This window comes from Oncorhynchus gorbuscha, linkage group LG01 (genome assembly GCF_021184085.1).
Source record: "Oncorhynchus gorbuscha isolate QuinsamMale2020 ecotype Even-year linkage group LG01, OgorEven_v1.0, whole genome shotgun sequence".
In the NCBI taxonomy this organism is placed as follows: domain Eukaryota; kingdom Metazoa; phylum Chordata; class Actinopteri; order Salmoniformes; family Salmonidae; genus Oncorhynchus; species Oncorhynchus gorbuscha.
The window spans coordinates 88,266,190-88,410,368 of NC_060173.1; the positions used below are offsets into that span (position 1 = coordinate 88,266,190).

Consider the following 144,179-nt stretch of genomic DNA (forward strand, 5'->3'; position numbering starts at 1 on the left):
TTAGTAAGTGTTGTCAGGTGTAGTCACGGGATATTTCCAAGTCTCTGAGCCAGGTAGCAATATTTCACAAAAAGCATTTTAAAAGTTCTAGGGCTTGCTTTCTCTCAACCATGTCAACTGTATATCCCTGGAAAGTGTATCTCATTGGCTGCAAGACTGTTAAGTTGCCATAGTAGCCAGTCCCCTGTGTAATGGATGCCTACAGTGCGTAAGCAGGCAACATCATATTTTTGATATGAAAAGATAGTCACTCGGTGGACATTTTATAATGCCATAAGTCATACATCATCAGATAACAATATGCTAGATGTGTTCCTACCAATCTAAGTTTTAATTTGATGCTCTCCATGTAGCTATAGCTCAAACACAGACCAAATCCAAGCTTACCTTGTAAGATGTTTGCTGTTTGGTGAAAACATTTTGACTCTGGAGGCTGGTGATCAGTAATGTAGGTCACAGGCAGACAAATAAGATATCCTCATGATCTGTGAGGTACTGGCTTTCGGTGTGTATCAACGTATTCAGTGTTTATTTTGTTTATGCTTCACAACGCTAACCGGAATGTAGGTAGCAGCCATCTTGAAATTAGGTCATCAGCTCGGCCTTCCCTTATGAATTTGTATGGCCATATATTGTAGTTTAGTTAGATTTTTACAGGGACAGTGCACCGATCAATAGCCAAGATACTCAGCTTGCCTCAGACACCCTGCTTTTGTAGATAGGTGCTACAGTTCTCATACCAGACTGAATGTACAAAACGTGTTGTAATTTCTAATAGTGTCACCCGATATCCATGAAAATATCCTCAAATGAAAGCTGACAGTCTGCACTTTAACCTCATAGTCATTGTTTGCCTACATATTTCACTGTCCCAATAAATAGGGAGACCACTGTAGATTGTACAAAACAGTATAGACACGACCGAAAATTAACGGAATAGAACAAAAAAGAAACAAACAAATTAGAACCCAATAGAATAGAATAGAATACAATAGAATAGAGTAGGGCTCAAGCTGCAGATCTCCATAAAATAATTAAACAGAAGGGCCTCCCGAGTGGCGCAGCGGTCTAAGGCACTGCATCGAGAAAATATAATAACCTAAAATCATTCAACAGAAATACATTCTCTCTCTCTCTATTAATAAGATAGCCTAGACTACCTTTTAATTCACACAGAAAATTGTCATGACCAGCGCCTTGCTTTAATTGCTACATTTTTCTTGACTCTGAAGAGGTGTATTTTTAAATACTAATATTTGAGCTACGTTACATATCACAATGTCACAGCCCATTTATCAGTGATCCAGCAATTATATCTTGTAGTCCTCCTTTGAACCTTTGTTGACTGTTTATCATTGTCAACAGATTCAATAATAGCACAGTGGACGTGTCATAATGGTTCTAATCATTTTTTCACCATACAGTTTTGCATCTGGGATTTTAGAACTATTTCCTGTAAGGTCTGTGTTTTGTATAGGCTTAAACTGGCTTGACGTTTTGATAACCATGTAATTCTCCCTCCGACAAGGTGAGTTTTATCAATACATTTGCCTCAATTTACAAAACAAATTAGCAACAGAGAAGACCTCAGCAAGACTACAAATTCCTGCAGGAAGCTCCTCCTCATCATTTCTAGCCGACACTGTCAGCTACAATTGACAGTGTGATCAGAGACCTTATGTGTCCAATCCATGAACTTCTTAGGTCCCCTTTCTCTGCCTTTGTTAGCCAAAAAAATATTGATTTTGATTACTTGTGCAGTATGTTGACTTTGGTGTCTATTTCAGACCTTATGGCATTTTTCAAGGATGAACATAGGAGCATTAAAAGAAGAGAAGCCCATTATAAGTCTGGCCATGTGAAGTTCAGGGCAACATACAGGTTTGGTCAGGGCCAGTATGAGGGATAAAGTTTATCCTGTGTCGGTGAGTGTTGCTGTTAAGTTAAGTTTAAACATCTTAGCAATACAATGTTTTCTATACAGCTATCAACATCCTACAAGGAAAGTGTAAATGTAAATGTCCGCACCCCACGGAAAATCAAATGAATATATAAAAATCCCAAGAATAATCTTCTTGTAACTAGGGGGCAGTATTTTCATTTTTTGAAAAATAGCGCTCCCAAAGTAAACGGGCTATTTTGTCAGGACAATATGTTAGAATATGCATATAATTGACAGCTTAGGATAGAAAACAATCTAAAGTTTCCAAAGCAGTAACAATATTGTCTGTGAGTATAACAGAACTGATATTGCAGGCAAAAGCCTGAGAGAAATCCAATCCGAAAGTGACTTATGTTTTGAAAGCTCAGCGTTCCGATTCCTTTTTCTACGTATTCCCCAAGGTGTCTACAGCATTTTGACGTTGTTTCACACCTTTATGTTGAAGAATGAGCGTAATCTACATTCTACATTGCGTAAGTGGTCACCTGATGGCTCTCAGAGTGACTCTTGGGTAAAATACAGGGGTAGCTATTTTTCCTCTCGGTCCTACTGAAAAGTAAATTGTCCCGGTGGATATATTATCGAATAGATATTTGAAAAACACCTTGAGGATTGATTATAAACAACGTTTGCCATGTTGCTGTCAATATTATGGAGCTAATTTGGAATATTTTTCAGCATTGTCATGACCGGCATTGTCAATTTCCGGTCGATTTCTCAGCCAAACGTGAAGAACAAACGGAGCTATTTCGGCAACAAAAATGATATTTTTGGGAAAAAAGGAACATTTGCTATCTAATTGGGAGTCTCGTGAGTGAAAACATCCGAAGCTCATCAAAGGTAAACAATTTAATTTGATTGCTTTTCTGATTTTCGTCACCAGGTTGCCTGCTGCTAGCTAGGCATAATGCTATGCTAGGCTATCGATAAACTTACACAAATGCTTGTCTTGCTTTGGCTGTAAAGCATATTTTCAAAATATGAGATGACAGGGTGATTAACAAAAGGCTAAGCTGTGTTTCAATATATTTCACTTGTGATTTCATGAATAGGAATATTTTCTAGTAATAATCCATTGCGTTATGCTAATTAGTGTCAGATGATGACAACGCTCCTGGATGGGTGGTTACAACAGTTAAGCTACAGATATCTGTTTTTTTTTAATCTGCCAATGTCGCACTTCCACATCTGCGGTGAAAGTTGACAACCATGAGACATCCCGAAAATCGATCTTCTCAAAAAATCGTCTGTAGCATCCGAACGATTTGGCCTACAAACTATTACGCACTTAACATCCTTTCTCTTGGCAGGTCTCTATAGGTGACCAGGGGATTCTTTCTACCACATGCAAATGCCTCCATGGAGCTCATAAGTGTAGCCATGCAGCCTATTTTGACGGTTCACAATATCGGCAGTACGGATTTGGAATGCGAGTGGAGGATGCCAGCCATGCCCAACCAGGTAAAGTCAATGGAGGACCTGTACCCGGCTGAAGACTACAACCCTCTCTCCCGAGAGCCCACAGAGGAGGATCTTCAGTGGCTAAGGAACAATCTCCGGTGCAGGTTCAGTGTAATGGCATCTCTCCTTGAACCTCAGCCAGAACAATCTCTACCCTCCCTGTCATCCCTGTCTGTACTGGACATTGTTTAAAAAAAACAAGGGCACCTGGGGCTGAGTGCATCTCCTCAGGTTCATTCAGTAGTACAACCCAATTCACATTGCATTTTAAATGTTGTTTTAATTATGTTTTACCCCCAGAATGAGAGAGTACATCACTTCCAGCAGATCTCCTTGCTGAGGGTGGCGTTGATCATGCACTGCTTCTCGTGGGGTGAGCCTGATGTTCAGGATGTCACGCCTCATGTCTAAAACATGGGGAAAAGGGGACATAAAGTCAAAATGTCGATGCATCTACAAATGCAATGTCTTACACAATATTGTATCATATTTGATGAGTTACTGACCTGTCCGTCCACAGGCTCGATGTGCTGTAGTTTCCACAACTGAACGCTCCTGCTCGGATCACACTGGCACAGGATGTCCATGCACCAGATGGTCTGAAGAATGCACTCCTGTTGGACTGGAAAACAAAGTGAAATTTGGTCAGTGATAGGTAGGTTTTATCAATGCTGTATCACCATCTTTATCTGGACAGAAAACACCTTGTTTATCATAATACAAACACACCTTTGACAATGTGACAAGTGGTCCCTCAACACCCAATCATGGCTCATTGTTTGTTCAGTGCGGATCTTCCTCTTCTGCCATAGTGGATGAGTTACCTTTTCTGGCAAATACAGGGCCATTTCTCTTTCCAACAGGAAAATGGCAGCTACAGACTCCAGTGTTGTCACTGGGTTTCCGGTCCCCCCATCCAAAAGAAGGATTAAAAAAAAACTTTAGTAGTTAGCTAAGTTAGTTAGATTACTTGTTGGTTATTACTGCATTGTCGGAACTAGAAGCACAAGCATTTCACTACACTCGCATTAACATCTGCTAACCATGTGTATGTGACAAATAAAATTTGATTTGATTTGAAGTTGATTACTAAAATGGTAACATCGATATTAAAGTACCATAACCCACAGACTTGACTGTAGTAATGGTCAAATATACTGTGTTAATACTATGTTGATGGGACATTTCTGCTGGGATGGAGGAATTATCTGGAATGCTCAACTAGATTATCAGGACAGTCTAGGGTAATACAGTTGAAGACGGAAGTTTACATACACTTACATTTATACTCAGTTTGTCACAATTCCTGACATTTAATCCTAGTAAAACTCTTAGGTCAGTTAGGATCACCACTTTATTTTAAGAATGTGAAATGTCAGAATAATAGTAAGGAGAATGATTTATTTCAGCCTTTATTTCTTTCACCACATTCCCAGTGGGTCAGAAGTTTACATACACTCAATTATTATTTGGTAGCATTGCCTCTAAATTGTTAAACTTGGGTCAAATGTTTCCGGTAGACTTCCACAAGCTTCCCACAATAAGTTGGGTGAATTTTGGCCCATTCCTCCTGACAGAGCTGGTGTTTCTGAGGCAGGTTTTTAGGCCTCCTTGCTCGCACGTGCTTTTTCAGTTCTGCCCACAACTTTTCTATAGGATTGAGGTCAGGGCTTTGTGATGGCCACGCCAATACTGTTGATGTGTGTGTCTCTTTAATCTCTTACTCAATTGCTATACACATTAGAAAAGGTTGAGTAGGAGATTAAAGAGACACACACATAGTCAGGCAGGAGAGCAACTATAGTTGGATAACGGTAAAAAGCTGTCACGGTTCATGAATCCACTGCCTCCCTCTCTCTTTCTCTTTCTCTCTCTCTCGTGTTTGTGTGGGCGTGGTTCCCAATTTCGGCCTGATTGTCTGCGCCAGCTGGAACCACTTATCTTCCCTTTATATGTTCTGTAACCAGTGTTTCTTGTTGTCAGATCGTTGTTACTTCCCTGAGGTTGTGTCGTGTGTCCGTGCTTGTTACTTCTCTGAGGTTGTGTCGTGTGTCCGTGCTCATCTCTTGCCGCCCTTGTGTGGATTATCTGCTGTGCTCCTTCCTACCCATCCGGACACACTCCCCTGGATTTCTCAGCACGCTATCATCGGAGTATGCGCCCTAGTCCCTGGGTCGGATTCCGTCTGAGTACAGTCTGTCTGTCCTGTTGCTGCTGTAAACTGTATTCATTAAACCATCGTTGCTTGCATCTTGCATCCACCTCTGTATTGTCACAAAAGCACATACATAGATCATAGAAATACATACACAAAGAGTTTGAGAATAAGCATAGTAACTACAAGGTTTTACTAAACACGGGTAGGGAATCCTCAAAGGAGGTCCCGGAATTAACGGGAGATGAGAAATATATGCAGGCAAAAGATAAGAGGAACATCTATTTTGGCCCGAAATGGAGGAGGAAGTACGAATTTGATGGACATTTAAATATAGAAAAACGGGAATCAATGGATTAAACAAATAAATAGGGTTTGTGGGGACAAGGTAGAAGAGCAACGGACAGAAGGGCTCGACATGACTTGTATTTGGCTGGCTGAAGCTAGGGAAAGAGCGGAGGGGGCAAAGTAAAAGGGAGCTATTAAGGAGGAAGAATTAGGTAGCCCAGAGCAGACAGAGAGGACTCCCACGTATCCCACAGAGACATCACCTAAACCCAAATTATACCCCTCCCTGGCAGACCAGGGGGAGAGGGAAAATCCAGACGGCAAGGTGGTGGTCATGAAACGGAGGCAGCCACATCAGGTGCCGCCCGTCCCATTACCCCCTACCCCATATACTGGTCCTCAGGGAGCCAAGGGAGGGAGAGAGGAAGAGGCACAGGAAGGAGGACAGGATTTGGCAAACTTATTGGGAAAGTGGATAGAGGTAGAGAAAGGGAGAATGTCAAGAAAAGTGGATAGAGACAGTCAAAAGAAAGACGGAGATAGATGCTTTTACTGCAACAAACCGGGTCATTTTACTAGAGATTGTGAGGCACCGTGTAAACACTGCAATAAAGTAGGCCATAATCACCGAGATTGGAACCGGTTGAGTCAGAGCATCTAACAGTAACTATCGGGGTAATTGTAGACAAACATAAAGGAGGCCTTAAGGGGAGGTTACCTAAGAGAGAAGGGAAAAATGGACAGGATCAGACGATAGAAAATGTTTCAATTGTGATGAAATAGGACATTTTGCCCGGGAGTGTAAGGCTCCCTGTAAACATTGTGACCGAGTAGGACACAACCACCGCAATTGCAAACATAAGGGGAAGGACAGGCACGACCATCGGAAGAGAAAGAGAGAGGCAGAGACAACAAGAGCGAGATTAATGAGAACCCTCGCTGGGGAGATGCTTGGACCTTTAAATTAGGGCTATTTTCTGGGTATTGTCTTGGTAGTACATGCCGGAGTTTACGACTTCAGACAATTATAATAATAGGGTTATTTGTGTCTCCATAATTTCAATGGTGTTGGTGGTCCAGGGGTAGAACTCTTGCCTACAATGAGGGAGTCTCGGGTTTGTATCCCAGCCTATGCACTGATAGACTAAAATGTGGGTTTTGGATTGTAATGCAACTATTGATATGTTTTGCCTGGAAAGATACGGTTGTTAGTGTTTGTTAAAGATATTAATGAAAATAAATTAATAGCTTGTTTTGGTTCAATTGAAAGACTAATTCACTCTAAATAATAGCGATGACTGAATCATAAATGACTGAATCATATAAGAGACAGTTACCTAAACCTAATGAATTCTAAATAATAGCGGAGAGATAGTAATTGCGATAGAGTTATACCCATCGAAATGTTTTTTTTCTTATGGATTGATTGATGTAGGTTATACATTTGGCGACTTACATGTTACTTTTAAGTATTAGACATTTCCTAAGGGTGAAGCAGAAAGAGAAGAGACAGTTGTAAAGTTTGGTTTTAATCGTAAGATAGCGGCAGAACATTGTTGGAGGAGAGGTTATATTTTTGTTTCGACAGTTTTAATTAAACACGTGAATTGTTTTGATAAAGGGAATGTTCTGGGAATCTAGGATACAACATGTAGAACATTTTTGATGTTTTTTCTTTAATCTGTCTAATATAGTAAGAAATACTACTGTGAAAGGGTGGTATGACTTTTGACCTCTATCATGGCTTTCCTTTGTGGTCTGATCAGCCTCATGGGAGGGGCATTTGGATGAATTTAAGGTCATTTTTGATACTGATTTTAAGGTCATTTGTGTAATTGATCATTATGAACGAGTTTATAGTTCTTTGACATATTTGTAATTTGAACCAATGAGAAGAAATAAATGCCATAGCCTTGGATTAATGGTAGACTTATGTTCCGTATTTAGAACCTAATCCAAGCCAACAGGACAGGGATATATGACATCTGTGGTGATTCAGGATCATTGAGAGCATCGACATAACCTGAATCAAACTATGTAATAACCATAGCGATTACCACCATAGACAAGTGATTTTTCTAAAATCCACGAGTTCAGACAGGGAGACAGTGAGACATATAGTCAATATTCGGGAAACAACCCATATTTGATACTGACTGTTATAAGACAGAGTGACAGACAGATAGTAGAAAAGGCAGACGGAGAAGGGCTCCCCGCACTATGCGGAGGAGAATGAGAGGGAGAGACTGGGAGTGAGAAGCAGGAGACCTGGAGCATTACGAAGGTTAGAATCTCATAATAAGCCAGGATTGAGAGAAGATAGAAGTGACACAGAATGGGTAGATAACAGTTACTGAGTGGAGACAAAAGGGGAATGAAAGCTTAGTTGGTTTCAGGAACTATGGTGTTAGACACTGAACCATTGCCTAGAAATTATTCGGCACAACAGGCCGAAATAGTAGCATTGACTAGTGCCTGCGAAATAAGAAAGGAGAGAAAGGTTACTATTTACACAGACAAGATTTTGAAATTATGCTTTACAGCGAAAGCAATCCAAGCGTTTGTGTAAGTTTATCGATAGCCTAGCATAGCATTATGTACTCTTAGCATCAGGAAGCTTGGTCACGAAAATCAGAAAAGCAATCAAATTAACCGTTTACCTTTGGTGATCTTTGGAATGTTTTCACTCACGAGACTCCCAGTTACACAACAAATGTTCCTTTTGTTCCATAAAGATTATTTTTATACCCAAAATACCGACATTTGTTTGTCGCGTTAAATCCACAGGAAAGAGCGGTCACGACAACGCAGACGGAAATTCCAAATAGTCTTCATAATGTCCACAGAAACATGTCAAATGTTTTTTTATAATCATTCCTCAGGTAGTTTATATAAATATACACTGCTCAAAAAAAAAAGGGAACACATAAACAACTCAATGTAACTCCAAGTCAATCACACTTCTGTGAAATCAAACTTAGGAAGCAACACTGATTGACAACAAATTTCACATGCTGTTGTGCAAATGAAATAGACAACAGGTGGAAATTATAGGTAATTAGCAAGACACCCCCAATAAAGGAGTGGTTCTGCAGGTGATAACCACAAACCACTTCTCAGTTCCTATGCTTCCTGGCTGATGTTTTGGTCACTTTTGAATGCTGGCGGTGCTTTCACTCTAGTGGTAGCATGAGACGGAGTCTACAACCCACACAAGTGGCTCAGGTAGTGCAGCTCATCCAGGATGGTACATCAATGTGAGCTGTGGCAAGAAGGTTTGCTGTGTCTGTCAGCGTAGTGTCCAGAGCATGGAGGCGCTACCAGGAGACAGGCCAGTACATCAGGAGATGTGGAGGAGGCCGTAGCAGGGCAACAACCCAGCAGCAGGACTGCTACCTCCGCCTTTGTGCAAGGAGGAGCAGGAGGAGCCCTGCCAGAGCCCTGCAAAATGACCTCCAGTAGGCCACAAATGTGCATGTGTCTGCTCAAACGGTCAGAAACAGACTCCATGAGGGTGGTAATGAGGGCCCGACGTCCACAGGTGGGGGTTGTGCTTACTTTGGGAACGTTATTTTTTCAAACATAAACATAGTGCCCCCTAGCTTCAAGAGGTTAAGCCATTTTGCCACAATACTGGAAGTATGCTTGGGGTCATTGTCCATTTGGAAGACCCATTTGCGACCAAGCTTTAACTTCCTGACTGATGTCTTGACGATGTTGCTTCAATATATCCACATAATTTTCCTTCCGCATGATGCCATCTATTTTGTGAAGTGGACCAGTCCCTCCTGCAGCAAAGCACCCCCACAACATGATGCTGCCACCCCCGTGCTTCACAGTTCGGATGGTGTTCTTTAGCTTGCAAGCCTCCCCCTTTTTCCTCCAAACATAACAATGGTCATTATGGCCAAACAGTTCTATGTTTGTTTCATCAGACCAGAGGACATTTCTCCAAAAAGTACAATCTTTGTCCCCATGTGCACTTGCAAGCCGTAGTCTAGCTTTTTTATGGCAGTTTTGAAGCAGTGGCTTCTTCAGTGCTGAGCGGCCTTTCAGGTTATGTCGATATAGGACTCATTTTAGTGTGGATATAGATACTTTTGTACCTGTTTCCTCCAGCATCTTCACAAGGTCCTTTGCTGTTGTTCTGGGATTGATTTGCACTTTTCGCACCAAAGCACATTCATCTCTAGGAGACAGAATGTGTCTCCTTCCTGTGCGGTATGACGGCTGCGTGGTCCCATGATGTACTATGATGTACTATTGTTTGTACAGACGAACGTGGTCCCTTCTAGCATTTGGAAATTGCTCACTAGGATGAACCAGACTTGTGGATGTCTTAATTTCCAACTCACCATCAGTACGACCAAGAATATGATTTTCGCGACGCGGATCCTGTGTTCTACCCTTCAACCAGGACAACGGAATGGATCCCATGCAGCGACCCAAAAAAACGACTCCGTAAAAGAGGGAAACGAGGCGGTCTTCTGGTCAGACTCCGGAGACGGGCACATCGTGCACCACTCACTAGCATTCTTCTCGCCAATGTCCAGTCTCTTGACAACAAGGTTGATGAAATCCGAGCAAGAGTAGCATTCCAGAGGAACATCAGAGACTGTAAAGTTCTTTGCTTCACGGAAACATGGCTCACTGGAGAGACGCTATCGGAGGCGGTGCAGCCAGCGGGTTTCTCCACGCATCGCGCCGACAGAAACAAACATCTTTCTGGTAAGAAGAGGGGCGGGAGCGTATGCCTTATGGCTAATTGAGACATGGTGTGATGAAAGAAACATACAGGAACTCAAATCCTTCTGTTCACCTGATTTAGAATTCCTCACAATCAAATGTCGACCGCATTATCTACCAAGAGAATTCTCTTCGATTATAATCACAGCCGTATATATTCCCCCCCAAGCAGACACATCGATGGCTCTGAACGAACTTTATTTGACTCTTTGCAAACTGGAATCCATTTATCCGGAGGCTGCATTCATTGTAGCTGGGGATTTTAACAAGGCTAATCTGAAAACAAGACTCCCTAAATTTTATTAACATATCGATTGCGCAACCAGGGGTGGAAAAACCTTGGATCATTGTTACTCTAACTTCCGCGACACATATAAGGCCCTGCCCCGCCCTCCTTTTGGGAAAGCTGACCATGACTCCATTTTGTTGATCCCTGCCTACAGACAGAAACTAAAACAAAAGGCTCCCACGTTGAGGTCTGTCCAACGCTGGTCCGACCAAGCTGACTCCACACTAGAAGACTGCTTCCATCACGTGGACTGGGATATGTTTCGTATTGCGTCAGATAACAACATTGACGAATACGCTGATTCGGTGTGCGAGTTCATTAGAACGTGCGTTGAAGATGTCGTTCCCATAGCAACGATTAAAACATTCCCTAACCAGAAACCGTGGATTGATGGCAGCATTCGCGTGAAACTGAAAGCGCAAACCACTGCTTTTAATCAGGGCAAGGTGACTGGTAACATGACCGAATACAAACAGTGCAGCTATTCCCTCCCCAAGGCTATCAAACAAGCTAAGCGTCAGTAGAGAGACAAAGTAGAATCTCAATTCAACGGCTCAGACACAAGAGGTATGTGGCAGGGTCTACAGTCAATCACGGACTACAAGAAGAAAACCAGCCCAGTCACGGACCAGGATGTCTTGCTCCCAGGCAGACTAAATAACTTTTTCGCCCGCTTGAGGACAATACAGTGCCACTGACACGACCTGCAACGAAAACATGCGGACTCTCCTTCACTGCAGCCGAGGTGAGTAAGACATTTAAACGTGTTAACCCTCGCAAGGCTGCAGGCCCAGACGGCATCCCCAGCCGCGCCCTCAGAGCATGCGCAGACCAGCTGGCCGGTGTGTTTACGGACATATTCAATCAATCCCTATACCAGTCTGCTGTTCCCACATGCTTCAAGAGGGCCACCATTGTTCCTGTTCCCAAGAAAACTAAGGTAACTAAGCTAAACGACTACCGCCCCGTAGCACTCACTTCCGTCATCATGAAGTGCTTTGAGAGACTAGTCAAGGACCATATCACCTCCACCCTACCTGACACCCTAGACCCACTCCAATTTGCTTACCGCCCAAATAGGTCCACAGACGATGCAATCTCAACCACACTGCACACTGCCCTAACCCATCTGGACAAGAGGAATACCTATGTGAGAATGCTGTTCATCGACTACAGCTCAGCATTCAACACCATTGTACCCTCCAAGCTCGTCATCAAGCTCGAGACCCTGGGTCTCGACCCCGCCCTGTGCAACTGGGTACTGGACTTCCTGACGGGCCAGGTGGTGAGGGTAGGCAACAACATCTCTACCCCGCTGATCCTCAACACTGGGGCCCCACAAGGGTGCGTTCTGAGCCCTCTCCTGTACTCCCTGTTCACCCACGAATGCGTGGCCACGCACGCCTCCAACTCAATCATCAAGTTTGCGGACGACACAACAGTGGTAGGCTTGATTACCAACAACGACGAGACAGACTACAGGGAGGAGGTGAGGGCCCTCGGAGTGTGGTGTCAGGAAAATAACCTCACACTCCACGTCAACAAAACTAAGGAGATGATTGTGGACTTCAGGAAACAGCAGATGGAACACCCCTCTATCCACATCGATGGAACAGTAGTGGAGAGGGTAGTAAGTTTTAAGTTCCTCGGCATACACATCACAGACAAACTGAATTGGTCCACTCACACAGTCAGCATCGTGAAGAAGGCGCAGCAGCGCCTCTTCAACCTCAGGAGGCTGAAGAAATTTGGCTTGTCACCAAAAGCACTCACAAACTTCTACAGATGCACAATCGAGAGCATCCTGGCGGGCGGTATCACCGCCTGGTACGGCAACTGCTCCGCCCACAACCGTAAGGCTCTCCAGAGGGTAGTGAGGTCTGCACAAAGCATCACCGGGGGCAAACTACCTGCCCTCCAGGACACCTACACCACCCGATGTTACAGGAAGGCCATAAAGATCATCAAGGACAACAACCACTCGAGCCACTGCCTGTTCACCCCGCTATCATCCAGAAGGCGAGGTCAGTACAGGTGCATCAAAGACTAAAAAACAAATTCCATCTCAAGGCCATCAGACTGTTAAACAGCCACCACTAACATTGAGTGGCTGCTGCCAACACACTGACACTGACACTGACTCAACTCCAGCCACTTTAATAATGGGAATTGATGGGAAATGATGTAAAATATATCACTAGCCACTTTAAACAATGCTACCTAATATAATGTTACATACCCTACATTATTCATCTCATATGCATACGTATATACTGTACTCTATATCATCTACTGCATCCTTACGTAATACATGTATCACTAGCCACTTTAACTATGCCACTTTGTTTACATACTCATCTCATGTGTATATACTGTACTCGATACCATCTACTGTATCTTGCCTATGCTGCTCTGTACCATCACTCATTCATATATCTTTATGTACATATTCTTTATCCCCTTACACTGTGTATAAGACAGTAGTTTTGGAATTGTTAGTTAGATTACTTGTTGGTTATTACTGCATTGTCGGAACTAGAAGCACAAGCATTTCGCTACACTCGCATTAACATCTGCTAACCATGTGTATGTGATAAATAAAATTTGATTTGATTTGATTCGATTCGATTTGATTTGTGTATTCAGACTTTTCTAAATGGTGCCATGCTAGCTAACCGACTATCCTTGCATGGTGCTGGCCTAATGTTAGCTAGTAAGTCTGACTACACAAATAGTGAGTTAATGTTAACTAGCTAGCTAAATATCCCTACCCTGGTGGGCTAAAGCTAGCATGTCACCATGTGAAAATTTATGACTACACAAACCGTGAGCTAATGTTAACTAACTGATTAGCTCACAAAAGACACAGATCTCGTATCCTTCCCCAGATCTGTGCCTCTACACAATCCTGTCTCGGAGCTCTATGGACAATTCCTTCGACCTCATGGCTTGGTTTTTGCTCTGACGTGCACTGTCAACTGTGAGACCTTATATAGACAGGTGTGTGCCTTTTGAAATCATGTCCAATCAATTGAATTTGAATTTTAAATACAATCAATTGAATTTACCACAGGTGGACTACAATCAAGTTGTAGAAACATCTAAAGGATAGTCAATGGAAACAGAATGCACCTGAGTTCAATTTTGAGTATCATAACAAATGGTCTGAATGCTTCTGTAAATAAGGTTTTTCTTTTGAGAACTAGTTTTCTCTTTGTCATTATGGGATATTGTGTGTAGATTGATGAGGAAACTGTCTTATTTAATCTATTTTAGAATAAGGCAACATAACAAAATGTGGAAAAAGGGAAGGGGTCTGAATACTTTCACATACAAAAGTATTACTGGATTCTGCTATTTCAGCCACACCCGTTTCTGACAGGTGTAAAAAAAAAATGAGCACAGAGCCATGCAATCTACATTGACAAATATGAACAGTTGAATGGTCTTACTGAAGAGCACAGTGACTTTCAACATTGCACCGTCATAGGAAGCCACCTTTCCAACAAGTCAGTTAGTCAAATCTATGTCCTGCTAGAGTTACCCCGGTCAACTGTAAGTGCTGTTATTGTGTAGTGGCAACATCTAGGAGCAACAACAGCTCAGCCACGAAGCGGTAGGCCACACTAGCTCACAGAACGGGTTCTGAAGCGCTTAGCTCGTAAAAATACTCTGTACTCAGTTTCAACACTCACTACCGAGTTCCAAACTGCCTCTGCAATCAACTTCCGCATAAGAACTGTTCATCGGGAGCTTCATGAAATGGGTTTCTATGGCAGAGCAGGCACACACCTGCCCCAGGTCACCATGAGCAATGCCAAACATCGTCTGGAGTGGTGTAAAGCCATTGGACTCTGGTGCAGTGGAAACGCATCCAAGGGAGTGACGAATCACGCTTACCATCTGGCAGTCCAACAGACGAATCTGGGTTTGGTGGATGCCACGAGAATGCTACTTGCCATTTTCATGGTTCAGCCTATGTCCCTTAGTTCCTGTGAAGGGAAATCTTAACGCTACACCATACAATGACATTCTAGACGATTCTGTGCTTCCAACATTGTGGCAACAGTTTGGGGAAGGCATTAATTGGGATGAAATGGAACGTCGACTGTAAGTCAGACCTAATGATTTTAGAATGAGATGTTCGACGAGCCAGTGTCCACATACATTTGGTCATGTAATGTAGTTAACATTAGCTCACCTTTTCAAAGTTGTGACATGTTAGCTAACCAACTATTCATGTTGCCAGATTAATGTTAGCTAGCAAGTCTGACTACACAAACTTTATTATTTATGTAACGTTAGTTAAATATTCTTTCCCTGGTGGGCTAACGCTAGCTAGCATGTCACAACGTGAAAAAGTATAACTACACAAACTGTGAGCTAACATTAACTAGCTGGCTAGCTCACTGAAGACTTGCCAATGAAAGGTCACAACAGTCATTATGCTATTCCATGCTGGTTTTCTTTTTACTTGTAAGGATGGTAACATGCATTGTATACATAACTACAGTCAGTGGTTACCAAGCTAATTAAGGTTAGCTAGTTTGCTACAAAGGCCAGGGTAATTTTAAAAAATTATAGTCATTTAAAATGTTATGGTAGCTAGCTGGGTATTTTGAAAAATGCTAAATAAGAATTCACGAGAGAAATATACAATATAAATTATTTACACCATAAACTAAAAAGGCTATAATATCTACTTGCTAGGTTACATGCTACTTGTCGATGAGTTTGCATGGAGAAACGTGCCTTGAGAGATAACATCAAAGCTTGCGACAAGTGTGTATAATAGCCACATTAGCGGCTAATTGACTTTTTTTGTGTGTGATGGTGGTAATTACAGGCAAATATAATGATAAAATTACCTTGTCTGAGAGATATTTGTGCGGTTATCAAAACGTCACCACAGGGTAAGCCTACACGAAACACAAAGTATGAAGTAGTTCTAAATTCCCAGACGGAAAAATTAATGGAGATTAAACGATTGGAACACTTTCTGGGTTTTACGGCTAGGTTTTATGGGCATTGTGACTCATACTGTGGTACTCTGTGTTAGCTTTGTTAGTGTATGGGTTAGTTGTACATAGTTCTACTTCTATCTATTTGCCAGTGTCCCAGTAACACTTTGCTTACAAACTGTTCACAAATGTCATGTTAATTGGTTATTTCCATTGTTTCATTCATAATCTTGGTTGTTTTTCCATGTTAGTTTGAATCTGCTGCTACAACTGATAGTGAAAAGATGCTATAGACGCTGTCTACTACTAGTCACATCCCAAATCTCACACACATACAGCCACACTTGACATGACTCAAGTGACCCCTTTACCATGGTAACCTCCTGCCATTAAAGGGGCAGCTAAACATTTTGTCTCATCTGATACTTTAGTTTAAAGACAAAAACGTGTTTTAGAAACATTACAAAGCATGGTCATTGTTTAAATGTTTTATTTTTTTATTTTGCATCTACCTGCCATAGGGGCTGGTGGACCAGTTTAGTTTTTGTATCTTTTACTTTGAGTTTTTTTTAAACAGCTTCAAACAGCTGAGCATACTATATAATACTAATGCTAATATATTTCACATCAGTTTAGATGATACAATGATTCTCTACATTCTCTATTCTTGTTTTGCCACATAATCTGAAGTTAGGTGAACTCAAATTTTCAGAACCAGGAAAAGGTGGAACGATTTCTGCATAGTGGAAATTTAATTTTTGCCCTGACTACAGGACTGTACCAACATCTGTGACTGTACTATTACATCCTATGTCATTTGGAAGTTGACCACTAGAGGGTAATGCAGTAAATGGGATGGAACATACTATACTTGTCGAGAATGTCTGCAGGTTTTTGCTCCTCCCTTATACTTGATTGATGAACTAAGGTCACTAATTAGTAAGGAATTTCCCACACCTGGTTGTCTAGGGCATACTTAAAAGAGGGAAAAAAAACCTTCAGACATTAGGCCTTCCATGGAATGAGTTTGACACTCTAGAGTATGATGAACATCTGGATAGTTTTCGCATGCATCTACCTAGACCAGGTGTATGCACCCACTGATCGGAGCAAATGTATCTCAAAGTCTGTTCAAGAACGTACAAGAACATTTTGGGAAAACGTTTTGTTCAGTACAAACCCTTCAGCAACGTAGCAAATGTTCAAGCGAACTGAACTCACCCCTGGTGTGGTGCCGAGTTGGAACAAAACACTGCAGTACCTAAGGCACTCCAAGAACAGTGTTGCCTACCTCTGACATCTGAATAGTGATGTGGGAAAACAACGATACAGTTACATTGGGATATCATTTTTAAAGATATATAGTATTGTATCATATCGTTTTAACAATATCACAATAATTTCACGGAGGGCCGAATTCTCTTGGCTCTTTCTTTTCCCTCTGTGGAAGACATATGGTGAGCAATATGTTTGGAACATTGAATCACAATAAAATCCCAGTATCGAATCGCAATATAGAATCGCAATGCATATTGTATCGTCACCTAAGTATCATGATAATATCACATTGTAAGGTCCCTGGCAATTCCCAGTCCTAGTAGACAACTTTTAAGGAGGATAGGAACATTTCAATAGACCAAAAAATTGAGAGATAGACAAACAATTGCACAAAATGGCAGACAAATCAATTCTTTATTGATTTACACAGCACTAGTACAAGCAGTTGGCCTCAATATTATAGCACCTGCCATTTGTTATTTACTCAGTCAGTAAAATAAGGAATTGTGTCACAGCTCTAGTTATTACATTTCTGCAATGTTCTGAACAAATGTGGTTGGACCATCTCTCCTGTTGGACGCAGTCTGACCATTCACAGTGTTTCTCCCAGAGTGCACGGTGGCCGGCAGCTGTCCTTTGCTCTGTCCAGTGTTAATAGTGCTGTTTGTCCCTCTGGGCATGCCGTAGCCTTTGGGTTTAGGGATCCTGGTGGGGCCGGGCTTTCGAAACGCCTCCAGAGGAACCCAAATGGAGAAAGTAGAAACATGTCACAGAGGTGGTCACCGAAAGTTATTATTAGGGCCAGCGACCTGTCATTCAGGGCAGGTGCACCTGTTTTAGCCCCACATTTTTAGCAACAAAAAATGTCTTGCCTGTTTTGCATGTTATTTTGGCATTAATACGTGTCACATATCAGTTTGCAAACAATGTTAAAATATTTATATCACTGAGTTAATAAAGCCATATACAAACATGGCCTCTTTTTTGTTTTCTTGAGTATGACAGCTCAAAAATGCAGGTGTTTCAGCCTAGCTCAGCTCTTTCTGTGGTGGTGGGGCACGCCAGCAGAAAATACGGAGCGTTGTGCCGTGATTGGCTCAGTGTTCTGTCACTATGGGGATGCTACGTCACTGCCAAGTCTTAGGGTATAGCTAAAAAATTCAAGCCCCTTGGGTGCTGCCACATTGTTACATTAGAAGTGCCCATCCAAGGAGGCTCAAGATCATTGGCCACAGATAAAATTACATCAAAACACGTTATATCTACAGTAGCTTTGATTGACATGTTTTATGCTGCTGCATAAATGATATAATATGACAGGGAGATATGTATACTGTAGCTAAGAAAGTAATACTAAGTGTATGTTGTGTAGTAAGCTGTTAGTAGCCCATGTGCCTCACCCTAATAATTTAGTCTATTTTCACCTCTAAATTTCACCTACTGTTCTGACTTGGTTGTGCACATGTACCCTATAACCTGTTTTAGAGAATATTGAAGGAGTTTCATTGTCTGCTCATATGCCCCCTTTATTTTGTCCTACGGTTCTGACTTGGTGTACAGGGAGAACACTGTCAGAACAGCCCATGTTCTGAATTCTGTCGCTGTACATTTCAAAAGTGCTGAAGAAATAAATAGTTATATTGACTACGTCCGTCCTAGCTCGCCCACTAATGTCTTAATCGAAAGTACGGATTGCCTCTCTTTTACTTGTCGTACCCTTATGACATAGTTTGTACATCTCAATTGTCAGTAGATACCACAATTGTAAACTGTTTGGGATAGGGGGCAGCATTTTTATGTTTGGATGAAAAGCGGGTGTCTGTATAGCTTGTTTTTGTGTCTGAGCGCTGTACTCAGATTACTGCATGGTGTGCTTTTTTCATAAAGCTTTTTTGAAATCTGACACAGCGGTTGCATTAAGGAGAAGTATATCATTAATTCTGTGCATAACACTTATATCTTTTATCAAAGTTTATGATGAGTATTTCTGTAAATTGATGTGGCTCTCTGCAAATTCCCCGGATGTTTCGAGGCACAACATTACTGAACATTACGAGCCAATGTAAACTGAGATTTTTGAATATAAATATGAACTTTATCAAACAAACATACATGTATTGTGTAACATGAAGTCCTATGAGTGCCATTTGATGAAGATCATCAAAGGTTAGTGATTAATTTTATCTCTATTTCTGCTTTTTGTGACTCCTCTCTTTGGCTGGAAAATGGCTGTATGTTTTTTTGTGACTGACCTAACATATGGTGTGCTTTTGCTGTAAAGCATTTTTGAAATTGGACACTATGGGTAGATTAACAAGACGTAAAGTTTTAATTTGGTGTATTGCACTTGTGATTGTATGAAAGTTAAATATTTCAAAAAAATTTTTTGAATTTCGCGCTCTGCCTTTTCAACGGATGTTGTCGAGGGGTTCCGCTTTAAGCAAGTCAGCATATCATCTATGTTTTTTTAAAGGCTGTAAATGAGATTGAATGAACTGTTTCACTGCCAGATAAGAATCAGCTGATAGCCAGGTGTAGCAGTGGTATAGTGCAATCAATGTATTGTTTAGTGTTGTGTCGTGGCTTTGCTGGCATGCATCTCACTTTTTCGGGGGGCTAACCAAGATTTACAAGCTAAAATTAAAACGGATTAGGGTCATTAATTTTTCCTGACCAGGTACCAGGGTTGGGGATAATTCTGAAATGAGTTGCAAATTACTCTTTAATGCCAATTCATTCTTTTTACTTTAATTGGTTACACCCCAGAGGAAGCAGAATTTGAATTTAATTTGAATTAAAGGAAGTACAATTTAATTCAAGGAAATTGAAATGTTTTATTTATGACCATAGTCACATTTATTTTGACATAATGTATGGTGGTTACCAAAGCATTTAGGTTGAAGCATTTTTGAACTCATTCTCCAAAAAAAAAATTTTTTATAATTACAATGGTCTGGGAATATTCTAAGATCATGTTGTTGGTTGTCTATAATAATTTATTATTCCCTTAATATTTTTAAATATCAGAAAAAATATGTTTCCCAAGATCAAAGACTGCAGTATAGAAGGGAACAATCGAACATCTCATGACAAAGAAATTACTGTTTGACATCTGAGTTATAATACAAATTAATATTTGAAATGGTATGTGTATTCTTTGCATTAATAAGTGACATATCATTCAAGATTTGTAAAATTAATGAGACTTTCATGTTTCACCTCTCAGTTGAATTGGTTTGAATAAACATGTCTGCTTTCGGTGGGATGTGGCCAATTCAAATTCAAATAAAATGAATTGTTTGAATTGAATTAAATTCAGAAATTCCGATTTTACCTCAACCCTGCCACACACACCACACACACACACACACACACACACACACACACACACACACACACACACACACACACACACACACACACACACACACAGCATACGTTTTACTATCCCTGTGGGGACCTAAAGTTGATTTGCATTGAAAATCCTATTTTCCCTAAACCTAAACCTAACCCCCTAACCCTAATTGTAACGCTAACCCCTACATTTAAAATAGCCTTTGTCCTCGTGGGTACGTTGAAAAATGCTTGGGGGTTTCCGGTACCCACGAGGATAGTAACACAAGCACACACCCACAGTCATGGTCATGTTGTTTTAGGGGGAACTTGCTTTCTGCACTCAATGAAAATACAGAAAAACAAATGTATCATCATTCCAGTGTTTCCCACTAGCGCCGGCTGTCGGCTATAAAGCAGATTATAAACACATTTTCATCCGGCTACTTTTTCCACTTAAATTAATGAGGCTACTTTTCAATTCCAGTCAGAAAAAGTATTGAACGATATGCATGTTCTATCGAATATATTGATAGGCGGACAGGCTCCTGACAACCTCAAAGTGAGCGATGACAGGGAAACACTACTGGTTTGACAGTCTGTTGTCTGTCCCGGCTCTCGGTACCTGGGTGTGGGTGTCAGGGTTGCCATGTCCGCAGTTTTACCGGGTATTGGGCCACTTTGAACACGATGCTGTGGGTGGGTTGTTGGGCTACTTGCAGCACCGCGGCCGCCATGGCATTTCTCATTTTAAGAAATATATCACTGTGACCTGCTGCTGGTGACTATCGGGCAGTGACCAGGCTGTTTGGTGAGTGAGTGGTGGGGAAGGAAAGTACAAGATGGAGCAGCACGCGCGCACATTATGACAACTTTTTACGATTTTGTCGGTTGGCTATTTAACTTGACGTTATGGTGACACCTGCTGTTTTCCAATCCGTTTCCCAACATGCTAGAACTGATGCGCATCAAGAAATAACGGTGACAACGCACTGGAAATGGACTTTGGGCACACTAGAGCGCATTATATAATTTGCTCAGCGGTAGTTTGAACTCCATTCTAATGTCGACTTTGCTTATGGACGTTATCTAGCGAAGTGTTTTACGCATGCTCAGTTATTGGTTCTCGGGGGCTGCGCGAGTGGAAATTTGAAATGAAAGTTATGGAACACCCTAGCGTGCTTATGTCATGGGGAAATGTCCTCAATGAAACTGACATGTGGAGAATTATACATTTGCATTTGTTGGCCATCAAGTAGCCTATTAATGTATATGCCATTGTAGGCTACCGTAGGCTACCATTTGATACAATGAATATGTTGAAATCACTAGGCCTATATCACTGGAGTCATTGCAAATCAATTTGTGCCACTTGTGTAGCCTACCTGGAGCTGGCAAATATATTTAATATATAGCCTATAGCTTCAATGTATTGTTCTTGTAGCCTGTGTTATTATGAACTTATGAATGGCCATGTTTAGTTAAATATATTGGAAGTTATCAAAGCTCTATCACTATTGCCGATTAGTTGTTGGAACGCATTAGATGGACGGTAACAGTCAATCAGATTAGACTACATGTAAAGATAAAAAGGCTGTTGTTGACAAGCATATTAATATTTACTTATGTAATTGATATAATGACCCCATCCCCAGTAGCCTATTCCAGCAGGCTATTGGGAAACACAAGCACTTCTAACATCGACATCACCAAGCTATTCATGTTGAATAAATTAGTCTGTTAATTTGAACTAAGCAAACTGCTAAATCGTTCAGTTTACATCTTGTCTAGGCTACAGTTGACTATTTGGAATAAGGGACTGCTATAGGCTACCTTCATCTATCTAAGCAAACCATGGCAAGGTTAATTTACCCAGATTCTTGTCCGTAGCCTATGCCTATTGAAATGACAAGTCAGTCTCACAAATGGGCCATTTATACCTGTTTGTAGTCTTAACATCTGGCACATACTAATGACAAAACTGGCAAAAAATACAGCCCTGAATAGTGGGATATTGGCGATATACAACAAACCCCTGAGGTGTCTTATTGCTATTATGAACTGGTTACCAACCTAATTAGAGCAGTAAAAAACAAACATTTTGTCATACCAGTGATATACCACGGCAGTCAGACAATCAGCATTCAGGGCTCGAACCACCCATTTTATAAAACTAAACAATAAGGCACGAGGGGTGGTGGTATACGGCCAAGACACCGTGGCTAAGGGCTGTTCTTAGGCAATGACGCATCGCCTGGACACAGCCCTTAGCCGTGGTATATTATCCATGTACCATAAACCCACGAGGTGCTTTATTGTTATTATAAACTGGTTACCAACATAATTAGAGAAGTAAAAATACATGTTTTGTCATACCTGTGGTATATGGTCTGATATACCACTGCTGTCAGCCAATTTACCCTGAATCTTATACCATGGGTATGATCATTTAAAAAATACTGTTCTAATTACGTTGGTAACCTGTTTATAATAGTAAAAAGGAACCCCGGAGGTTTGTAGTATATGGCCAATATACCATGGCTGACGACTGTATCTGTAACGGATGTGAAACGGCTAGCTTAGTTAGCGGTGTGCGCTAAATAGCGTTTCAATCGGTTACGTCACTTGCTCTGAGACCTTGAAGTAGTAGTTCCCCTTGCTCTGCAAGGGCCGCGGCTTTTGTGGAGCGATGGGTAACGATGCTTCGTGGGTGACTGTTGTTGATGTGTGCAGAAGGTCCCGGGTATGGGCGAGGGGACGGTTTAAAATTATACTGTTACATTGATGCTGTTGACCCGGATTACTGGTTGCTGCGGAAAAAGGTGGAAGGTCAAAAGGGGGGTGAGTGTATCGGATGTGAAACGGCTAGCTTAGCCGTTGTGCGCTAAATAGCGTTTCAATCGGTTACGTCACTTTCTCTGAGACCTTGAAGTAGTAGTTCCCCTTGCTCTGCGGCTTTTGTGGAGCGATGCTTCGAGGGTGACTGAACCCGGGTGACTGTAACACCCGGGTTCGCGCCCGGGTGTTACATATCCAGGCACTCCATGTTGTGTCATGCGTAAGAACAGCCCGTAGCTGTGGTATATTGGCCATATACCATACCCCCTAATGCCTTATTGCTTAATCATAGCAGTCAAACGAGTTAAATCGACATCCATTGATTGTAAAATAATCTGGCAGTTTAATAAGGGAGAATTATATTTTCTCTTGCAACATATTCAAATTCGTTTTTTTTACTTCATGTCATAGTTTGCAAGAATTATTCACATTTTGCGTCTAATGTCGTTACAAGTTACATTGATATTCCTTCTTAATTGGCTCGATAAAGTTATGGAAAAATGGTTTACTGTGTAAATGTGGCAACTCCTCTCTTGCTGTGAAAAATACATTGACTCGTTTTCAGGCCTTTGGGTGAGTATTGAATGGACATTGTACAAGACATTGTTGCAACCCTTGTGTGTGTGTTGTGGTTGCAGTCGGATTTCTTTACATGGAGAGAGTATGAATTTGCACGTTCCATATACGTGAGTGAATTTGGGGCGGCAAGGAGCCTAAGGGTTAAGAGCATTGGTCCAATAACAGAATGGTTGCTGGTTCCAAAACCAGAGGCAACTAGGGGTAAAATATGTCATTGTGCCATTGAGCAAGGCACTTAACCCTAATTTCTCCTGTAAATCGCTCTGGGTAAAAGTGTCTGCTAAATTACTTAAATGTAATATAATGTGGAAACAATGAGTCGAAATCCACTTAGCCTACTGTTTTTTGGCACATTAATTGACTTTCTTTCATGTGCAGGGTCCGACATTAACAATGGCCTGCTGGCCCAGGGCCAATAAAAACGTGACATGCCTGTGGATCTCGTCAGTCACTTTTCAGTGTATTTTTTTGCTTTCAAGTTCAACATTTATCTGCTCTGTCGCAGTCTAACATTGAAAACCATTAATGAACACGTGTAAATGTCATGCTATATGTATTTGAGCTATGAGTGGCTGTTCCCTCAAACACCAGCACGATCCCGCGAGTCACAGCTTCTCGACCACTCGAGCAGTACACGAGTTGATGTCTTGATAGCACACGCGACCTGTCCAGAGCAAAAAGAAGCACTCATAAATCTACTCTCTGACCTTATTTGTTTTTGGGAAAGTAATTTACAAAAGTAAACCTTCGATAGTGAAAATACTAGGAATATGCTGGCTACTGTTGATAGTCTACAAAAAGAAAGCTACAAAAGCATTCGTCTTGGCTAGCCTATTGTAGGCTCGTCAATATAAACTCTCTTTTGGAATGTTTGTCTTAAAGGAGCAGCGTCCTATTTTCAAATCTCAAAATGACATACTTTAGAAACAAAAATGTATGCAAATAACAAAATAATTCTAAAGAATAGAGTAATGACTTGCATTGATAAATTATATTACATAGCTTTTTGATACATATAATAAACAAATGTAGTTGAATATAGAGAGAAGGCATGACAACCAATAGGCCCTGCATGACCCCAATGTATGAAAGAACTACACTATGTCCGTACCAGTTGAAATTCTGTTCAGGCCAGTCGAGTTTTGGCCAACCGGCCTGATTGGGCCGGTGATTAAAAAGAGTTAACTTTGGACCCTGGCGTGTTTCATATCCAGCCACGGAGTGGCGGCGCATAGGCTATTTACTGTGCTTTGATTCACGAACAGCAAACTTGACAAGTTTATAAAAGGTGTCGAACTGACTGGATAAAGGCGATCTCAACTCAATATTAGGAAGGTGTTCTCAATGTTTTGTACACTCAGTGTAAATCCTTACCATTCATAAATCCTATAACATGTCCATGGTATCGCATCAGGACAAGTAAACCAAAGACTTTGTTTATATTTTCATTAGGACTTGCCAGACAGTGACATTAAAGTGAGTGAATCATGTTTGGAGCGAGCGGTTGGAGCGAGCGGTCGCATCGGCACTTCGCTCCGCAGGTAGTATAACTTTTTCATTACATTTCATTATAGTACAACGGTTTGATTTGTCTAATCTTAGCAATTTCTTCTTAGCTAGCTACATAGCCGTCTTTGTATCAAAGATAATTGCATAATTCTCGTATTTCGTTGTCCTAACGTAGTCTTCACTGCTATTTGCCCAGCAGCTAGCCAGCTAGCAAACGCCCACCGATTAGCAGCACTGTAGTAACTATTACACTCAACTGAACGACTTGATTAGTGTAGTGTTAGCTAGCTACATAGCTGTCTTTGCTGTCTTCGTATCCAAGATAATTGTGTAGTTTAGAGTGTGTAGTCTTAGAGTGATTATCTTAATTTACCGAGGTTAGCTAGCCAGCTATTTGTCGTCCTTAACGTAGGAGACTCTGCTAGCTAGCCAACAGCTAGCCAACAGCTAGCCGACAGCTAGCCAACAGCTAGCCAACAGCTAGCCAACGTCTACCGAATAGACTCAACAACCCGGTCGCATTCACAGGTAGTATCACATTTTCATTTCATTTCATTACAGTACAACGGTTTGATTTGTTTGATCGTAGCTAGCTACATAGCTACATAGCTACATAGCCGTCTTTGTCAAAGATAATTGTGTAGTCTAGAGCGATTTTCTAGGTTAGCTAGCCAGCTATTGTCGTTCTTTTAACGCAACGTAACGTAAACAACACGGCTAGCTAGCCAGCTAGCCCCGTATAGCCCCGTATAGCCCCGTATAGCAGCACTGCAGAAACTATTACACTCAACGGAACGACTTGATTAGTGTAGTGTCAACAACGCAGCCACTGCCAGCTAGCCTACAAAGTCAACAATGCAGCCACTGCCAGCTAGCCTACTTCAGCAGTACTGTATCATTTTAATCATTTTAGTCAATAAGATTCTTGCTACGTGAGCTTAACTTCCTGAACATTCGAGACGTGTAGTCCACTTGTCATTCCAATCTCCTTTGCATTAGCGTAGCCTCTTCTGTAGCCTGTCAACTATGTGTCTGTCTATCCCTGTTCTCTCCTCTCTGCACAGACCATACAAACGCTCCACACCGCGTGGCCGCGGCCACCCTAATCTGGTGGTCCCAGCGCGCACGACCCACGTGGAGTTCCAGGTCTCCGGTAGCCTCTGGAACTGCCGATCTGCGGCCAACAAGGCAGAGTTCATCTCAGCCTATGCCTCCCTCCAGTCCCTCGACTTCTTGGCACTGACGGAAACATGGATCACCACAGACAACACTGCTACTCCTACTGCTCTCTCTTCGTCCGCCCACGTGTTCTCGCACACCCCGAGAGTTTCTGGTCAGCGGGGTGGTGGCACCGGGATCCTCATCTCTCCCAAGTGGTCATTCTCTCTTTCTCCCCTTACCCATCTGTCTATCGCCTCCTTTGAATTCCATGCTGTCACAGTTACCAGCCCTTTCAAGCTTAACATCCTTATCATTTATCGCCCTCCAGGTCCCCTCGGAGAGTTCATCAATGAGCTTGATGCCTTGATAAGCTCCTTTCCTGAGGACGGCTCACCTCTCACAGTGCTGGGCGACTTTAACCTCCCCACGTCTACCTTTGACTCATTCCTCTCTGCCTCCTTCTTTCCACTCCTCTCCTCTTTTGACCTCACCCTCTCACCTTCCCCCCTACTCACAAGGCAGGCAATACGCTCGACCTCATCTTTACTAGATGCTGTTCTTCCACTAACCTCATTGCAACTCCCCTCCAAGTCTCCGACCACTACCTTGTATCCTTTTCCCTCTCGCTCTCATCCAACACCTCCCACACTGCCCCTACTCGGATGGTATCGCGCCGTCCCAACCTTCGCTCTCTCTCCCCCGCTACTCTCTCCTCTTCCATCCTATCATCTCTTCCCTCTGCTCAAACCTTCTCCAACCTATCTCCTGATTCTGCCTCCTCAACCCTCCTCTCCTCCCTTTCTGCATCCTTTGACTCTCTATGTCCCCTATCCTCCAGGCCGGCTCGGTCCTCCCCTCCCGCCCCGTGGCTCGACGACTCATTGTGAGCTCACAGAACAGGGCTCCGGGCAGCCGAGCGGAAATGGAGGAAAACTCGCCTCCCTGCGGACCTGGCATCCTTTCACTCTCTCCTCTCTACATTTTCCTCCTCTGTCTCTGCTGCTAAAGCCATTTTCTACCACTCTAAATTCCAAGCATCTGCCTCTAACCCTAGGAAGCTCTTTGCCACCTTCTCCTCCCTCCTGGTACTCTGTTCAGCTAAAATAGTGTACAAAATTACATTTGACATTTTTCTACATGACCCCACCTGAGATTTGAACTCACAATCTTAGAATTGGGGTAAATGCTGATGCTAATCCAGGCACTTGTCATCTCCCGTCTGGATTACTGCAACTCGCTGTTGGCTGGGCTCCCTGCCTGTGCCATTAAACCCCTTCAACTCATCCAGAACGCCGCAGCCCGTCTGGTGTTCAACCTTCCCAAGTTCTCTCACGTCACCCTGCTCCTCCGTTCTCTCCACTGGCTTCCAGTTGAAGCTCGCATCCGCTACAAGACCATGGTGCTTGCCTACGGAGCTGTGAGGGGAACGGCACCTCAGTACCTCCAGGCTCTGATCAGGCCCTACACCCAAACAAGGGCACTGCGTTCATCCACCTCTGGCCTGCTCGCCTCCCTACCACTGAGGAAGTACAGTTCCCGCTCAGCCCAGTCAAAACTGTTCGCTGCTCTGGCCCCCCAATGGTGGAACAAACTCCCTCACGACGCCAGGACAGCGGCGTCAATCACCACCTTCCGGAGACACCTGAAACCCCACCTCTTTAAGGAATACCTAGGATAGGATAAGTAATCCTTCTCACCCCCCCTTTAAGATTTAGATGCACTATTGTAAAGTGACTGTTCTACTGGATGTCATAAGGTGAATGCACCAATTTGTAAGTCGCTCTGGATAAGAGCGTCTGCTAAATGACTTAAATGTAATGTAAATGTAAATTTGGCTCTCTAATTTGCATACTGGTAGGCTTTTTGTTGATTATCTGCAGATAAATTATGAAAACATTGGATGAATCCTCCTCACTGCAGGAGTAATAGGTAAGCTAGTGGAGAGAGAGCCTCAATCTGGTCCAAAATGTATAAAAGAAAACAGCTTGGATTGTTTTAAAAGCTAATGATACTTATATTGTATTTTCAAAGAAATATTGCATGTGTTTTATAGGATATTGTACAACAGTTGATGAAACTAACACAGTTAAAATGTTAAAAATAGTGATCAATGTTATTTCCTGATATTTGCTCGTTGAACATACAAATACATTCTAGCATTAGAATGTAAACTGCCTACGGAAAGTACTCAGACCCCTTGACTTTTTCCACATTTTGTTACGTTACAGCCTTATTCTAAAATGGATTAAATTGTTTTTTTTCCCTCATCAATCTACACACAATACCCCATTATGACAAAGCAAAAACTGGTTTGAAGAAATTCTTGCTAATTTAATAATGACTTTTTAAAAACTGAAATATCATATTTACATAAGTATTCTGATCCTTTACTCAACACTTGGTTGAAGCACCTTTGACAGCGATTACAGTATCGAGTCTTCTTGGGTATGACACTACGAGCTTGGCACACCTGTATTTGAGGAGTTTCTCCAATTCTTCTTTGCAGATCCTCTCAAGCTCTGTCAGGTTGGATGGGGAGCATTGCTGCACAGCTATTTTCAGGTCTCTCCGAAGATGTTCGGGTTTAAGTCTGGGCTCTGGGTGGGCCACTCAAGGACATTCTGAGACTTGTCCCGAAGCCACTCCTGCGTTGTCTTGGCTGTGTTCTTAGGATCATTATCCAGTTGAAAGGTGAACCTTCGCCCCAGTCTGAGATCTTGAGCGCTCTGGAGCAGGTTTTCATCAAGGATCTCACTGTACTTTGGTCCCTTCATCTTTGCCAAGATCCTGACTAGTCTCCAAGTCCCTGCCGCTGAAAAACATCCCTACAGCATGATGCTGCCACTATCATGCTTCACCATAGGGATGGTGCCAGGTTTCCTCCAGACGTGACACTTGGCATTCAAGACAAAGAGATCAATCTCGGTTTCATCAGACCAGAGAATCTTGTTTCTCATGGTCTGAGAGTCTTTAGGTGCCTTTTGACAAAATCAAAGCGGGCTGTCATGTACTTTAAAAATATATATATATATATATTTAACCTTTATTTAACTAGGCAGGTCAGATATGAACAAATTCTTATATACAATGACTGCCTAGGAACAGTGGGTCACCTCCCTGTCCAAGGCCCTTCTCTCCCAATTTGCTCAGTTTGGCCAGCTCTAGGAAGAGTCTTGGTGGTTCTAAACTTCTTCCATTTAAGAATGATGAAGGCCACTGCGTTCTTGGGGACCTTCAATGCTGAAGAAATGTTTTGGTACCCTTCCCAGATCTGTTCCTCGACACTTCCTGTCTCGGAGCTCTATGGACAATTCCTTTGACCTCATGGCTTGTTTTTTTGCTCTGACATGCACTGTCAACTGTGGGACCTTATATAGACAGGTGTGAGCCTTTCGAAATCATGTCCAATCAATTGAATTTACCACAGGTGGACTCCAATCAAATTGTAGAAACATCTCAAAGATGATCAATGGAAACAGAATGCACCTGAGCTCAATTTCGAGGGGCTGATTACTTATGTGAATAAGGTATTTCAGTTTTTTTATTTTTTATTATACATTTGCAAAAATGTTGAAAAATCTGTTTTAGCTTTGTGGTTATGGGGTATTGTGTGCAGATTGCTGAGGAAAAACATTTATTTCATCCTCTTTAGAAAGAGACTGTAACTTAACAAATTGTGGAAAAAGTCAAGGGGTCTGAATACTTTCTGAAGGCACTGTACTAGAGGCCACCAAAATAGAGCTTGTTCGGCATACATTTATTAATCCAGGTTCGGGGGAGCCTGGCTGGCTACTTTTCTATTAGGCTGGCTACTCCATGTGCTTGTGGAAAACACTGTCTTTCCCTCTCAATTTTTCCATTGCTTGCCTTTGATGGTCTGTTGTCAGTAGGGGTGCTGCTGAACTATTCTGGCTGCCATAGCTCTGACATCATACACTAAGTGCCACCATTGTAGGGCTTTGCATCATCACACACTGCCAGAGTAGAGTTCAGTTAGGGCTGGCACAATTACCGTATAATATCCGATTATGGATGAATACCATCATGAAAGAAAAAAACTACATATCTTTTACTAACAGCTGATTGAAGGCGGCACAGAAGGGCATTTGTGCAGTTCAAATCAAAATCAAATTTGATTTGTCACATGCTCTGAATGCAACGGCCGTAGACCTTACCGTTAAATGCTTACTTACAAGCCCTTCAACATGCAGTTTTAAGAAAATGTTTACTAAATAAACTAAAGTAAAAACACAATAAAATGACAATGAGGTTATGTACAGGGGGTACCGTTTACTGGCGAACATGTTGCTTATTTTGCAGCATTTAGCTGCGTCTGTGGCAAGGGCCTTTCTCTTTTTTATTCTCTCCCTCTCTGCTCCACCTTTCCTTTTCTGATCGTCCATTTTGCCATGCGACTTGTCAAAAATGTTATCGTTAGAGAAGCTGGTAGACGGTTGCTATGTGCGTTGCGGAGAGACCTGATGTCATTTTTGGCGTGGGGACACTGCAGCGAGAGAGTGAGAGTTGCGCCTGATGTGTGGATTCTCTGTTTATTCAATCCTGCTTGCTATTCACGGCAGGTCAAAACGACCCTCAGGCACCCGACGGCCAGTCCCCCTCCCATTTTGTCTTTAAACTGCTGCTACTCGCTGTTTATTATCTATGCATAGTCATTTTAAGCCCTACCGAAATGTACAAATAACCTCATCTAACCTGTACCCCCGTACATTGACTCAGTAACGGTACCCAGGGAGCAGGTCAGTCAAAAACACTAGCTAAAACACACACACTGACACACACACACACACGACACCCAGCATGGCTAGCTAAGTAGCCTAGGTAATAATAGTGACACAACGGCCGGTAGACTAAACAGTTTGCACGTCTTACGTCTTCGTGGAGGAACTATATCATAGCAATGAGTGCAACATAGCGAACATAATATGACATTGAAGGCAATATGTTTCAACTAGTAAAACATAGTAAACCTAGACTATGGACTTGCCAGCATTCGGTCATGTCTCATGCCACATAAGCTAGGTAAAGTGCACATACACTGTACAGTGAAACAGGCTACAGTAACCTAACCATAATACATCCATGAACGTAATCCAGTAGCCTGTGTGTCACAGCACAGGCAATGACAAAGATCATTAGCGTCATTAGTACCAGCATTACAAGTTATTACAATAATATACAGCTCCGGGAAAAATTAAGAGACCACTCCAAATTAAGAGGCCATTCTTATGTTTTTCCCGAGCTGTATTAATGTAGCCTACTGATACACTAATGATAGTGAGTATGATAATAGAGTCTTTTCTTTGTAAAGGTGGAGAAGGAAGCAGCAGCACTAGAGCTTCAGGTGCTCCTGCTGAACTGGAGATGGTGGTCAGTTCAGAGTCAGACTCAGAGCAGGAACCTTCAGGTACAACTTAAGAGCACGAACCTAAACATGTAGGCTATGATTTCAGATTAATATGTGCTTTATCTATGAGATTATCAGAAGGACTGTAATCGGTGGGAATTACAATCGATGACTGCACAAGTAATGCAAGTTTAAGTTGAGGTTATTTACAATGTTAATCTCATTATGCAGAGCAACTAGATGTGCAGAGAGAGAGAGAGAGGTTCAGAGCCCAGTACATGGAAGATAGTAAGGGACAGTGAAAGCACTGAAAATACATTTTATTATTTTGCCCGTCCTCAGTCCAAGGATTTTAACTTGTTTTTTCAGTACCACACAAAACAAAGCCCCTCTGTCATGTTTTGTCATTTATTATCTTGTCTTGTCCCTGTGCTTCCCATTCTATTCGTTTCCCTCTGCTGGTCTTATTAGGTTCTTTCCCTCTTTCTATCCCTCTCTCTCCCCCTCCCTCTCTCACTCTCTCGCTCTCTCTTCTCTCTATCGTTCCGTTCCTGCTCCCAGCTGTTCCTATTCCCCTAATCATCATTTAGTCTTCCCACACCTGTTCCCGATCCTTTTCCCTGATTAGAGTCCCTATTTCACTCCTTGTTTCCCGTACCTGCCCTGTCGGATCCTCATTTATAATTCACCGTGCTGTGTCAATGTTTTGCCCTGTCGTGTCGTGTTTCCCTCAGATGCTGCGTGGTGAGCAGGTGTCTGAGTCTGCTAGGTTCAAGTGCCTTCCCGAGGCAACCAGCAGTTCTCGATCAAGTCTCCAGTCTGTTCTTGTCTTTACGTGTAGTATTATGCTTTTTGTTTTGTAAAGTTTATTCTGGATTAAATACTCTGTTTTCGCCAAGTCGCTTTTGGGTCCTCATTCACCTGCATGACAGAAGGATCCGACCGAGGAATGGACCCAGCGACTACAGACGCTCGTAACACTGCCGTCGAGATCCAAGGAGCCATGCTCGGCAGACACGAGCAGGAATTGTCTGCTGCTCGCCATGCCGTGGAGAACCTGGCCGCTCAGGTTTCCGACCTCTCTGGACAGTTCCAGAGTCTTCGTCTCGTGCCACCTGTTACTTCCTGGCCTGCCGAGCCTCCAGAACCTAGGGTTAATAACCCACCTTGCTACTCCGGGCAGCCCACTGAGTGCCGCTCCTTTCTCACCCAGTGTGAGATTGTGTTCTCTCTCAACCCAACACATACTCTAGAGAGAGAGCTCGGGTTGCTTACGTCATTTCACTCCTTACTGGCCGGGCCCGAGAGTGGGGCACAGCTATCTGGGAGGCAAGGGCTGATTGTTCTAACAATTACCAGAACTTTAAAGAGGAGATGATTCGGGTTTTTGACCGTTCAGTTTTTGGTGGGGAGGCTTCTAGGGTCCTGGCTTCCCTATGCCAAGGTGATCGATCCATAACGGATTACTCTATAGAGTTTCGTACTCTTGCTGCCTCTAGTGACTGGAACGAGCCGGCGCTGCTCGCTCGTTTTCTGGAGGGACTCCACACAGTGGTCAAAGATGAGATTCTCTCTCGGGAGGTTCCTTCCTGTGTGGACTCTTTGATTGCTCTCGCCATCCGCATAGAACGACGGGTAGATCTTCGTCACCAGGCTCGTGGAAGAGAGCTCGCATCAACGGTGTTTCCCTGCTCCGCATCGCAACCATCTCCCTCCTCTGGCTCTGAGACTGAGCCCATGCAGCTGGGAGGGATTCGCATCTCGACTAAGGAGAGGGAACAGAGGATCACCAACCGCCTGTGCCTCTATTGCGGATTTGATGGACATTTTGTTAATTCATGTCCAGTAAGAGGCCAGAGCCCATCAGTAAGCGGAGGGCTACTGGTGAGCGCTACTACTCAGGTCTCTTCATCTAGATCTTGTACTACTATGTCGGTCCATCTACGCTGGACCGGTTCGGGTGCTACATGCAGTGCCTTGATTGACTCTGGGGCTGAGGGTTGTTTCATGGACGAAGCATGGGTTCGGAAACATAACATTCCTTTCAGACAGTTAGACAAGCCTACGCCCATGTTTGCCTTAGATGGTAGTCATCTTCCCAGTATCAAATTTGAGACACTACCTTTAACTCTCACAGTATCTGGTAACCACAGTGAGACTATTTCTTTTTTGATTTTTCATTCACCTTTCACACCTGTTGTTTTGGGTCATCCCTGGCTAGTATGTCATAATCCTTCTATTAATTGGTCTTGTAATTCTATCCTATCCTGGAACGTATCTTGTCATGTGAAGTGCTTAATGTCTGCCATCCCTCCCATTTCTTCTGTCCCCACTTCTCAGGAGGAACCTGGCGATTTGACAGGAGTGCCGGAGGAATATCATGATCTGCGCACGGTCTTCAGTCGGTCCCGAGCCAACTCCCTTCCTCCTCACCGGTCGTATGATTGTAGTATTGATCTCCTTCCGGGGACCACTCCTCCTCGGGGTAGACTATACTCTCTGTCGGCTCCCGAACGTAAGGCTCTCGAGGATTATTTATCTGTGTCTCTTGACGCCGGTACCATAGTGCCTTCTTCCTCTCCGGCCGGGGCGGGGTTCTTTTTGTTAAGAAGAAGGACGGTACTCTGCGCCCCTGCGTGGATTATCGAGGCTGAATGACATAACGGTTAAGAATCGTTATCCGCTTCCCCTTATGTCATCAGCCTTCGAGATTCTGCAGGGAGCCAGGTGCTTTACTAAGTTGGACCTTCGTAACGCTTACCATCTCGTGCGCATCAGAGAGGGGGACGAGTGGAAAACGGCGTTTAACACTCCGTTAGGGCATTTTGAGTACCGGGTTCTGCCGTTTGGTCTCGCCAATGCGCCAGCTGTTTTTCAGGCATTAGTTAATGATGTTCTGAGAGACATGCTGAACATCTTTGTTTTTGTCTATCTTGACGATATCCTGATTTTTCACCGTCACTCGAGATTCATGTTCAGCACGTTCGACGTGTTCTACAGCGCCTTTTAGAGAATTGTCTCTACGTAAAGGCTGAGAAGTGTTCTTTTCATGTCTCCTCCGTTACTTTTCTCGGTTCCGTTATTTCCGCTGAAGGCATTCAGATGGATTCCGCTAAGGTCCAAGCTGTCAGTGATTGGCCCGTTCCAAGGTCACGTGTCGAGTTGCAGCGCTTTTTAGGTTTCGCTAATTTCTATCGGCGTTTCATTCGTAATTTCGGTCAAGTTGCTGCCCCTCTCACAGCTCTTACTTCTGTCAAGACGTGTTTTAAGTGGTCCGGTTCCGCCCAGGGAGCTTTTGATCTTCTAAAAGAACGTTTTACGTCCGCTCCTATCCTCGTTACTCCTGACGTCACTAGACAATTCATTGTCGAGGTTGACGCTTCAGAGGTAGGCGTGGGAGCCATTCTATCCCAGCGCTTCCAGTCTGACGATAAGGTTCATCCTTGCGCTTATTTTTCTCATCGCCTGTCGCCATCTGAGCGCAACTATGATGTGGGTAACCGTGAACTGCTCGCCATCCGCTTAGCCCTAGGCGAATGGCGACAGTGGTTGGAGGGCGACCGTTCCTTTTGTCGTTTGGACAGACCATAAGAACCTTGAGTACATCCGTTCTGCCAAACGACTTAATGCCCGTCAAGCTCGTTGGGCGTTGTTTTTCGCTCGTTTCGAGTTTGTGATTTCTTACCGTCCGGGTAGCAAGAACACCAAGCCTGATGCCTTATCCCGTCTGTTTAGTTCTTCTGTGGCTTCTACTGATCCCGAGGGGATTCTTCCTTATGGGCGTGTTGTCGGGTTGACAGTCTGGGGAATTGAAAGACAGGTTAAGCAAGCACTCACGCACACTGCGTCGCCGCGCGCTTGTCCTAGTAACCTCCTTTTCGTTCCTGTTTCCACTCGTCTGGCTGTTCTTCAGTGGGCTCACTCTGCCAAGTTAGCTGGTCATCCCGGTGTTCGAGGCACTCTTGCGTCTATTCGCCAGCGATTTTGGTGGCCGACTCAGGAGCGTGACACGCGCCGTTTCGTGGCTGCTTGTTCGGACTGCGCGCAGACTAAGTCGGGTAACTCTCCTCCTGCCGGTCGTCTCAGACCGCTCCCCATTCCTTCTCGACCATGGTCTCACATCGCCCTAGACTTCATTACCGGTCTGCCTTTGTCTGCGGGGAAGACTGTGATTCTTACGGTTGTCGATAGGTTCTCTAAGGCGGCACATTTCATTCCCCTCGCTAAACTTCCTTCCGCTAAGGAGACGGCACAAATCATTATCGAGAATGTGTTCAGAATTCATGGCCTCCCGTTAGACGCCGTTTCAGACAGAGGTCCGCAATTCACGTCACAGTTTTGGAGGGAGTTCTGTCGTTTGATTGGTGCGTCCGTCAGTCTCTCTTCCGGGTTTCATCCCCAGTCTAACGGTCAAGCAGAGAGGGCCAATCAGACGATTGGTCGCATACTACGCAGCCTTTCTTTCAGAAACCCTGCGTCTTGGGCAGAACAGCTCCCCTGGGCAGAATACGCTCACAACTCGCTTCCTTCGTCTGCTACCGGGTTATCTCCGTTTCAGAGTAGTCTGGGTTACCAGCCTCCTCTATTCTCTTCCCAGCTTGCCGAGTCCAGCGTTCCCTCCGCTCAAGCGTTTGTCCAACGTTGTGAGCGCACCTGGAGGAGGGTGAGGTCTGCACTTTGCCGCTACAGTGCACAGACTGTGAGAGCCGCCAATAAACGCAGGATTAAGAGTCCTAGGTATTGTTGCGGCCAGAGAGTGTGGCTTTCCACTCGCAACCTTCCTCTTACGACAGCTTCTCGTAAGTTGACTCCGCGGTTCATTGGTCCGTTCCGTGTCTCCCAGGTCGTCAATCCTGTCGCTGTGCGACTGCTTCTTCCGCGACATCTTCGTCGCGTCCATCCTGTCTTCCATGTCTCCTGTGTTAAGCCCTTTCTTCGCACCCCCGTTCGTCTTCCCTCCCCCTCCCGTCCTTGTCGAGAGCGCACCTATTTACAAGGTACATAAGATCATGGACATGCGTTCTCGGGGACGGGGTCACCAATACTTAGTGGATTGGGAGGGTTACGGTCCTGAGGAGAGGAGTTGGGTTCCGTCTCGGGGCGTGCTGGACCGTTCACTCATTGATGATTTCCTCCGTTGCCGCCAGGATTCCTCCTCGAGTGCGCCAGGAGGCGCTCGGTGAGTGGGGGGTACTGTCATGTTTTGTCATTTATTATCTTGTCTTGTCCCTGTGCTTCCCATTCTATTCGTTTCCCTCTGCTGGTCTTATTAGGTTCTTTCCCTCTTTCTATCCCTCTCTCTCCCCCTCCCTCTCTCACTCTCTCGCTCTCTCTTCTCTCTATCGTTCCGTTCCTGCTCCCAGCTGTTCCTATTCCCCTAATCATCATTTAGTCTTCCCACACCTGTTCCCGATCCTTTTCCCTGATTAGAGTCCCTATTTCACTCCTTGTTTCCCGTACCTGCCCTGTCGGATCCTCATTTATAATTCACCGTGCTGTGTCAATGTTTTGCCCTGTCGTGTCGTGTTTCCCTCAGATGCTGCGTGGTGAGCAGGTGTCTGAGTCTGCTAGGTTCAAGTGCCTTCCCGAGGCAACCAGCAGTTCTCGATCAAGTCTCCAGTCTGTTCTTGTCTTTACGTGTAGTATTATGCTTTTTGTTTTGTAAAGTTTATTCTGGATTAAATACTCTGTTTTCGCCAAGTCGCTTTTGGGTCCTCATTCACCTGCATGACACCCTCAAAGAGTCATTCCCAATGTATTCCACTATAAAGATGGCACAAACAGAAAATGGCCGACATACAATGAAGTAACTCACTCCTTATTCTGCTCAGTATGCCTTGCATTCGCAAAACCTTCAGCCAGTGATAGTGCATTTGTCAAAGGATCATGCAGGCCTGGAAACATGCCCATCAGAGAGTACAGAAACATGAGAGAAGCAAGACCCATAGAGAAAGTGCAGAAGCCTTTTTCATCAGAGCCAGCAAAGCAGACATCCGTACACTTCTGAGTGATAAGCAAATGTCAGTTCAACGTGACCAGGTCAGAAAGAGGAGGCAGGTCATGGAACGTGTGATTGATGTAGTTAAAGTTATTGGTAAATGTGGGCTTGGCTACAGAGGAAACAGACACGAAGCTGCATATAACTTGGAAAACATGGCCGTCAATCATGGCAAGTTTCTTGAGCTTATATTGTTGCTAAGCAAATATGATGTCTGCCTACAAGAGCATATTAGTGGTTGCATTGAGAAGAGCAAGAAGCAGATGGGAAGTAAAGGAAGAGGGTCCTTGGTAACTATGATGCCCAAAACAACAGAAAATAAAGTAATTGAAGTCATCAGAATGTGGATTCAGCAGACAATTGCTGTTGAAGTGAGAAAGGCAGGGATGATCTCAATACAAATGGACACAACACAGGATTGAACATCCAAAGACCAGTGTGCAGTAGGTCTGCGATATGTCACTGATGTTTTCCACGAGAGACTCATTGCAGTCATTGACTGTGAGTCATCGACTGGACAGTACTTTGTGGACCTTGTGAAACAGACCCTTGAGAAGATGGACATAGATATCAAACTGTGTGTTGGTAATGCAACAGACAGAGCAGCTAATATGCAGGGACAATACAGGGGCTTCTCTGCATCGCTAACAGGAGAGTCTCCTAACCAGGTGCACATATGGTGTTACTCACATGTCCTCAACCTTGTGCTAACTGACACCACTGGGGTTGTTGTGGCAAATGAATCCCTTTTCTCACAACTGAATGACATTTCAGTGTTCGTTCGAGATTCCAGCAAGTGTATGAAGCTATGGGAGGAAACCAGTGAGGACGGGATAAACAGACGGCTTGATGTAATTGGTGAAACACACTGGTGGGCCAAAGACGAGGCCTCGAGGAAAGTATTTGGAAGCTTTGCAAAGCCTGACCGTGCACTTTACATGGATGTGGTCATCAGTATGGAAAGAATTGAAAAGGTTGTGACCATAAAACCTGCCATCCGAAGCAAGGCCCAAGGGTACTAGGATGCTCTCCTAAAGCATGAAACCATACTTGCAGCTGAGGTATTTCTCAGGATTTTTGAGCAGACGTCCCCTCTCTCTAAATACTTGCAAACAAGTGGCATGGATATCGTAACAGCACAGCACTTGGTGACGGGAACAGAGGATAGCCTGAGAAGTGTGGCCGAGACTTTGAGGGTGTGAAGAGGGCAGCAGACGACTTTCTTGAGTGGGCCAATGGCATTCGGGAGGAGTAGCAGGACTGATGCCGAAGCTCAGACTGCTCTCCCAGAGAAGAGAACAACAAAAAAAGAAGTGAAAACAAGGTGAGTTGGCAGAAGACGAGCCTATTGCTAATGCAGACATGGATGACAAAATCAAGATTCGCAATGTGGTACTGGACACTGTTGTTGAAAGTATTCACTGACGTTATGCAGCAAATGCAGTGCTGTGTGCAGATGTCTCCTGCATGAATCCAAAGCAAAAGGGCCTTCCAAAGACAGCCATGAAGGAGCTCAGCAAATGCTTACTGGAATTTGATGAACATGCCACTGTTGCGGCATTGAAGGCTGAACTGATCAGCCTTGCACAACAGTGGAAAAGACTGAAACAGTCAGCATTGGAGGAGTACAACACCAGGGCCACCTCCGCCAGTGATGGATCAGGGGACGAACTTGTTCCACATGTAAAAACTGCCCAATATGCTGCTATCTTCTCCTGTCTCAGTACAATCTGCTCACGGATGCGTATCACATCATTGGTTGGGCTACAAGTTCCTCCTCACTCTATCCATCACTCAGGTAGCTTGCGAGAGGACCTGCTCCACCCTGAAATTTGTGAAGAACCACCTAAGAACCTCCCTCACTCAAGAGGACCTTGAAGAGTTCGTTTTGATGGCAACAGAGAAGGAGATTCTTATGGGACTTGACAAAGATGACATCATTGACAAGATGGCAGAGAGCAGTGAGTTACTGCGCTGCCTACTGGTTTACTAGTGGTAATTACTTCCTGGTTACTCTGAAGTAGCTATGCCATTACTCTTCCTTAACAGCCTGACAAGGGTGAAAGAACATTTGCTGTGAGTTAAAGATTTTGTACAGAGGCATGTTTTTGGGACTTTCGTATTATACTTGCAGTTATGTAGCCAAAGTTCAATTTCATTGACTCAGTGTATAGATGTGTTTATTTTTGTGCTGTTTGCTTTATGGACACCAGTTAGTGAACATTGTAATATATATATTTTTTGTAGAGGAGTGCTTTTTCGACTTTTGTATTATACTTACATACATTGTTGTAGCTTATGTTCAAGTTCAGTGAATGTGTGTGTGTGATGGTTTTTGATACTTTTGATATGCTTGATGCTTGAATATAAACATAATCATTTGAACTAACTCTGTATATCTCATTCTCTTCTTAAAAGTGTAGGCGAATTGTTTTGTGTGTCGAGCCTTGTACATTTGTGTGTGCTATGATTGGTGTATTCCTAGTGAGTTTATGAGGGTGCACCCATAGCCATAGCATACCTTGAAAACTCAGTGTTCAGATATGCTACTTGTTGGTCAGTCCCAAATGTTTGTATTTTGTCATGTTGGTAACTTTCTTCCCAGATGAACATCGTGGCCAAATGTATAACTCGTTTGGTACCCGTTACATCAGCAAATAGGGTTAGCCTACAACATTTGCAGTGTGGTGGTTTGTGTGAACAAGGTGGCCTGGGATGGATCAAATTCCCGGCCTGAATTATTGTTTCAGTCTGATTAATTGTTCAGCAGTCTTATGGCTTGGGGGTAGGAGCTGTTAAGGAGCCTTTTGAACCTAGACTTGGCACTCCGGTACCGCTGAGTCCGTTTTTGTGGTAGCAGGACTCTTTACAACATGATGAAACTTTGTTGCTCCTTGCTGTGTTGTAGCAAACAAGTATGTGGTTGCCTAGGCAACACTGACCTCTCTGCAGCAGCTCATTAGTGATACGCAGGTTGACTCATAACCAGCAGTCCCGCAGTTATATCTGTGGGGTTGGCAGGTTTAGTGTCATGAAATATTGTATATTGTGTGGATGAAGGGCAGCGGTATTCTCTGTTCTGATTGTATTATACTGTTCAATCAAACTTCAACCAAAACATTTTCATACATGTCTGGATTTACTTTAATCATTTGTTATCATTTCCACACTGTACCACATGTTTTGTCTTTGTCTTCTATTTTGTGAAAAAGTAACTTTTCCATTATCAGAATAATGATTATTCTCTATGATCATGTATTTTCAATGGATATAATAGCCTGAGTCGACATTCACATAATAATAAGACATTTCCCTCGACCACGCCTACAGATAGTGGAAAACCAAAATGTTTTCCCATTGACCCCCATTGTAAAAGAGGCAACTTCGTTGTTGATTTTTTTGATATACAGAAATAACAAAACATGCTGGAAAGCTGCTGTGTTGGTAGCCAAGTCATAAATCCTGACCTACATTTCACAAATGCTCCCATGTAGGGAAATGATGCCTGCGAGAAGAGCCCTGTGGCTTCAGGCTATTCAGTGTGGTAGAGTGGGAAATGGGGGGGTAGTGTCCAAGTAGGCTACACGTAGCTATGTGTGGAAAACATTTAATCACATGTAAAACATTTAACTTGCTTAGTACAGTCTGTTTGTGACTCCGCTCACTACTTGTTGCTGTTTAGTCCGTTTGTTTGTGTTATTGGTCTTGGCTACCTTAATGTTCAGGTCGGTAGCTAGCTAGCAATCACTCACTCAAGTGGCTGCTAGCATCATCATGAAAACGTGCATTAGTCCTACAGTATTACATTGTTTCTAAGTAGTGAGAACACCAGGGAGCAGGCAATGTTGAAAAGGAATCTTTAGATCTGTTGTACTTTTCTCTAATGTAGTTTTGTAATTGACTTAGACAAGCAGACAACAAGAAAATTGTGTTTGAAAAAGGTGATGTTATTGCTGTGAGCCAATGGTTATCAATGGTTGTTTTCCCCCCAGGCAGGCAGGGTCTAGAATAGACGTTCTAGCTAATACCATCTGGGTCTATGGCAGTTCTTAATTAGTCACAAGGGGCATTGTGCCGATTTCTAGGTTGCTTTTGTCACCAGTACTGCCTCACAGGCAAGATTAAAAAGAAAGTAGGCTAAATGTGCGCATCCAAAGCTCTTGCTATAGCAGGCTGTTAATTCTTAATCTTACTGGTAGTGTTGAGCGATTTGTGCTTTTTGAGGTCATTTCGATGTCGGTTCGATTATTTAAAAAAATAATCACTGTAACAGCACAGAACAAAACAATTTATAGTCCCATGATGGTAGTGACTACCTATTACTGCTTATCAAGCATAATTTATTCACATTACTTTACTTTAATCAAATATTTGTGTCTATTTGTTACATTTGTTTTATGTTATTACTTTATTATTTAATTCCAAGTCATCTCATCTCTATAGAACTACTGCCTATTCTTTCTGACAAAATCACCATTTTAGTAGTTCAAAGTAAAGGCATGCATTTATGACTGAATACCAACTATCAATCACTTAGATCATGTATTTTCAGAGATATCTTGTGAAGGTCCCTCTCGATTACGCATTCTTCTCTCTTCTTGTCTCTGTGTCTGCCCCACACAGACCGTAAACGAGCAATGGATTATGGTCATTGTAGTTAATTACCACGTTTTCTGCACTAAACTATGTTGAATATTCGCCTGTTGGAAACTACAACTCCCTACTAAATCGCACAGTTCAGGCTTGATCTGATTTATCTGAACGACATCGGTCACTTAGTTATTTAAAAAATGAAAAATAACCCACATTTTGGTTAATGCTCAGCACTACTTATTGGCCATAAGAAAAGACAATTGCCATAATTTTTTGATTTTCCTCACTCAGTTATTACAATTTAAATTACATTTAACAAACCAAACATTGAAATACTGTTATGTAAGGTAAAGTAAAAATCCAAACCAGTCCATGTATGTAGTAAAATACACTTTACCAAAAAAAAAACGATTAGGCCTATAAGGGTGACCATGTCATTTGGCTGACCAATAATAAAATTCCATGACCATCACAGCCCTAAATTCAATCAGTGTTTGGTCTGATGTTTCAAAGAAACCCAACAACTGTCATTTCTGTCGCATCAAAATGGCCGAGTACTTGAGGAAGATGCTCTTATGCTCTTACGTCCTCTCCTTTATCCTCCCCTGCATCTCCCTGTGTCTATCTCCCTCACATTCACTTTAAAGCACCTGACCATTACTTCATCCAACGCTGTTAAATTACTAAACTATTACACAGTGCACTCAAGAGTAGGGCCATGAATGATTCCTGGTTAAGTCACATGATACTGTGCTACTCAGGGGCGGCTGCTTAGGCCAACTGATCTCTGTATCGTAATTGTATTTAATTGAACCTTTATTTAGCGAGGCAAGTCAGTTAAGAACAAATTCTTATTTACAATGACGGCCTACCCCGGGGTAACCCGGACGACGATGGGTCAATTGTACGCCACCCTATGGGACTCCCAATCACGGCCGGATGTGATACAGCCTGGATACAGTATGATAGTGATGGCCTAGCACTGAACCAGTAACTTCTCTAAAGGGCTGGCAGTGAATGAGCTGATTGTACTGTGGAGAATGTGGTTTTATGAGAAGATCTGTCTTAGCATATGTTAATGAGTTCCGTGTGTGTGCTGTGTGATTGTGTCATATTGAGGGAATGTCCCTAAGACCACAAGAGTATCAGTTATCATCCTTCCTTTCATCCCTTATTTTAGTGGGAGGAGAAAGGGTGGGGGAGAAGGAGAGCGATGGCTTGGTGACGGACTAGTGAGAGAAAGGGGTTGGGGAGCGGAAGCACTGCATTGTCATTCCACCTCAAAAAGCACAAGAGGATTTTGACAACCAACATCTCTCATTGTGCTGTAATTTAGTAGTAAACTGATAAGATTAGCATTCCTTTATTATGTTGTTGAAATATAATGTAATATCTGAAAAATTAAGCTGATTGATTGCACCCAAATTGTCCCTTTTCATTTATAGGATACGCATAATATTCAATAAATATGGTATCCAACATTCGATTTGGACCATAATACTTCCTACCAATGAGTAAGACATGAGGAACACATTAAAATGATCCAAAGCAACCTACACCAATCCTAACCCAACAACCGGTCGGCCTATACAGTGTCAGTTCGCCATGTCTGACAAGTAGTGTGGAGCTGCTGCTTGTTTTTTCATCATGTAACGTATTCCCTGTGAATCTGATCATGGTTTTCTCTATGTGTTTTCATTGGGACGTCTTTCTGCGGCGGTGGCAAAGTTGTGCCGCTGCTAAAGACATATAGGCAAAACATTGCTGTACCGAGAACATTAGCCATATTGCATTATTTACCATCAATAAGTGTAAAAGTAGCAGGTTTTGCCCACTAGATGCCTTTGTTCCTACTACTGCCACACCCTTTTATCCATTTTGCTGGTCTATTGTGTTCATTAAATGGATCAAAACATTTTCTTTGGAACTTTGGTTAGAAAACCAATAGCTTTTGCTCATGATGAAAATAAATTGTGTGGTCATCCTCACAAGTCAAGCCAGTCCTCCATGAAAGCAATTACGTTTGTCCTTCTCTTAGGGTTAATCTGTGTCCAGGAAACGGTCTGTGTGTGGTTTATTCCTTTCAAAAAAGGCATGGATTCGTTAGACTATTCCTGGTGAACAAGCAAACCTTTTGGCTATAGCAGATCTAATGGTTTTAATGTGAAGGTCACTTATGGTCTTCAATTGTAAAAGTTCCAAACTCACACACTGTGGAGTAGTTTCCAATGATAATGGTGTTTCTTGTCATGGTAAATGTCAATAATCACACTACGTACATGTAGAGATGTTTTCTAATAATGTTATTGAAAATGATAAGACTGCCATGCAATGGTTTGTATTATTTCTCCATCAAAGTTTTGGGCTTGTAGGAAAAGTCTTCATGTTAGATTTGCACCAAAGGGATAGCCCTAGAGAGCTGCCATTTGTTGGATTATTCAAGAAGAGTTGCTTTCATGGAGAACTGGCTTGACTTGTGAGGTTGACCACCATTTATTTTCATCATGAGCAAAAGCTATTGTTTTTTACCCAAAGTTGCAAAGAAAATGTTGTGATCCATTTAAATGACCAGCAAATGGATGAAAGAGAGTGGTAGTTGCAGCAACAATGGCATCTAGTGGGCAAAACCTTGTACTGTCACACTAATTTATTGCAAATGACTTCAATGGCTAATTTCTCTGAACAGGTTAAAAAAAACATCACCAGATTCACAGGGAATACATAACATAGGATAAAGAAGCAATACACCCAGCAGTAGCTCCATACTACTTGTCAGAATAATTATTTTACTGTATACTGGTTGTTGAGATGGGATTGGCATAGGGTGTGGGGGTCCGTGCATTGCTTTTGACAATTTTGTTGGATTCCCTGTCTTACTCAATGGTAGGAGGAAGTTTGGTCCAAATCTGATGTTCGGCACTATATTTAGTGAATATTATGTGAATCCTAAAAATGTAAAGGACAATTAGGGTGTAATTAATTAGCTTAATTTCAAAATACATTCAAACCCCTGAAAACTGCAGGAATTCTAATCGTATCTATTTGTAACTACAGAAACGATTTCAGAACAATCTGAGATGCTGGGTTTCATGGGTTGCTGAAATGACATGGAATGACTCTGCAGGGATAGAGAGAGGAGTGTGAGTGCATTTTGTGTGCGATTTCAAGGCTGTCACACTCCCATGAGACCTCTGTCACGCAAAAATCTGTCCAAACTGTTTTCAGACGGTTCCCTTGGCCACAGCCACGCCAAGAGATGTCATCAGCACAGAAAACGCTCCATGTTTGTCATGTATGGTCATGGTCTGTCTGCTCCTGGTGGCTTCCAGCCAACTTTCTTCCCTTACGTCTCTGGTGTGTAATCATGATGGGATTCAGCTTGTCACCATAGGTACAGGATACTGTATTGTGAGTCTGTTTCTCTGTTCGGATATGGCTGAACGACTGGAGTAAATTCTTTGAAGCTTAAAGAGGTCCTCCAGTGATTTTTGAACTTGTCCTGTTGAAAATTGATATCCCAAGTATTACTCCGGTAAAGTACACACACTAAAGAGTATAAACATATGTTTTGAGAAAAATAGTGTTTTTAGACACAACTGCAAACTTCAAGGAGTTGTTCTGATGGGCAGTCATGATGTCATCGGCCACCACCTTGCTTGAGGAACAATAGAGGAGCAATAGAGGACAAAAGAGAAAAGGCCCAGCCCCCACTTGTGCCACGTCATTTCATACCTGGGCCAGCTATTGAGACGTGCCTTTTGTTAAGTAAATCTGGTGTTAAGTGGGGTGAAAAGGAGACTGGAGTGCCACTTTAAAGACCTACTACAGTTTCCTTTTCACCTCATTTAACACCTGATTTACTTAAGAAATTGCACATCTCAATAGCTGGCCCAGGTATGAAATGACATGGCACAAGTGGGGGCTGGGCCTTTTCTCTTTTGTCCTCTATTGCTCATCTATTGTTCTCACAAGCAAGGGTGAGATGAAGACATCACATCAGACCAACCCCTTCAATGGTTTACACTTTGAAGTTTGCAGCACTATTTTGCTGAAGACATATGTTTTACCTTTAAGTGTGTGTACTTTGCTGTATGTATACTTGAGATTTTGTTTTCAACAGGAAAATATGAAACATGAAAGCTAAAAAAAAATGCTGGAGTGCATCTTTAAAAGTACCACTCCTTCCTTCCTTTTGTAGAGTATGGTATGCTCTGTGTCTGTGTCAGTCGCAATTGTGTGTGTGTGTGTGTGTGTGTGTGTGTGTGTGTGTGTGTGTGTGTGTGTGTGTGTGTGTGTGTGTGTGTGTGTGTGTGTGTGTGTGTGTGTGTGTGTGTGTGTGTGTGTGTGTGTGTGTGTGTGTGTGTGTGTGTGTGTGTGTGTGTGTGTGTGTGTTTATAAAAAGAGAGGCTGGCAGTTTACCTGACCTACTGTATATTATCTTTGACTACCTCAGCCTGGGCTATATGTTTATTTGCACTTCTGTTTTGTGCTTGAATTGCTTGCCCAAATTAGGCCACTGACTCAGTTTATTTTCTCATTGGAACACTGATCCTTGAGATGGATCTCATTTGAGGAAATGTTCTCCCATCAAGAATAGACCTAACATCACTGAGTACACTCAGTTCCCCACAGTGTTTCCCCCTTTCCTTTGCTCTGCTACTGTACATGGTGCTTTTGATCTGAGCTGAGTTTCCCTGCGTATCATTGGATAAGGCTGGAGCCGCTACACACACACACACACACACACACACACACACACACACACACACACACACACACACACACACACACACACACACACACACACACACACACACACACACACACACACACACACACACACACACACACACACACACACACACACACACACACACACACATATATATGTTTTGTTCTTCTATCCTCGTGGGGACTTAAATTAATGTCCATTGAAATTCCTATTTTCCCTAACCATTACCATAACCCTAATCTTAACCCTTACCTTAAACCGTAACCCAAACCCTAAACCTAATTCTAACTCCTAACCCTGAACTAAACCACTAACCACTTACTCTTAACCTAACCCTAATTGTAACCCTAACCCTCATTTTAACCCTAACCCCAACGCTTAAAATAGCATTTTAAGAGTTGGGGTTAGGGTTGGAATTATGGTTTTTTTATTTTATTTTTATTTCACCTTTATTTAACCAGGTAGGCTAGTTGAGAACAACTTATCATTTGCAACTGTGACCTGGCCAAGATAAAGCATAGCAGTGTGAACAGACAACACAGAGTTACACATGGAGTAAACAATTAACAAGTCAATAACACAGTAGAAAAAAAGAGGGTCTATAAACATTGTGTGCAAAAGGCATGAGGAGATAGGCGAATAATTACAATTTAGCAGATTAACACTGGAGTGATAAATAATCAGATGGTCATGTGCAGGTAGAGATACTGGTGTGCAAAAGAGCAGAAAAGTAAATAAATAAAAACAGTATGGGGATGAGGTAGGTAAATTGGGTGGGCTATTTACCGATGGACTATGTACAGCTGCAGTGATCGGTTAGCTGCTCAGATAGCAGATGTTTAAAGTTGGTGAGGGAGATAAAAGTCTCCAACTTTTAGGGAAATGGGAGAATTTTCCTTGTTTCACTATCCTTGTGGGGACCCCCCGACACACACACACGCACACACACAGGCCTGCAGAGAGTGCAGGCATATGCTTATGGTGTGGTAGAGATGGAATGGTGATATCAGCCTGTAAATATCCCTGATCCAAGTACACACACGTTGGAATTTGCTGCTTCTTTTCTTGTCCCATTCATCTCTATTATAAACCTCTAGGTCATGGTAAAATCCTCTGTGTTAAGGTCTCAGTAAGTATTAAAAATGAGTGCATAAAACAAATATCCAACTTCCAGCTATTTTCAACCATTTAAAAGTTAGATTGTTTTGTCTTTTACAGTGAATGAGATTAGACAATCAAAGAAAATATAGCCCGATCAAAAAACATGTAAGTAAGCTAGGTTAATATAAAACACATGCTATTTTAGAATGATAGTCAACATATTCATCAGGAATTTATACCCTTTATTGAATGGGCAACACGGAAACAACAAAATAAACCAAATTGTTTTTCATGTTTAAAAATGTAATGCACACATTATAGTAACGTATGAAAGACTATATATGTAAGTAGTAGTCATAAATGCATTAAGGTGACCATATACAGTGAGTGCAGACCAAGTCCAGATAGGATTAGTTATATGTTTGATAAGTGCTTTTTCATGCACACACTGATGGAATCACACACTTGTTATTATTAGGATGATGTGGCCGTTCAGACATAGGCTGGTTTGAGCTGATTCTCTGTTGGTTTTGTGGTGAAAGGGACTCAGGATTGGGTAAACAATCTAAGTCACTATGGGCTGGACGGGAGCGGGCATTTCAATCATAAGGGCCACTTACTTTAATGTGTGAGGGTCGTGAGACAGGGGTGTTCGCAGGGGCTATGGTGATGCTACTGGTGATCTTGCTGTTGCCTTTGACGTGGCAGCCATTGGTCAGTACTGGTGTCCTTGGTTCCAGCCCGAGGGTGTGGTATGGGCCACCAGACTGGCTCTGGGTCATACCATTAAAAGACTGGATGTAGGGGCTCCCAAGGTGGATGTGGATCTTGTTGTCCTCTGTGGTGATGATGCTCGGACCAGTGCTGTCGGACCTCTGTAGCTGCCAACCATTCTGCCTCTCCGGGCTCACCCGGAATACGGCTTGACCTATGACCTTAGCGGATTCAAGCGATCCAGTGCTGACTGTTAGCATCTGGATGGGAGAGCCAGTGGGGTCAGGCGACATTGATCTGGAGGAAGCTGGGGACATGACTGAGACGGGTGTCTTGATGAGAGGGGAGAGGACTCTGTCTGGGCTGCCAAACCCTTCTGGTAGTGGGGCGTTCTTTGTTCTGGCCACTGGTGAGATGGCAGCATTTGGGATGATGGTGATTCTCTGTTTTGCTGGGGCTCCGCTGGTGGGGATGACGGCGGTGCTGGTATAGGATAAGGCATTGTCAGTGGTGGGGCTACTGATATCCAGCATGGCCGTGTTGAGACCATGGTCTGGCGTTACCTTGATGTGTAAGGGCTTCCCTGGGGTGTGTGCAAGCATCACATCTCCTTTCTGGAAAAAGTTACTGTTCAACACTTTGCAGTTAATGGGATGGTGATTGTCCTTGCCATTGGGTGAAGGATTGCTGAATCGCCTCAGATTATTGTTTTGGTGGTTCAAGCTTTCAATGTTGTTCAGCGGAGGTGAGTTGCACTTATTGATGACACAATCCTTCTTTTGATTTGGGTCCTCTCCATCGATCTCCTCATACAGTTTACCGCTGAGAGTCAGCGGAGTCAGGCTCCTGTAGTCAGGTGGCAGGGTGTCTGCGGGCTCCGTCTGCACCTCCTTGGTGCACAGATGCAGGTCTGAGAAGCATCGGCCAGTCATGCCTGGCCGGAGGCTCTTGCTGAAACGCCGGTACCTTTCCAGCTCATGGGTCAGTCCCTCCATCTCCCTGGCCAACTCCCTGTTCCTGACCTCTTGCTGGGTCAACCTCTTCTGCAGGGTGGAGCTGTCCATCTGTACTCGACAGATGGACTCCTCTGTCCCCATCAGCCTCTGGACCTTCTCCTTGAGTGCCTCCACCTCCCTTTTGAGGAGGACAGACTTGACCTGCTCCTCCTGGAGTCGCCTGAGGAGGAGGTGCTCCTGGTTGTTCTCCTTCTTCTCAGCCAGCTGGTACTTGGAGAGCTCCCTCCTGGACTCCTCCAGCTCCACTGCCAGAGCTCTGGCTCTCTCCTGCTCCTTGGAGCACCTCCTCTCCAAAGACTCAAAGTCCTCCTCTGCCTTCATCAGCTCTCCCTCAATCATTCCCTTCTGCATGAGTCTCCTCCTCAGTCTATCTACCTCCTGGGTGAGTTCTTTGACTTTGTTGTCTTCCTCTTGGTAGCCGTGGTTAGTGTTGTCCAGCATGGGGCTCTTGACTTCTCGACATAACTCCCCCTTTTTGACCTCCAAGATCAGAATCCTTTTTTTCATGGCGCTAACTTTGCTTTGCAGATCCCCACTCCTATCCTCCTCTGCCCTCAGCCTCACCCGCAGCATGTCCCGCTCTTTCGCCACACTCTGAATCCTGTCCTCGAGCTCTGCTTTAGATCTCATTGCCTTGCGGCTCTCCTCAATGAGTTTCTCTGTGGCTGTTGACAGGCTGTCACTCTCAGCCTGGAGTTTCCCATCCTTCTTCTCCTGGAGTTTCTCCTCTGTCTGCCTGAGTCGCTCAGCCATGTTCTTCCTCTCTTCAACCACTACCACTGTGAGTGTTCTCAGCTTGGCAAAGTCCTGTCTCAACACCCCCTCAGATTTTTCCAGCTGGCCCTCGATGGCTTCCAGTTCCCTTACCCGCACCCGGAGGGTATCCAGCTCTCCAGACAGCTGCTTGGTGCTGGCCCTCTCCTTCTCCAGGCTGCCCTTCAGAGAGCTGCACTCCTGCCTGCTTTTCCCAAGAGCCTCCTCCAGTCTGTCCAGCTCACTGATTCGGCCGTTCAGCTTGTCCACCTCGGCCTTCAGGCTGCGACTCTGGCTGGACTCCCTCCCAAGGTTTCGGTCCAGGTCCCGGCATTGGTCCCCCATTCGGATCAGCTCCTCATCCTTTCCTTCCATCTCCACCACCCTCATCCTCAGCTGTTCCACCTCTGAGAGCAAACCAGGGGTTGTTGCGCACCCTTCTCTCCCATGGCCGAGCCTGTCCCTCAGTTCCTTCAGTTCCTCCTCGGCCCTCTGGAAGGCGCCCTTGGTCCCCTCCAGCTCATCCAGATTTCGACTGAGGGCAGCCAACCGCTGACGCAGCTGCCGGTTCTGGGTGTCCTCATTGGACAGTTTGGCCATCATGGCTTCCTGTTTGAGGCGGAAGTAGGAAGCTTGTTTGTGTAGCTCCGCCTCCAGACGAAGTGATTTAAGCTCCTCCTCCTTTGCCCTGGAATGGGTGGAGTTTAGCTCCTGTTGGGCGTGGTCGGTGATTTCTGTCAGTTTCTGGACACGTTTGCTCTGCTGTGAAAGTTGATTCGTCAGACGCTGCTGCTCGTCAACAACCAACAATGCAAAAGACTTGAGTTTAGTCAGCTCTTCCTTTAAAGCAGAGACCTCTCTATTGCTCTCCTCCTCTTTTCTTTCCCAGTAGGCCTTCTCCTGGATGAGCAGTAATTTCAGCCTTTAGAAGAGGGAGACAAACAAAAGGATGTGATTCAAAGGGAAAGGTGTGGTTTAACTTAGTGATGTAACATATTTAAAAGTCTACAACAACTTGACTTCTGTGGAAGGTTGACGAGCCTTTACTTTCAATCAAATCAAGACATGAAATAGCTGCCTGTATTTGTCTTTATTCTGAATGCAATGTTATCCAGTGTGTGGAAGTCCCCCCACACTCCTTTTCCTCTGTCTACTACAGTAATCTTCTGAGCTTGTGAGCTAATGTTCAGACAGGAAATGTACCATGTCCATGACGGAGACATAATTTCCTCCCTGTTCCCTGGCCCTCAGTGCTCTCTCTAGGAATAATCTCTGTTCCTTCACCTGACCCGTGTGTGTGTGTGTGTGTGTGTGTGTGTGTGTGTGTGTGTGTGTGTGTGTGTGTGTGTGTGTGTGTGTGTGCGTGCGTGCGTGCGTGCGTGCGTGCGTGCGTGCGTGCGTGCGTGCGTGCGTGCGTGCGTGCGTCCAGTCTCCACATCCCTGTCCTCCTGGCGTTTGCGAGGATGTTTCGACTGGCATCACAGATGGTGCCTTGGCAAGGAGTAGTTGGTTAATTATTTTCACCATACTCACCAGCATAAACATGTGTTTGAACACACGCACACTTTTTACATATACACATACATAAATACACACAAACCTTATACATACAGTGCCTTGCGAAAGTATTCAGCCCCCTTGAACTTTGCAACCTTTTGCCACATTTCAGGCTTCAAACATAGAGATATAAAACTGTATTTTTTTGTGAAGAATCAACAACAAGTGGGACACAATCATGAAGTGGAACGACATTTATTGGATATTTCTAACTTTTTTAACTAATCAAAAACTGAAAAATTGGGCGTGCAAAATTATTCAGCCTCCTTAAGTTAATACTTTGTAGAGCCCCTTTACTTTCAGTGCAGCAAACTCTCTCCAGAAGTTCAGTGAGGATCTCTGAATGATCCAATGTTGACCTAAATGACTAATGATGATAAATACAATCCACTTGTATGTAATCAAGTCTCCGTATAAATGCGCCTGCACTGTGATAGTCTCAGAGGTCCGTTAAAAGCGCAGAGAGCATCATGAAGATCAGGGAACACACCAGGCAGGTCCGAGATACTGTTGTGAAGAATTTTATAGCCGGATTTGGATACAAAAAGATTTCCCAAGCTTTAAACATCCCAAGGAGCACTGTGCAAGCGATAATATTGAAATGGAAGGAGTATCAGACCACTGCAAATCTACCAAGACCTGGCCGTCCCTCTAAACTTTCAGCTCATACAAGGAGAAGACTGATCAGAGATGCAGCCAAGAGGCCCATGATCACTCTGGATGAACTGCAGAGATCTACAGCTGAGGTGGGAGACTCTGTCCATAGGACAACAATCAGTCGTATATTGCACAAATCTGGCCTTCATGGAAGAGTGGCAAGAAGAAAGCCATTTCTTAAAGATATCCATAAAAAGTGTTGTTTAAAGTTTGCCACAAGCCACCTGGGAGACACACCAAACATGTGGAAGAAGGTGCTCTGGTCAGATGAAACCAAAATTGAACTTTTTGGCAACAATGCAAAAATGTTTGGCGTAAAAGCAACACCCTGAACACACCATCCCCACTGTCAAACATGGTGGTGGCAGCATCATGGTTTGGGCCTGCTTTTCTTCAGCAGGGACAGGGAAGATGGTTAAAATTGATGGGAAGATGGATGGAGCCAAATACAGGACCATTCTGGAAGAAAACCTGATGGAGTCTGCAAAATACCTGAGACTGGGACGGAGATTTGTCTTCCAACAAGACAATGATCCAAAACATAAAACAAAATCTACAATGCAATGGTTCAAAAATAAACATATCCAGGTGTTAGAATGGCCAAGTCAAAGTCCAGACCTGAATCCAATCGAGAATCTGTGGAAAGAACTGAAAACTGCTGTTCACAAATGCTCTCCATCCAACCTCACTGAGCTCGAGCTGTTTTGCAAGGAGGAATGGGAAAAAAATGTCAGTCTCTCGATGTGCAAAACTGATAGAGACATACCCCAAGCGACTTACAGCTGTAATCGCTGCAAAAGGTGGCGCTACAAAGTATTAACTTAAGGGGGCTGAATAATTTTGCACGCCCAATTTTTCAGTTTTTGATTTGTTAAAAAAGTTTGAAATATCCAATAAATGTCGTTCCACTTCATGATTGTGTCCCACTTGTTGTTGATTCTTCACAAAAAAACACAGTTTTATATCTTTATGTTTGAAGCCTGAAATGTGGCAAAAGGTCGCAAAGTTCAAAGGGGCTGAATACTTTCGCAAGGCACTGTATACACATACATAAATACACACACAAGAACAAACACGCATGTAGCTAATGTTTGTTCACATTGTTTTGACATTTATTTGATATTCATTGTTTTGTGTTGTAAAACATGTTTCCCGTTAAGGCAAGGACATATTTACAGAATCTCAGAGATATAGTGAAGGACGCCTGGGTTTGTATAGGGCAGGGCTAGTGTGCAGATTTACAGAAAACTTCAGAAACTTTCAATGATGTAAGTTCTTGCATGGAGCTGTATTATTTTTGATGAATTTGCAATGCAATTTAGTAGTTTATTTTCTCTGTAAATATTTATGGGGTTGTTTTTATGAGAATTTTCTTGGCATGCATTATGTTTTACTACAACACCGAAATGCTAATGAGCTGGATGACTGTCAGTATGCAGTTGGGAGTTTCTCTCATGCACACACACGTGTACTAATGTGCACACACACACACACACACACACACACACACACACACACACACACACACACACACACACACACACACACACACACACACACACACACACACACACACACACACACACACACACACACACACACACACACACAGGCCCAAAATACAGCCTAACTCTACAGAAATGTACAGTAGCTAGACAAACTGGTCACAAAGTTTAGCCTATATTGTACACATTTACAGTATTTCTTCATTGACAAACTGGGTTTTACTGTATTTTAATATTCCTGCTTCACTTGATACATTTTAAATCTTCTCACTGAAAATTCCAAACTGATTTATAACCCACATGGTTCGGAATGCTGGAAAATCAATGCCGGGAGCTCAGCTGGGAAATCTAAACTGAGTTTCTGATTAGCTCATCTCTCTACCCGTAAATGTGATTAGTGATAGTGACCATATTCAGCATTTTGTGTTTGTGTGTGAATATTTAGACTAATGTAGCCTATAATTTAGAGCAAAAGCAATTAAAAGGAATATTTTATAATAGTTTAGCAGCCTTATTATTAGTCCCGTTATAGGCTAACTTCTCTTTAAACTGAGAATTGCTTTTAGATATTCGGCTAACTGTTGGGTGTCGTTCGTTTTTCTAGACTTGTCTGATAAGTTGTTGAGCTAAGTTATCCAAATAAATGTATGGGTGGAATGTTAATTTGAGTGTTTTTGTAGCAAAGTGAAATACTGTAAGCATAATTTAGCATGGTATCACTATTTTGTATCATAACTCCAGGTTATGTGTAGGCTAATAAGAATAAACCTAAATCCATCCCTGTAATATAGGGGAAGGCAACTAGATTCAACCATGTGCTGATTTTTGTTGGAATGGATGGTCGTGGGGCCGGAACATAATTATAATAATTAAGCCCAATAAGAGTATTTGAAAATATCAATAATTGTATACCTTGATTACATTGAGACATGATCACATATGTCCCTTTTTATTTGTGGGAATAATTGGGACCAGATTTCCTGATTTAAACCATTTTTTTGCTGAATTCCTAGTGATTTTATTCTTTTTTTTTAAACCAAAAAAAAAACAATCCCCACCCCCCAAAAAAATTCACTCAAAGGGACTATACTGTAGCATGTTCTGAGTTCATCTGGGTTTGTTCCTACCTGATCTGTATGTCCGTAAAGTCTCAGATCAAATCCTATTCCCTCTCCGCTCTCCCACCTCTCCTTCCCGTAGTTCCCAGCAATGTGGACATTCCAGGCAGAAAACTAACATTATGAGAAGTGTTCTCCACACACCCCCAGCCAGACAGCACAGCTCTAGAGCCCATTACATCATCAACAGGACCTTATAAGGGGCTCTGTGATGTACAGACTCTATTGTGTGTGTGTGTGTGTGTGTGTGTGTGTGTGTGTGTGTGTGTGTGTGTGTGTGTGTGTGTGTGTGTGTGTGTGTGTGTGTGTGTGTGTGTGTGTGTGTGTGTGTGTGTGTGTGTGTGTGTGTGTGTGTGTGTGTGTGTGTGTGTGTGTGTGTGTGTGTGTGTGTGTGTGTGTGTGTGTGTGTGTGTACGCATCATGAATAATTTGTTTGTCATGTTTGCTAATCTTAATGTGTGCATGCATGCATATGTGTGTGCCTGTGTATGTGTGTGTGTGTACTGGATATAAGCCTATTCCAGATGAGGTCATGTTGCAGCCATGCTGGAGAGGCTGATGGGAAGGACAGAGGAAGAGACTTTACTCAGGGAGAGAACAAAAGAGAGAAGAGGGACCTCACACTCAATCTCAGTTCTAACAAGTTACTTGGCAACACTCACATTAGTGTACAGTACAGAGACTGGTGTGTGTGTGTGTGTGTGTTGTGTGGAGCCACATGTTTGTGCTAGCCCCCGTGCCTGGGGCCTGATAACCTGACTGAGGGATGACATCATCATAGGTCTGCAATCACATCCACATGTGTAGCGGTATGCTCTATCACTCCCTTTTCCCTCTCTATTGCTGGTACATGGGACCGATACATTGAGGTGTAATCCATATAGGATGTTCTATAGGTGCACAGAAATGCTTTCCCCTCAGGAACACTGGCCGAGACACACACACAAAAGCACACACAAACACACACACACATTTGTGTAGGCTCTCTCAAACACACATACATGTGTTCACACACACATAGCATTACAAGCATTTCGCTACACCCGCAATAACATCTGCTAAATATGTGTATGTGACCCATGACATTTGATTTGATATACAATGCCTTCAGAAAGTATTCAAGGACTTATTCCACATTTTGTTGTGTTACAGCTATAATACTAAATGGATTAAATATATGATTTTCTCACCCATCTACCACAATACCCAATACAGATAAGGTTTACATGTTTTTAGACATTTTTGCACATCTATTGAAAAGTAATACCTAAGTATTTACACCCCTGAGTCAATACATGTTAGAATCACTTTTGACAGTGAATTATTCAAGCTCTGTGAATTGGTTGTTGATCATTCCTTGACAACCATTTTCAAGTCTTGCCATAGATTATCAAGCACAATAACTCAGCCATTCACTGTCTTCTTGGTAAGCAACTCAAGTGTTGATATGGCCTTGTGTTTTAGGGTATTGTCCTGCTGAAAGGTGAATTCATCTTCCAGTGTCTGGTGGAAAGCAGACTGAACCAGATTTTCCTCTAGGATTTTGCCTGTGCTTAGCTCCAATTCATATATTTTTTTATCCTGAAAAACTCCCGATTCCTTAACGATTACAAGCATACCCATAACATGATGCAGTCTCCACTATGCTTGAAAAGCATATGTTTCTCCATAACACTTCGTATTCAGGACAAAAATGTAATTGCTTTAGTGCCTTGCTGCAAACAGGATGCATGTTTTGGAGTATTTTTATTCTGTTCAGGCTTCCTTCTTTTCTGCCTGTCAATTATGTTAGCATTGTGGAGTAATTACAATGTTGTTAATCCATCCTCAGTTTCTCATATCACAGCCATTAAACTCTGTAACTGTTTTGAGGTTTTAAAGGAAATAAGCTTTAAACCTGCAAAAATGCGAATGGGAGGTGCAGGATGTTCCCAATGCAGGAAGGGGGACATGAGTGAAAAAGTTTAGGAACCCCTGCTTTACACCACTGGTATAAAAACATCTAAATTTAAGTCATTTTAAATTCAAGCTGCAACACAACAAATGTGGTGTCAAGCGGTGTGTATACTTTCTGAAGGCACTGTGCTGGGACACACACCAGTGCTTCCGCTCCAGTCATTTATGTGTGGCGTTGCGTCACAGCAAAATCAATTCATTTGGAGATGCTAGAACAGTCCACATTTACTTTTCTTCTGCAAACAAAATGTGCCATGAATAGAAGAATCAGACAACCCCATAGTCGAATAGTTTATCTATGTACCTTGTTAGCTTTTTGTTGTGTGTTCTACGTGAGATAAATATTTATCTTGAGCCACATTCAGGTTACGAGTGCCAGGAGGGAAACATGCATTCTGACAAGCAGTCAACGCACAACAATTATTGCAATTTCGGGGGAAACAGCAGTTTTAATGGCCTTTGTTAAAAAGGGGGGATCCCAGCTTTCCATTCCTACTTTATTTATTTCTCAACTTCTAAATGTGCGAACTACACAATTTTAAAGCCAGAGTATTTAGCAGCAGCATGGTTAGGCACGTGGCTAAAGATGGCGGCCCCACGTGTACTAACTACAGTTCACCGTATTGTACAGTGCTCTCCATTACTCTTTTTTTGTATTGCATTAAGACAGTATACATGATCCCAAATCGATCTCCAAGAGGGCGCAATTTAAAAAATTAAAAAGTAGATTGAGCTGATTTATAGTTACATTGAACCATTTTGTGCACCGTAGTTTAAAAAGTCTGTGGATATTTCTCATACAAAGACGTCATATCTTAATTGCTCCATCTACTGTATATGCACCTTTAATTTTTAATTTGACCTTTTATTTTACTAGGCAAGTCAGTTAAGAACAAATTCTTATTTTCAATGATGGCCTAGAAACAATGGGTTAACTGCCTGTTCAGGGGTAAAACGACAGATTTGTACCTTGTCAGCTCGGGGATTTGAACTTGCAACCTTCCGGTTACTAGTCCAACGCTCTAACCACTAGGCTACCCTGCCGCCCCGGCCTTCACCATTTACTGTGAGTGCATAAGGGAGAGTGGGGCTAAATGTTGCACGGGTCAACTGTAGAGTAACTTGTGGTAAAACATCACCCTACTTAACATTTTTGGGGGGCAGTGACTAAAATTATGATGAGACAGATGACATTTTTATTTTAGCAAAAGTAGTGGTAATGAATGGACAAAGCCATCGATCACGTGACACCATTCAATCCCATGTGAAGACTCAATAGCGCATTTGAAGCCAAAGAAGTTGGTTAATCGGTTAAAAGAAATACTGGTGTAATCGAAGCAGTTATTGGTACCATGATTGTCTTAAACAAAAGTTTTAATTACACTAAGATTGAACACGAAGATTGCCATTCCCATTCACTATAACGAGTACCGCGGCCGGCCTTGAAATTTGTGGCTTCAATGAGAGGGGGCTGCCGTTCTTCCCTGATCTCCACACACACACACACACACACACACACACACACACACACACACACACACACACACACACACACACACACACACACACACACACACACACACACACACACACACACACACACACACACACACACACACACACACACACACACAGGAAGATGCTCTTGGAGCTGTCTCTCTTTCCCATGGGAACTGATTCTCTAGAGGAACAACATTGTGGCTAAACACTGGTCAATTCACTCTGAGGAGGAAATTGAAGTTTTTCCCTCCTTTTTGCTGGAGAAAAAGCCTCAAGTCCCCAATTAAGGGTGAAATATGTCCCCTGTGACATGTCGTCATCACACAAGCATTTACAAAACAGCCCAAAGACCCACAGTTCTCTGGAAACTTCTCTATTTATAGAAGGGACTGTTGGTGAGTATATGTGTGTGTATGCATGTATGTGAATTAGTCAGCATAGGACTAACGCTCAAGACACACACACGCACACACACACGCACACACACACACACACACACACACACACACACACACACACACACACACACACACACACACACACACACACACACACACACACACACACACACACACACACACACACACACACACACACACACACACACACACACACACACACAGAGAGAGAGACAAAAGAGGGAGTAGCTCATGTGACATCCATTAAACCTGGACCAAGCTGATTAGCAGCATGTGGCTCCAATTCCAATAGCAAATAACAGCAACAACACTGTAATAGCCCTGATGTTTTCAGGTAGTAGTTTACAATGAAGGCAGGAACTACTGTACATTGTGCAATTCACAAGTGTGTTAACACTTTTGTTTACCATTTAACCTGTTGAGGAAAAGCTCGGTCTGGGGTTTTATCTGGTCAGTTGTCATGGTCAGACATTCCACTGTCCTGGAATACTTCAGGAATTTATTCTTCCTTCTTCCCTAAAAGTAGCTTAGGCCTATGGGTTGGCAGATGGCCTAGCGGTTAGAGTGTTGGATCAGTGACTGAAAGGTTACTAGTTCAAATCCTTGAGCAGAAATATCTGCTGATGTGCCCTTGAGCAAGACACTTAACCCTAATTGCACCATGGTCATTGTTGATAATGGCAGACCCTGGCTATGATCCCACCCTCCGATGGTGTCTCAGGGGCCATTTGGGATATGCAAAGAACGCATTTCCAATTCACTTATTTATACACACTTATCCATATGTGAAATGGTGCATGTTGTGCACCAAATTACTATATGCCCTGACATAACTGGATAGGTGAAAGCTATGTGATGGAGGGCTTGCAGATGCAGACACCTGTAGCCTAAATTGAGGAAGAAGGATGCATTTTGAAAGTATTCAGAAGGACCACTAACTTTAAACACAGGGTTCATGGGGTCCTGTTTCGCTTCAAGGAGGGCCTGGCTGCCTCATTGCCTTTCCACAATTACATGAATGATTGAATCTCTCAAAGGCATTTCCAGGAAAGCCCTTAAAATGGCTGCCATGTAATAGGCCTGTTATATGAGGAGAGCTGATGTTTGTGACAATGCTGTTGCTGGTTGCAGTTATCTGCTTGAGCTCACAATTTATTAAATTGTGTACATCTCTTATGTCCCTGCCAGTGGTAGGCCCTAATCAGCAGTGTGTGTGAATGTGTGTCGGGGGTTTTACTAAAGTGCCTTTACTCTGCTCTTTTATGAAGAACTGACTCCATTTCATGTCATGCCAAACTACTCAGAGGAAGGAGTTAATTTGTGATTTATAACTGATCTGTCAGGGGATTTTTTATTGTTGCGTAAATGAAGGTTTGGCAGCCTGCAGAGCCTGCTCTCAACACAGTTCTCTGTGCAAGGCAACTGTAATCCTTTGGGCTATTGTATCCCCTTCTTTTCCCCTGACCCTTCTCAATGGCACTATGGTTCAGATCATTATTGAGCCCAGTAGTTCAGACAATGGATTCACTTAGACCTATTTGGAAATTATTGGCTGTATCAAATCAATAACCAATATTTTAGAGTTCTGAATAAACCCATCAGTTTATATCGTGACAAAAGAGTGGTGACTTCTGAATGAGTTTGCAGTGCCAGATCCTCCTGTTAATGGCCCTGACACATTTCTGGCCGAGTGAACGGATGTGTGAGCGTGGAGGACAGATGAAACAGCTGGTTTCCACGACGACTCAGCCAAGTTTGCACTGTCCTGTCCTGTTCCTCAGGACAACTAATTAAAACATTTTATTGGCACCCTTGATAAAGATGAGCAAAAATGACTGTATAAAATAAATTGTTCAAATACTGAGCTATATTGTGTGCTCCAAAAAATTGGTAAAATATATAATTTTATACTAGTACAAAGAATGAGATTTAGTTAAAAAATGAATAATTAGTTTAAAAAGCAATCATTCAAATACTGATTCTCATTTCGACACCAAACAGCTCTCTTTTTATGTCATCTGACCAAAACACCGGTTTCAATCCAAGTGCAAATGCGGTTTAGCAAACTCCATTTGTTGGATTACATCAAAATAGAGCTGTTTGGCCACGCAGAAAATATGGGGGCATTTTGCTTCCATTGGTCCTGGGGCCCTTGTCAACGGCATCATGAACTTTACTCAGAATTTTGCATGGAGGAATGGTCTAAGATCCCTCCCAATGTGTTCTCCAACACGCTCAGTGTCGTTATCCTCTCAAGGTTGAGGTATTGAATGGTCTTGAAAACAGGGTGTCAAAAAGTTTTGACCCCTACCTTAATTTTTTGTTAAATAAAACTTGTTCAATTAAATCTCTTCCTCTGAGCAATTGTATCAGTATCAAATAATATAATTTCCCCAAAAAATGTAGCATACAATATAGCTCATTATTGCAGGATCTGACCTTTTTTTAAATTTTCGCCTAAAATGACATACCCAAATCTAACTGCTTGTAGCTCAAGACCTGAAGCAAGGATATGCATATTCTTGATACCATTTGAAAAGAAACACTTTGAAGTTTGTGGAAATGTGAAATTAATGTAGATGAATATAACATATTAGATCTGGTAAAAGGTAGTATATTTTTATTTTATACCATCATCTTTGAAATGCAAGAGAAAGGCCATAATGTATTATTCCAGTCCATGCGCAATTTAGATTTTGGCCACTAGATGGAAGCAGTGTATGTGCAAAGTTTGAGACTGATCCAATGAAACATTGCATATCTGTTCAAAATGTTGTATCAACACTTCCCAAATGTGCCTAATTGGTTTATTAATACATTTTCAAGTTCATAAATAATTGTGCACTCTCCTCGAACAGTAGCATGGCATTGTGTCACTGTAATAGCTGCAGTAAATTGGACAGTGCAATTAGATTAACAATAATTTAGGCTTTCTGCCCATATCAGATATGTCTATGTCATGGGAAATGTTCTTGTTACTTACAACCTCATGCTAATCACATTAGCCCACGTTAGCTCAACCGTCCCACGGGGGGGGGGCACCGATCCCGTAGAGGTAAATTATTTATTTTATACAGTTATTTCTTCTCCTCTTTACATTTACATTTACATTTAAGTCATTTAGCAGACGCTCTTATCCAGAGCGACTTACAAGGGTGTAAATAATTTCAGACCCCAACTGTATAGATACACTGAGTGCACAACACATTATGGACACCTGCTCTTTCCATGAGATAGACTGACCAGGTGAATCCAGGGGAAAACTATGATCCCTTATTGATGTCACTTGTTAAATCTACTTCAATCAGTGTATATGAAGGGAAGGAGACAGGTTAAAGAAGGATTTTTAAGCCTTGAGACAATTGAGACATGGATTGTGTATGTGTGCCATTCAGAGGGTAAATGGGAAAAACAAAATATTTAAGTGCCTTTGAACAGGATATGGTAGTAGGTGCCAGGCAGACCATTTTGTGTCAAGAACCTTAACACTGCAGGGTTTTTCACGCTCAACAGTTTCCCGTGTGTATCAAGAACGATCCACCACCCAAAGGACATCCAGCCAACTTGACACAACTGTAGGAAGCATTGGAGTCAACATGGGCCAGCATCCCTGTGGAACGCTTTCAACACCTTGAGTTCATGACCCGACGAATTGAATCTGTTCTGAGGCAAAGGGGGGGTGCAACTCAGTATTAGGTAGGTGTTCTAAATGTTTTGTACAGTGTAATTTCGGGATATGTAATTGTATCGATTTGTCCCCCTATCTCTGGCTTGGAGTGGCCATCTGTTATGTGCCACAAGACTCATTCAGATGGTTTTGATGCGATCATTCGAACAATCCCGTCAATTTCTGGGACGCATTTGAGAAAACATGAACGAGTCTGGAGAAGGTTGCGGGTGTGGGATGATATTTTAAGACGTGCGAGTGAGTAAAAGATCATGCGTGTGCGCACTGAACATGTGTGTGTCGTCAACAACATGTGGGAGCGGTTAACACTTAAGACCTGTCAACCTAATGACGGGGCATAGAAAACAGAGATTCAAAGCGTGGTCTGATGTCTGGGGTTTGAACAGTCAGATCACTGCATTCTGATAGACGTGTAATCATGCTGTAACACGCAATGATGGCCTAATCATACTATAACACGCAATGATTACATCATCCTTCACACAATGAATAGCCTAAAGTCTACAGTTTACGATCACAGCAGAACATCTAGGCGAATCTCTGTATACACACTATCTTGTAACTCTTCCACACAACCAGAAACAAGAAACAAGTTTCTTACCTAATCTCTTTTATTTACCAGCGGATGGGGAAAGAGGGAGGGAAGGGGCGATCAGATATTAAGTTGATTGGCTTTAAACCCTGAGTGGGTGGATTGAGAGAAGGAGGAAAGGATGGAGAGATTGAGAAATAGATATTAAGAGGAGCAGAGTGGGAGACATTCCTTACTGAGGCAGTGTATATTAGTTATTTAGAGGAGAGGGGGATGGATGAGAAATGGATTGAGAGCTAATAAACTTTGTCTTATTTACGCAGCAGATGGGATGGAGTGATGACACAGAGAGAGAGAGAGAGAGAGAGAGAGAGAGAGAGAGAGAGAGAGAGAGAGAGATAAACGGCAGATTAAACATCTCTTACTTCCAGTAGTTACTTTTTCCTCTCCAGCACTGCCATGTGTAGTCTCTTGTCAAAGCATGGAGAATTTTCTCTTTCTCTAATGTTTTAAGAGAGGTCATTATCACTGACTCAATCTCCAACCTTTTGTCTCCGTCAGGCTCCAAGGAATGTGTGTGTAGGAGTGTGTGTGTGTATTTTTAGAAAGGGAGAGAAGTAGAGAGGATAAATAATGTTGTAACAACCGTCTAATTGAACGAGTGTGTCCGACATCAAAGATAGACATGGCAAATGAAATGTACGCCTTCTGAAGCTTAGAGTTGTGTGTGTGTGTGTATGCACACTGATCTCACTCTTCTAGAATGTTCTTAGTCCACCTGCACAATGTCATTTATTGTTGGGAAGAGGGTGAGGCAGGAGGGAGAGAGAGGATGTGGGAGAAAAACATAGATCCTTCACACTCTTACCTGTTCTCATCTCACCCTCACCTAGAATCTCTTCGCTGTGTGTATGTGTGCGCTCGCATGTCAGTGAGAGGACTTGGCCGTGGTACAGTGGGGCAAAAAAGTATTTAGTCAGCCACAAATTGTGCAAGTTCTCCCACTTAAAAAGACGAGAGAGGCCTGTAATTTTCATCATAGGTACACTTCAACTATGACAGACAAAATGAGGGAAGAAAATCCAGAAAATCACATTGTATGATTTTTTATGAATTTATTTGCAACTTATGGTTGAAAATAAGTATTTGGTCAATAACAAGAAATTGCACAATGGATGACTAAATACTTTTTTGCCCCACTGTATACTGGCTGTGTTGTCTGTATGTCTGTACTGCCTGCCTGCCTGTCTCAGTGCTAAATTGAGGTTAGCCAGGAATGCATGAGTAAGTCGCACGCTAGGCTACAGATCGGGCTAGCATGGCTGTGACAGTGACGGTGTCTACTGCTCATTAAGTTATATATTATATTATATGATGTGATATATCATCCTAGATATATCACAAAGGGTGGCGTGTGTTGATTCCTAGGTCTGAATCACAAGCCATATGAATGGGTGTGAGAGTGAATGTCTTCCTATAGACATTCCCCGTTAGAAGTCTAACTACCTCCGGAGCCCACACCACATCTAATAACAATGTTTTCCCAATTAACTCGTCTTTTGGACACAGCCGCTGTCACTACAGTATATCGTTTCGCTCCGAAAACACATTTTTAACCCAGTAACCCTCTCTGTGTAATCGCTGCTGTCCCAACCTGAAAGACCACACATCTAAAGCTTTGGCGGCATACAAATGTGTGTGTGCAGGACCCTAGACTAACATTTTTCACCTTTTCTGTTGATCGCACCAGCACAATTGTTACTACTGCGCACCGATAATGAACTGACCTGTGTCTGATAATGTACCTGCATTCCATACAGAACCAGGCTAATAATGGCTAGCCATCTTTTAAATTAGCATGCCCAGGTGGCGGGTGGCGGGTGGGCGGTGGCGGGTGGGGGTGGCGGGTGGGGGGTGGCAGGACACATTGGAAATAGTCAGAGTAGCCATTTGATTACCTGTTCAGGAGTCTAATGGCTTGGGGGTAAAAGCTGTTGAGAAGCCTTTTGAGAAGACATGTTGAAATTGTCAGTGAAGACACCTGCTAGTTGGTCAGCACATGCCCAGAGTACACATCCTGGTAATCCGTCTGGCCCCGCAGCCTTGTGTATGTTGACCTGTTTAAAGGTCTTACTCACATCGGCTATGGACAGCATGATCACACAGTCATCCGGAACAGCTGATGCTCTCATACGTGTCTCAGTGTTGCTGGCCTCGAAGCGAGCATAGAATTGAATTAGCTCATCTGGTAGGCTCGTGTCACTTGGAAGCTCGCGGCTGTGCTTCCCTTTGTAGTCTGTTATAGTTTGCAAGCCCTGCCACATCTGACAAGCGTCAGAGCCGGTGTAGTACGATTCAATCTTAGGCCTGTATTGATGCTTTGCCTGTTTGATGGTTCGTCAGAGGTCATAGTAGGATTTCTCATAAGCTTCCGGGTTAGAGTCCCGCACCTTGAAAACGGCACCTCTACCCTTTAGCACGTCATCGACGCACTTGTTGATAAAGCCAGTGACTGATGTGATGTACTCCTCAATGCCATCAGAAGAATCCCGGAACATATTCCAGTCTGTGCTGCAAAATAGTCCTGTAGTTTAGCATCTGCTTCATCTGGCCACTTTTTATTGACAGAGTCACTGGTGCTTCCTGCTTTAATTTGAGCTTGTAAGCAGGAATCAAGAGGATAGAATTATGGTCAGATTTGCCAAATGGAGGGCGAGGGAGGGCTTTGTACACGTCTCTGTGTGTGGAGTACAGGAGATCTAGAATTGTTTCACCTCTGGTTGCAGATGTAACATGCTGAAATAATTGAGGTTAAACTAATTAAAGTTTCCCTGTATTAAAGTCTCCTTCCACTAGGAGCATCGCCTCTGGGTGAGCGGTTGACTCAGTGTGGCCTTAGTGCCAGCGTCCGTCTGTGGTGGTAAATAAACAGCCACAAAAATAATAGATGAAAACTCTTGGCAAATAGTGTGGTCCACAGCTTATGATGACGTACTCTGCTTCAGGCGAGCAAAATCTAGAGACTTCCTTAGATTTCGTGCACCAGCTGTTGTTTACTGGAGTGTGCTGTTCTATCTAGCCCTATATCCCGATAGCTGAATGTTATCAATGTCGTCATTCAGCCACTTTTCGGTGAAACATAAGATATTACAGTTTTTGATGTCCTGCTGGTAGGATATCTGTGATCGTACCTCATCTCATTTATTATCCAATGATTGTACATTGGTAAGTAATATTGCTGGTAAGGGCAGATTTCCCACTCGCCGTTGGTGGATCCTTATGCGTCTCTTTCTCTTGTATATCCTGTGTTTCCTGCTTGTTGAAGAATTTGTATTTATTTAATCCAAGGTTAGTGATCGCTGTCCTGATATGCAGAAGCTCTTTTATGCCATAAGATACGGTGGCGGGAACATTATGTACAAAATAAGTTACAAAATACGCCAAAATAACCACATCATTGCACAATTGGTTAGGCGCCCCGTAAAACGGCTCCCATTTCTTCCGGCGCCATCTTTTTAGAAAGTGCACAAGGCAGTATGCTATGCTCAAATGTTCATTCCATAATGCAATTAGCTGAAAAACACTGTTGTCAAAAGGGCACACAAGTGTTTTCATGTGACAGAGATTAAAACATTTGTTAGAAATTTTGAAAGAGGGGAGATCTAATATGCAACAGCATGGGTTGCTAATATGACTAGGATTGTGCCTTTGGCTACTGGACAATGAAAACAAAAATAGCCTCCACAGATATGATATGATTTTGGCTAGGTGACATTGAAGCAAGGTAAGACATGCCTCATAATATGTATTAAAACGTTCAGGTTTCAAACAATTAAGTATATGTTTTCAAAATGCATACTGCCTCCAGCTCATTGCAACGCTGTGTGTGAGTCGCTGATGAAACTGTAATAAGACGATTGTGGGAGCTGTACTGTTAGATTTCAGTGCCCGCCTTTGATATTATTGACTATAACCTATTGTTGAAAAAATGTATGTGTTATGGCTTTTCAACCTCTGGTATATTGTGGATTCAGAGCTATCTATCTAATAGAACTCAAAGGGTTTTCTTTAACTTCTTGGTGACAGGGGGCAGTATTTTCACTTCCAGATGAAATGCATGCCCAAATTCAACTGCCTGCTACTCATTACAGAAGATAAGATATGCATATAATTAGTGGATTTGGATAGAAAACACTCTGATGTTTCTAAAACTGTTTGAATCATGTCTGTGAGTATAACAGAACGTATTTCTGTAGCTCAGTTGGTAGAGCATGGCGCTTGTAACGCCAGGGTAGTGGGTTCGATCCCCGGGACCACCCATACGTAGAATGTATGCACACATGACTGTAAGTCGCTTTGGATAAAAGCGTCTGCTAAATGGCATATATTATTTAGCAGGCGAAACCCAGAGGAAAAACCATTCTGATGTTTTTTTTTAGGTTACTCTCTTTTCAATGTGTTTTCATTGGGAATCCAGATTTCCAAGGGACCTTCTTGCAGTTCCTACCACTTCCACTGGACGTCACCAGTCTTTAGAAATTGGTTGAGGTTTTTCCTTTGTGTAATGAAGAAGTACGCCCATCTTGAACGAGGGTCACTTGAAGTGTACTGTTAGATAGAGGTGCATGACCAGAAAGCTAGCTACAGTTTGTTTTCCTCCTGTATTGAACACAGATCATCCCGTCTTCAATTTTATCGATTATTTACGTTAAACAATACCTAAAGTTGTATTACAAAAGTAGTTTGAAATGTTTTGGCAAAGTTTACAGGTAACTTTTGAGATATTTTGTAGTCACGTTGCGCAAGTTGGAACCAGTGTTTTTCTGGATCAAACGCACCAAATAAATGGACATTTTGGATATATATCGATGGAATTATTCGAACAAAAGGACCATTTGTGATGTTTATGGGACATATTGGAGTGCCAACAAAAGAAGCTCGTCAAAGGTAAGGCATGAATTATATTTTATTTCTGCTTTTTGTGTCGCGCCTGCAGGGTTTGAAATATGCTTTCTCTCTTTGTTTACGGAGGTGCTACCCTCAGATAATAGCATCGTTTGCTTTCGCCAAGAAAGCCTTTTTGAAATCTGACATGTTGGCTGGATTCACAACAAGTGTAGCTTTAATTTAGTATCTTACATGTGTGATTTCATGAAAGTTTGATTTTTATAGTAATTTATTTGAATTTGGCGCTCTGCATTTTCACTGGCTTTTGGCCAGGTGGGATGCTAGCGTCCCACATATCCCAGAGAGGTTAATGGAAGCTTCTCTAATGTCAAACATGTAAAGTGTGGTGTACCGCAGGGCATCTCTCTAGGCCCTCTACTTTTTTCTATTTTTATCAATGACCTGTTACTGGCATTAAACAAAGCATGTGTCCATGTATGCTGATGATTCAACCATATACGCATCAGCAACCACAGCTAATGAAGTCACTGAAACCCTTAACAAAGAGTTGCAGTCTGTTTTGGAATGGGTGGCCAGTAATAAACTGGTCCTTAACATCTCTAAAACTAAGAGCATTGTATTTGGTACAAATCATTCTAGACCTCAGCTGAATCTGGTAATGAATGGTGTGGCTGTTGAACACGTTGAGGAGACTAAATCACTTGCCGTTACCTTAGATTATAAACGGTCATGATCAAAACATATAGATTCAATGGTTGTAAAGGTGGGGAGAGGTCTGGTCGTAATAAAGAGATGGTTGTCTGAACCGGAGCAACCTGGGAGGCCTCAGCCGGCTCATCAGGCTCTCACACCTCAACGAATGGTCTGCTCCAAATCCCCGGGATCATCCCTTTGGTTGGCATCCTGTGGCCTGAGCCGAACACGCCGGGGAGGGGGTACCGTCACGTATGCAGGTTTCCCGCACCTCCATCACATCATTGATTACCTGCCCTATACACAGTTGAAGTCGGAAGTTTACGTACACCTTGAGCCAAATACATTTAAACTCAGTTTTCACAATTCCTGATATTTAATCCAAGTAAAAAGTTAGGATCACCATTTTATTTTAAGAATGTGAAATGTCAAAATAATAGAGAGAATTATTTATTTCAGCTTTTATTTATTTAATTACATTCCCAGTAGGTCAGAAGTGTACATACACTCAATTAGTATTTGGTAGCATTGCCTTTAAATTGTTTAACTTGGGTCAAACGTTTCAGGTAGCCTTCCACAAGCTTCCCACAATAAGTTTGGTGAATTTTGGCACATTCCTCCTGACAGAGCTGGTGTAACTGAGTCAGGTTTGTTGGCCTCCTTGCTCACACACACCTTTTCAGTTCTGCCCACAACCTTTCTATAGGATTGAGGTCAGGGCATTGTGATGGCCACTCCAATACCTTGACTTTGTTGTCCTTAAGCCATTTTGCCACAACTCTGGAAGTATGCTTGGGGTCATTGTCCATTTGGAAGACCCATTTGCGACCAAGCTTTAAATTCCTGACTGATGTCTTGAGATGTTGCTTCAATATATCCTCATAAATTTTCCTCCCGCATTATGCCATCTATTTTGTGAAGCGTAGCAAAGCACCCCCACAACATGATGATGCCACCCCCATGCTTCACGGTTGGGATGGTGTCTTCTGGCTTGCAAGCCTGACCCTTTTTTCTCCAAACATAACGATGGTCATTATGGCCAAACAGTTCTATTTTTGTTTCATCAGACCAGAGGACATTTCTACAAAAAGTACGATCTTTGTCCCCATTTGCAGTTGCAAACTGTAGTCTGGCTTTTTTATGACGGTTTTGGAGCAGTGGCATATTCCTTGCTGAGCGGCCTGTCAGGTTATGTCGATATAGGACTCGTTTTTACTGTGGATATAGATATTTTTGTACCTGTTTCCTCCAGCATCTTCACAAGGTCCTTTGCTGTTGTTCTGGGATTGATTTGCACTTTTCGCACAAAAGTATGTCCATTCTAGGAGACAGAAAGCATCTCCTTCCTGAGAGGTAAGACGGCTGCGTGGTTCCATGATGTTTAAACTTGCATACTATTGTTTAAGTTTCACTTACTTAGCTAGCAAATGCAGCTAACTAAACTCAGCAAAAAAAGAAACGTCCTCTCACTGTCAACCTAACATGTGCAAATATTTGTATGAACATAACAAGATTCAACAACTGAGACATAAGCGGAACAAGTTCCACAGACATGTGACTAACATAAATGGAATTATGTGTCCTTGAACAAAGGGGGGGGGGGTGGACAAAATCAAAAGTAACAGTCAGTATCTGGTGTGGCCACCAGCTGCATTGAGTACTGCAGTGCATCTCCTTCTCATGACCTGCACCAGATTTGCCAGTTCTTGCTGTGAGATGTTACCATAACATAGTCCATTCTTCCACCAAGGCACCTGTACGTTTCCTGACATTTCTGGGGAGAATGTACCCTAGCCCTAACCCTCTGATCCAACAGGCCCCAAAGTGCTCAATGGGATTGAGATCAGGGCTCTTCGCTGGTCATAGCATAACACTGACATTCCTGTCATGCAGGAAATCACGCGCACAACGAGCAGTATGGCTGGTGGCATTGCCATGCTGGAGGGTCATGTCAGGATGAGCCTGCAGGAAGGATACCAGATGAGGGAGGAGGATGTCTTCCCTGTAACGCGCAACTTTGAGATTGCCTGCAATGACAAGAAGCTCAGTTCGATGATGCTGTGACACACTACCCCAGACCATGACGGACCCTCCACTTTCAAATCTATCCCGCTCCAGAGTACAGGCCTCAGTGTAACGCTCATTCCTTCAATGATAAACGCAAATCTGACCATCACCCCTGTTGAGACAAATCTGCAACTCGTCAGTGAAGAGCACTTTTTGCCAGTCCTGGTGGGTGTGTGCCCATAGGCGATGTTGTTGCCAGTGATGTCTGGTGACGACCTGCCTTACAACAAGCCCACCACCCCTCAGTCCAGCCTCTCTCAGCCTATTGCAGACAGTTTGAGCATTGATGGAGGGATTGTGTGTTCCTGGTGTAACTCGGGCAGTTGTTGTTGCCATCCTGTACCTGTCCCGCAGGTGTGACGTTCGGATGTACCGATCCTGTGCAGGTGTTGTTGCACATGGTCTGCCACGGCGAGGACGATCAGCCGTCCATCCTGTCTCCCTGTTGCGCTGTCTCACAGTACGGACATTGCAATTTATTGCCCTGGCCACATCTGCAGTCCTCATGCCTCCTTGCAGCATGCCTAAGGCACGTTCATGCAGATAGGCAAGGATCCTAGGCATCTTTCTTTTGGTGTATTTCAGTCAGTAGAAAGGCCTCTTTAGTGTCCTAAGTTTTCATAACTGTGACCTTAATTGCCTATAGTCTGTAAGCTGTTTGTGTCTTAACGACCGTTCCACAGGTGCATGTTCATTAATTGTTCATGGTTTAAACCATTTACAATGAAGATCTGGGAAGTTATTTAGGATTTTTTTAAATTATCTTTCAAAGACAGGTTTTTAGCCTACTGAAACACCATGCTCAAACAGAGTGATGCTATGTTAGCTAGCTGGCTAGCTGGCTATGACTTTCCAACACAACACTGGAACTCTTCCAAGTCAAGGTAAGCTTTTTATTTTACTCATTTATTGCCCACTGGGGCCCGCCGGTGTAACTGCTTACTGACTGACTGACTAACATTACTGCATGAATGTAGCGGGCTTACTAACACATTAGTTATGTTAGCTATGCTGACTAGGACGTTACTTTAGCTCAGTGGTGGAAAAAGTACCCAATTGTCGTATTTGAGTAAAAGTAAATATACCTTAATAGAAAATGACTGAAGTGGGGCGGCAGGGTAGCCTAGTGGTTAGAGCGTTGGACTAGTAACTGGAAGGTTACAAATCTGTCGTTCTGCCCCTGGACAGGCAGTTAACCTACTGTTCCTAGGCTGTCATTAAAAATAAGAATTTGTTCTTAACTGACTTGCCTAGTTAAATAAAGTAAAAGTGAAAGTCACCCAGTAAAATACTACTTCAGTAAAAGTCTCAAAGTATTTGGTTTTTAATATACTTAAGTATCAAAAGTAAATGTAATTGTAAAATTATAAATAATTTAAAATAGCTTATGGTGGTAAACCAAAAGGCACATTTTTTTTATTTTTTTATATATTTTTTTACAGATAGCCCAGGGCACACTCCAACCTCTCAGACATAATTTACAAACGAAGTATTCGTGTTTATTGTGTCTGCCAGATCAGAAGCAGTAGGGATGTTCTCTTGATAAGTGCACAAATTGGAGCATTTTCCTGTCCTGTTAAGCATTCAAAATATAATGAGGGCCTTTGGGTGTCAGGATAAATGTATGGAGTAAAACGTATAATGTTTTCTTTAGGAATGAAGTGAAAGTAAAAGTTGTAAATAATAAAGTAAATTACAGACACCCAAAACACCTACTTAAGTAGTACTTCAAAGTATTTTTACTTAAGTACTTTACACCACTGCTTTAGCTAAGATGGTGACAACGATGTGGGCTGTGTGTACAGTAGCAGTTTGGCTTGGAAAAGTTTTTTTTGCCTGGCCACATACAGCTGATGTGTTGTGCAGTGAAGTCCACAAGTGAAGGTGAGAGGAGAGCGCATACGACGTGGCTGCCATGAAAGTGAACTGTGTTTACTCGTGATCAGGGGTGTATTCATTCTGCCAATTCCGTTGAAAATATGTCTTTTAAACAGTAGCAAATGGAACAAAACAGGAATAAACATACCTGAATTTGTTAGTTTGCAACTCAAATTTTTCTCTTGACTTGTGTGCACCTATGTTGTAAACATGAATTCATAGGCTAGATTGTAGCAACCTCGTGATGGGTACAGGGGAAAAAATGGTATCATGTAGTAGCCTAAAACTATCGCTGGTGAATGGAACTTGGTGAATGGAATATGAAGGAGAGTCATCTGATATGCTGTAATAGAAATAAGGCCATGCTCATGAAAAGAAAATTGTCCTCCCTCATTTTAAACATCACTGACCGCCACTGCTGCCCTTTATGAGAGTGGCAACTGGCACTGAAGGAGGTAGGGTTATGGTGGATTTGTAACCAAGTGGGAATTTACCACATACAACAAGGAAAAATCCACTTGAACGGCCCTCAAACTGGTAATTACTATTGGAAAAATTGTATATCATTCTGAGCACCCACTTCTCAAACAGGGTGACCTCTGACTTCACCTTTTAAGGAAATGGCCTCTAAAACAGCATTTTAGGCAGTAAAATGCAGCAACAAAACATATTATTTATAAAAAGCAATCAATTAATATGTTTTTTGATCTATAGAATTTGTTTACAAACATGATAGCTGTACTTTTATGATTGTAATTGACAGCCTGTTGACCATTAGCAAATCAGCATTTTTCAACGGGTTCAAATCACTTAAATGCATCTAACTGGTATTTAAGACTTCACAACTGTTAAATTCCCACCTCCCGCATGGTTACGAAAGCAGCATCAGAGTGGAAACTTGAGCAGTACGACATAACAATCCGGTCACAACAGACAATGCCCGGAACATTGTGAATGCTGAACCTTGTGAATGCTGAACATTGTGAATGCTGAACCTTGTGAATGCTGAACCTTGTGAATGCTGAACATTGTGAATGCTGAACATTGTGAATGCTGAACCTTGTGAATGCTGAACCTTGTGAATGCTGAACCGTGTGAATGCTGAACCTTGTGAATGCTGAACATTGTGAATGCTGAACCTTGTGAATGCTGAACCTTGTGAATGCTGAACATTGTGAATGCTGAACCTTGTGAATGCTGAACCTTGTGAATGCTGAACCTTGTGAATGCTGAACCTTGTGAATGCTGAACATTGTGAATGCTGAACCTTGTGAATGCTGAACATTGTGAATGCTGAACCTTGTGAATGCTGAACATTGTGAATGCTGAACCTTGTGAATGCTGAACATTGTGAATGCTGAACCTTGTGAATGCTGAACATTGTGAATGCTGAACCTTGTGAATGCTGAACCTTGTGAATGCTGAACATTGTGAATGCTGAACCTTGTGAATGGCATTTCATTTGCCCGCTGTACCTGAACCAAACTGCGACCCCAAAATTGCAATAGGTACGGAACTGTGGGTTTGGTGAACCGTTACACCCCTAACAAACACACACACTGAAGTCAGCTCAGACAGATCCAGCTCAGAGAGCTCCATCAGCAGCAGATTTAAATGTAGAATGGAAAATAAATGTGTTCATGCAACAATTGTTAGTGCATCCCATCGAACCGAATCACATCGATTTGATCTCTAATTTATCTGGCTCCAGTCATATGGTTGTGCTTTTAAGAATTCTCCTCTCTCTCCTCCGTGCACGAGGGAGTGACTCGCTCACACAGCAGCCGATAGCAGAACAGGGACATTTCTGATCAAATTGACATTACTGTTTGAATAAATCATGATAATTTTAAAAAATATCAAATTGCGAATCGAACTGTCGTGACCAGCTACATTTGTTTCACTGGCACAATAGCGACCAATAAAAAAGTAGTTTCACACTGCCAAGTCAAAGGGTTGCAAATGTGAGAGTGTGTGTGTGTGTGTGTGTGTGTGTGTGTGTGTGTGTGTGTGTGTGTGTGTGTGTGTGTGTGTGTGTGTGTGTGTGTGTGTGTGTGTGTGTGTGTGTGTGTGTGTGTGTGTGTGTGTGTGTGTGTGTGTGTGTGTGTGTGTGTGTGTGTGTGTGTGTGTGTGTGCGTGCTAACATGTGTGTTTCTAAGGGACTGAGAGTGCTTAAGGAGTGAGCAGGGGTAATGGTCCGTGAGTGAGGATAGTAGCTATAAGTACAGGCCTGAGGTTAGCAGCACTACACTGCTGCGTATATGAACACATTGTGGTCACAGTGGCCCTACACACTCACTCAGCCATGGAAATCACATTATAGACTACTCTCTTGGTTGCAATAGAGGAATCTGCAGCCCTTAAACTATGTTACATTACAGGGTACAGATGGACTGGTTCCAATGTCCTTAGATAATCTCCTCTGCCCTCTGATCTCTTTCCCTATGTGACCTCTGATCTGATAGGATAGATTACCCTAATATGGTAGAGCCCCTGCTCTTAGCCAAGGTAGCATTTCCGACACGGGTCCTGTTGCGGTTGGTGGGTGTCACTGACCTCTCGCGGTCCTGCTCCAGTAGACAGGTGAGGTCATCGCTGCGCTGCAGGAAGGCACGGTGCTGCTGGTCCTGCTCCTCCAGCCTGCAGAGGGCGCCACTGTGGGAGCACTCCACCTGCAGCAGCTGCTCCAGCATCCGCCTGTAGCTCTGCTTTCCAGTCTCCACCAGCCGGTCCAGCTAACACAGAAAGAGAGAGAAGGACTTGAAGATAGGGCTGAAGACACCGTGGCTCTCAATGCGTTGTTGGAAACGGGCAAAGGGTCAATAGTTTATCATTAGCTTTCTACTTCAAAACCCATGCCTTAAAGCCTATACAAGCCTATGTGTGACTGGTGGTTTTAACAGTGGCTGTGTTTTCAATCTTAGCGTTAATCTCCTGATACCTCAGCCATGGGTTTCTCGTAGACATCCTGCTGTGGGGCCACCTGGGCCTCAGAAGCCTGGGCCTGGAGTGAGTCTCTCTGCAAGGCCCGGAGCACTTCTACTGGGGTGAGAAAGCCATACTGGGCCTCCAACAGAGCCAAATCCATCTTCTCTGCTTTCAGGAACGTGATCACCTCGTCTCTGGCCTGGTGGGATGGACAGATGTAATAAAAAAGGAGGGATGCAGAATGATAGAGATGAAAAAGAGATTGCACTCCCAAGTCTTTCTTATGTATCTGCGGTTTAGGCTGTGTGTGTGTCACGTTCTGTGAGGCATGTCTAGGAGTGTTTTACTCATGGTTTTAGTTAGTCACAATAGGCTCTTTTATTAGAGTCTGATTCATTCTGTTTCCTCTACAGCTCCTCTACAGCTGGTCTCAACTCAGTTCGGAGCAAGTCTCCCATTGACGATGTCAATGTGCGATGTAACACTCGCATTTATGCTTAAAATGATTTGGCCCTATTGTGGTTTGGCCAAGTCTGAGCTATGGGTTACTAGCCCGCATGCTACCATCCTGATCTTGTTAGCTTATAGAGCACAGCGGTCATGATTGTGGATGAAACATCTACTGTAAACCTAGATCCAGAAATACTAGAACACAACTGTTCTGTCCTGTCCTCACCTGCAGCTCTCCCTCCATTATACTGAGGAGGAACACAAGGTCATCCCTGGACAGGTCTTTCCCCCTCTCTCCCCCCTTTCCTCCCCCCATGCTGTCCCTCAGGACGGTGCCCTTGAGGGGGTCGAGGTGGGCCGCGGAGTTCTGTGAACCATTGCTGTTCAAGGCAGCCATGTTGGGGCTGTTGCTACGGGAACGTATCTGTGGATCCACCTGGGAAGAAGAGTGAGGAGAGATGTATGGACAGGTAGTACAAGAGTGGGGAAGGAGAATAGGGGGGCAGTAAAGGGAGGTTAGTGCAGTGACAATAGATGGTGATATAATTTGAAGCTGAGCACTCAAGTAAGCCTATTTCTTGTTTGAATCAATGAACGAGTGCTTTGTGTGTATCAGTTACATGTTTGATGACTCTATTACAACTAATGTAAAGTGTTAGGCACCTTGTCATAACCAGCCGCCCAAGGCTAAAAAAATAGCTTTAGCATGTTTGCTTATGTTGCTTATGTCACACTTATGTCATCTCATAGTTTCTCTGTTAGCACATAATTGACTGGGAGGTCTGGCTGACGGCTTGGCAGGCATAAGCAGCGTGCCAGAGACCAAGGGCTTAATTACTGACCATATGAGGAGATGAACCGTGTGTTTCTGCGTCTATGTGTAGTGTGTATGTGTTCTCAACGCTGACTCCCAACAGGTTACAGCAACAGCAAACAATGCTGGTCCAACCGCAGATTATATTAAGTCGGATATCCAGGCCTAATAGTATCTCTGCAGATCCCAATCTATAAGAGAATAATTTGAATACCCAGCCAAAGCGTTAACTATATTCAGGATTTTAAAGGCTCACACACACACAGCTGTGTGTCCCACACAGCGCATACACAGAAAGCACACGCATGCATTATGCACACATGATAGGCCTGCTAACACACATGCATGTACACAAACACAAATTACACTAGAAACAGGACAAGTTTTTTCAAAGTTCTACAACAGTGAGAGATGAGTCAGATGTTCCAACACAAGAATGGGGGAGTGAGGATTTAGGCAACAGCTGGATGTTGTCATCAAAACAGCCCATCTCTCTAAACAAGAGAAACAAACAGAATGGCTTATAGGAAAGGTGGATTGTAGGTTATAGGAAAGGTGATTGTGCGTGTGTGTGTGTGTGTGTGTGTGTGTGTGTGTGTGTGTGTGTGTGTGTGTGTGTGTGTGTGTGTGTGTGTGTGTGTGTGTGTGTGTGTGTGTGTGTGTGTGTGTGTGTGTGTGTGTGTGTGTGTGTGTGTGTGTGTGTGTGTGTGTGTGTGTGTGTGAGAGCTGTCTGCCTATCTGAGTTGTGATCCTCTCCGTATCAATTACTAAGACAGATGGTGCTATCTGGACAGAAAAGTCTAAATGGAATCTTTGGAACGTCCCAAGTCTGACATCACCACATTGAAATTGAAATGTAAAAGGTTTAGGGTTAGATAAGGGTTATGGTTAAGGTTAGGGTTAGGTAAGGGTTATGGTTAAGGTTAGGTAAGGGTTATGGTTAAGGTTAGGATAGGTAAGGGTTATGCTTAAAGTTAGGGTAAGGGTTAGGGTTTATGGTAGGGACGTCCCAAGGATCTCGGATAGCAGAAGCTCAATCTGGACTCCCTTTCCTTTCTGGCATTCATCCCTCCACTCGTTTACTGGGATGGAAGGAATGATAAAGTAACACAGAGGCCTTTTATGAGGTCCCATTCTTACAGCAAGTACTTCCAACCTACGACTCACAGCCACACAGGTATCATCTTGGAGGACACACACAGCTGAGATCTACACACACACACACACACACACACACACACACACACACACACACACACACACACACACACACACACACACACACACACACACACACACACACACACACACACACACACACACACACACACACACACACACACACACACACACACACACACACACACACACACACACACACACACACACACACACACACACACATGCCTACATTGTGAGCAGACATATTTTGAGGTTTTGAGCTGAACACTTTTACAGGGTATGATGATATTATATTATGTCTTTAGTTTGGCTGATATTTTCTACTGACTTGATTTTTGTTTCCTTTGGACTAGATCATGCTCTCTTGCCCCGTCCATCCTGCTAGCCCACTACGTGCACTTCTCTGTTCCCTATGCCTATTGATGTCTGCATGCACACACAGCACTTAACCTTGGCCTAAGTGCTTATCTGGACACACTCACAGATATGCACTCATGCTTATACACGTATGGACATAGGCTTAATCTCTGCAGACAAATGCAGACTAATTTGCGCATACACAACACACACCTAATTGTAAGTGCCCAGTTGAGGGCTTTCCCCTTGCAGACAGACTGGCAACGCCCATTGGCTCCTTGGTTTATTTTCTTAACCATGGAGAGCTACCCGCGTCTCGCCTGTCTGCCCCGTCTCCACGGAAGGCCACCGGCTGCACCGGGATAAAAAAATAATGAACACTTTGGAATGAAAACATGGTCACAAGTGTGTACACACACCCTTTCACCACCCACCCATTAAATAGCTCCTATATTTTACATGGTGATACACTCACACACACTTTCACCGCTCGCTTGCCCTCTTATTAAATATCGCCTCAAACCCAGATGCCATTTTAAAGCTTGATTAATGTAAACATGACTTCAGTCTATGAATGTACATTTATTCACTGACATTCGGAGTCATGTTATGTAACCATTAACGCTAATGAACCATAGAGAGGATTAGTACATGTTTAATAACCCATTAATACATGTCTGAGAAAGTGCCGGACTTGTCCAACCTGTGTCTACCCATTCACTCCCAATAGCCCGATAATATCCACCTGTTGTGGGAGGCCTAGGTTCAGATTAAGGTTCCCTCCTACTCAGGTTAGGTGGCTAGGTGCCATGGTCATTAAGGTTATGTCCTACGGTGGTCACTTCTTAGGGAGGGTGACTGGGTAGTGGGTGATTCTCAAGAAACTGGCACTAAACAAAAAAACTTTGTGAGAAAAAAAGCAACACATTTTTCACCATAATTCCTCTTGGATCACTAAGATCTGTATTGATATCTTTCCTAATTATGTTTATTGATAAGGTATTATGCCATTTCCACAACTACCAATGCAAACATTCTCATTACCCCAAAAGTTTTCAAAGTACCAAAAAGTTATAAACAAATCCATTTATAATATTTTAACATCGCTCATTTACATTTTTTTTTTATTGCTAAACGACAGTGGGCACAACTGGAGTCACATGTGCAAAACTCTAACTACAGTCTGCACTACCAACAGTCACCTGAGCTAAACAGTTCACATCACCTGCAAAACTCATTCCGGGCAACACAACTCTTAACACATGGCTCAAAACACGCTCAGTGCAGCCAAACACTATGCACAACCCTCACTGAGATAACACACACTGTCACTCAGAACACACTGAGAGTAAAAACACTAGCATCAAACACCAATACAGAAAATACAAACTTTTCATCTATACAGTTGGAACAATTTCACTGACTTCATACAAAGTAATATTTTCTTCAAAGAAAAGAGTGACATTCTTTCACATGATTTATTAAAAATTTTAGAACATAACAATTCTTTAAGGTAAATGAAAATTAGCAGTTTGCTTCAATAGTCTGTAGTAATTTACGGAATTACAGTAATGAGAAAAAAAAGGTAGAAACTAAAAGTACATACTGTAATTCGAACAAATAATTAAGGGGCTAATCCTGCCTCTCTCTGGCATCAGGCCACAGGTTTTCTTCTTCTAATGTTTTCTCTTGCCATGCACCTGGGGAAGAACCTTCTGGAGTGCCTTATCCATCCCTGGCAGTCCTCTGGACTCGTGTCCTCACATCCGGCACGCATGGCTTCCAAAAGAGACATTTGGTCATGTGGGTGGTGACCAAACACTTTCCACCTCCAGGCAGAGGAAAAACTCCTCTATTGGGTTGAGGGAGGGTGAATATGCAGGCAGGTACAAAACCATAAATCTGTGATGTGCTGCAAACCAATCTGTGACAGCTGCTGAGTGGTGAAAAGCAACGTTATCGCAAACTATGACAAAAACTTGGGGGTTTCTTACTGGCTCCCCCTGTTCTGCTGGCACTAGCTGAGCATAGAGCTGTTCTAGGAAAGCTATAAGCCTTTCTGTGTTGTATGGGCCAATGAGTGGTGGGTTGAGAAGCAAACCATCATTGGCCATTGCAGCACACATGGTGATATTTCCCCCCCTTTGGCCTGGAACCTCCACAGTGGCCCTTTGACCTATAACATTCCTTCCTCTGCGCCGTGTTTTGGCAAGGTTAAATCCAGCTTCATCGATAAATACAAATGAATGTGGTCTTTCCAGTGCTTCCACCTCCATTACTCTCTGAAAAACAGTAAGTGCACAGTTTTACTGTTGAAATGCTAGTATTTTGTATAGCTGTGTACGTAACCTCAGACGTCTTACCTGGACATATTGGTATCTTTGCTCTTTTACCCGTTCACTGTTTCTCTCGAACGGTGCAGTGTATAACTGTTTCATTGTAACTTGGTGTTTCTTTAGGACTCGAGCAATAGTTGTTGTGCTGACAGAATTAACATTTTAAAATATATCATTATCAGCCAGCACTCTATCTTGAATCTCCCGCAGTTTTATTGCATTGTTGACAACAACCATGTCAACAATAACATTTTCCTGCGCATCTGAAAATATTTTTCCTCTTCCCCCTGTTGGGAGCAGCCTTTGGGCCCTGTTGTAAAAATATATTTTCCAGTCGAACTTACTGTAATATATATCTGTGTAAATATTCTATAATTGCAATACAAAATAGATTCCTGTAATGTTTTCATTTACTGTAAGGATGTAACTCTCACCTGTTTGCATGATGGAAAATTTGCATTACAGATGCCACTGTGGATCTTTGCACCCTCAACCCTGCCTCTCTCAATGAGAGACTATGGTTCACGACATGGTCTATAAGTGTAGCCCTTATTTCATCTGAAATAACAGCTCTTTGTGTCACGTTCTGTCCATCGTTCGTATGTGTTTTCCTTGTTTTAGTGTTGGTCAGTACGTGAGCTGGGTGGGCATTCTATGTTGTGTGTCTGGTTTGTCTATTTCTATGTTTGGCCTGATATGGTTCTCAATCAGAGGCAGGTGTTAGTCATTGTCTCTGATTGGGAACCATATTTAGGTAGCCTGTTTTGAGTTGGGTTTTGTGGGTGATTGTTCCTGTCTCTGTGTTTGCACCAGATAGGACTGTTTAGGTTTTCACTTTTCTTGTTTTGTATAGTCTGTTCATGTATAGTCGTCTTTATTAAAAACATGAATAACCACTACGCTGCATTTTGGTCCGCCTCTCTTTCACCAGAAGAAAACCCTTACACTTTGTCTTCTTTGTCTTCCTCCACACATCCGCCCTCTCCCTGCCACCCTTCTCCCTCCACGAACCCATCTTCCTTTCCAAAATGAGTCTTTCTGAGCTCGACCTATATATACTGTAATATGTGTGTGTGTTCACTAACAAGTCAAAAACAAGACACCTGCTTAGCCTTTCAGCTGAAATTGCAATCAGCAGTGTTTGAAAGGCACAAGGCTGAAATCTATTCCGTTTTGAATGTGTGGTTCACAGTTTTGACAGCAGTGTGTTAGCATTTGAACAAAGTGCTGTAAATCCACAGTGTTGTGCAGGTTGTGGTTAAAGTCATGGGATAAGTGTGTACAGTTTTGAAAACTGTGTTCAAGCAATGAAAAACGAACTAGAGTTTGGTCCACATGAACTGCTGCTGTGCAGACTGTAGTTAGAGTTTTGCACATGTGACTCCAGTTGTGTCCACAGCAATCGAAAAAAAAACTGTAATGAAAAGGCCTCGGTTAAAAATAACACTGAAAACAAATATATTTTAAAGTAAACTATTAAAATGTTTTTGTAATTTCTCATTACCGCAACACACAACCTTTTCTGAATCTTGTTTTTTTGTCAATTACTTGTGTATACAAGTACAGTCGTGGCCAAAAGTTGAGAATGACACAAATATTAATTTTCACAAAGTCTGCTGCCTCAGTTTGAATGATGGCAATTTGCATATACTCCAGAATGTTATGAAGACTGATCAGATTAATTTAACTTAATTGTAAAGTCCCTCTTTGCCATGCAAATTAACTGAATCCCCAAAAAAACATTTCCACTGCATTTCAGCCCTGCGACAAAAGAACCAGCTGACATCATGTCAGTGATTCTCTTGTTAACACATGTGTGAGTGTTGACGAGAACAAGGCTGGAGATCACTCTGTCATCCTGATTGAGTTTGAATAACAGACTGGAAGCTTCAAAAGGAGGGTGGTTCTTGGAATCATTGTTCTTCCTCTGTCAATCATGGTTACCTGCAAGGAAACACGTGCCGTCATCATTGCTTTGCACAAAAAGGGCTTTACAGGCAAGGATATTGCTGCCAGTAAGATTGCACCTAAATCAACCATTTATCGGATCATCAAGAACTTCAAGGAGAGCGGTTCAATTATTGTAAAGAAAGCTGCAAGCACCAGGACCGTCTCCTAAAGTTAATTCAGCTGCGTGATCGGGGCACCACCAGTACAGAGCTTGCTCGGAATGGCAGCAGGTAGGTGTGAGTGCATCTGGACACACAGTGAGGCAAAGACTTTTGGAGGATGGCCTGGTGTCAAGAAGGGCAGCAAAGAAGCCACTTCTCTCCAGGAAAAACATCAGGGACAGACTGATATTCTGCAAAAGTTACAGGGATTGGACTGCTGAGAACTGGGGTAAAGTAATTTTCTCTGATGAATCCCCTTTCCGATTGTTTGGGGCATCTGGAAAAAAGCTTGTCAGGAGAAGACAAGGTGAGCGCTACCATCAGTCCTGTGTCATGCCAACAGTAAAGCATCCTGAGACCATTCATGTGTGGGGTTGCTTCTCAGCCAAGGGAGTGGGCCCACTCACAATTTTGCCTAACATAGCCATGAATAAAGAATGGTACCGACACATCCCCCGAGAGCAACTTCTCCCAACCATCCAGGAACAGTTTGGTGACAAAGTGGCTCGGGGAACAAAACATCAATATTTTGAGTCCATGGCCAGGAAACTCCCCAGACCTTAATCCCATTGAGAACTTGTGGTCAATCCTCAAGAGGCGGGTGGACAAACAAAAACCCACCAATTCTGACAAACGCCAAGCATTGATTATGCAAGAATGGGCTGCTATCAGTCAGGATGTGGCCCAGAAGTTAATTGACAGCATGCCAGGGCGGATTGAAGACTTCATGTAATTGTCAATAAAATGCTTTGACACTTATGAAATGCTTGTAATTGTCACATTCGTCATAACGAGGAGACCAAGGCACAGTGTGATATGAATACATTCTTCTTTATTTAAACGAAGAACACTTAACAAAACGAACGTGACACTATAACACGAGTGCTGACATGCAACTACACATAGACAATAACCCACAAAACCAAAATGGCAACCTAAATAGGATCCCCAATCAGAGGCAACAACAAACAGCTGTCTCTGATTGGGAACCAATTCAGGCCACCATAGACCTACATACCTAGACATACTAAAACCTAGACATACTAAAACCCCATAGATATACAAAAACCCTAGACAGGACAAAAACACCTCGACAATACAAAAACTAAACTAACCACCCTTGTCACACCCTGACCTAACCAAAATAATAAAGAAAACAAAGATAACTAAGGTCAGGGCATGACAGAAATTATACTTCAGTATTCCATAGTAACATCTGACAAAATATCTAAAGACACTGAAGCTGCAAACTTTGTGGAAATTAATATTTGTGTCATTCTCAAAACTTTGGTCCACAACTGTAATATGTACATATATTTGGATAAAGGCACCCTATCAGGTTAATCTCAAATTACTTAACTCTTCAGTCGACCCTCTACTTTTTCGAACATTCTGTTAAAAATCGTGCAACATTTCAGCGCCCTGCTACTCAGGCCAGGAGTATAGTATATGCATATGATTAGTATATGTGGATAGAAAACACTCAGACGTTTATAAAACTGGTTAAATCACGGCTGTGACTATAACAGAACGTGCGTTTCATCGAAAAGTGCAAGAAAATCTGATCACTGAAAATGGAAATAAATATCCTTAAGCTACTCCCAGGAATTGTTCAAAGTGAACCAAATTACATGAGGCCGAGGTTTCAGTGCCTACAGCTTCCACACGATGTCTAGAGTCTTGTCATTTGATTCAGCTTTGATTCTTGGTCAAACCGAATCAAGGAAACCGATTCCCTCCGGTCTCCGACCGGATGTTTTGGTCGAGCTCTCTCCAGACATCTTTTCGAGATGGACAGCTATAGAAGTTACATCGCCTCCTGATGAATTTTATCGCTTATTAACGTGTACTAATACCTAAAGTTGCATTACAAAACTATTTCGAAGTGTTTTGTGAAAGTTTATCGTCGACGTTTTGAATTTTAAAAAATGACGTTACGTTATGAAACGCTATTTTTTTCCGTTTATCACATAGTCTTCATAGATCGATATCTAGGCTATATATGGACCGATTTAATCGAAAAAAAGACCCAATAGTGATTATGGGACATCTAGGAGTGCCAACAAAGAAGATGGTCAAAGGTAATGAATGTTTTATATTTTATTTGTGCGGTTTGTGTAGCGACGACTATGCTAATTATATTGTTTACGTCCCCTGCGGGTCTTTTGGGGTGTTACATGCTATCAGATAATAGCTTCTCATGCTTTCGCCGAAAAGCATTTTAAAAATCTGACTTGTTGCCTGGATTCACAACGAGTGTAGCTTTAATTCAATACCCTGCATGTGTATTTTAATGAACGTTTGAGTTTTATCTAATACTATTAGCATTTAGCGTAGCGCATTTGCATTTCGAGGGCTCTAGATGGGACGCCTGCGTGCAAGGTAGGAGCAAGAGCTATACATTTCATTTTTCCTAATATTTCCTAAATGTCGGTGTATTGCGGTAATGATAATTAGTGTTGCATAGTTTGTCATTGAAAAACTACTGAGCTCTATTAGAGATTTAGTAACCCAATAAATCATCAAACACTGTCATTGGTTAATCCCAAATGCCTTGCATAAAGGCACTAACAGACAGCCTGTGGTGGGCAGGGTGGCTCAAATTCAATGTTATGACAATTCACATTTAACGTGTTGATAACTTTTCTTTATCATAATGCAATTTATTAAAATAGTAAAATGCTATTTTAGCATAAGTATAAGTACTGTAATTATGTATTAACATTTTTGTGTTAGGACATGGATATGTGTGGTTCTAATGTATTTTAGATGGTTTCTAAATTGAATGGGATCCTATGGGCAAATGGCATAACATGATATTCCTATAGAATATCTAAATATGTAGGATATGGACCAAAAAGTTTCTTGGGATATCAAACGACAATATTGTTATATTCTAAAACAGGTACACATTTAAAAACTGGGGGATATCCTCCTTTACGTTCAGTGGTTGCTCCTTGCTGAAACACAAACTACAGATTGTGGTTTTAAGTAAATTAAATGGGTTTTATACACCCATATTTCTTGACAATCTCTAATTTATTTTTAAAAAACGGATGTTTTACAAAATCTAAACAATAGGTGTAAGCAGTGCTAGTAAATATTTAAAGATACCAGCACAGCACACCCATTGACTATATATTTGTATTATCTTAGTATTATTACAGAAATTAAGCTTCTCATTACCAAAACGGACTTAAAAATAATGAGAAATTAGTATTATTACAGAAATTAAGCTTCTCTTTACCAAAACGGACTTAAAAATAATGAGAAATTGTAACGCTTGTCGTCTGGGGAAGGAGAGAAGGACCAAGGTGCAGTGTGGTAAGTGTTCATATTTTACCAACGAACAGTCCTGTAAGGTGCAACACAACACTAAACAGAAAATAACCACCCACAAAACACAATGGAAAACAGGCTACCTAAATATGGTTCTCAATCAGGGACAACAATTGACAGCTGCCTCTGATTGAGAACCATACCAGGCCCAAACACAGAAATAGAAAATCATAGACAAACTAATATAGATAACCCACCCAAATCACGCCCTGATCATACTAAATCATACTACCCTAGCCACGGGTCCCGAATGGACAGGAGATTCCGGCAGCGCCGGATAGGTGGGAGACTCCGGCAGCGCCGGACAGGCGGGAGACTCCGGCAGCTCCGGAGTGAAGGGCGATTCCGGCATCACCGGCATGACAGGCGGCTCTGGCAGCTCCTGGCTGACTGACGGCTCTGGCAGCTCCTGGCTGACTGACGGCTCTGGCAGCTCCTGGCTGACTGGCGGCTCTGGCAGCTCAGGACAGACTGGCGACTCTGGCAGCTCAGGACAGACTGGCGGCTCTGGCAGCTCAGGACAGACTGGCGGCTCTGGTAGCTCAGGACAGACTGGCGGCTCTGGCAGCTCAGGACAGACTGGCGGCTCTGGCAGCTCAGGACAGACTGCTGGCTCTGGCAGCTCAGGACAGACTGCCGGCTCTGGCAGCTCAGGACAGACTGGCGGCTCTGGCAGCTCAGGACAGATTGGCGGCTCTGGCAGCTCAGGACAGACTGGCGGCTCTGGCAGCTCAGGACAGACTGGCGACTCTGGCAGCTCAGGACAGACGGGAGACTCTGGCAGCTCAGGACAGACGGGAGACTCTGGCAGCTCAGGACACGCGGGAGCACCTGTAGGGAGAAGACGGAGAGACAGCCTGGTACGGGGAGCTGCCACCAGAGGTCTGGTGCGTGGAGGTGGCACCGGATAGACCGGACCGTGAAGGCGCACTGGAGCTCTTGAACACCGAGCCTGCCCAACCTTACCTGGTTGAATGCTCCCCGTAGCCAGGCCAGTGCGGCGAGGTGGAATAGCCCACACTGGGCTGTGCTGGCGAACCAGGGACACCATGCATAAGGCTGGTGCCATGTACACCGGCCCGAGGAGACGCACTGGAGACCGGATGCGCTGAGCAGGCTTCATGGCACCTGGCTCGATGCCCACTCTAGCCCGGCCGATACGAGGCGCTGCAATGTACCGCACCGGGCTATGCACACGCACCGTCTCGCTCTCCGGTAAGCACGGGCAGTTGGCTCAGGTCTCCTACCTGACTTAGCCACACTCCCCGTGTTCCCCCTCCCAATACATTTTTGGGCTACCTCTCGGGCTTCCAACCGCACCACCGTGCTGCCTCCTCATACCACCGCCTCTCAGCTTTCGCTGCCTCCAGCTCAGCCTTGTGGCGGTGATATTCCCCAGGCCAAACACAGAAATAGAAAATCATAGACAACTAACATAGACAACCCATCCAACTCACACCCTGATCATACTAAACAAAAGACAAAACAAAGGAACTAAGGTCAGAACGTGACAGAAATGTGTGTTTCGTTAACGAGGCCTTAGCTCAATCTGCAAGTAATACATGACAGCCATAATGTATCAGCCAGCAAATCATTAAAGCCCATTCATGCCTCAATGTTGGTAAAGTAAAGTTTCTCCAAGTTTTTCCCAATTTGAGCTTTTTCATCATTTTGGTAATGAGAAGGTCAAGTGTAGTAAAGAGGGTGTTTCAGAATAAATTCCTCATTCTGAAGACATATAAATGAAGAAATTAAAGGAACTAAGGAATACTCTTCTAGATGATTGATCATGGTTGACTTGAAACAATTCAGCTAGTATACAATTTATATTATTTATAGACAAACTATAGCAACATATTTTGTGTTTTATTCAAATAAGTTAGGTTTTTCTAAAGTAAAATGTTCTAAAATTATCTGAGAATTTAATCCGGACGCATTTCGGTAATGAGAATTTAAGGAGAACATTTTTTAAATTCAGGTGGAAATTTAGAATTGATTTCAAATAAGAAACTGTGGCATAAACTAGGTATGCGATGGCCAAGCGGCATAGGAGCTATACATGTGATATGAGTAATGTAAGATATGTAAACATTATTAAAGTGGCATTATTTAGAGTGCATTGTATAACGTGACTAGTGATCCATTTATTTAAGTGGAAGTTATTGGGTCTCAATGTAGGCAGCAGCCTCTCTCATTTAGTGATTTCCGTTTAGCAGTCTGATGTCCTGATGGCCTGCTGAAGATACATCATGGTTTTCTAACTCAATTTGCTACTGCCATGGTAAAACTGGTTTCATGAGAATCACCCAGGTTCCCTCTGGCAGTTTTCTGATCAACTCCTCGCGAAATGGAAAAAAACTATCATCACCACCCATTCTCTTCACCTCTCTTCTGTTAGAAAATGGCTCAGTTACCTCTCTCTCAGCAGGAGAGTTCATTACTTTTTTTCTCTCTCTCTTTCTGCTTCTATGGAGAGCTAGTAAATGTGCCAGACATATTGGAACCGATGTCCAGTAGGGCAGGGGTTCCCAAAATCTTTAACTTGGGCTCCCCTTCCAGGATTGGAGAAGAGGCTTTCTGCTGATTGTAAAACACTTATATTAGTGACACGAGTCCGAGTTACGTTTCAGACAGCGAACCATTACCACAGAGATCAAAGGCTCAAAGCAAATCTCAGCGCTGCTTTATACGCCGTGGCCTACTGAGTCAGCTCTGATGGGAAAACAAAGTAACAGGAATTAGCTGAACCGTCGTGACCCTTATGAAGTCATATGTTGATATGTAGGGGAGCTGTTTATGCCTATTAATGTGGTTTAATATTCTGATCCCGGGTCGTCTCAGGTTGAATCTCTATTACTCTATGCACATTCACTCAAGTTAGCTGACATCAAGTTAGGATTCTGCGGCCCTCAGAGAAGCAGGGTTTTATGGAATCTTGGGGATGAGGCAGTTTTCACAGATATGACGTTTTATTGTATCCTGTTCATGGTATGGCACCAGAGGAAAAAGTCATGCGCAATGAAGTGGAAAAGAAACATGTCCACAATCCAGGAAATGTCTATGGTGAACAGTGTGAACCTTCTCCTACCTTTGAAACTGTGCGAGAGAAAATCACAATTAATAGGACTTAACAAGCTGGCTGCCATTGTGATGAGTCACCTTGCACAAGAGGTTTGCTTTGTAGGTTTTACTAGCCTAATACTGTAATATTAATAATTTGATACAATGGTTAGAGATTCTAAAGGCTTTTTACCGCTTATGAATCAGTTATATGTGTAGTTTGTCTCTCTCTGTTTCTTGTCTTTGGAGAGTTCCCACTTCTGGCCTCTGGAGTTTCACACATGCATGGTTAGTGCTTCGTTCTCCCACACTAATATAACTGATGCATATGAAATATCCCTTATTTGTTGTTATTATTTTGGCTAAACGGCGTAACATGGACTCAAGTGTGGAAAGCAAAGCAGAGTCCATTTGGATGTCAGTCTGATGGAATGAAATGTGGAGTGAGGATATAAGATGGTGTGTGAGTCCTCTCCTGCAAAATTAAGATTGTACTAAATTCTCTTGACGGAAGGCCAATCTCTGGATAGGGGGAAGCATTTGAAATTACACTGGTGTGTCTTTTTGCCTGTGTGTTTACACGCTCACATGTGAGTCTGATGTGTATTTCTGTGGGATGGATACAGTATGCTTGCAAGGTAGAGAGAAGTTTGCAGTTTACGCATATCACATTCACGTACGCACACACACACCTGTGTTTGCCATCCATCCACAGCCATCAGATCCTACATTCTTCTGGCATTGCTTCAGAGTGCAACAGAGATGATTGATAGAGAGAGGATGGAGTGATCCTAAACATCAGACACACACTACCTGTCAGGGGGAGAGAGGGAAAGTTTAAAGATGCGCTTTGGCCCTCAAAGACACATGGATCTCACATGCAACCGTTCTGACATCACAGGTCAATGGTTTTATGACTCTGTACCCCTGCATTGTGAAAAACCCAAAGCTTCTTATTCTGGATGTTACCACGAGAGAGTGGAAGAGAACCAGCTGGGAAATGACAGTCCCCACACACACACACACACACACACACACACACACACACACACACACACACACACACACACACACACACACACACACACACACACACACACACACACACACACACACACACACACACACACACACACACACACACACACTATTTTTTATTTAAGTAAGACATATTGGCAGTTACATAACACACACACTCACGTGCACAGGAAGGGGTGAGGAGAGAATGTGATGTTCTTGTCCCAGTGGATGTTAACCTCTGTCTTTGTTTAGAGAACATTGTGTCAAGTACAGTACAGTCACCCAGGGTTGATGGATATAAAGCCTTTAATGGGACGTCAGCTTCATGCCTTTTATCTTTGGCCCTTTAAAAAAAAATGTAATTATTGATAATGATAGTTGTAATTGTCAAATAGCTGGAGTATTTTATCTGTAAGTTCCGTTTTAATTTCTCCATCACTGTCTGGGCTATGAGGTTATGTACATGAGGAACTAGACTGGCCAGTAAGTTTATGCTGTGTTTATATGCAGACTGTTTCTTTCCGATCCTAATGGAAACCTTTCTATACTATAATACTGTAAACCCCCAGAGTGCACTGTGGTCTTATGTGACATGCTTGTGGCTTTGGATCAGGAAATGTAGACATTAGCGAATCACTCCCCGGGGCAAGCACACACACACTACCACACTGGAGAGAAAGGGTCAAATTTAACAGCACTTTAGAATTATATGTGCTGGCTTAGTGGCCCTGAATTGTGTTCACTCTGCTGCCAAAATAAATGTCAATACTCTAAACTCACAAGAGTCTTATTCAGTATAATACATTGAAGTGTTTTGACACATGCTTGAATAAAAAGGCTTGGTTATTCATTACCACCTCTCTGCTTAGCATGTGAAAGCTGAAATTTGTTGGTCAATCCAATAGGGGGCAGTATTTAGCCAAATATTCTGCCGTGGTGACACCAGTGACTAGATAACTCTATCACCACAGATCTAAATAGACCATAGGCTAGTGGTTGATCCATGTCAGAGTTTGCAACCTGCGCTCTCTGCCCTTTACTGAAACTGCTTCATTTCCTAACCCCCCATAAAATGTATTACTGCCTTTAAACCAAAGGAAAACAATCAACAAATGTGTTACCCCTTTCTACGGAAAGGAGGACGGAAATGTTCCTTGACCTCATTCTATGAGCAGAACATCTCCCCAGACGCGTTTCATCAATCTGACTTCTCCCACCGACTCAGACACTAAAGTGGTCGTTGACTTTGTGCTTGTAGGAGGCTACATTTACTATTGATTTAACAATAACACATCTTCAATAGTGGCTTTAGGAGGAAGAAACTGCAGGCCTCAACATCACCAATATATCCTTGGACTGCAAAATAGGTGGTTGCTACTTGACCTGGGATGAAGTATAGATTTTTGTACCACTTCAAGTAGATTAAAAAGTCGGCTAGAATTTCTGAAACACAGAAACATGTTATTTTGCTGACCCAAAAGGTCAAAATGAACATCAACCATAATGAAAGAAAAGATGAGAAACACAGTCTGGTCAAAATGGGCCTGAGGGGATATCATATTGGTCAGTTTTAGCCTTCATAACTATCCCTGTACTAAGCTACTGACACACTAGTATCCAGGGGCGCAACTTTAGTTTTAGAAGTGGGGGGGAATAACTTTTTGTTTTTTAATCCAGTGGGATAAACACTCCAAACAGCCTACCTGACCGCTTGGAGGCGTTCGAATGGTCCTAAAGCACACTGTTGCCTCGTTTTGTATCACATACCAATGATAAAACTGGGGGAGACAAAAATGCTATTTCAGAATGTGTGTTGGGGGGGATGTCCCCCCTGTCCCCAGTGAAAGTTGCGCCCCTGCTAGCATCCAAATAAGCCAGGAGAGTGGAAGACGGAATTGCGTTGATGATATGGATATTGGATACTGAATATTGGATATTGCTGTCGGACTCTTTTTTGAATGGAGACCTCGGAAGTGTACTGTAACATCATAACATTTTGTATCTCCCTATGTTACGGTGTGACAACAGTTTTCATGGGCACACATATCCAAAATGATGTATGGATTGCAAAATCATATGCTTCTAACTGAAACAAGATGAATCAAGCAAAATGTATACTGTCATTAACAGAGTTCTTCAATAATAATGCATTATAGTTGTTTGATACGCATTTGATGTTTAACTGTTTAGTTAAGTGGGGAAATTATCACACAACATCAGCTGATTCAGGAAATAACTTTTTGAATGACAGTCAATTGATGAAAAGCTGGTGTAATACTGCACGTGACAGAATAACAGCCAAAGTACGGGAATTAATGTTGATCTGGACAATTGACAAAACATTTTGGTGTCTATGTTGTCACAGCAGTCAAGATAGTAAGCCTATGTTGTGGACAACATTATGTCAAGATTCCTGAGGTAAGATTACAGTCTGTGGATGTTTTCACTGTTTGTTTTCAGAGTTCAAATGGACCAACCAGGAACCTGAAAATGGCTTGTTCGTTTTTGAATAGAAATAGAAAAATAAAAAGTGGGTTGGTTTTAATTTTTGCATATAAAACCAAAAGCAACTCCTTAATATTTAGATTTTCACATGGGGTGGGGTTAAAATTGAAATGCCTGTCATTGGTTAAGTGCACAGCCTACACTTCCTATCCGTTCAAAGTAGGAGTTCACCCTTCTAACGCCATTCCATGAATCTATTATCAATTCATTAATCTATTAATAGCTGCCCACATTGTGCCACACTGCCAAGATAAAGTAAGATTTCGTGTGAATTGACTTAGTAATGAACTGCGGTTACTGTAAATGTTTAGCTGACTGATATATCCTAGCTACCTAACTAACCACTGGTAATCTTATTCAATGATGCCATACAGCCAAAACAACAGTTTTCATTGCTAGACTAGAGATATGCTGCTAGCTATAGTTAGTCAGTGGTTGCACATCTAACTAGCTGGAATAAAGCAAGGGTGTGAATAGTAGATGTGTAAATATATCCGTTCAGTGTTTACAGCAGGTCTTCAACTACTGAACTCAGCCTGATAGGGTGCTGTGGGTGTGTCCAGTTTACACCTGTGCAAATCCATGTGTGTATACAAATGGAATGAAGCATCCAACCAACGCCTCGAGGGTTGTGGGGTCCTGCCCAGAAGCAACCCCTCGCCCCTACTGCCCAGAGTCTAGACACTTGTGGAGGTTGGTATTATGGTAGCACAGTCATTGGTATTATGGTAGCACAGTCAATTAGTCAGTCTGGCACTGTCTAAACATTTTAAATGGTCAGTGCAGTTAAAAACTTGATTTCCTGTTTTTTTTTAATATATTTCCACACACACACTATGAGATAAGACCGGGATGATATCAGTGTTTTTTCCATGGCCAAAATGAAAACACAAAGCAGACCAAACTCTTTGGTCCTTTAAAAACCTGCTGTATGTAAAATATTGTGTGCTATATCTAAATGTGACTCTGGATGACAACATAATGTTTCCAACATTAGGGCTGTTTTCCTAAAGAAGTTAAATCTGCTAAGTTTTTTGTTTCAGTCTGTTCAGATGTGATGGAACTTTTGGTCCACATCATGACGTCACACAATGTGACCTGATTATAATAGACCAATGACTGTTCTTCTGGGTAAGGGGGTGAGCTCCAGACAAATACTTGCTTCCTCTGTCCTTGAGAGAATCTCAATTGCATTTCCTTGATTCGTCGCATCCTCTCTTCTCGTCTCCTTCACCTCTCACCTTCTTATCCAATAGGTTTTGAGAAGGAGGCGAGGGGGGAGGACTTGAGGAATCAAGGAAATGCAATTGAGATTATCCCCTTGTTTCCCACATCACCTCCCTCTCATTGTTTCCCACATCACCTCCCTCACATCACCTCCCTCTCAAAGCACATTGGGGGAGAGGAGTAAAGCCAAGTCACATAATTAGTTAAATAAAGTCCACCTGTGTGCAATCTAAGTGTCACATGATCTGTCACATGATCACAGTATATATACATCTGTTCTGAAAGGCCCCAGAGTCTGCAACACCACTAAGCAAGGGGCACCACCAAGCAAGTGGCACCATGAAGTCCAAGGAGCTCTCCAAACAGGTCAGGGACAAAGTTGTGGAGAAGTACAGATCAGGGTTGGGTTCTAAAAAAATATCCAAAACTTTGAACATCCCACGGAGCAAATTCATTATTTAAACATTTAAAGAATATGGCACCACAACAAACTTGCCAATTGAGAGCCACCCACCAAAACTCATAAACCAGGCGAGGAGGGCATTAATGAGAGAGGCAACAAAGATACCAAGATAACCCTGAAGGAGCTGCAAAGCTCCACAGCGGATAATGGAGTATCTGTCCATAGGACAGAAAAAAGCCATTGCTTAAATAAAAAAATAAGTAAACACATTTGGTGTTCACCAAAAGGCATGTGGGAGACTCCCCAAACATATGGAAGAAGGTACTTTGGTCAGATGAGACTAAAATAGAGCTTTTTGGCCATCAATGAAAATGCTGTCTGGCACAATCCCAACACCTCTCATCACCCCGAGAAAACCATCCCCACAGTGAAGCATGCTGTTGGGATGTTTTTCATCTGTACTGACTGGGAAACTGGTCAGAATTGAAGGAATGATGGATGGTGCTAAATACAGGGAAATTCTTGAGGGAAAACTGTTTCAGTTCCAGTCCAGAGATTTCCAGCAGGACAATGATTCTAAGCATACTGCTAAAGCAACACTTGAGTGGTTTAATGGGAAACATTTACATGTCTTGGAATGGCCTAGTCAAAGCCCAGACCTCAATCCGATTGGGGGGGTAAATAGTCATGCACACTCAAGTTTTCAGTTTTTTTGTCTTATTTGTTTCACCCCCCCCAAAATATATATATATATATATATATATATATATATATATATATATATTTTTTTTTTTTATTCCAGGTTGTAAGGCAACAAAATAGTAAAAATGCCAGGGGGATGAATACTTTCGCAAACCATTGTATCTCAGGGCCTGTTAAACAGCCATCACTAACACAGAGGCTGCTGTCTACATACAGACTTCAAGCCATTGGCCACTTTAATAAATTGATCAATAGTCACTTTAATAATGCCACTTTAATAATGTTTACATAATGTTTACATATCTTGCATTACTCATACTGTATTCTATACCGTCTATGCCGCTCTGTTAGATATTACTGCACTGTCGGAACTAGAAGTACAAGCATTTCGCTACACTCACAATAACATATGCTAACCATGTGTATGAGAACAATAAAATGTGATTTGATTTGATCTTGAATCGTATTGCAATGTCTGCATTTGATTCCAAATCTGCCAGCTGAGAAACGCATTTTCTCATTCCGCTAAGGAATCATTTCTTAATTTGATCCTTGTTGGCTTTTGTAGGTATGGGTGTCATGGCAACTAGCTCAACAAATGTTAGCCTCAATGACCTAAATGGAGAGAGATTTTCCAGGTGACAAGTGAAGAGCTGGCAGGAGACAGTCGTCGCAAGTTAATCGTTTCAGAGCTTAAACTGTACATTATGTCACATGTACAGTTGAGGCCATCTTTTTATCACTAAATTGCTTTGTGAAATGTAGTTTTTGTACTCTTGAATATATTAAACTTGGCCGGTTTAAACCGTTACGGGAAAAGTGGCGGAAATATGTCCAGGTTGGCACGTCCAGGTTGGCACGTCCAGGTTGGCATGTCCAAGCATTGAAGATGACACGCCAACTTGCGCGAGTCCACTCCCTCCGTATCAGACACCCCGATCCCTGCTCCTCTCGTGTCCCTCCTCCACCTGCCTGTGCTGAAACAACAAGTAGAGCGCCTCTCCTGAGTCACACGAGCAAGTCCCCATTGAAGTTAAAAAATATATAAAGTGTATTTCGACTATCCGCATATCCTCAAAAATGCATGATATTATTTGAATAGTGAAGTCATTTCAAATGCCCATTCCTAATTAGGGGTAACTTACCTCATCCACTACCAATGGATGTTGAACTTATGCATACACTGTATATCTCAAGTAAGGATTCAGTAAGTGAGGATACGGTCTTGAGTGATTAAAAGTGAGATTAATCGTGTTGAAGCAGCACACAAGCACAAACAAACACACACACACGGGTTGATGCTATCCTGCAGGGCTGAGTGGTATCTTTAATCAGACTAATAGAGTTAGCCCTGTTAGTGATAAAGAGCTTTTCTCAGGGCACTTAGAGCTATCTGCCCGCAGTGATAATCACCAAGAGTGTGTGTGTATGTGTATGTGTGTGTGTGTGTGTGTGTGTATTTTGAAAAGAGTCTACCTGGTTTTTATACAGTACTCAAAACCATTCCATGATTTTATCGTAAATTTACAACAGGAACAGGGTATGTTGTACCACAGAGACAATTTCATTGGGTGTGTGTCAGTGACAACATGGTGCCTGTCTGAGGCAGAATCAGCTCTATCCGGAAACCAGTCAATTGATCTCCAAAACCAATCACCTCTAGATTCCCATTAAAACCAGTCATCTCTATTGATCTCAATTAAAACCAGTCAGTCACCTCAATTTATTTTAGTATTGGCCCACTCTAAGGCCATTGACTTCCATTGATCCCTGTGTCTCTCTCCTGTGAACTCATTCACCCATAAGCCTTATCTGTGTCCAGAGCAGTTTCTAACCATCTGGACTGGATGAGGGGTCAGGGGTTAGGGGTCAGAAAAATAATGTGTCTTGTGGCAAAATTTCACCCCCCTCTGACCTTTCACCTTTTCAGGCTGTGGGCCTGCTCAGATGGAGCAAGACCAGGAGTGTGTGTGTGCGTGTTTGGTAGGACTGGCTGGCCCAGATGTGGTGTGTGTGTGGCGTACTCGTGATGTGTGTGTAGCAGGACTGGCCCAGATGTAGTGTGCGTGCGGAATATATGGTGTGTATGTAGCCGAAAGGACCCAAAATGGCAGTGACTTTTAGGAGTGACCTCTGTGTGATGCGTCATGGGGGGTATTTTTACTTTTCACACGTCACACATGTATAAATCAGGGATTCATGTGCAAGTATTTTGGCAAGAACAGGACAGGTCAGTACATAACGATACAGTTCATAACACAGCCTAGCCTAGCAGTGTCCCGACACATAAACTAGCACACTTTCAAACACCAAAACACAGTTGATTTTTTTGTGCTGTTATGTAGGCCTACATGTGAATGTGTTTAGCATCTTTCCTTACTTTCTAGGCTACAGTAGTTGTGTGTCACGCCCTGACCATAGAGAGCTTTTTATTCTCTATGTTGGTTAGGTCGGGGTGTAACTAGGGTGGGTCATCTAGGTGATTTATATTTCTATGTTGGCCTGGTATGGTTCCCAGTCAGAGGCAGCTGATTATCATTGTCTCGGATTGGGGATCATATTTAGGCAGCCATTTCCCCATTGTGCTTGGTGGGATGTTGTCTATGGATAGTTGCCTGTCAGCACTATTGTTAGCAGCAAGGTTCGTTTTTGAGATTTATTGTTTTTGTTTTGCTGAGAGTTTCACTTAGAAATAAAAAGATGTGGAACCCAAATCACGCGGCGCTTTGGTCCAGTTATTATAACGATTGTGACATTGTGTAGGGTACTGCATGTATTTGATCATTGATAGCATTCTTGCTAGTGGCTTACATGTGATTAGCATTAGCCTTTCCTCCCAGCGGTCCAGCTGCTCTGAGGGGGTTTCATGCTAGTATTAGCATAGTGTGTTCTTGTTCTAGCATTAGAACATTATATTAATAGAGCTCTTTTCCTAGAGTCACCTCCAGGGAAATGTGATCCATCTGCTGTTCCATGGGCGGAAACCATATCCCTTGTACCCGATGCCCTCAGTAACCCTGTGCCCATACTACACACACACGCCTGGCACGCACCATATACACACACATACTTATACTAGAGACCCCCACCTGACTGTTATAGTCTTTGTTCACTCAATGCAAACCCGGCCCCTGCATAATCCTAAAATCAGTCAGACACTTGCTGAATCAACTCCACACTCTCTCACACACACACACACACACACACACACACACACACACACACACACACACACACACACACACACACACACACACACACACACACACACACACACACACACACACACACACACACACACACACACACACACACACAGCTTGACAGTGGTATTTTTTCATTTGATTTAACTAGGCAAGTCAGTTAAGAACAAATTCTTATTTACAATGACGGTGTACCCCAGCCAAACCCTAACCCGGACAATGCTGGGCCTATTGTGCACCGCCCTATGGAACTCCCAATCACAGCCAGTTGTGATACAGCCTGGAATCGAACCAGTGTCTGTAGTGATGCCTCTACCACTGAGATGCACTGCCTTAGACCGCAGTGCCACTCAGGAGCAAAATACTCTGGAGTATGTGTGGTCATTCATTGCTCAGCATTAGTCATACAGTGCTTGGCACATCATTATACTACATATTACTGAGCGATTTATGTAGTCAACCAGGAACTGGTGTTTGGTGATTAGGTCACTGTTTCCCAGCACCAGACTGTACAGAAGAGAGGGAGTTGTTTCAGTCTCACACAGTGAGTCACACACTCAGATCCTCACGCATCTACAGTGTAGATGGAGTATGAAGTGAGTCAAACATAAGAAGCAGAGAAACTCAATCTTAGAATAGAACAGCAGCTAAAACTGGCTCATCCAAACCAGTCCAGAGCAACCACAAAACTAGAATTAGTTGTTATTTCTATGAGAGCAACTCCCAGTTTACAAAGCCAATGTTTACGCAGCCAGACAGGTTAACAGACAGACAGGCAGGCAGGCAAATGTACCTGCAGGACTGATGGAGCAGAAGTGATTGTGTCCGGCTGTGCTGCTCCGTCTGAGTGTGGTACTCCTTCCCCTTATCTGTCATCCAATAAAGTCCTCCCCTACTCTTCTTCTTCTATTGCTCTCCTCTTGTCCCCTGTTTGTCTATTCCTTGATACGCTTTTCTCTCTCTTCCCTATTTCCCCCACTTTTGTGTCCTTACATTTTCTCCAAGTGGTCCAGATAGAAGGAAAGAGAAGGGGATGTGTGTGTGATTTGATCCTTAAGGAAGGGATGGAGTGGGGCTTAGAGTGGAGGATGGACGGATGGAGAGAGGGAGTGATTGCCCTGACAGATGACTGTAAAGTATAGAGTGAAGGGGTGGGGCCAGGGAGTAATGGTTGGATCAGACCTACCATGCAGAAATGAGTCGGTGCTAATTAAATGTAACATGCACCCTCTCTCACACTAGACACACACACACACACACTTTCCTGCTACAAACCCCTGTGCCTAAACACACTAACCTCCTAACCTCTTTCCCCTGGACAAATGGTCATGACTGAAAAGTAGCAGAGCAGGAAAAAGAGAGGGACAGATCAAGATAGAAAAGGAAAAGATGGAGAGAGATCGGTGAGATGGGAACAGAGAGGGTGACCAAGATGGAGAGAGATCGGTGAGATGGGAACAGAGAGGGTGACCAAGATGGAGAGAGATCGGTGAGATGGGAACAGAGAGGGTGACCAAGATGGAGAGAGATCGGTGAGATGGGAACAGAGAGGGTGACCAAGATGGAGAGAGATCGGTGAGATGGGAACAGAGAGGGTGACCAAGATGGAGAGAGATCGGTGAGATGGGAACAGAGAGGGTGACCAAGATGGTGAGATGGGAACAGAGAGGGTGACCAAGATGGAGAGAGATCGGTGAGATGGGAACAGAGAGGGTGACCAAGATGGAGAGAGATCGGTGAGATGGGAACAGAGAGGGTGACCAAGATGGAGAGAGATCGGTGAGATGGGAACAGAGAGGGTGACCAAGATGGTGAGATGGGAACAGAGAGGGTGACCAAGATGGAGAGAGATCGGTGAGATGGGAACAGAGAGGGTGACCAAGATGGAGAGAGATCGGTGAGATGGGAACAGAGAGGGTGACCAAGATGGAGAACAACGGGAAAGGAGATGGCTGATAACCATGCATGCACAGACACACACTCTGGTTGGTTGGCGTTGTGTTGAGTGCAGTTTGTCATTGAGGTATATTGAGCGGCTAATGTACGTCATTGTCAGCTATGCCGGACACTCAGAGAATGACCCAACCATCCTGCAAAGTATCCTGTGAGTGTACTAAGCCTAAAAAGATCAGTGGACACCCTTGTGTTACTCCAAATATACTCCTTCATTACTCTAAATATACTCTGTAGCCACATTGATGTTACTCCACAAGTGCTTGGCAACCATAGTGATATTTACATCTCCAAGTGATTTCCAGCAACGCTTAAAGTCACAGTCTGTAAGATTTTCTCAATTAATTTCAGTTGTGCTAATTGATTAATGCATTGCGAATATAGTCTAGTGTGAATGAATGCCTACGCATACATACACTAATGTGTAAGCTCTGTCACTGTCTGGGCAGACAGACACTAATGTGTAAGCTCTGTCACTGTCTGGGCAGACAGACACTAATCTGTAAGCTCTGTCACTGTCTGGGCAGACAGACACTAATGTGTAAGCTCTGTCACTGTCTGGGCAGACAGACACTAATGTGTAAGCTCTGTCACTGTCTGGGCAGGCAGACACTCATCTGTAAGCTCTGTCACTGTCTGGGCAGACAGACACTAATGTGTAAGCTCTGTCACTGTCTGGGCAGGCAGACACTCATCTGTAAGCTCTGTCACTGTCTGGGCAGACAGACACTAATGTGTAAGCTCTGTCACTGTCTGGGCAGACAGACACTCATCTGTATTTTAGAGGGAGAGTTATTATCACTCCTTCACCTCATAGGCCTATGGATCCATGGGAATTGGGAATGATCTATTGCTGTTCCTATTGGTGGTATTTATGAGGGTCACATGAAGAGGGAATCAGGCAATGGTGTCTTACAAACATATTATAAATATATGAACTCCTCAGCCTACACATTCAGTCAAACACCACAGCTCGGGTTGATCTCGTAAAACCCAGCCGTGCCACATGCCACCAGGTCCCCAATAAGCCCTGGTCACATTGCGATCATTATACACCTGGGACCGACAGACAGACAAGCAATGGAACATACATGGGCTTTAATAAGGACGTGCCACAAGGCAGCCTCAGGGGTAGATCATGTTCTCTGGGACAAATGAGTTTCAACCACAGATATGGAATAGATAGAATGAACACTATCATTAAAAGTCAGACTTGTACTGTCTGACAGACAGGATGTCAATATGTCAACGTAGCCGTTCAATTCTATCACCATGTGGGTGGGTCCATGACATGATAACCTGTGGAATAGAGACCTGTGTCAGTCTGGTCTTTACAGTCTATATCTATGGTTACTGTGGCATTAGCCTGTTTAAATTAAACCAGAGGTATTTCTGAGCAGCATTCTCCTCTGTCCTCTGTTCCCATGGGACCTGAACATGATTTCACAGCATGGGGATAAGAGGTGAGGGGTGAGAGAGATGGGGGGGGGGAATGGGTGGGAAGTGGTATAGAGGGGAGAGAGGGTTGTTAAACATAGCCAGGCATTTGGTTTGGCTCTATGTTACAACATTGATATCCATGGTGACTATAATGTAGTGTTCTTGTTGACAATGCACCTTGTTGTTATGGTAACTATGCCTGTCCAGTGAGCAGAGGTTGAGGTTGCGCAAAGTCAAAATATAACAGACACTTTTTTCCTGCTTTTTCAGATGCCTCGGGGGGAGAGGAGGAGAGAGAACCGGAGAAAGAGGAGGAGAAACAGCCCAAAGGAGAAGAAAGGAAAGAAGAGGAAACAGGAACCCGTTCCGGCTAAGAAGAAGACTGCACTGGTATGTAAAAGTTTGTTTTAAACTTCATTGCGTTTCATTTGGTGTACGACTGTACTACTACTTTCTCAATTATTTTATTTGTCTACACAGAAATCACAGGAGTGATTTGTGGCTCAGGAGAAGAAAGTTGATGAGGGCGAGAAAAAGACCAAGAACAAGAGATAGGTAAGACTAAGGATGGAGGGGATTGAAGAGACACCTGCTGTCCTAAAAAGGAACTGCAGTTCAAATGTGCCATTAATACAGGTAACGAGTGGAGGACAGAGGAGCCTCTTAAAGAAGAAGTTACAGGTTTGTGAGAGCGAGAAATCTTGCTTGTTTGTAGGTGACCAAATACTTATTTTCCACCACAATTTGAAAATAAATTCATTAAAAATCCTACAATGTGATTTTCTGGATTTTTTTCTCTCATTTTGTCTGTCATAGTTGAAGTGTACCTATGATGAAAATTACAGGCCTCTCTCATCTTTTTAAGTGGGAGAACTTGCACAATTGGTGGCTGACTAAATATTTTTTTGCCCCACTGTACCTACATACCTCACCAAACCATCCCTCCTTACATACCTACATACCTCATCAATCCATTACTCATTTTTAACCTCAATGTTAAACTAATAGAACTTCTGTCCCATTTGTGCTTTAAGTCTTCTGTCATGTTCCTAGATGTGTACTTGGGTATAACTTAATAGTCTGGTGTTGGCTTCCCCTCCTCATCTCCTCTTCTTCATCTGACTGACCTGTGGAGGAAGTTAAAAGAGTAAGCCACTTTAGATTATTGACATCTGTCCCTTGTATCACAGTATATGTTTTCCCTTTCTCTTTTGGCTCAGTTTGTCACAAATGGGCTGAGGTCCAGACGCAGCACACAGAGAATAGTTCTGTAATTTTGGTCATTGTCTGTAACTCCACCCTCAGACTCATCAAGCGCAACAACTCACATCTACTTCTTTTAAAGTTATTAATCTGATTTGTATTTCGTCTCATTTTGTGTACTTTATGGTATTTCTCAGCTCAGTATAATTGCTCCCTTGTTTTATGTCTTCACCAGACAGTTGACAACATTTGAGCGAGAGGCTAAAGTGCTGAAGCTGTTTGCAAAGCACATCAATGTAACATACTTTATTGTAGAATAGATTCCTATGAATGTTTGTGTATACAGATGAGTTGTTCTGTGAGTGAGTAAAGCCAAGTGTGACCATCCTCTGTATGTCTGTCTGTCTCTGTCCCCAGGTAGAGGAGCAGCTGAAGCTTGAGGTGACATGCATTGGGGAGGGAACACCAGGGAGACTGAAAGCCCTCCTAGGGAAAGGTAAGGGCTTGTCCTTAGTGTGGCTTAATTTACATGATACTTTGTTCTGATCGTCTACGCTTCACCCTGAGGTGGGCACTCATTTACTACCCCTCAGGGTTTTAACCCCAGTTTGGCCTTGCCAGCGCTGCGCTTCCTGCTTCTGAACTGGAATTGGAGGGACCAGAAGCCTCGCATGATGGTGGACATCCCTGATGTGAGACTATAATTCCCCCTGCTGGGCAAAGAACACAGTCACACTTTACACAGCACTGAAAATATTATATGGTAGTACATGGGCTTTCTGTCACAGACATATATTACAATATGGAGTTTCTTATTAATATAGCCCTCTTTTTCACATCCAGGTCCAAACTGATTTGCTGAAGCTGCTGGATACAGGCATCTTGAAAGGCTGTAGAGAAGGAAACACAAACACACACCCAACCATTTAGAACGGGACCTCTTCTGCTCTCACACAAACACACACACCACAGTTATTGTAGTAAACAAAAACTGAAACAAAAATTGGGAAAACAATTGCAATACAGAATAAAAATAAAATAAATAACAATTATTTATGTTTTGTTTAAGTTTTTTATTCTGAAGTTTGAGAAAAAATCTAATGTTTTTGTTGTTGTTGTTTAGTTTTGATTTAAATTTGGTTGAGATGTCAAATAAAGTGATTTCAACGTGAAATCAATAACAAATGTCACCATGTCCTAACCCTAAATTTTTTGCCTAGTGGGTAGCATGTGCATCACTATCACTAGCTAATGTATCACTAGCTAACGGGGAAGAAATCCGAGGGTGAGCGAGGAGCGTGACTGGGCCAAGCTAGAACGTCTTGTGAAGTTGCTGGAGCCATTCTCAATCCACACAACCAACTTGCTGACCAGTGACTGGGCCAAGCTAGAGCAACTTCAAACTGTCTGATGTGGTGCCGTGTCTTCTCAACCTTGAGGCACACTTACAGTCATCTACTGTTGCAAAACAGTTGGCTCAGGTCCTCCTGAAGTCACTGTGTGAGCGCTTCGCATGCATACTGAATCCTCTGGCGGCCAACTTCCCTCCAACCCCTGCAGCAGTTTGCCATATGGACCCAAGTGTGTCTCTGGCACTTTGCTCAACAGAGATGGAGCCACTGATGAGGGAAGCGGAGTCTTTTGTACTTCAACAAATCAGAGAGTACAGCTATGGAGCAGCAGGACCCCAAGGAAAAGGAAAAGGGGGATACCTAGTCAGTCAACTAAATGTATTGTGTGTCTTCCGCATTTAACCCAACCCCTCTGAATCAGAGATGTGCAGGGTGCTGCCTTACTTGACATCCACATCATCGAAGATGCCAGCACGATGAATACAGTAAACATCTCGACCACAGTTCTTCAGAAATATAGCCTTGCATCAAAGATTGGGGGGGGGGGGGGGGGAATGTTTACAGAGTCACCTCTCCAGTTCTGGCAGATGAGGATGACTCTTTATCCAAAGCTGTGCCCTGTGGAGCTGCATCCCAAGTGTTCGTGGAGAGAATATTCTCTGTCTGTGGACAACTGTCATCCGGCTTGAGAAGCAGCTCTCTGGAACACAGTCTTATTGAAGAGTGTTGTATTGCTTATGTTTCTTATGTTGTTGCATCTGTTTTTATTAACCTTATTTCAAGTCAGTGGTACTTGTTTAATATTACAGAAACATAACAGGTCAAATATGCCATGACTTCATTTGTAATTTTTTCCTCTCTCTCTTTCTGTCAGATAAAGGGAAAGGTACTTGCTTCTTCTTACATCTAAATGAAAGGATTGGATTGGTTTAAACATGAGTATTTCTCCCGAGTGGCGCAGCGGTCTACTGCATCTCAATGCAAGATGTGTCACTACAGTCCCTGGTTCTAATCCAGGCTGTATCACTTCCTGGCCGTGATTGGGAGTCCCATAGGGTGGTGCACAGTTTTCTGGGTTTGGCCGGGGTAGACCGTCATTGTAAATAAGAATTTGTTTGTAACTCACTTGCCCTGATAAAGGTTACACATCCTTCCACCATATTTCTTGCACCAGTCTAGGTGCTTATCCTTCAAATTCAAGTCACATTAGGATTGTTTTATAATTAAACCTAACCAAACCTTTATCCTGGCTACGGAGTTGTATGGATTCCTCTAGTGTCTATCCAGTTCTATGGTCCTGGCCCAGAACTGGACTTTTTCTGCACCCTAGTGGCAAGAAGTGACTTCCCAAAACAAACAAACATAATGGCTCCTAGCCTCCTACGCATATTGTCCCAACACTAGAACTGAAGCTAAATAATATAAAAACAAAATAGAAATGTTTTTATCAAACTGAAACTAAATAAAAAATGAGCAAATCAAGTCTGAACTAACTGAAACTAAACTGAATTTCCAATAAAAAAATTAAACGAATAGAAACAAATATTAAATCACAAACGTATAATAACCTTCACACACACACACACACACACACACACACACACACACACACACACACACACACACACACACACACACACACACACACACACACACACACACACACACACACACACACACACACACACACACACACACACACACCAAACTTAAGTGGGGCTTCTCAATCCAATCTCCAGAGACTGCTGGACACTTCAACCCTCTTCCTATCCTGTTCTTACCTTCTCTGTGTGACACTTTTGATGTTATTGTTATATTTTAAGTGACCATGTAACATGACTGATATTGTTTATACAGTGTTGTAGTTCAACACCTCCACCCCTCCTGTGGGATGGTCCGAATAAAGACATTCTGAATGGAACCAGATTCTCTTTGTTTGGTCACCCACACCACCAGGAAGCCCAACCCACTGAGTCTGAGGTCATGAGATGTTTCACCCAGTAGGAAGTCTGATTTATCATAACATCCTGTTTGTGAAGTTGTTCTACAACGAGGCAGGCACAGACACAGTCAACTGCTTTGAAGGGGAACTGATTGTAAGTTACCGTTTAAAATAAACCTTTAGCTCGATGATCTGTTAGACTGTAAAACATCTGTATGTATGTAGGACTGAAGCGCTAAGGAAGAACTGAGAGAAGAACAGTAGAACAAGAACGAGAAAGAAGAGACGATGATTCTGGTTAAGTATTTCTCCCAGTAGCCTGCTGGGAAAAAATATCTTGGTAAGGAGGGAAGCGAGAACAAGGGAGAGAAACAAAGAAAGACCGTGTTAAAAAAGACCGGAAGAGAAGAGAGACCAGACTCACATTTCTTGCTTTGTTCTCTGGTTGTCTGACCCTATCTGTGCTCCTCTCCCTGCCACAGCCAGAGCTCTCTGTCATGGGAAAGGCGAAGGCCAATGCTGGGCTCCTGGCACGGAGGCCTGACAACTCGGCTTTCAAACATCAGAGACTGCCTCTCTGGTCCCCAATGCTCACTGCTCACACCGTCCTGCCTTCCTTTTATTGTATGGCCACTATACGTGTGAAACTGGGAGTGTGCCTACTTGCCACCGTGCAGAATACACATGAACTGAAGGTGCGTAATCAATCCCTTCAAATGAATCAAACCTTTTTGCCTTTTTTTCTCTACTTCCACCGTTTACACACACATAATCACTTGAAATGGAGCAGGAAACACCCTCCACAATGCATATCTTATCTAACCGTGAACACAGAGATAGAAATAGACAATGAGAAGAGTTTAAAGGTATTCTGAGAATGAGTGTACAGTATAACAGGAGGAGTGGCGGTGGAGAACGAACATGTATCTAAAGTTCCAATGGGTTTTAATGTTTGCTATCTATTTCTGTCACTCCCTCTCTCACCATCTCTTCTCCTCTCTCTCCACAGGTGGACTACACACATGCAGGGTCATGTGATAAGTGTTTTGAGACCACAAGCTGTTGAACCAAATCCAAGTGCTTTGAGAAGCACAGCGATTATGTTTCCTATTTCCTGTCCCTGAGAGATGTGTTCTTCTACTTTGGGCTGATCAACTTCCACCAGAACATACATGGACTCCAGGGATGATGGACAGATGGTCGGGAGAAAATAAAAACCTGCAGGTAGCTACTGTTTCTGTCTGTCTGTCTGTCTGTCTGTCTGTCTGTCTGTCTGTCTGTCTGTCTGTCTGTCTGTCTGTCTGTCTGTCTGTCTGTCTGTCTGTCTGTCTGTCTGTCTGTCTGTCTGTCTGTCTGTCTGTCTGTCTGTCTGTCTGTCTGTCTGTCTGTCTGTCTGTCTGTCTGTCTGTCTGTCTGTCTGTCTGTCTGTCTGTCTGTCTGTCTGTCTGTCTGTCTGTCTGTCTGTCTGTCTGTCTGTCTGTCTGTCTGTCTGTCTGTCTGCTCTACATGACCCCAGCGCCTAGTGTGAGCCCTTCCTAAAGGAAAAGAATGGACTCCCTATCGCCCCCTGCTGGGCCATGGCCAACAGCATGTTCAACGGTATTACACCATTACCCACACTATGTTCTGAGTCTCTGCTAATGATGTGACAGCATTATAGGATTTTGGGAGGAAACACCTTTTAATATCCAGTGATATGATCAAATCAATCTGACATGAGACCTGGTTTTGATTCATTTATTGACCGACTGATTTCTTGATGTGTTTTGTTTGTTTGTTCCAGACTCCTTCACTCTGACGTTACTACTCAGGAGAGGGGGGTCCAGTGTTTGTTCCAGACTCCTTGTTTGTTCACTCTGACTGACGTTACTACTCAGGAGAGGGGGTCCAGTGTTTGTTCCAGACTCCTTCACTCTGGTTACTACTCAGGAGAGGGGGTCCAGTGTTTGTTCCAGACTCCTTCACTCTGACGTTACTACTCAGGAGAGGGGGTCCAGTGTTTGTTCCAGACTCCTTCACTCTGGTTACTACTCAGGAGAGGGGTCCAGTGTTTGTTCCACTCCTCCACTCTGACTCCTTCACTCTGACGTTACTACTCAGGAGAGGGGGTCCAGTGTTTTCCAGACTCCTCCACTCTGACGTTACCTCCAGTGTTTGTTCCAGACTCCTCCACTCTGACAGGAGAGGGGTCCAGTGTTTGTTCCAGACTACTCAGGATCCAGTGTTTGTTCCAGACTCCTCTGACACTCTGAGTGTTTGTTCTCAGGAGAGGGGGTCCAGTGTTTGTTCCAGACTCCTCCACCACTCTGACGTTACTACTCAGGAGGGGGTCCAGTGTTTGTTCTCCTCAGGAGAGGGGGTCCAGTGTTTGTTCCAGACTCCTTCACTCTCGTTACTACTCAGGAGAGGGGGTCCAGTGTTTGTTCCAGACTCCTTCACTCTGACGTTACTACTCAGGAGAGGGGTCCAGTGTTTGTTCCAGACTCCTTCACTCTGTTACTACTCAGGAGAGGGGGTCCAGTGTTTGTTCCAGACTCCTTCACTCTGACGTTACTACTCAGGAGAGGGGGTCCAGTGTTTGTTCCAGACTCCTCCACTCTGACGTTACTACTGGAGAGGGGGTCCAGTGTTTGTTCCAGACTCCTCCACTCTGACGTTACTACTCAGGAGAGGGGTCCAGTGTTTGTTCCAGACTCCTCAGGAGAGGGGGGTCCAGTGTTTGTTCCAGACTCCTTCACTCTGAGAGGGGGTCCAGTGTTTGTTCCAGACTTTCACTCTGACGTTACTACTCAGGAGGGGGTCCAGTGTTTGTTCCAGACTCCTTCACTCTGTTACTACTCAGGAGAGGGGGTTGTTTGTTCCAGACTCCTCCACTCTGACTCCTTCCAGTGTTTGTTCCAGACTCCTTCACTCTGACGTTACTACTCAGGAGAGGGGGGTCCAGTGTTTGTTCCAGACTCCTTCACTCTGACGTTACTACTCAGGAGAGGGGGGTCCAGTGTTTGTTCCAGACTCCTTCACTCTGACGTTACTACTCAGGAGAGGAGGGGGGTCCAGTGTTTGTTCCAGACTCCTTCACTCTGGCGTTACTACTCAGGAGAGGGGGTCCAGTGTTTGTTCCAGACTCCTCCACTCTGACGGGAGGGGGTCCAGTGTTTGTTCCAGACTCCTTCACTCTGTTTCCTTCACTCTGACGTTACTACTCAGGAGAGGGGGTCCAGTGTTTGTTCCAGACTCCTTCACTCTGACGTTACTACTCAGGAGAGGGGGTCCAGTGTTTGTTCCAGACTCCTTCACTCTGACTCTACTCAGGAGAGGGGGTCAGTGTTACTGGAGAGGGGGTCCAGTGTTTGTTCCAGACTCCTGTGTTTGTTCGTTACTACTCAGGAGAGGGGGTCCAGTGTTTGTTCCAGACTCCTTCACTCTGACGTTACTACTCAGGAGAGGGGGTCCAGTGTTTGTTCCTCCTTCACTCTGACTACTCTGACGTTACTACTCAGGAGAGGGGGTTTGTTCCAGACTCCTTCACTCTGACGTTACTACTGAGAGGGGGTCCAGTGTTTGTTCCACTACTCAGGAGAGGGGGTCCAGTGTTTGTTCCAGACTCCTCCTCTCTGACGTTACTACTCAGGAGAGGGGGTCCAGTGTTTGTTCCAGACTCCTTCACTCTGACGTTACTACTCAGGAGAGGGGGTCCAGTGTTTGTTCCAGACTCCTCACTCTGACGTTACTCCTTTTGTTCCAGACTCTGACGTTACTACTCAGGAGAGGGGGTCCAGTGTTTGTTCCAGACTCCTTCACTCTGTTACTCCAGTGTTTGTTCCAGACGACTACTCAGGAGAGGGGGGTCCAGTGTTTGTTCCAGACTCCTTCACTCTGACGTTACTACTCAGGAGAGGGGGGTCCAGTGTTTGTTCCAGACTCCTTCACTCTGACGTTACTACTCAGGAGAGGGGGGTCCAGTGTTTGTTCCAGACTCCTTCACTCTGACGTTACTACTCAGGAGAGGGGGGTCCAGTGTTTGTTCCAGACTCCTTCACTCTGGCGTTACTACTCAGGAGAGGGGTCCACTTACTACTCAGGAGAGGGGGTCCAGTGTTTGTTCCAGACTCCTTCACTCTGACGTTACTACTCAGACGTTACTACTTCAGGAGAGAGGGGGTCCAGTGTTTGTTCCAGACTCCTCCACTCTGACGTTACTACTCAGGAGAGGGGGTCCAGTGTTTGTTCCAGACTCCTTCACTCTGACGTTACTACTCAGGAGGGGTCCAGTGTTTGTTCCAGACTCCTTCACTCTGGAGAGGGGGTCGTGTTTGTTCCAGACTCCTCACTCTGAGTTACTACTCAGGAGGGGGGGTCCAGTGTTTGTTCCAGACTCCTTCACTCTGACGTTACTACTCAGGAGAGGGGGTCCAGTGTTTGTTCCAGACTCCTTCACTCTGACGTTACTACTCAGGAGAGGGGGGTCCAGTGTTTGTTCCAGACTCCTTCACTCTGACGTTACTACTCAGGAGAGGGGGGTCCAGTGTTTGTTCCAGACTCCTTCACTCTGACGTTACTACTCAGGAGAGGGGGGTCCAGTGTTTGTTCCAGACTCCTTCACTCTGACGTTACTACTCAGGAGAGGGGGGTCCAGTGTTTGTTCCAGACTCCTTCACTCTGACGTTACTACTCAGGAGAGGGGGTCCAGTCCAGACTCCTCCACTCAGAGAGGGGGGTCCAGTGTTTGTTCCAGACTCTGGAGAGGGGGTGTTTGTTCCAGTTTTGTTGTTTGTTCCAGACTCCTTCACTCTGACGTTACTACTCAGGAGAGGGGGTCCAGTGTTTCCAGACTCCTTCACTCTGACTCCTGTTTGTTCCAGACTCTGACGTTACTACTCAGGAGAGGGGGTCCAGTGTTTGTTCCAGACTCCTTCACTCTGTTTGTTCCAGACTCCTTCACGTTACTACTCAGGAGAGGGGGTCCAGTGTTTGTTCCAGACTCCTTCACTCTGACTACTCAGTTGTTTGTTCCAGACTCCTTCACTCTGAGGAGAGGGGGTCCAGTGTTTGTTCCAGACTCCTTCACTCTGACGTTACTACTCAGGAGAGGGGGTCCAGTGTTTGTTCCAGACTCCTCACTCTGACGTTACTACTCAGGAGAGGGGGTCCAGTGTTTGTTCCAGACTCCTTCACTCTGACGTTACTACTCAGGAGAGGGGGTCCAGTGTTTGTTCCAGACTCCTTCACTCTGACGTTACTACTCAGGAGAGGGGGTCCAGTGTTTGTTCCAGACTCCTTCACTCTGACGTTACTACTCAGGAGAGGGGGTCCAGTGTTTGTTCCAGACTCCTTCACTCTGACGTTACTACTCAGGAGAGGGGGTCCAGTGTTTGTTCCAGACTCCTTCACTCTGACGTTACTCTGGACGTTTTGTTCCAGACTCCTTCACTCTGAGTTACTACTCAGGAGAGGGGGTCCAGTGTTTGTTCCAGACTCCTCCAGTCCTCACTCTGACGTTACTACTCAGGAGAGGGGGGTCCAGTGTTTGTTCCAGACTCCTCCACGTTACTACTCAGGAGAGGGGGTCCAGTGTTTGTTCCAGACTCCTCCACTCTGACTCCAGTGTTTGTTCCAGACTCCTCTGACTACTCAGGAGAGGGGGTCGTTACTACTCAGGAGAGGGGGTCCAGTGTTTGTTCCAGACTCCTTCACTCTGACTCTACTCAGGAGAGGGGGTCCAGTGTTTGTTCCAGACTCCTTCACTCTGACGTTACTACTCAGGAGAGGGGGTCCAGTGTTTGTTCCAGACTCCTTCACTCTGACGTTACTACTCAGGAGAGGGGGTCCAGTGTTTGTTCCAGACTCCTTCACTCTGACGTTACTCCTTCACTCTGACGTTACTACTCAGGAGAGGGGGTCCAGTGTTTGTTCCAGACTCCTCACTCTGACGTTACTACTCAGGAGAGGGGGTCCAGTGTTTGTTCCAGACTCCTCCACTCTGACGTTACTACTCAGGAGAGGGGGTCCAGTGTTTGTTCCAGACTCCTTCACTCTGACGTTACTACTCAGGAGAGGGGGTCCAGTGTTTGTTCCAGACTCCGTTACTACTCAGGAGAGGGGGTCCAGTGTTTGTTCCAGACTCCTTCACTCTGACCAGTGTTTGTTCCAGACTCCTCCACTCTGACGTTACTACTCAGGAGAGGGGGTCCAGTGTTTGTTCCAGACTCCTTCACTCTGACGTTACTACTCAGTGTTTGTTCCAGACTCCTTCACTCTGACGTTACTACTCAGAGAGGGGGTCCAGTGTTTGTTCCAGACTCCTTCACTCTGACGTTACTACTCAGGAGAGGGGGGGGTCCAGTGTTTGTTCCAGACTCCTTCACTCTGACGTTACTACTCAGGAGAGGGGGTCCAGTGTTTGTTCCAGACTCCTCCACTCTGACGTTCTCAGGAGAGGGGGTCCAGTGTTTGTTCCAGACTCCTCCACTCTGACTACTCAGGAGAGGGGGTCCAGTGTTTGTTCCAGACTCCTTCACTCTGACGTTACTACTCAGGAGAGGGGGTCCAGTGTTTGTTCCAGACTCCTTCACTCTGACGTTACTACTCCAGGAGAGACTCCTTCACTCTGGGTCTCCAGACTCCTTCACTCTGACGTTACTACTCAGGAGAGGGGGTCCAGTGTTTGTTCCAGACTCCTTCACTCTGACGTTACTACTCAGTGAGACTCCTTCACTCTGGTTACTACTCAGGAGAGGGGGGGGTCCAGTGTTTGTTCCAGACTCCTTCACTCTGACGTTACTACTCAGGAGAGGGGGTCCAGTGTTTGTTCCAGACTCCTTCACTCTGACGTTACTACTCAGGAGAGGGGGGTCCAGTGTTTGTGTTCCAGACTCCTCCAGTCACTCCTGACGTTACTACTCAGGAGAGGGGGTCCAGTGTTTGTTCCAGACTCCTCCACTCTGACGTTACTACTCAGGAGAGGGGGGTCCAGTGTTTGTTCCAGACTCCTTCACTCTGACGTTACTACTCAGGAGAGGGGGGTCCAGTGGTCCATGTTCATCTGTTCAGGAAGGGCATCACCTGGTACACCGACAAGAACGTCAAGTTCCGCAACCCACCAGATGAGAACAAGACACTAACGTTAGCACGTGATTGAAGGTGTGTCTCACAATACACCCACACACTGTGTTCATGGCCATCTCGATTATGAATAGTCATGGTGTCATGTCACATTCTTATTTAATATTAATAGACATTTGTATCGCTGCTCCCTCTTACTTAACTTTCCAAATGTTGTCTATGTGTTGTCAGGCACAGCCCGGCCTCTGTATTGGTAGAAGCCCGTGTTTGACCTGAACCCCTGGGACCACAACAACGGCTTCATCAACGAGGACTTGATAGTGTGGATGAGGGAGGCTGCCTACCCCAACTTCAAGGAGCTCTACGGGGTCCCGAGCTAGAGAACCCTTCACCGAGGGGCTGCCGACTGGGAACTACTGCATCCATATCTCCTACAGTAGCCATTATTATTCATCTGCTTATTAATGCTTTATTCTACCAGATTGATCATTTTGAGATTTAAATCAATTTAATTAAAACGATTTCCAATTGGCAGATTACTATTTCCGACCCTGAGGCAGATTGGGGTTAGTTGGTTATAAAAAACAATGTGGGCCACAGCAGCACATGAAGCCCCCCGTTAGACTGCAGTGGATTCCTTCTAGGGCAGAAAGGATGTGGTACTGTCCACAGTCAGCTGGTTCGGGAGTCAGAACAACTTCCTGCCCGTAGCCTACCTGATCACTGGCTGTCTCATCCTGCTCCTCGCTGTCATCCTCACCGCCATTTGGTGGAAGTTTGGTAAGAAATGACGGAATATGGAGGAGTGATGTAAAAGGACCAATGTGAAAATGGGTGAGGAAGAAAATAATATTGAGTGAATCATGAGAAAAAGAGTCTGATATTTCATTCTAAATACCGTGAATGTGACCAATTGATTTACTGAAATGGTCAACGATCCAAATGCACGTAGTTCACATTTGAGATGTGGTTTGTGTTAGCGTTTGATCATCATGCATGCTTGTGCTTGGTTTAATTTCCCTACATCGCCATGTGGTGGCAGAAGTGGTGTTAAAATGACATGAGGTGGGATACATTCGGAAATTGTTTTCAGATATTACAGTGGATTCGGGAAATATTCAGACATTTTAATACTTTCCAGTTGTATTCTAAAATTAATTAAATATGTTTTCCCCCTCATCTACACACAATAACCCATAATGACAAAGCAAAAACCGTTTTGAAATGTATTACAAATTTTAAAAAACATACCTTATTTACATGAGCATTTAGACCCTTTGCTATGAGACTCGAAATTGAGTTCAGGTGCATCCTGTTCCATTGATCATCCTTGAGATGTTTCTACAGCTTGATTGGAGTCCACCTGTGGTAAATTCAATAGTTTGGACATGATTTGGAAAGGCACACACCGGTCTTTCTAAAGGTCCCAGTCAACAATGCATGTCAGAGTAAAAACCAAGCCAAGGTCGAAGAAATTGACTAGCATCACCACCGTGGATGGTTCCGACCTTGAATATGTGGACATCTATAAGTACCTAGGTGTCTGGCTAGACTGTAAACTCTCCTTCCAGACTCATGTCAAACATCTCCAATCGAAAATCAAATCTAGAGTCGGCTTTCTATTCCGCAACAAAGCCTCCTTCACTCACGGCGCCAAACTTACCCTATTAAAACTGACTATCCTACCGATCCTCGACTTCTGCGACGTCATCTACAAAATAGCTTCCAACACTCTACTCAGCAAACTGGATGCAGTTTATCACAGTGCCATCCGTTTTGTCACTAAAGCACCTTATACCACCCACCACTGCGACCTGTATGCTCTAGTCGGCTGGTCCTCGCTACATATTCGTCGCCAGACCCACTGGTTCCAGGTCATCTACAAGTCCATGCTAGGTAAAGCTCCGCCTTATCTCAGTTCACTGGTCACCATGGCAACACCCACCCGTAGCATGCGCTCCAGCAGGTGTATCCCACTGATCATCCCTAAAGCCAACACCTCATTTGGCCGCCTTTCGTTCCAGTTCTCTGCTGCCTGTGACTGGAACGAATTGCAAAAATCGCTGAAGTTGGAGACTTTTATCTCCCTCACCAACTTCAAACATCTGCTATCTGAGCAGCTAACCAATCGCTGCAGCTGTACATAGTCTATCGGTAAATAGCCCACCCAATTTTACCTACCTCATCCCCATTACTGTTTTTATTTATTTTATTTTCTGCTCTTTTGCACACCAATATCTCTACCTGTACATGACCATCTGATCATTTATCACTCCAGTGTTAATCTGCAAAATTGTAATTATTTGCCTACCTCCTCATGCCTTTTGCACACAATGTATATACTCTTTTTTTCTACTGTGTTATTGACTTGTTTACTCCATGTGTAACTCTGTTGTCTGTTCACACTGCTATGCTTTATCTTGGCCAGGTCGCAGTTGTAAATGAGAACTTGTTCTCAACTAGCCTACCTGGTTAAATAAAGGTTAAAAAAAAATAATAATTGTCCGTAGAGCTCAGAGGCAGGATTGTGTCGAGGCACAGATCTGGGAAAGGGTACCAAAACATTTCTGCAGCATTGAAGATCCCCAAGAACACAGTGGCCTCCGTCATTCTTAAATGGAGGAAGTTTTCCACCACCAACTCTTCCTTGAGCTGGTCGCCTGGCCAAATTGAGCAATCTGGGGAAAAGGGCCTTGGTCAGGGAGGTGACCAAGAACCCTATGGTCACTCTGATTGAGCTCCAGAGTTTATTTAACTAGGCAAGTCAGTTAAGAACAAATTCTTACTTACAATGACGGCCTACTCTAGCCAAATCCGGACAACACTGGAGTTCCTCTGTAGACATTGGAGAACCTTCCAGGACAACAATCATACCCAAGAACTCAAGGTTGTCATCGCTACCAAAGGTGCTTCAACAAAGTAGTAAAGGGTCTGAATACTAATGTAAATGTAATGCGTTTTTGCACAAATGTAAAAAAATATATACTGTTTTTGCTTTAGAATAAGGCTGTAATGTAACAAATTTTGGAAAAAGTAAAGGAATCTGAATACTTTGAATGCACTGTATAATTTATACCAGTGCTTGAATATCTATTAAGAAATGATCTTCAAGATATTGATATGAATTAATGTGAAATATAAAGGAATCATTTAAGATGACATTTTTACCGTTGACCATATGTTGTGTATTAACGCTTTTGTAAAAAACATTACTTATTTTCAATGTCTTTATTTCTCTTTGTACAATCTGTGAACTCACAGAAACACGCACACTGACCTAGGGCCAGCCTTCCTTACTGATGTCCTAACCTTTAACGACACACAAGTTAAACTGGTCCAGGATCAGATTTGGTGTTCAGGACGGAGTGAGCTGACAAATGATCTCCTCACATCCATTACTATAGATATGACTAATCAAACACAGATACAGTACTCACAGGGACAGACATAGCTAGCTTCACACAGATGCTCTCTTTAGGCCTGCCATACAAAGATACACACACACCGATACAAAGGTTCAGACACAGCTACTCGCACAAAGACAATGAGGAAAGTCATCACGTACACACACACGAAACACAGCAATCACAGTAGAGACAATGTCCAAGAAATACACACAGGAAAGTAATTCAGACACAGATGCACATTCACTCGCATACTGTATATTGGAATTTGAAGTGTTTCAGTACATATTGATACATATTCAGTATGCTGACCAGTCACTAGTGTCGTTTCCTCTCCGGACCATCTTTGACAGGATCCATGACCTCTACACATAGCTCTTTAAGGCTGACGAGGTGACCTAGACCAGGGTTTCCCCAAACTTGGTCCCAAACATTATTTGAACCCGCTGTGTGGTGCTAAAAAAAAAAAAAAAAAAACTTGCACCCAGGGTGGGCCCCGGGACAGAGTTTGGCTGGAGTGGACTCTAGCTTCTTCTAACTAGCACACACAGACATCCTACACCCTCTGGATTATGTGTGACCTTACAGACAGTGGCCATATTTGCATGCATGGCTATATGATGCATAATAGTAAAACACAAGGAAACATTTAGTCTCACTGACATACTGTAGAGAACTCAGCCCTTCAGTTGGGCAGCTCCTCTCTTGGCTCACCATGACAGCAGATTCTGCCTCAAGGTCCTAATCTGGCAGTGTGTGAATCCAATCAGGCGAACACAAATGGCATCTAAACTTTGTGTATGGGGTCTTTTTTTGACCGGTCACCAACCAGTGTCACGTGAGGCAAGGTGTCCATGACAACAGTGTAACCATAAAAACAGTGCAACCATCATTATTTGATGCTTCCGCGTGGAAGCAGGGAAGGAAGCGGTCCATAACGGTTGGGAACATTCAAGTGAGAGTATGTCCTTTTCAGCAGGAATTATGAAAGAAAAATAAATAAAATCAAATCATTTTGAGTAACTTGAGCACAGGTTTTTGGTGTGGATTTCACTCTAGATTTATGTACAAAGGTGATTGGTTAAATTCAAAAGTTAAGAGATCTGAAAGCCTCCAATCAAAGCGTACCGTAGTAAAAATGACATAGTGTTTGCATAAAGGCCAAAGGTCACCTATTAGAACATATTAGTGGTAGAAACATTGCCTTTCTATCGAAGGCAACCATTTCAGAGAATCTATCTTCGGAGAATTATCTAACTTTTAAAATGACACATGAAAGGAATATAAACTCACAGTTTGACTAAACATAAAATGAAGACACTGACAGAGTGGATTAAGCCTGTCTGAAACAGTAGTGAGCTCTCCATCTCTCCACTTTCATGTAGACATTCATCTTTGTGGTTTCAGTGATAAGACTGGTATGGCACTATGCTAGCACTCTCCGGCCACGCATGTATATGTAAACACACACATACTGTACATAGACTCCTGTGTAGACACACTCACATACCAAGTGAACTAACTTGAAGGCAGTGTGTTTTTTTACAGACTCAGACACAGGTTTTACACCCCCCTCTCTCTGTCCATGGGGGATGTGGTTTATGGTAACGGCCAATCACAGTCCTCACTCCACCCCTTCAGCTCTGCCCCGCTGGCTTCTGAGAGCTGCTCTGAGGCACCTGATAGGCTAGATCCTCAGTGGGCGTGGCCTGTCCTGTACTCTTGGGCGTGTCGTACATTGATCTACCCGATTGCCCACTGTCTGTCCGCGTGAGTAGGGAGGCAGGGCCACGGCCCATGAAGCTCGAGACTGTGGGTGGCTGGCTCAGCAAGGAGCTCCCTGATAGGTGGCTTGCAATGTCAATCACTATGGGTGTGGCGTACTCAGCACCGGAGGCGGGCAGGGGTTCAGCATAGGTGTGGTAGATGTCTGTTGCCATAGGAGCACCGTAGAGGTCAGGGTCAGTGTAGCAGTGGTCAGAACCTTCCTCTGGCTTGAAGGTTGATCTCTGACCTAGTGATGTCACCACACCGCTCACCAGGGGCTGGGCATATTCTAATGGAGGAGATGAAGAGGGCATGTTACACATATAAACACTCAGTTCGGTGTGTGTGTGTGTGTGTGTGTGTATACCTGCGGGTTTGGCCTGTAGTCTGGGGGCGATCCCTCTTCCTCTGAGCCGGCCCACTTCACTGCTGCAGTAGCGGACTGACTGCTCCCCCTCTGCCATCTTGGACGGCAGGAACTGCTTCATACTCTTCCACCAGTCTGGACAGACACACACACACACATTAAACACACACACATTAAACACACACACATTAAACACACACACATTAAACACACACTGAGAGTGTTGTGTTTACCTGTACGGTCCCAATGAGGTAAATCATAAGCCCCCTCTGAACTCTTCTTCCTGAGGAGAGAGAAAAAGGGAACAGAGAAGGAAATCAAAGTGTGATACTCTGTCCTGATGCTAGGACAGCAGAGTCCCTGCCCATTTTCTGAAAACATCCAAACGTCTTCAAAGACTATCTTAAATAAGACAACTGTCACACCACCCCCCCCACCCCCCAAATAAATTGCGCTTTCCTACACGCACTGACTTTGCTGAAAAGTTCTTCACTCTGGAAAAATGTACTTCCTACAGCTGTGATATGTAGTTGTCTCACCAAGCTATCTGAAGATGAATGCACTAACTGTACGTCGCTCTAAATAAGAGTGTCTGCTAAATGACTCAAATGTAAATGTGCTTTGTTCAGAGCTACTGAGTGCAAGGGTATTCAGTTGTTACTAGTTAATTATCACCTGTTTCTCCAGTGCCAGGCACAGACCATGGTCAAGACGAGGGCGGTCAGAACCATGACCAACACTGGCACCAACACTGCTGCCAATGCCACATCTATGACCACAACACAACCAGTGTGAACCAATCACGATCATCAACACAACTAGATACTGTAACTATTTTCCCTCTATCTGTTCCCTTCCTCCCTCACCGTTACTGGTGCGTGGGGGCATGGTGGTGTTTCTGATTTCAGGGGTGTGGGTGGTCAAGCCGTACAGTGAGGGGGTGTCTGTGGCCACTGGGGGAGGACGAGGGGGGTGGTTTATCCGTGGCCTAGCTGTCCAATGGGAGAATTGGCAGAACAGTTATAATCACTCTATGCCAAAAGAAAACCTTTGACTGCCCACAAGAAAATCTAATTTACTAATGGGTTAAAAAAAAAGAAAAATCGAAACACCTGACTTGCATCTGATTGGCTGGTTTGGTTACCTTGATGGAACTGGCATCCGAGCAGCTCAAACTTAAGGGCAATTCGCTGGTGCCACTGGGTGGGGCTCATCCTCACATATCGCGCCTCGATTGGTGGGATGAAGTTATTGCGCACTTCCTGGAGATAGTTGGTGTTTCCTTGAAAACTCTGTTAGGAAAGAGAGACCGTCTTCAGTACACACGGACATTGAAGCTACAGTATGTTTCCAAATGATATCATGTTATCTTGCCTTTGCCTACTGTATTGTTAATATTATATATGGTTTGTAACAAAATGTTTGATTGCTACCTTCTTGGTGCAGGTTTCTCTCGTAAAATAGATTTTTAACCTTAGTGAGATCATCTCCTGTATAAATATAGGAATATAGGATAAAAAGCAGATCCTGACTAACACAGCAACTCAATCAATCTCCATCCATCTTTAATGAGATGCTGTCCTGCGTGACCACAGGACTTAACAACCACAGTCAGCTCTCATGTTTCCTGCTATAAACAACCGCAATCAATCACTGTTGCCATAGAACCCCCCCACCACCACCACTCGTCTAAAGTGGCTTCCTCTCTCCTTAAAGGGAAAATTCACTCAAAAATACATTTTGGTATTTCTTTCATTAGTCCACTGTTGATACAGTCCCAAAATGTTTGGCATGTCAGCAGTCAAGTCTTCAAGATATTGGACTTTCAAGAAGCGATGTATCACCTGCCACATCATCATGATGATGTAAAATGCCAAAAATATCATTTTTGAGTGGAGTTTCCCTTGAATGTTATTGATGAGAGCAGTGTTTAGTTCACCTTGTCCTGGGTAGCATCTGCCTCCCGATAGGTGCTCCAGTACTGTCCATCGTTGCTATAGAGGACCCGATAGGCTGACACGTAGAACTGATACTCCAGGAGGGTGGAACCTGTTGTGGTGATGCCTGTAATTCTCTTCTCCTTCTTCAGGTCCACCTGTAGCCACTGCTGCTGGTCGCTGTGAGCCGACGCCCAGGGAAGCCCCACCCTTTTAAGGCGGGCCCCAGATGGGGCCCACTCGCTGGGCTGGCCAATCACGTCACTCCATTCCCACACAGAGGAAGCAGAAAGCTGGGAGTCCCTAACAACGCCCGACTCTAGACCCAGTGTCCCATAGCAACCTGAGAGAGCGAGAGAAACAGAGTGTATTTTAAGTGGGAGGACACATGGCTGTCTTGGTGATTGTGGTGGCAAGTATAGTTGAAAAGGTTACAGAAGCATGTGTGGCTGTGGTATCATGGTCTGTTGTATTGTAGCTTAACTCACCACTGGTCTTGAAAGTGAAGAGGCTGTTGGACAAGGGACCACTGGAGAAAGATAGACATAATGATGGAGAGAGATGGAAAGGGAAGAGAATGCAGATGTATTCTCCCAGACAGACAGGAGTACTTACACAGTGGAGGAGACGTTGTTAGCCAGTGAGCCATCGTAGTGAGGGATGCCCTTACTGCTGACCACACTGATCTGACCGCCCACAGAGTTAGACACTACACCTGCATGGATGGCTGCTAGACACACTGGAGATGACTAGAGGAGGGAGAATGAGATATTCATTATGATCTATCCAAGCGTTTAGAAATGTGAATTGTTATGTATGAACATCATCAAATGACTTCTATGTCAATTGAATCCTCACTGCTGTAAGAAAAGGGTTCAAACACTGGAGGGAGAAAGAGGGATGATGAGAGGGGGAGATAAGAGCGTGACATCGAGAGAGGAGAGAGACAGATGGAGAGAGAGAGGGAGCGGTCAGTCGGTGGTTAGGATTGTTCCACTGTTAACTGAGAGGCCATATATCCCAGTGAGTGACAGTAATGGCTTGTATAAGATTTTACAGTGAGATAGATCACAAAGAACAGCTCTCAGTTCCCAGACCTCAGCTCCACGGATAACAGGACGAGTCGGCACGATGATGTCACTTCCCGGCAGGGGGAACCCTGAGTAGCATTATTATTTTTTTTTTACTCTGATCCAAGGCCTGTTTTAATAGCTATCTATCTATGAAGTGAAGGTGGTAAATTACCTTTTAATGGCATCAAAGGCTCTGCATATGTCCTCATGCTCCTAGACCTTAGTGCTGCTTCTGACACCACATTCTTTTGGAGAGATTGGAAACCCTAATTGGTCGACACTAGAGGTCGACCGATTATGATTTTTCAACCGATTACCGATTATTGGAAGACCAAAAAAGCCAATACCGATTAAAAATAGGTCGATTTTTAGAAATATATTTGTACTAATGACAATACTGAATGAACACTTTTATTGTTAATATAATACATAAATAGAATCTATTTAGTCTCAAATAAATAATGAAACGTGTTCAATTTGGTTTAAATAATGCAAACGCACAGTTGTTGGAGAAGAAAGTAAAAGAGCAATATGTGCCATGTAAAAAAGCTAACGTTTAAGTTCCTTGCTAAGAACATATGAAAGCTGGTGGTTCAATATTCCCAGGTCTTTAATTTTCCCAGTTAAGAAGTTATATGTTGTAGTTATTAAAGGAATTATGACACGACGACTATTTCTCTCTATACCATTTGTATTTCATATACCTTTGACTATTGGATATTCTTATAGGCACTTTAGTATTGCCAGCCTAATCTCGGGAGTTGATAGGGTTGAAGTCATAAACAGTGATGTGCATTCAAGCATTGCTAATTGCTGCTGGAGTAAAGTGCTGTTTGAATGAATGCTGCCTACCACCGCTCAGCCAGACTGCTCTATCAAATATCAAGTCATAGACTTAATTATAATAAACACAGAAATACGAACCTTTGGTCATTAACATAGTCAAATACAGAAACTATCATTTCGAAGACAAAATGTTTATCAGTGAAATACGTAAGCATTACGGATTTTATCAAAAGTCTAAATATTTCTGTTACATTGCACTTCCTTCAATATGTCATAATTATGTAAAATTCTGGCAAATTAGTTCACCGTTCGCAACAAGCCCGGCGGCCCAACCTGTTGCATATACCCGGACTCTGCTTGCACTGAACGCAAGAGAAGTGAGAATTTCCCTAGTTAATATTGCCTGCTAACATTAATTTATTTTAACTAAATATGCAGGTTTAAAAATGTATACTTCTATGTACTGATTTTAAGAAAGGCATTGATGTTTATGGTTAGGTAAATATGTACAACGATTGTGCTTTTTTCGCAAATGCGCTTTTGTTAAATCATTACCCGTTTGGCGAAGTTGAAGTAGACTGTGATTCATTAATAAATTAACAGGCACCGCATTGATTATATGCAACGCAGGACATGCTAGTTAACCTAGTAATATCATCAACCATGTGTAGTTAACTAGTGATTATGTGAAGATTGATTGTTTTTTATAAGATAAGTTTAATGCTAGCTAGCAACTTACCTTACCTTCCTTTTGACGCTGCACTCTCGTAACAGGTGGTCAGTCTGCCATGCAGTTTCCTCGTAGATTGCAATGTAATCGTCCATAATCGGCATCCAAAATCGGCATCCGATTACCAATGGTTATGAAAACTTCCAAATCAGCCCTAACTAAATCGACCACGCCGATTAAATCAGTCAACCTCTAGCCTACACGGACAAGTTCTTGTCAGAGTTTAGATCTTATCTGTCACAAAGATATTAGTTTGTCTCTGTGAATGGTTTATCCTCTGACAAATGTTCCTCAAGGTTCCGTTTTAGGACCACTATCTATATATCTATATCTATCTATCTATATATCTATATCTATCTATCTATCTATCTATCTATCTATCTATATATATATTCTACCTATTGGTGATGTCATTCGGAAACACTATGTCAACTTTCACTGCTATGCGGACGATACACAGCTGTACATTCCGATGAAACATGGTGAAGCTCCAAAATTGCCTACCCTGGAAGCCTATGTTTCAGACATAAGGAAGAGGATGGTGGCAATTTTTTAAAACTTTTAAACTGAGAAAAAACAGAGACGCTAGTTCTATGTCCCAAGAAACAAAGAGATCTGCTGTTGGATCTGACCATCTTGATGGTTGTATAGTCGTCTCAAATAAAACTGTGTAGGACCTCTGCGTTACTCTGTACCCTGACATATCAAGACTATTTCAAGGACAGCTTTTTTCCATCTTCGTAATGCAAAAATCCAAAACTTTTTGGCGAAAAATTAAGCAGCTTTCAAGGTTTTACTGCTAACCTACAAAGCATTACATGGGCTTGCTCCTACCTATGTCTCCGATTTGGTCATGCCGTACATACCTACACAAGAAACTTGCCTCCTTATTGTCCCTAGAATTTTTAAGCAAACAGCTGGAGGCCGGGATTTCTCCTATAGAGCTAATGTGTGAGAGACGCAGACTCGGTCTAGACCTTTAAGTCTTTACTGAAGACTCATCTCTTCAGTAGGTCCTATGATTGAGTGTAGTCTGGCCCAGGGGTGCGAAGCTGAAAGTTAAGGCACTGGGGAGAAGAAGCGCCATTGCTATATCTGCCTGGCCGGCTCCCCTCTCTCCACTGGGATTCTCTGCCTCTGATCCTATTACGGTGGCTGAGTCACTGGCTTACTAGTGCTCTTCCATGCCGTCGCTAGGAGGGATGAGTCACTGACGTGATCTTCCTGTCCGGTTTTGCGCCCCCTTGGGTTTGTGTGGTGGAGGAGATATTTGTGGGCTATACTCAGCTTTGCCTCAGGGTAGTAAGTTGGTGGTCTGTTGATATCCTTCTAGTGGTGTGAAAGCTGTGCTTTGGCAAACTCTCTCTACCGTACGTCTTGTCCTCTGAATGCTCAGCTATGATTTACTTCTGCGTTACTGACCTGTTGCACTCTCCACAACCACTCTGGTCATCTATGAACATTTGAACATCTTGAAGAACAATCTGGCCTTACTTACTTTATGCTTATAATCTCCACCCGGCACATTCAGAAGAGGGCTGGCCACCCCTCAGAGTCTGGTTCCTCTCTAGGTTTCTTCCTTTCTAGGGAGTTTTTCCTAGCCTCTGTGCTTCTACACCTGCACTGCTTGCTGTTTGGGGTTTGAGGCTGGGTTTCTGTACAGCACTTTGTGACATCAGTTGATGTAAGAAGGGCTTCATAAAAATGTTTTATTTGACTTTGATATACATCCTTCCTTAACTCCTTCCCTCCTTCCGTGAGTTAATACCATATAAAGATCACTGAAAAAGATGATTGTTTAAACATTTCTCTCTTCTTCAAGCATTCCCTTAGCTTTCAAGTAACTAACGCAGTCATTTGCTGATGTCATAAAATGTATCTATTCATTCATGTATTGGCAAAACACGTACACACACTACTGAACACACATTTAGTGAGACCACAGTTCCCAGCAGTGGGCAGCTACGTGAGTGAAGTGGGATGGTTTTCCTGGTAAGGCCCCGCATGGGGTTTCACAGCTGACAGGACAGTGGGTAACACCAAAGGCACCGTGTTGTGACACACACACACACACACACACACACACACACACACACACTTTAACCACATAGTCGAGGTACCCACAGGCACTGAACACTTGCCCTCACAGCTCTACAACATCCCAGTAACACACCACATCCGAAGCAGCACCCCACCAAACCACTAACACAAACACACTGCACTGCTCCAAACCACCACACCCAGCGCACTGACCGCTTTCACACACACACTCACATAATGCAAGCACACATACGCAAACCTTCTCACTCGTTACAACACCTCACACACCAATCCAAAGGTATGGGAGAAGGTACGAGAGAACTGTTAGAGCAAGAGAGAGAAACAAATTCCTACTGAAAAGTTGACAGTGTGAGAGAGTAAAGTAGAGGTTCAGAGATGGGTGGGGTGCACTGACCCCCATGTGACTTTTGGTGTGGTCCAATGAGCAGCAGATGGCAACGCGCCATAGAAACCAAAGTCAGACTGACTCGGGTTGTAACCCCGTACAGCTCTGTTTGGCTGAACATGGAGAACCAGGAATCCTGTTCTGCTATGCAATCTGCAACACTGCTTACACAAGCTCAGAAACATACACACATACCACACCACCAGGTACAAACGTACACCTGCATGCATGTACACACCACATAGGCACGCTCACATGCGCACGCACACACCAGTCTGCTCAGCACTCTCCACCAGATGGACTGGATTACAAGCTGTTCCTTCAGCCAAACAATTAGCTCACCACCCCCAAACCTCCCGTCTCCTCCCCTATGACTCAGAGACACCCCCTGACACACATACATACACACACACACTCTTGCCCTCCACTGTGTCTCGGAGTGCCAAGTCTAGGACCAAAAGGCTCCTTAACAGCTTCTGCCCCCAAGCCATAAGAATGCTGAACAATTAATAATTAATCAAATGGCCACCGGACTATTGACATTGACCCCCTCCATTTGTTTTGACACTGCTGCCGCTCGCTGTTTATTATCTATGCATGGTCACTTTATCCCTACCTACATGTACAAATGACCTGGACTAACCTGTACCCCAGCACATTGTATACAGCCTCCTTATTGTGTTACTTTTTTACTTTGGTTTATTTTGGTCAATATTTTCTTAACTATTTTTTGAACTGCATTGTTGGTTAGGGCTTGTAAATAAGCATTTCACGGTAAGGTCTGCACCTATATTCTGCGCATGTGACAAATAAAGTTGGATTTGATTTGAGCCACCCCTGGGCCCCCATCTTCGTTAACACCCACAACCCCAAATCTAGCCCTCCCGCCCTCCCATGGCCCCCCGACTCGCCCAGGCATGAGGTCATCATCCGCAGACTCACTCAGCCCACGTGACATCAGACTCAGCCGGGGTATTGTGAGGTCATCAGCCTGGGATGTGCATATGCTGAGAGGCTCTGTTTACAAAGAACTTTGTAAGGGGGGGGGGTTAGGACAGACAAGGTCCAGCAGGGGAAAGAGTGAATGAGATAGGAAAAAAGAGAGATTAGAAGAGAGAGTAAAAGAGATATAGAATGAGAGAGAGGGGAACATAGCCATGAAGTGAGTCATGACTGTGTGTGTGGCCAGTTAGTTCCTGTAGGGTAGTGGCAGTGGTGGTGGGTACTACTGAGTGGTGAGCAGGACAAAGACAGACTGAGTTGGTGGAGGGGGGTATAGGGCAGTGTGAATCACCTGGGAACTTTGTGCCCTCCACAATGACTAACACTGACACACAAATACCACCCAAATGCACATGTTTACACACACACAAAGATGCACACACCCACACACGTGCACAGTTCCCACCCAGTCTGTCTCTATTTTATTGACTTGCTCATCACTCATTACCCAGCACCACTCATGCACATCCAAAAACACACCATTCCCTGAGTACTCCGCATATACTCACGTCTCTGTAGCCGTGGGGAACGGTCCCAGCAATCTCCCCAACAGAGGTCATACATCCTGCAGGACAGTATCTTGTGAACTCTGCCTCAGTGAAGTGGATTCCTTTGTCGAGACAGGTGATCAGATCTACAAACAGGGATGCAAACTGGTGAAGGTCCAAAACATGCACAGAAATCTGTAAGAAAGTGGACCTATTTTCAAAGAACGTGATACCAGGCCAAGTATCACGATACCAAGCAGTATCGTGACAACACACGGTTTGCCCCAAAAAGTTAGGCACCAAACTGAATTTAAGGAACGCCAGAAAATTACATAGATTTTTTAAATTCATCATTAGCTCAGAATTACATTGATTAGGTATACACATCCTACCATTGAATAATATTTTTCAACAGGCCATCTTAGTGGTTCCCAACCTTTTTTAAATATATTTTTTATTTGATTTTACCCCCTTATAGTGGTATCCAATTGTTAGTAGTTACTATCTTGTCTCATCGCTGCAACTCCTGTACGGCTCGGGAGAGACGAAGGTCAAAAGCCGTGCGTCCTCCGAAACACAACCCAACAAAGCCGCACTGCTCCTTAACACAGCGCGCATCCAACCCGGAAGCCAGCCGCACCAATGTGTCAGAGGAGACACCGTGCACCCAGCGTGGAAAATAAGTATTTGGTCACCTACAAACAAGCAAGATTTCTGGCTCTCACAGACCTGTAACTTCTTCTTAAAGAGGCCCCTCTGTCCTCCACTCATTACCTGTATTAATGGCACCTGTTTGAACTTGTTATCAGTATAAAAGACACCGGTCCACAACCTCAAACAGTCACACTCCAAACTCAAATATGGCCAAGACCAAAGAGCTGTCAAGGGACACCAGAAACAAAATTGTAGACCTGCACCAGGCTGGGAACACTGAATCTGCAATAGGTAAGCAGCTTGGTTTGAAGAAATCAACTGTGGGAGCAATTATTAGGAAATGGAAGACATACAAGACCACTGATAATCTCCCTCGATCTGGAGACCACGCAAAATCTCACCCCATGGGGTCAAAATGATCACAAGAACGGTGAGCAAAAATCCCAGACGCACACGGGGGGACCTAGTGAATGACCTGCAGAGAGCTGGGAACAAAGTAACAAAGCCTACCATCAGTAACACACTACGCCGCCAGGGACTCAAATCCTGCAGTGCCAGACATGTCCCCCTGCTTAAGCCAGTACATGTCCAGGCCCGTCTGAAGTTTGCTAGAGAGCATTTGGATGATCCAGAAGAAGATTGGGAGAATGTCATATGGTCAGATGAAACCAAAATATAACTTTTTGGTAAAAACTCAACTCGTCGTGTTTGGAGGACAAAGAATGCTGAGTTGCATCCAAAGAACACCATACCTACTGTGAAGCATGGGGGTGGGAACATGCTCTGGGGCTGTTTTTCTACAAAGGGACCAGGACGACTGATCCGTGTAAAGGAAAGAATGAATGGGGCATTATATTGTGAGATTTTGAGTGAAAATTTGTAAGTCGCTCTGGATAAGAGCGTCTGCTAAATGACTTAAATGTAAATGTAAAACCTCCTTCCATCAGCATGGGCATTGAAGATGAAACGTGGCTGGGTCTTTCAGCATGACAATGATCCCAAACACACCGCCCGGGCAACGAAGGAGTGGCTTCGTAAGATGCATTTCAAGGGTCTGGAGTGGCCTAGCCAGTCTCCAGATCTCAACCTCATAGAAAATCTTTGGAGGGAGTTGAAAGTCTGTGTTGCCCAGCAACAGCCCCAAAACATCACTGCTCTAGAGGAGATCTGCATGGAGGAATGGGCCAAAATACCAGCAACAGTGTGTGAAAATCTTGTGAAGACTTACAGAAAACGTTTGACCTCTGTCATTGGCAACAAAGGGTATATAACAAAGTATTGAGATAAACTTTTTTATTGGCCAAATACTTATTTTCCACCATAATTTGCAAATAAATTCATAAAGAAATCCTACAATGTGATTTTCTGGATTTTTTTCTCTCATTTTGTCTGTAGTAGTTGAAGTGTACTTATGATGAAAATTACAGGCCTCTCATCCTTTTAAGTGGGAGAACTTGCAAAATTGGTGGTGACTAAATACTTTTTTGCCCCACTGTATCTAGCTATCAGCTATCAGTCAGTAGTCAGCTAACCACTGCTAGCGGTCATCAGCTAACCTTTTGCTCGGAAAGCGCTCGCCAGTTCGTACAACACATTTCAAACCACAGCATACCGGACCTATTTCTCTCTCTCCATATCCCTGGATTCCTACCGCAAACTCTGAACCTTTTCATCTGGATCATCACAGGTAGCTAACCGCAACCCGGGTTGACTACTCTTGGCTAACGTTTCCGTCCCAGAGCTAGCACCAACTAGCCTGGAGCTAGCCCATGCTAGACCCATCTCCCGGCTAGGGCTCCTGGGCTACTCCTGAAGCCAACTCCTCGGCTACAACATCCGGACCCCTTCTACTGCCGGTACGGGGCATGGAACCCCGCCGATATTTCACGACTGGAATACTGACATAATCTACCCGAGGATACCAACTGGCCCTCAGGCGCGACGTCCCCTGAAGGACCATTCTGCTAACAGCGGCTATCTAGAGCATATTGGACTGTTAGCTGATCCATTGGCCAGTTTCTTGGACCACTATACCCATTTTGCCAATTGGACTTGGACCCCTCTGATACTTGGAACCCTACTAAATACACAATGTCACCACACAAGGAGGCAAAAACAGACTTTCCCCCGTTGCAACGTCCATCTAAGGCCCATATGGTAGCTTGCTAGCTCCGGCCTGCTAACTGCCTGAATCGCCGTGTCCCCAGTCAGCCCAAACACCCACTGGACCCACATGATCATTTGGCTATGCATTCCTCTCCCTAATATCAATATGCCTTGTCCATTTCTGTCTTGGTTAGTAATTACGGTCTTATTTCACTGTAGAGCCTCTAGCCCTACTCAATATGCCTTAACCAACCATGTTGTTCCACCTCCCACATATGCGATGACATCACCTGGTTTAAACATCTCTAGAGATTATATCTCTCTCATCATTACTCAATGCCTAGATTTACCTCCAATGTACTCACATCCTACCTTACCTTTGTCTGTACACTATGCCTTGAATCTATGCTATCGTGCCCATAAACCTGCCCCCTTTACTCTCTGTTCTGAACGTGCTAGACGGCCAGTTCTTATAGCCTTTAGCCGTACCCTTATCCTACTTCTCCTCTGGTGATGTAGAGGTTAATCCAGGCCTAGCTCCACTCCTACTCCCCAGGTGCTCTCATTTGTTGACTTCTGTAACTGTAAAAGCCTTGGTTTCATGAATGTTAACATTAGAAGCCTAATCCCTAAGTTTACTTTATTCACTGCTTTAGCACATTCTGCCAGCCCAAATGTCTTAGCAGTGTCTGAATCCTGGCTTAGGAAAACCACCAAAAACCCTGACATTTCCATCACCAACTATAACATTTTCCGCCAAGATAGAACTGCCAAAGGGGGCGGTGTTGCAATCTACTACAGAGATAGCCTGCTACAGAGATAACCCCTATTACTAGCCTGTTCAACCTCTCATATTGTATGAGATTCCCAGATTGGAAAGCTGCTGTGGTAATCCCACTCTTCAAAGGGGGAGACACTCCAGACCCAAACTGCTACAGACTTATATTTATTCTACCCTGCCTTTCTAAGGTCTTTGAAAACCAAGTTAAACAGATTACCGACCATTTTGAATCTCACCATACCTTCTCCGCTATGCAATCTGGTTTCAGAGCTGGTCATGGGTACACCTCAGGCATGCTCAAGGTCCTAAACAATATCATAACCGCCATCGATAAGAGACAGTACTATTTAGCTGTATTCATCGACCTGGCCACGGCTTTCGACTGTCAATCACAACATTCTTATTGGCAGACTCAACAGCCTTGGTTTCTCAAATGATTGCCTCGCTTGGTTCACCAATTACTTCTCCGATAGAGTTCAGTATGTCAAATCGGAGGGCCTGTTGTCCGGACCTCTGGCAGTCTCTATGGGGGTGCCACAGGGTTCAATTCTCGGGACGACTCTCTTCTCTGTATACACTAATGATGTCACTCTCGCTGCTGGTGATTCCCTGATCCACCTCTACGCAGACGACACCATTCTGTATACCTCTGGCCCTTTGTTGGACTCTGTGTTAACTAATCTCCCGATGAGCTTCAATGCCATACAACTGTCCTTCCGTGGCCTCCAACTGCTCTTAAATGCAAGTAAAACTAAATGCATGCTCTTCAACCGATCACTGCCCGCACCTCCAGCATCACTACTCTGGACGGTTCTGACTTAGAATGTGTGGACAACTAACTACCTAGGTGTCTGGTTAGACTGTAAACTCTCCTTCCAGACACACATTAAGCTTCCTATTTCGCAACAAAGCATCCTTCACTCATGCTGCCAAACATACCCACGTAAAAAACTGACCATCCTACCGATCCTCGATTTCGGTGATGTCATTTACAAAACAGCCTCCAACACGCAACACTCTACTCAACAATGCAGTCTATCATAGTGCCATCCGTTTTGTCACCAAAGCCCCATATACTACCCACTACTGCGACCTGTATGCTCTCGTTGGCTGGCCCTCGCTACATATTAATCGCCAAACCCACTGGCTCCAGGTCATCTAATAGGTTTTGCTAGGTAAAGCCCCGCCTTATCTCAGCTCACTGGTCACCATAGCAGCACCCACCCGCAGCACATGCTCCAGCAGGTATATCTTACTTGTCACCCCCAAGGCCAATTCTTCCTTTGACCGCCTCTCCTTCCAGTAGCTCATCTGTAATAGCCCGTCCAATCTACCTCATCACCATACGGTATTTATTTATGTCTTGCTCAGTATCTCAACTTGCACATTCATCCTCTGCACATCCTACCATTCCAGTGTTGAATTGCTATTTTGTCATTATTTTGCCATTATGGCCTATGTATTGCCTTCTGTTATCCTACCTCATTTGCACATGCTGTGTATAGATTTTCCTACTGTATTATTGATTGTATGTTTGTTAATTCCATGTGTAACTGTGTTGCTGTATGTGTCGAACTGCTTTGCTTGATCTTGGCCAGGTCGCAGTTGCAAATGAGAACTTGTTTTTAACTAACCTACCTGGTTAAATATAGGTTAAATAAAAAAAATGTAAGTGTCATTATTTAAAGTGACTAGTCATCCAATTATTAAAGTGGCCAATGATTTGAGACTGTATGTAGACAGCAGCCTCTCTGTGTTAGTGATGGCAGTCTGATGGCCTTGAGATAGAAGCTGTTTTCAGTCTCTCGGTCCCAGCGTTGTTGCACCTGTACAGACCTCGACTTCTGGATGGAGCGGGGTGAACAGGTAGTGGCTTGGTTGGTTGTTGTCCTTGATTATCTTTTTGGCCTTACTGTGCCATCGGGTGCTGTAGGTGTCCTCGAGTGCAGGTAGTTTGTCCCCGGTGATGCGTTGTGTAGACCACACCACCCTCTGCAGAGCCTTGCGCTTGAAGGTGGTGCAGTTGCCGTACCAGGCAGTGAAACAGCCCAACAGGATGCTCTCAATTGTGCATCTGTAAGAGTTTGTGAGGGTTTTAGGTGACAAGCCAAATTTCATCAGCCTTCTGAGGTTGAAGAGGCGCTGTTGCGCCTTCTTCACCACACTGTCTGTGTGGGTGGACTATTTCAGTTGGTGCGTCCGTGATGTGTACATCGAGGAACTTAACTTTCCACCATCTCCACTACTGTCCCATTGATGTGGATAGGGGGCTGCTCCCTCTGCTGTTTCTTGAAGTCCATGATCATCTCCTTTGTTTTGTTGACGTTGAGTGAGAGGTTGTTTTCCTGACACCACACTCAGAGTGCCCTCACCTCCTTCCTGTAGGCCGTCGGTAATCAAACGCACTACTGCTGTGTTGTCTGCAAATGTGATGATTGAGTTAGAGGCGTGCATGGCCACTCAGTCATAGGTGAACAGGGAGTACAGGAGGGTCTGAGCACGCACCCTTGTGGGGCCCCAGTGTTGAGGATCAGCGAAGATGTTGTTTCCTACCTTCACCACCTGGGGGCAGCCTGTCAGAAAGTCCAGGACCCAATTGCACAGGGTGGGGTTGAGAACCAGGGCAAGTTTAATGATGAGCTTGGAGGGTACTATGGTGTTGAATGCTGAGCTGTAGTCAATGAACTGCATTCTTACATATGTATTCGTCTTGTCCAGATGGGACAAGCGGCACAGGCAAGAGTACCAGGTATTGTGACGCTACAGCGCAAGTCGTGTGGAACTTTTTTTCCCATGGTAAACAAGCTAGCTCACTCACGTAATGTAGAATATGTGTCTTGCTTATCGTACCCTGAAACTGTTATTTTCAGGTCTTGTGAAAGCAAAATGTATTCTGTAGAATTGTCACAAAATGCTATTTTGAAAAATAGCATCCCTGTACAAAGGCAAACACAGACCGATCAGATTAACTCAGCTCTGTCTGGATTCCACTCTGTCTAGGTACACATGGACAGAAGCAGAACAGACACGCACAGACGGACAGACACACACACACACACACACACACACACACACTGTGTGCTGTAACGGGAGACATGGTCATTTAAAAAAAAGAAAGAAAAAACACTGAAGGGATTCCCACAAGGTTAGAAATCCCCATCCAGTCACTGAGGATGATAACGCTCTCCAACATATGAACGTGTAATAACATATCCATCAGTCTTTCACCCCATCTCTTCCTCTCTCCTCAGTAATTTGATTTCCTTCTTTCAGAGGATGTGGATAAAAGCTTTGTTCTCTCTTTGTATCTCCCTCATAATCTCTCTCTCCACCCCCCCTGCATCCCCCTTTAGTTTCCTCCATCTTCCTTTCCCATCTTCCTTTCCCATCTATCTCTCCTTCTCCTCCATCTCTTCCCTCCCCACAGTACTCCAGGGAGACTGCCGATGTAAACAGACTCCTGACACAACAGAAGTGTGACCACACACTGGCAGTGGACAGCGCTAATGGCTCTCAGCGCGCACGCACACACACACACACACACACACACACACACACACACACACACACACACACACACACACACACACACACACACACACACACAGTTTGTGCCACTCTAGTCTGCAGAGATGTACAGCTCGTTGGAGTGCTGTGTGACGAAGCCCAGCCACACTTGGACAGGTTGGGCTTCATCTAAGGTTTCTGGATACGTACACACTGTTCCCAACACTCTCACTGCAACAGCAAACCTCATCATTAAGGCTGGGATTCAATCCGATCACGCTTAGAGACCATGCAGATTTTAAAGGCACTTCGAGACGGGCTGCAGTCATCGACAATTTAACCGTGAGAAAACCCACCTACCTCGCCAGAACAGCGACCCCAGTTGTTGTCGGCAAGTAGTCTAGTGGTTAGAGCATTGGATCAGTAACCAGAAGGTTGCTGGATCGAATCCCAAAGCTGACAAGGTAAAAATCTGTCGTTCTGTCCGAGCAAGGCAGTTAACCCACTGTGCCCCGGGCGCTGAAGACGTGGATGTTGATTAAGGCAGCCCCCCGCACATCTCTGATTCAGAGGGGTTGGGTTAAATGCAGAAGACACATTTCAGTTGAATACATTCAGTTGGACAACTTTCCCTTGTCAACTCCAATGTTGTCATTAAAACATGGTTTGATTGGTTGACAAGGTAAACTACGCTCATTTGTCAACCATGCGTGGCAGCCGCTTAAGACTTCAGCTAATTTAATCTTTTGGCGCTGAGCCATCAGCACCGTCCACGGGACCGAGCAGTTTACAAAACTGCAGACATTTTGTCGCTCACCGCCCTACTCCCATTGAAGTCTTTAAGGCGTCTGTAAACGCCTTAAAGGCAATGTTACCCCGTTCGTAGGAGATCGCATTCAAGGTAAACAATGCAGATGTAGCCTCAATTGGAAATTACCTTTAAATGTAAAGCGCACTATATTCAGTGGTTTCAGATTGAACCTCCCTGTCCTTCCATCTGCCCTCGAACAAAACGCTCCTTTAACTTCCTTCTCTACTCACATCCCATCTCACCTTTTCTTATACCCTCCCTCTATCTCTCTCACACACATTCACATAAAGACACACAAAACACATCCACACATGCAAGCTCACATGTACACATGCATGATGAACACACACACAGAGCTGCAGTATGTCTAGATATAGAACTCCAGTATTAAAACACACACACATACGGTTATGTGGAGATAAATGTCAGCTGTAATACTCCCCAGGCATTCTCCATGTCTGTCATGTTATAGCAGATCACATCTCCCTGTAACGGAATTCACTCCCATACATCTCACACACACTGACAGAGAAAGCAGCATGAGATACCACTTACAGACAACACAGTCAGTCTCATACATCTAAAATAGTTACTTATCCAGTAAGGAAAAGGAGCTAAAGGGAGAGAGAGTAGACGAGGAGGAATGGGACAAAAAATTGGGAGCAGAGAAGCATTTATAATAGGACTCACGAGACCCTGCAACTCCCAATCATGCAAACACACACGGCTACCTAGGCAACTCCCTCAGCCATGGGGTCACAATGTTACCGTAAAACAATCTATTGTAATCTCAACTAAGAGTTAACACAGCAGTCTATAATGGGTGACATTGTCATATGTGAGGATTGGGAGACCAGCAGCAGCTTGAACAATCACCTCACAGCTAGGATGCAGTTCAGACCCCAACCCCTGACCCTTGACCCATTGTACCTGTGTGTTCTATGGTGGAGTAGGACAGGGAGAAGCCCCGCCCACTGCGGTGAGTTCCACTCATGAACTGGATGGTGACCCGGTTCCCACCGGACTGGATGAGCTCAGGAACCTTCAGACCCAGACCACAGAACTTCACTGGGGGTCGGGAGGAGAGGGGTAAGTTACTTAGTCTTATACTCTGCTGTAGTGGTTATTATCTACATTCAGATAGTGGTACAGACAGTTATATTGATTGATGATGTACATTTCAGCCATTCTCCATCCTTCTCTCACCTATCTGGGTCCTCTGGGGTCCTACACCATCGTAGATTCTGAGATAGTTGACCTGACAGTTGTTGTCCTCTATGTCCAGGTCAGCGAAGCGGAAGTGTAGCCTCCGGCCCTGCGGCACACTGATCTCCCACTCACACACCGTGTGGTTGGGGTAAGTCCCGGGGTAACCCAGAGAGGACAAGGTCCCACTGCTAGGGCCCAACACACTGGGGCCACAGCCATCACCTGTACACACACACACCGAGTGACTTAGGGGAGACATACATGTACTGTTCCTACCCACACATAATGGGTGGATGTATATGCACATAAGGGTTGTGTTACACAACTACACATTATGGATAAATCTAATTATAAATATCAGTGGGATAGACATGTTCAGACTTTGACACACCAGTAGTTTGGACAGGAGAGGGTGAGTGTAAGGATTCTACCATCACTGTTTAGTTTAGAGGGTTCCAAAGGAGTTCTAGTGAACAAATCCATTGCAGCCGATCCTGACCGTGGTTTTTGGCTTGACCCTGGCCTATACTGTACTTCGAGTCAGAGGCCTCATTCGACCTAGTAGTCCGTCCTTTAATCCATTTAAAGACAAGCTAGGTGGAGTCCCCCCCATATTCGTACACTTTACAGATGTGCGAAAACTGAGAGGTAAAGACTAGAGCTATAGTGGAATAGTCTTGGGCTAGTTTTCGGAAAAGAGATATCAGTGGACAGTTGAGTCATGGGCTGAGTGGATCCGCGGCTGGGCTGGTGTCATGTAACGTAACTGACATATTATTCAGATGAACTTGACAACAACTGGACTCCCTTCGATACATGTGTTTTTACGTAGCAGCTTAGGATAATACTTTCGCTAACCCTAAACCCTTTTTCCTAACCTCGAACTAAATTATCCTACCTGCTATTGTTACTTATCATAACCTTCTGCGTAAATTCTCATAACCTGCTACCCCCCCCCCCCACAAAAAAATCGTAGTTGTATCGAAGTGGCGTGTTTTCTGTGGATCTAAACACAGCGACCTCCCCACCCCTCCTGACCTAGAGAAGCAGCTTTTTGATTAGTTTACACCAACCAAATGCCGTACTCGCCACTAATGTTTCCAAAAAACGTTTAAAAAGATAAGTTTCTGAACCAAGGTTGTGGGGTTAGATAGACTGTTATTTATCTCGTTACTAGCCTACCCGTACCGCCAAGAGACGCTGAGGCTGTTTACCTCTCTACCACTTCAACCCCTCCCCCCTCCGTTAGAATTTGACCAAATGGTGTATTCTCTTTCATCAACGGGAATCCTGCCCACAAATGACTGTTTATTTTGCACTGTCTGTCCTTTATATCTAGGCTAAACACGTAACCAATTCTAATGACTACCAAACTACTACAGAGAAGAGAGCAACTTTTGCAGTCTGTGACTCTGGCTACATATTTGGGATAGGGGAGAGAAGGAAGCAGTCGAGCCATGTAAGGTAGGCTATCTAGCGATCGGCTCTTTTCAACCTTGCTGAGGCGCAGCAGCATAATCTATGCCGCTGGCTATCCGGAATGCAACAAAGCAGACCCACTTCATACTAACACTGCGTCAAAGCGAATGTGGTACTGTCTATATGTATCTAGTGTACACTTGTATTACACATGGTTACATTAAGTGGCACCGACCGACACCAACCTTTCTGCGCTCGACTGCTTCTGGCGGTGAGGAGGATGATGAGAGTCGACAGGAAGAAAAGCCCGGCCTCTGTCGGTCCCCTGCCCACCATTACCGCTCTGCCCATAGCAGCCTGCAGTCCGAATGCATACTGCTCGCTTTCACACCGGTGAACTCAGAGTTTAGTCTTTATAGGCAGTTTAAAACGCTGCTCCGCAAAACCTCCGTCCTCAGTCAAACCCGCTACTTCTTCTTTCTGCGCTCGGAAACGTCCGACGCTCTCTCTCTGAAAACACAGCGCGGGTCGCGGTCAGATTCGTTTTCACAACTGAATCTGAAGGAACATTACCCAAACTGCTGTAGAGCGACTTCCTCCACTTCAGCTCCTCCCACACTGCAATATGACTCAATAGGAATCCGAAATCCACCAAGTGGGATGACGGAAGAAATTAAGAAATGTTAAGCATCCAGCAACGACTGTTCCCCGTTGAACGTGATATGGATGAACCAGATAATCAGCATTCACTGGAGGACAAAGTGTTATAGGTCTACAACCTATTGCCCATACAGCCATATACTGTACCTGCCCAATGCCATGGCCAATGACCCAACCACAGTGTCAGTGTCAGTACTTAGTTGTTGTGTACAGATAGAAGGGTTACTTTTTTCTCTCCAATAACACTGAGTGGCCTAGTTATTGACTGTCTGTTGTAATTAGTAGATTGTATGCCAGTAAACATCTATAATTAATGAACACATTTTGGCCAGTGTCCAGATGTTCCTGAGTCCCAGTGGTGCATTAGTTTCTTTCTACATTTATGTCCCACACACATCATGGGGTTATTATGTCTTAGGCACACTTGGCAGAGAGGGAAGAACAAGATAGCTTGCTTTGGATTTTGATGCAACTAACTGAGTATCCATTAGTAACCCATAGCAACAAACAGTGATTTCGCCAGTGAGGAGCCTAGTGTAGGTGTGTGTGTGTGTGTGTGTGTGTGTGTGTGTGTGTGTGTGTGTGTGTGTGTGTGTGTGTGTGTGTGTGTGTGTGTGTGTGTGTGTGTGTGTGTGTGTGTGTGTGTGTGTGTGTGTGTGTGTGTGTGTGTGTGTGTGTGTGTGTGTGTGTGTGTGTGTGTGTGTGTGTGTGTGTGTGTGTGTGTGTGTAGGTCTACAGTTGAGGAATCTGAATGCATACAGATGTTTTCTACAGGGACATGATTTCTGTTGTGTAGAGGAGTGGCCGAAAATTGTCTCGTTATTGAATAATATGTCCTCTCTCTCTATCTCTCTAGTGTGTAAAGTTTGTCGGAATTCCAGTAATGTGTGTTATTGGAGTGTTCTTATCAGTAGATGCCCGGGGAAAAGGCTGGGCTACGCCGGTTATGCAGCAGACAGCAAAACAGTTCTCCTGCAGAAATCTCTAGGCAGTGGATAGTGGCTGGAATCCTCCTCTCTTACCAGCTAACTTCTCACATTGACCAAATGTGTTGTCTTAAAGTAATACAACATGTGATTCAAATGATCTAAATAGCAGAAATATGTTTCTGATTAGGAGGTTGACCTCTGCCCCTGGATAGAAATAAAGGATGGCATTGAGGAGTACACCACATCAGTCACTGGCTTCATCAATAAGTGCATCGATGACGTCGTCCCCACTGTGACTGTACGTACATACCTCAACCAGAAGCCATGGATTACAGGCAACATCCGCACTGAGTTAAAGGGTAGAGTTCCCTCTTTCAAGGAGTGGGACTTTAACCCGGAAGCTTATAAGAAATCACGCAATGCCCTCCGACAAACTATCAAACAGGAAAAGCATCAATACAGGACTAAGATCGAATCGTACTAAATCGGCTCCAATGCTTGTCGGATGTGGCAGGGCTTGCAAACTATTACAGACTATAAAGGGAAGCACAGCCGAGAGCTGCCCAGTGACACGAGCTAAATTACTTCTATGCTCGCTTCGAGGCAAGTAATACTGAAACATGCATGAGAACTTCACTGGAACTAAGGGGCCTCGCCCGAACCATGAAAAACAGACCCAAACCTTTATTTTTCCTCCATCAAACATTACAGGCACTATGCATTGGGGCCAGTAGCATTCTAGTGGTATCTGCCAAACCCAGATTCGTCCGTCGGACTATCAGATGGTGAAGTGTGATTCATCACTCCAGAGAACGCGTTTCGACTGCTTCAGAGTCCGATGACAGAGAGCTTTACACCACTCCAGCCGACACTTGGCATTGGGAATCTTAGGCTGTTCGGCTATGGAAACCACTTTCATGAAGCTCCCGACGAACAGTTCTTGTGCTGATGTTGCTTCCAGAGGCAGTTTGGAACTTGGCGGTGAGTGTTGCAACCGAGGACAGAAGATTTGTATGCGCTATGTGCTTCAGCACTCTGCGCTCCCATTCTGTGAACTTGTGTGGCCTAGCACTTCGCGGCTGAACCGTTGTTGCTCCTAGACTTGTCCACTTCACACTAACAGCACTTACAGTTGACCAGGGAAGCTCTAGCAGCACAGAAATTTGACGAACTGACTTGTTCGAAAGGTGGCATCCTATGACAGTGCCACACTGAAAGTCACTGAGCTCTTCAGTAAGACCGTTCTACTGCTAATGTTTGTCTATGGAGATTGCATGGCTGTGAGCTCGATTTTATACACCTGTCAGCAACGGTGTTGCAGAAATAGCCGAATACACTAATTTGAAGGGATGTCCACATACCTTTGAATATACAGTATAATGTACCTCCATAGTATTACACTCATCCTGTTTTTTTATAAAAACTAATATTTAACCTTTATTTAACTTTAACAAGTCAGTTAAGAACAAATTATTATTTACAATGACGGCCTACCCCGGCCAAACCCAGACAACGCTGGGCCAATTGTGCGCCGCCCTATGGTTACCATGGCAGCCACACAGTGTGATGGATACAGCCAGCAGGCTGGGAGAGCGACACCATGGTTACAGGGCTCTGAGTGTTTGCAGGGCTCTGAGATGTTGAAGGGTATCGGTGTCTGTCCGTGTGCTCCTCAGATGAGTAACCCCCGCCTCCCCCTGCCCCCCCCCCCCCCTCTCTCTCTCTCTCTCTCTTTTTAGTCAGTCTAGACAGGAACCAACACGACACAACTGCACCCTTTCTCTGCCGCACACTTCAAAAGATAACCATAATAACCCCAGAGTTTACACCTCAATCCCCTACTCCTCCTTGGTAAAGATTCTGAGGGAAAGGATGAAGATGGAATGGAATCTGTCAACACAGGCTTTGAGCTCATGTTTGATTGGCAGTGTCTCTGTTTGATGACATCACTGTTAAGATGACTTTTTGGTATGCAGGAGAAGTCCCATCTGGACAATAGGCCAGGCTCATTACTGGAAGATGGAGACAGACACCCAGCAGCAGTAGCCAGAGCTCAGAGAGATGTAAACATAGGCCATGTAACTGCACACATATGCATTAGACATGTTACATGGAAGTGAGCGTTGGGGTGCACCGATCAATTTGTTGAGGGCCACATCACATTTAATTAATCAGTTTAGTGTCAGGGAGGAAGGAAACCCAGCAGGACTGTGGCCCTCAAGGACTGTAGACTGTAGCAGATGACTGTAGCTAGGAAAAAATACACTAGTGCTCATATTGTAGGCCATAGGCTACTCATGTAAGTTGAATAATATGAGAATTGGGTAATAAAGTACTTAAACATCTCTGACCAATTAGATTAATGTCCCAGAATCTTCCGACATCCGAATGTTCCAGAGAAGTCAGTGGACTTGACAATTGAGGAATGTTGGTGTCTTCCACATACATTCTAACACACTGACCTGTAGAGAGAGAATGTACCTTCTGGAAGGTCCTGACAGTGACCAGGCCAGGGGTCAAGGAGTTGCAGGTTCAGAGCTACAGGCTCTGACGATCTGGAAAATGTGTCTCCAATCCACTATTTTTGCACAAAAGACCCAAGGCGATCACAAATACCATTCCATTGGATATAAATCTATTTTTGGTTTATTAAATATGTGGTGAAATATGGTATTGATTAGATATCATATTGGTTTTACAGTAAAAGTAGGCTTATACCTAGTCACTGTCTTTGGAATTCAAAGTTCAGCCTGCTGTACTGTTTACACCCACCTGGTGTCAGTATAGAGCTCTTTATATGGTCAGTCACTAGACCAGTGTTGAGAGAGACAGGGTGAGGGTCAGAGTGTTGCCTCATTAGCATATGGCAGAGGCCACAGGTTCTGTCTGGTGATATCATTCTGTTTGATTTGGAGGGACAGCAGACCAGCAGACTCAGGTCACTGTAGATTGACATATAGAACATACTGGGAGAGAAAATGTACAGTGGATTCAGAAAGTATTCAGACCCTTTGACTTTTTCACATTACGTTACAACCTTATTCTGAAATTGATTAAATAAAACATTTTCCTCATCAATCTACACACAATACCCTATAATGACAAAGCTAAAACAGGTTTTAAGAAATTTTGCAAATGTTTATACATGAAAAAAATAATAATACCATAAGTATTGTAAGTCGCTCTGGATAAGAGCATCTGCTAAATGACTTAAATGTAAATGTAAATGTAAGTATTCCGACCCTTTGCTATGACACTTTGAAATGGAACTCAGTTGCATCCTGTTTACATTAATCATCCTTGAGATGTTTCTACAACTTGGAGTCCACCTGTGGTAAATTCAATTGATTGGACATGATTTGAAAAGGCACACATCTGTCTATATAAGGTCCCACAGTTCACAGTGCATTTCAGAGCAAAAACCAAGCCATGAGGTCAAAATAAATGTCCGTAGAGCTTCAAGCCAGGATTGTGTCGAGGCACAGATCTGGGGAAGGGTACCACAAAATGTCTGCAGTATTGAAGGTTCAAGAACACAGTGGCCTCCATCATTCTTAAATGGAAGAAGTTTGGAACCACCGAGACTCTTCCTATAGCTGTCTTCCCAGCCAAACTGATCAACCAGGGGAGAAGGGCAGGAAGGTGACCAAGAACCCAATTATAGAGTTCCTCTGTGGAGATGGGAGAACCTTCCAGAAGGACAAACATCTATGCAGCACTCCACCAATCAGTCCTTTATGGTAGAGTGGCCAGACGGAAGCCTCTCCTCAGTAAAAGGCACATGACAGCCCGCTTAAAGTTAGCCAAAAAGGCACATTAAAGCAAGATTTTTTGGTCTGATGAAACCAAGATTAACTCTTTGCCCTGAATGCCAAGCGTCACATCTGGAGGAAACCTGGCACCATCCCAGTGAAGTATGGTGGTGGCAGCATCATGCTGTGGGGATGTTTTTCAGCAACAGGGACTGAGAGACTAGTCAGGATTGAGGGAAAGATGAACGGAACAAAGTACACAGAGATCCTTGACGAAAACCTGCTCCAGAGCGCTCAGGATGTCAGACTGGGGTGAAGGTTCACCTTCCAACAGGACAACTACCCTAAGCAGATAGCCAAGACAACGCAGTAGTGGCTTCGGGACAAGTCTCTGAATGTCCTTTGAGTGGCCAAGCCAGAGCCTGAAAATAGCTGTGCAGCGAATTTCCCCATCCAACCTGACAGAGCTTGA

The 144,179-nt window shown here is 43.7% G+C and overlaps 2 protein-coding genes, 2 long non-coding RNA genes and 1 pseudogene across 9 annotated transcripts; 2 read left to right on the plus strand and 3 right to left on the minus strand.

Annotated features, from left to right (window-relative positions):
* Nucleotides 1-3,696: 3,696 nt before the first annotated feature.
* LOC124022883 lies at nucleotides 3,697-4,704 on the minus strand. Its single transcript, XR_006836650.1, has 3 exons — nucleotides 4,133-4,704; nucleotides 3,910-4,025; nucleotides 3,697-3,810 (listed from the first exon to the last, which is right to left on the minus strand). It is a non-coding gene; the product is annotated as an uncharacterized LOC124022883 (long non-coding RNA).
* A 12,835-nt stretch (nucleotides 4,705-17,539) lies between these two features.
* LOC124045127 (filamin A-interacting protein 1-like) lies at nucleotides 17,540-99,966 on the minus strand. 3 transcript variants are annotated; one of them, XM_046364373.1, is made up of 7 exons: nucleotides 99,721-99,966; nucleotides 90,560-90,680; nucleotides 76,895-77,104; nucleotides 76,232-76,417; nucleotides 75,847-76,025; nucleotides 48,950-51,734; nucleotides 17,540-17,851 (listed from the first exon to the last, which is right to left on the minus strand). In XM_046364373.1, exons 2-7 carry the CDS (start codon nucleotides 90,584-90,586, stop codon nucleotides 17,645-17,647), a joined length of 3,594 nt encoding a protein of 1,197 aa, XP_046220329.1. In that variant the 5' UTR covers nucleotides 90,587-90,680; nucleotides 99,721-99,966; the 3' UTR covers nucleotides 17,540-17,644. The 3 variants fall into 3 exon arrangements, with proteins under 3 accessions (XP_046220329.1, XP_046220334.1, XP_046220342.1); XM_046364378.1 differs by lacking the exon at nucleotides 90,560-90,680; XM_046364386.1 differs by lacking the exon at nucleotides 17,540-17,851 and having other exon boundaries at nucleotides 48,551-51,734.
* A 2,530-nt stretch (nucleotides 99,967-102,496) lies between these two features.
* Nucleotides 102,497-104,510, plus strand: LOC124022978. Of its 2 annotated transcripts, XR_006836658.1 has the most exons (7): nucleotides 102,497-102,710; nucleotides 102,801-102,875; nucleotides 102,957-103,001; nucleotides 103,374-103,467; nucleotides 103,941-104,019; nucleotides 104,117-104,215; nucleotides 104,367-104,510. It is a non-coding gene; the product is annotated as an uncharacterized LOC124022978 (long non-coding RNA). The 2 variants fall into 2 exon arrangements; XR_006836651.1 differs by lacking the exon at nucleotides 102,957-103,001 and having other exon boundaries at nucleotides 102,499-102,710.
* A 2,185-nt stretch (nucleotides 104,511-106,695) lies between these two features.
* Nucleotides 106,696-108,128, plus strand: LOC124023101 (annotated as a pseudogene).
* Nucleotides 108,129-117,092: 8,964 nt separating this feature from the next.
* LOC124045149 (discoidin, CUB and LCCL domain-containing protein 2-like) lies at nucleotides 117,093-138,970 on the minus strand. Of its 3 annotated transcripts, none has more exons than XM_046364395.1 (14): nucleotides 138,612-138,970; nucleotides 136,945-137,169; nucleotides 136,669-136,806; nucleotides 127,901-128,025; nucleotides 121,970-122,103; nucleotides 121,843-121,883; nucleotides 121,357-121,697; nucleotides 120,851-120,907; nucleotides 120,562-120,709; nucleotides 120,284-120,409; nucleotides 120,093-120,186; nucleotides 119,651-119,700; nucleotides 119,418-119,552; nucleotides 117,093-119,339 (listed from the first exon to the last, which is right to left on the minus strand). In XM_046364395.1, exons 1-14 carry the CDS (start codon nucleotides 138,715-138,717, stop codon nucleotides 118,921-118,923), a joined length of 2,139 nt encoding a protein of 712 aa, XP_046220351.1. In that variant the 5' UTR covers nucleotides 138,718-138,970; the 3' UTR covers nucleotides 117,093-118,920. The 3 variants fall into 3 exon arrangements, with proteins under 3 accessions (XP_046220351.1, XP_046220359.1, XP_046220365.1); XM_046364403.1 differs by lacking the exon at nucleotides 138,612-138,970 and adding an exon at nucleotides 137,379-137,825; XM_046364409.1 differs by lacking the exon at nucleotides 120,851-120,907 and having other exon boundaries at nucleotides 138,612-138,968.
* Between the last annotated feature and the right edge of the window lie 5,209 nt (nucleotides 138,971-144,179).

Coding starts and splice junctions, on each gene's coding strand:
- LOC124045127 (XM_046364373.1), bottom strand. CDS start 90,586: ATGGCTGTGGATGGATGGCAAACACAG. Junction 77,105..90,559: donor TGGATGGATGGCAAACACAG/GTGTGTGTGTGC, acceptor TCTTCTTCCCAG/GTGGATCCACAGATACGTTC. Junction 51,735..75,846: donor CTGGAGCAGGACCGCGAGAG/GTCAGTGACACC, acceptor CCTCTTCTAAAG/GCTGAAATTACTGCTCATCC.
- LOC124045149 (XM_046364395.1), bottom strand. CDS start 138,717: ATGGGCAGAGCGGTAATGGTGGGCAGGGGACCGACAGAGGCCGGGCTT. Junction 136,807..136,944: donor ACCCCAGAGGACCCAGATAG/GTGAGAGAAGGA, acceptor CCCGACCCCCAG/TGAAGTTCTGTGGTCTGGGT. Junction 121,884..121,969: donor AACAACGTCTCCTCCACTGT/GTAAGTACTCCT, acceptor ATCTTTCTCCAG/TGGTCCCTTGTCCAACAGCC.